At 38.6% G+C, this 143352-nt stretch overlaps 11 protein-coding genes and 2 long non-coding RNA genes across 14 annotated transcripts; 7 read left to right on the forward strand and 6 right to left on the reverse strand.

Annotated features, from left to right (window-relative positions):
* The first annotated feature begins 1064 nt into the window (after positions 1-1064).
* Positions 1065-1737, forward strand: LOC113465538 (tetratricopeptide repeat protein 8-like). The gene is made up of 2 exons (XM_026820129.1): positions 1065-1277; positions 1543-1737. The coding sequence occupies exons 1-2, from the start codon at positions 1143-1145 to the stop codon at positions 1735-1737; spliced, it is 330 nt and encodes a 109-aa protein (XP_026675930.1). The 5' UTR covers positions 1065-1142.
* A 1608-nt stretch (positions 1738-3345) lies between these two features.
* On the forward strand, positions 3346-17876 carry LOC103524875 (tetratricopeptide repeat protein 8-like). Its single transcript, XM_026820137.1, has 8 exons — positions 3346-3558; positions 3793-3968; positions 4484-4778; positions 5418-5692; positions 15694-15843; positions 16181-16352; positions 16701-16907; positions 17271-17876. The coding sequence occupies exons 1-8, from the start codon at positions 3424-3426 to the stop codon at positions 17385-17387; spliced, it is 1527 nt and encodes a 508-aa protein (XP_026675938.1). The 5' UTR covers positions 3346-3423; the 3' UTR covers positions 17388-17876.
* An 8276-nt stretch (positions 17877-26152) lies between these two features.
* Positions 26153-54099, forward strand: LOC103524834 (phospholipase A1-like). The gene is made up of 7 exons (XM_008489867.3): positions 26153-26589; positions 44640-44748; positions 45419-45564; positions 46556-46801; positions 49404-49601; positions 52677-52830; positions 53788-54099. Exons 1-7 carry the CDS (start codon positions 26496-26498, stop codon positions 53843-53845), a joined length of 1005 nt encoding a protein of 334 aa, XP_008488089.3. The 5' UTR covers positions 26153-26495; the 3' UTR covers positions 53846-54099.
* Positions 27682-28708, reverse strand: LOC103524832 (CCHC-type zinc finger protein CG3800-like). Its single transcript, XM_026820153.1, has 2 exons — positions 28127-28708; positions 27682-27948 (listed from the first exon to the last, which is right to left on the reverse strand). The coding sequence occupies exons 1-2, from the start codon at positions 28578-28580 to the stop codon at positions 27944-27946; spliced, it is 459 nt and encodes a 152-aa protein (XP_026675954.1). The 5' UTR covers positions 28581-28708; the 3' UTR covers positions 27682-27943.
* A 4577-nt stretch (positions 54100-58676) lies between the features above and the next one.
* LOC113465548 lies at positions 58677-61135 on the forward strand. The gene is made up of 4 exons (XM_026820161.1): positions 58677-58761; positions 59105-59199; positions 59806-59886; positions 60829-61135. Exons 1-4 carry the CDS (start codon positions 58730-58732, stop codon positions 60924-60926), a joined length of 306 nt encoding a protein of 101 aa, XP_026675962.1. The 5' UTR covers positions 58677-58729; the 3' UTR covers positions 60927-61135.
* Positions 61136-62146: 1011 nt separating this feature from the next.
* LOC103524877 lies at positions 62147-88740 on the forward strand. The gene is made up of 9 exons (XM_026820130.1): positions 62147-62596; positions 62752-62896; positions 63639-63904; positions 72976-73117; positions 73537-73709; positions 74098-74286; positions 74777-74872; positions 75524-75660; positions 88347-88740. The coding sequence occupies exons 1-9, from the start codon at positions 62345-62347 to the stop codon at positions 88738-88740; spliced, it is 1794 nt and encodes a 597-aa protein (XP_026675931.1). The 5' UTR covers positions 62147-62344.
* LOC113465550 lies at positions 81513-82155 on the reverse strand. Its single transcript, XR_003390217.1, has 2 exons — positions 82041-82155; positions 81513-81569 (listed from the first exon to the last, which is right to left on the reverse strand). It is a non-coding gene; the product is annotated as an uncharacterized LOC113465550 (long non-coding RNA).
* Positions 88741-91401: 2661 nt separating the features above from the next.
* LOC103524878 lies at positions 91402-100304 on the reverse strand. 2 transcript variants are annotated; one of them, XM_026820146.1, is made up of 5 exons: positions 99971-100304; positions 99642-99881; positions 99337-99397; positions 97809-97914; positions 91402-91536 (listed from the first exon to the last, which is right to left on the reverse strand). In XM_026820146.1, exons 1-5 carry the CDS (start codon positions 100100-100102, stop codon positions 91407-91409), a joined length of 669 nt encoding a protein of 222 aa, XP_026675947.1. In that variant the 5' UTR covers positions 100103-100304; the 3' UTR covers positions 91402-91406. The 2 variants fall into 2 exon arrangements, with proteins under 2 accessions (XP_026675947.1, XP_026675946.1); XM_026820145.1 differs by having other exon boundaries at positions 97809-97906; positions 99329-99397.
* On the reverse strand, positions 91612-94158 carry LOC103524831 (calcium-independent phospholipase A2-gamma-like). Its single transcript, XM_008489865.3, has 4 exons — positions 93929-94158; positions 93302-93493; positions 92578-92815; positions 91612-92190 (listed from the first exon to the last, which is right to left on the reverse strand). Exons 1-4 carry the CDS (start codon positions 94091-94093, stop codon positions 91931-91933), a joined length of 855 nt encoding a protein of 284 aa, XP_008488087.1. The 5' UTR covers positions 94094-94158; the 3' UTR covers positions 91612-91930.
* On the forward strand, positions 94823-95592 carry LOC113465553. The gene is made up of 2 exons (XR_003390222.1): positions 94823-95085; positions 95465-95592. It is a non-coding gene; the product is annotated as an uncharacterized LOC113465553 (long non-coding RNA).
* A 1001-nt stretch (positions 100305-101305) lies between the features above and the next one.
* Positions 101306-105004, forward strand: LOC103524880 (U6 snRNA phosphodiesterase-like; the record flags this gene model as incomplete). The annotated part of the gene is made up of 5 exons (XM_026820131.1): positions 101306-101346; positions 102771-102864; positions 103039-103352; positions 103674-103833; positions 104116-105004. Coding segments are annotated over 5 exons (795 nt in total), but the record flags the coding sequence as incomplete, so codon positions are not given.
* Positions 105005-107723: 2719 nt separating this feature from the next.
* LOC103524881 lies at positions 107724-110466 on the reverse strand. Its single transcript, XM_026820165.1, has 3 exons — positions 110240-110466; positions 109583-109752; positions 107724-108305 (listed from the first exon to the last, which is right to left on the reverse strand). Exons 1-3 carry the CDS (start codon positions 110451-110453, stop codon positions 108261-108263), a joined length of 429 nt encoding a protein of 142 aa, XP_026675966.1. The 5' UTR covers positions 110454-110466; the 3' UTR covers positions 107724-108260.
* A 1513-nt stretch (positions 110467-111979) lies between these two features.
* On the reverse strand, positions 111980-118011 carry LOC108254603 (transcription initiation factor TFIID subunit 7-like). The gene is made up of 5 exons (XM_017449770.1): positions 117979-118011; positions 113045-113125; positions 112603-112686; positions 112374-112458; positions 111980-112140 (listed from the first exon to the last, which is right to left on the reverse strand). Exons 1-5 carry the CDS (start codon positions 117991-117993, stop codon positions 111980-111982), a joined length of 426 nt encoding a protein of 141 aa, XP_017305259.1. The 5' UTR covers positions 117994-118011.
* Between the last annotated feature and the right edge of the window lie 25341 nt (positions 118012-143352).

The following is a 143352-nucleotide window of genomic DNA, read 5'->3' on the forward strand; positions in this document are numbered from 1 at the left end:
CAATATTAGGGGAAAACATTGAACTACATATTTCTGATTCTCCGTGAGCTTACGTGACGTGATAGTACTGTGTCTCAAGATGCAAGCTAATTTAAAGGTGATATAAATCAAACTTTTAGGATGCAATGAAATTAGGCTCGATTCCCACTATCCGTTCAGGTCACGCTCCAGTCACAGACCGTTCAACAAAGATGGGAGTGAGTATAATATACTGATCATTCTGATTTGAACGGCAGATGTGAATACTTCCTTTTAACCATTTAGAAGGTTTTAAAAAGATGAGTGTTTCACCGCCGTTTTTATTTCGTAGCAATGAAACAACTGCTACATTGGACGCATGTGGTCTGTGTCGTAGCATGCCCATCCCGTAGTATGCCTCTCATCAGATGGGCGAGAAGAGGCACAATACTCCCCATTTAGGTGCTGGGTCAACACGAGAACACCAGAAAGTAACCCGTTGAAATATTTGCAATCGAAAAACGAGTACAATTTTTTTGTCGATGATGGGATTCGAACCCGGGACCTTCTGCATGGCAAGCAAGCGCGTTACCACTGGACTAACCGCGTTACCACTGTACTAACCGTGTATGCATAGATACCTATTCTACATAGTTGGTATTCTCGGAACGGCTGGCTTTTTCCTATCCTGTCTTCCTTCTCTCTTCGATTTCGGGACGATAAGACCATAGCAGTTACAGTTCCCTCTGTCAAACCTCTTAAAAAAAAAATCTAACATAGTTTCCATGGAAACTCAAACAACTGCGATAGCAAACAATGAATGAAAAGCAGGGTTAGAAAAACAAAGAGAAGAAGGTGTTTTAGATTTTACTGTTTATTTTCCGCGAGTGTTATCGTTATCGTAGGTAACTACAAGACAATGAAAATCTCTTGAAAATAATGGAAAGTAAAATTTTGTAGACATACCTAAATACCTCTACCTATACCTACATAGGTAAATAGATAATAAACACACACCCAAGTAGCTAATGGTTTGTTAGATATCCATACATATACGAGTATTACCATGATCCGATTTCATAACTAAAAAAAATCATGTCATAAGTTAAGTTCATATAAATTTTCCCGAATTTCTGATAAACCTATGTAGGCAGTAGGATCAGCAGCCCATCTCCACATCAGTTATGTCAACTCCAGGTTCTGCACCCACTGCCACGGTGGATTCAATGTTTTACGCTGTCGATCATTTTCACAAGAGAAACTTTGAGAAGTGTGCAGCGATCTGTACGGAACTTCTAGCCAAAAACCCTTATGATAAGGTAAGTACAAAACTGGTTCATTTACTGTTCTTAGTGTTAAAGCGCCTTAAAGGAGGACTTTGAAGGATGAGGGAAAAATTAACACCAACAATGCGAACTTGTAGATTTGTATAAGCTTAACTCATCCTTTAGGGCTGTTTGCCCCTCTTTTAAAGCTTGAGTGGGCTTTTTTGTATGTAACTACTTGTGCTAAGGAGTTGTGTGGAATTCCTCCCTACCACTTGGAACCCATAGGTACGATAAATTCACCCTGAGTTGATTCCAGGCTGCTTGGACGTTGAAGATGAGATCTCTGACTAGTCAACTCTCAGTAGATGATCTAGAAGCCGAAGAAGAAGGTATTGCTGACAGTGTTCTGGATACAAACACCATAGCTACTGCAGCCAGGCCTGGGACCTCACTCAAGACAGCTGCCAATGTCGTTGAAAACCTCTGTCGCATCCTCACCATTTTGTTCTAACAGGATTTCTTCACCTCCAGGGTGCTGAAAAAATAATAAGCAAGATTATGTAAGTTCTCACTGTTCACCCTGGCACCAACTATTAGATCCTTTGTCAAATTAATGTTAAAATATTTCAAAATTGCTTGGCTAAACAGGTATTGAGCACATGCCTTTATGTGTAACTAGCAAGCATTCTAACCACAATACTCCAAAGCAGATACACATCAAGAGTGTGAGAGATCACTTACTACCTGGGTTTAACCCCGACCAATCTAGCCATTGGATCTATAAGTGAAAAAAGAAGTGTTGCAAAACCCTAAAATAATTCCTGAATTTTCAAATGCAACATTATCATGCCTTTCATGATTCAGGAGCATTTTGCGATTATGGTCGCGGATTTGGCAATTATGTTCGCGGATTCGCGTCCCGAATCGACATTTTGGATATTTGGCAAGCCTAACTAAACCTCTTCCTCCCTCTCATCCCGATGGATAATAATACCTATGTAGGTACCTACCTACCAAAATATTCAAAATATCTCCATTAGGTACCTACTCAATAAAGTACATTTACACTTTTATTTTTATTTTATTTTTTTTGGTTCCCTCAAAATAAGCTTGCTGTTCCCTTAAAATGGGCTCGCGGTTCTTAAGGGAACCGCGGTTCCCGGTTTGTTTACCCCTGAAATATACTATACCCCATTAGGCAGCTACAGAAATAAGTTTATTCACTCTACTTTTCTTTGACTTCAAGTTATTTGATCTAGGTATCCATTTTATTTGTTTCATGATTTAGTTAGTTACTTACTTAAAGTCTTCTAATTTGAATGATCCTCCTTCACTACTAGATTCATTGCTAGCATTTGTTTTGGTCTTATCAGTTCTTTCTCTCTGAAAAATAAAAGAGAAACAAGTTGGAAAATGTATGACACAGTTGACACAACACCAAGCTTACATCCCAGAGATTAGGTTTGATAATGGTGCCAAGATCTCTACATTTGTTTTTCAAATAAGTCATTTTAGAGTCAACATTGCCAAAAAAACGAGTACAATTTTTTTGTCGATGATGGGATTCGAACCCGGGACCTTCTGCATGGCAAGCAAGCGCGTTACCACTGGACTAACCGCGTTACCACTGTACTAACCGTGTATGCATAGATACCTATTCTACATAGTTGGTATTCTCGGAACGGCTGGCTTTTTCCTATCCTGTCTTCCTTCTCTCTTCGATTTCGGGACGATAAGACCATAGCAGTTACAGTTCCCTCTGTCAAACCTCTTAAAAAAAAAATCTAACATAGTTTCCATGGAAACTCAAACAACTGCGATAGCAAACAATGAATGAAAAGCAGGGTTAGAAAAACAAAGAGAAGAAGGTGTTTTAGATTTTACTGTTTATTTTCCGCGAGTGTTATCGTTATCGTAGGTAACTACAAGACAATGAAAATCTCTTGAAAATAATGGAAAGTAAAATTTTGTAGACATACCTAAATACCTCTACCTATACCTACATAGGTAAATAGATAATAAACACACACCCAAGTAGCTAATGGTTTGTTAGATATCCATACATATACGAGTATTACCATGATCCGATTTCATAACTAAAAAAAATCATGTCATAAGTTAAGTTCATATAAATTTTCCCGAATTTCTGATAAACCTATGTAGGCAGTAGGATCAGCAGCCCATCTCCACATCAGTTATGTCAACTCCAGGTTCTGCACCCACTGCCACGGTGGATTCAATGTTTTACGCTGTCGATCATTTTCACAAGAGAAACTTTGAGAAGTGTGCAGCGATCTGTACGGAACTTCTAGCCAAAAACCCTTATGATAAGGTAAGTACAAAACTGGTTCATTTACTGTTCGTAGTGTTAAAGCGCCTTAAAGGAGGACTTTGAAGGATGAGGGAAAAATTAACACCAACAATGCAAACTTGTATGTATAAGCTTAACTCATAACTCATCCTTTAAGGCTGTTTGCCCCACTACTTGTGCTAAGGAGTTGTGTGGAATTCCTCCCTACCACTTGGAACCCATAGGTACGATAAATTCACCCTGAGTTGATTCCAGGCTGCTTGGACGTTGAAGATGAGATCTCTGACTAGTCAACTCTCAGTAGATGATCTAGAAGCCGAAGAAGAAGGTATTGCTGACAGTGTTCTGGATACAAACACCATAGCTACTGCAGCCAGGCCTGGGACCTCACTCAAGACAGCTGCTGTTACCGCCCCTGCTCTCACCTCAAGGTAATACTTCATGGTTCATGGGACTTCTGGATGATCGTGGAGTTTGAAACAGAAGGGAAGAGATGTTTGAGAGGTATTATCGGAGGTACCTACTTGTAGCAAAATAAATTATAGGTATGTATATTATATTTGCATGTGCCCTCGGGCCTCGGGTCTATAAATTCTGAGCATGATCCGTCCGAGACAAAAAAATCATTGTTTGCGATTTAGTCAATTCTTCTTCTTCTCCGCCTTGTCCCGTGTTCAGACGGTTTCGGCGTTTTTCGTCAGCCTCTCAATCAGCCCTGGGGTGATTGCTTTGGGCTGACATTTGGTTTGGGCTACACAATATTTACGAGCGGATGCCCTTCGCACTCAACCTTTGCTTTTTTTAGGGAGGGAAATTTAAGGCTGGTATCCTACCTGTTAGTCCGGACCACGCACAGTCAAGTCTACAATCTTATATTCAAAGACCATTCGTATCCTGTCTCCCAGCCAGATTTTGTCAAATAATTATCTTTATTTTATCCCATCAGACCCCGTACAGAATCAGGCCGTCCTGTGAGTGGTGTAGTACGTCCGGGTACATTAGCTAGCCGGGGCGGCACGCTAGAGCAAAGTCTGAAAACCCCGCGCACAGCTAAATCTGCACGTCCTCTTACTTCCCAAGCTGCGCGCACTATACGACTAGGCACTGCATCCATGTTGAGTCAACCTGACGGACCTTTCATTCAAGTGTCGCGCCTTAATCTGGCCAAGTATGCGCGCGACAAAACCGTCGCCAAATATCTGTTCGAGTATCTCTACCATCATGAGAATGATGTTGCCAGTGTGAGTATGCATTTGTAAGGAACTTGCTGTTTTTTGGTGTCTGTAGTAGGTACCTATGTAGATATTTTACAAATTTGAATAGCTTCTGTCTTTTAATGATACATTACATCTAGGCCACATAACATTAGGTAGGTACTGATGAGTAGTTAGTTCACTCGATATGCGACAGTCTGATCTGCTGATCTTTAATATTATTTCAATATTAGTGGATGTGCCATTAGTTCCAAATCATAGAAGCATTACATCGAAATGTGTTGAAAGCTAGAAAGTTCTTTATACATGGACCCCTTGGATAATTCGTGTTACAGGCAATGGACCTCGCCGTCGAATCAACCAAAGCCTGCGAGTTTCGCGACTGGTGGTGGAAAGTGCAACTAGGGAAATGCTACTTTAGTTTGGGTTTAATCCGTGAGGCGCAGCAGCAGTTCAACTCGGCTCTCAACCAGTTTACAGACATAGAGGCATTCATCCGTATGATCCGAGTGTATATCAGACTAGATCAACCAATCCGGATCTTTAATATTATTTCAATATTAGTGGATGTGCCATTAGTTCCAAATCATAGAAGCATTACATCGAAATGTGTTGAAAGCTAGAAAGCTCTTTATACATGGGCCCCTTGGATAATTCGTGTTACAGGCAATGGACCTTGCCGTCGAATCAACCAAAGCCTGCGAGTTTCGCGACTGGTGGTGGAAAGTGCAACTAGGGAAATGCTACTTTAGTTTGGGTTTAATCCGCGAGGCGCAGCAGCAGTTTAACTCGGCTCTCAACCAGTTTACTGATATCGAGGCATTCATCCGTATGATCAGAGTGTATATCAGACTAGATCAACCAATCCGAGCGATAGATATAGGTCGGAATGCACTCGACTGCTACCCGAATGAGGTTACCATTATGACTGAGATGGCAAGGTACGTAGATATTCTCATAATTCATAAAATTACCTATGTAAGTATTTAGGTATCCGCTCTTCTAAACATTCGAATGGGCTCATTGGGCTCCTAAGTCAGAATTTCTGGCATGACTGAAGGAAAGAACCACAGAGCTATTTCCCAGGTAGGTTGCTGCCCTATGCTTTCAGAGCATCAATTTCCAAATCCTTTAATTCCACGTTGCAAAAAGTTTCAGTTCCTCTAATCACCGATCGCTTTCTTTCAGAATCTTCGAAGGTCTGAACAACATGCCCATGTCGGTGAAATACTACAAGCTAATACTCAAGCGTGATGCTACTTGCATGGAAGCTATTGCCTGTATTGGAGTCAACCACTTCTATAATGATCAACCAGAGGTGGCGCTACTCTTCTACAGGTTCGTTCTCGAAACGGCTGGCATTCTCTCCTATCCTATCTTCCTTCTCCAGATCGATCTAACAAGGAGGTAACAACGAGATCCTGTGTGGAACGTCCGCGAAGAGAATTTTATTTGCCGAGTGCCTTTATTTATTTAAATTTCAAAGAAAATTTACGTGATACCTGAGTGAAAGAAAGTGTTAATATTTTCATAATATCTTCCCAAATTACAACATATCTGCTAACTGAGCTTTTTTGTGAAACTAACAATAATTTTTTTAAATAATTATTTTATTTGTCTTTTGTGTATTTTGACGGGTAATTTGATTTTATTTGTCAGTGAAGAAGTAGGTACCTTTCCAATTTTCCAAAACTCAAAATTGGTTCCTATTCCATAAACCATGTTGTGTTCGTCGAGATAAATAGAATGCGATTGAAAATTTACACCCCATATCGTGTTTCTAAAATTGATTCAAAGTCGGACAAATGAGTTTCGCCTAGGCCAAGTAATGACGCCCTGTCAAAGTGAAATACCAAACACTTTACCATTCATCATTGTGCAAAAATTATTCACCAAAACCGCCCAAAGTTCTTCACTTTCGGGACGATAAGACCTCAGCAGTTACAGTTCCCTCTGTCAAAGCTCTCAGAAAGAAGAAAAAAAATCACCATCCAGATCATAACCTTATTATCACCTCTCAGCTTTTGGCTTACCACTGAAGACAGAATAGAAATTAGACATCTTCAACTTTAGAGAGGTCTTGACTCTTGATGTTGATGTAGAGGGTTTTTCAATGGCCATTCGTGGTCATTGAATTCATCTTGGTTCATTTTCCATTAGTTCTTGGTTGGTCGTATAACTTTCATGTATGTTTCAGACGTCTGCTACAGATGGGCCTCTACAATGCTGAACTGTTCAACAACCTAGCACTATGCTGTTTCTATTCTCAGCAATATGACATGGTGGTCACTTGTTTTGAGCGTGCGTTGAGTTTAGCTCTCAATGAGAATGCCGCAGATGTGTGGTACAATATTTCACATGTTGCTATTGTAAGTTAAATGCTCTATCTACCTCAGTCTATAATGATCAACCAGAGGTGGCGCTACTCTTCTACAGGTTCGTTCTCGGAACGGCTGGCTTTCTCTCCTATCCTATCTTCCTTCTTGCTTCACTTTCGGGACGATAAGACCTCAGCAGTTACAGTTCCCTCTATCAAACCTCCCAGAAAGAAGAAAAAAAAAATCACCATCCAGATCATAACCTTATTATCACCTCCCAGCTTTTGACTTACCACTGAAAACGGAATAGAAATTGGACATCTTCAACTTTAGAGAGGTCTTGACCCTTGATGTTGATGTAGAGGGTTTTTCAATGGCCATTCGTGGTCATTGAATTCATCTTGGTTCATTTTCCATTAGATCTTGGTTGGTCGTATAACTTTCATGTATGTTTCAGACGTCTGCTACAGATGGGTCTATACAATGCTGAACTGTTCAACAACCTAGCACTATGCTGTTTCTATTCTCAGCAATATGACATGGTGGTCACTTGTTTTGAGCGTGCGTTGAGTTTAGCTCTCAATGAGAATGCCGCAGATGTGTGGTACAATATCTCACATGTTGCTATTGTAAGTTAAATGCTCTATCTACCTCAGTAAATGCTCTGCCTACTCAGCAGGGTAGGCATATTTAGGGCCAAATTACCATATCACGGTTACTCCACAATTTTGTACTCGTAAAAATTCCTCAAAATGAGTATGTTGAATGCATTAGTTCCTGATGAATCACTGGAGTTAAACTTGATTATTGAATGGGTGACCTTTTGGGATAACCCGTAGATTTTGTACTCATAAAAATTCCTCAAAATGAGTATGTTGAATGCATTAGTTCCTGATGAATCACTGGAGTTAAGCTGAGCATGATGATGATTGAATGGGTGACCTTTTGGAATAACCCGTACTTCTAGCGAGGCAGACAAGCCTGGTCACTGGTCATACCATCACATTGAAAAAAATTATCAAAATGAAAACTGTTTATGTAGATTACACTCTATACCTCAGTAAATGCTCTGCCTACTCAGCAAGGTAGGCATATTTAGGGCCAAATTACCATATCACGGTTACTCCACAATTTTGTACTCATAAAAATTCCTCAAAATGAGTATGTTGAATGCATTAGTTCCTGATGAATCACTGGAGTTAAGCTGAGCATGATGATTGAATGGGTGACCTTTTGGGATAACCCGTACCTCTAGCGAGGCAGACAAGCCTGGTCACAGGTCATACCATCACATTGAAAAAAATTATCAAAATGGAAACTGTTTATGTAGATTACAGAGTGTAGTCCATTCAGTTTTTCAACTCACACTTCATATCTGTTCATACAGGGTATCTCAGACACAAGACTCGCCATCCAATGTTTACACCTAGCCCTGTCTATCGATAGTTCACACGGCCTCAGTCAGAACAACTTGGCCGTCCTGGAGGCTAGGGAAGGCCACATAGAGAGAGCTTCTACCTATCTGCAAGCTGCAGCGGCCTCCTCACCCTACCTCTATGAGACTCATTACAATCAGGCTGTGATAAGTAACCTGGTTAGTGTTATACCCTAGAATACTTTGTAGGCAAAATCATTCCGGCCCTAGGATAATTTGTAGTTGATTTTGCCATAGGTCCTGCAGTGCTGTCAGCCTAGTTAGCTTAGAAGGTGTAAGGCGTCTCCCTTGTAAACAGTAGGTCGTGGGATCGCCACATATCCGTGCGGCACGAACTTAATCCTGAGCTGATAAGGTTCGTTCTTATAACGACTGGCTTTCTTCTATCCTGTTCTGCTTTCCCCCTCGATTTCAGAAGGATAAGGTACAGTTCCCTCTATCAAACCTCTTGGGGAAGAAACGAGGAAAGAATGCTACTGACGTACATGAATTTGTATGATATTTCCTCCCATCTTCTTCCAGGCAGGAGATCTACAGGACTTGTTGGACCATTGAGTGAAAGTTTAGGAGTGTGTCAAATCACCCGAAAGTATCCTTTCTACCCTGAGGCATTTCCTCCACTCTTTATCAACTCTCAAATATTTAATATCTAGGACAAAATTCCACACCTCAGCTGGGATCGAACCCGCCCACTCCTAATTACAAGGCGAACGCCTTGACCACAAGAAGTAGTACTGCAGAATCCTTGTGGTTTATTTGATGTAATGATAGAATTTTATTAATAGATGAGCCGAAATCCGTCGCCTCGCTCCGGATTTCTGCTAGTGAATCCTTAAGTCATGGCCGTTCACGTCACTCATCCATTTAGTGGTCTTGCTCGGCGTAACTTAACTAAAACGAAAAATAGCCTATAACCTTCACGGGAGTGCAAGCAATAAAAGTTGACAAAGTTTCATATAGCAATCGGATGAGCGGTTTGGCCAGGCATAAAGTTCGAACACACAAACAAACATTCATTTTTATATATCAGATATAGGTAATATATAATTAGCCAGATACCTATGCAACTATGCACAATGCAGAGATAATTTGAATATTTCATTTCACTCAAGGCTAAGTACTTACTTACCTATCTACCAGATGGCAGATTGATTTGCTGTAGGTATAGATAACTAAAAAGACCTACAGGTGTTGGAGGTTAGAGTTAACGAGAACCTATCGAATTACCTATATAGGTAGGTACATAAATAGCGGACCTAAAGTAGCTCTACTATTGTTCTTACATAGGTACCTAACTATTATAATGTAAACCTGAATAAATAATTATTACTAGAGAGGTTCAATAAGCTGTAGAAATCACTGGGGAAAAAGGCCTTTACGCGGTCCCCAAAGTTAATATCGGGTGCAAAATCTAGTGAGAAAGCCTCGTTTTGTGTGTGACATTTAATACCCTGGCCTTGGTAATAATTAGGTAGGTAGGTAGGTATACATAGGTACCTACTGACCTACTTACTTTTTAGATAGGTCAATCGTTGTAGGTAGGTACCTATGTACCTACATAGGTGGGTACTTGTCAGCAGAACAAAGACATGGTTGGAAGTAGGTCAAGAAAAGAGAAGAATCCCCTTCTACCTAGGTCAGGGGTCGGACAACATGAAATTAACTCAATTAGCTCAGGCATGGATCATTGGATCTAGAGGGAGAGAAATAGGTATCGGAATCACTGAAAGGCCCAGATTTTATAAGATACGTCTACAAAGATATCTACTACCTATTAATTTTATTCTTATCTTATACGATATTACGATAACCGATCAGACTTTATAGCTTTATACCTATCTAACTGCCTACCTATTTAGACCGTGTTTTATCGTAGGTAGGTACCTAATACGAGAAATTCTGTCGCAGCCCGCCAAAATTTTCATGCATTAATTATTTTATTTAGTATATTTACTGTTATTTCTCATTTTCGTTCATTTTTTTAGGCGGGCCTTCGCGGGCCGCAAAAATGAGCTCGCGGGCCGCATGCGGCCCGCGGGCCGCGGGTTGGACAAGCCTGATCTAGAGGGAGAGAAATAGGTATCAGAATCACTGAAAGGCCCAGATTTTATAAGATACGTCTACAAAGATATCTACTATTAATTTTATTCTAATCTTATACGATAACCGATCAGACTTTATAGCTTTATAAGTTTATACCTATCTAACTGCCTAGCTGCCTACCTATTTAGACCGTGTTTTATCCTAGGTACCTAATACGAGAAATTCAAAACAATAAAATTTGATTTCATTCTGAGCTAGGCTTCGAGGAAACCACAAGTTTTTCTTCGTGTCTACATTTTGTTCTCAATAAAGTCCATTCCTTTCATTTCTTTGCATTACACAAGTTCAATCTCTTTTCATTCACTAAGTAAGATAAAAAACTGGCAAGCAAGTAAAAGGTGATACTGGACGTCCCATTCGAAGGGGATAAGCAACAGTTATCATTCAAATTCAAAACAATAAAATTTGATTCCATTCTGAGCTTTGTATTCGAACCCTCACCCTTCCGCTTACCAGTCACGTCCTATCATGAGTAGATGGGGAAGTGATAGTACCTATCAGCTATACCTAACTTGTATTTTTTTTTTTTTTTTAAGATGAGTGTTTCACCGCCGTTTTTATTTCGTAGCAATGAAACAACTGCTACATTGGACGCATGTGGTCTGTGTCGTAGCATGCCCATCCCGTAGTATGCCTCTCATCAGATGGGCGAGAAGAGGCACAATACTCCCCATTTAGGTGCTGGGTCAACACGAGAACACCAGAAAGTAACCCGTTGAAATATTTGCAATCGAAAAAAGAGTACAAATTTTCGTCGATGATGGGATTCGAACCCGGGACCTTCTGCATGGCAAGCAAGCACGTTACCACTGGACCAACCGTGCCCCCCGCAGTACACCACTTTGACACAGGACCTCAAGTTTATTCTGAAACTTTTTTCTCTCTCTTGTTTTACCTTTCAGTCCCTGACACAGATAGCAGCTGCTAAAGTCATTGATGATGAAGTGGTAGGAAGTCGTCATTTAGAACAACCAAAATATTTCTTCCGGAGGGATTTGCTGAAGAAATTCTGGAACCATTAAGTAGAAATTTACTTCTTGTGATTAGAACCGAGATTTGTCATGAGTATCTAGGAATAGTGAGGCCTTGCCTTGGAGCATGCAAAAATTGCAAGATATTTGTGTTAGAATTCCAAACAGGTTCAAAATTTTGATTTTTGGACCCTGGTTGCACATTATGTGTTAGTGACTTGTTTGGAAATTTTAGAATGTATTGAACCTTTTGAGAACAATGAAAAAGTTGGTTGAAATTCCAGGGAAAGAACAATGTCACTTCCCCAAATAACCCCTCAATCCCTTTGAGCCTTAAGTAGTGCATATGTCCTCACAAATAATCAGAAAGAAAAAGAAGCCCAATGTGGCTAAAACTTTTCAGTTGAACATGAACATTAGAATTCCTGAAGCTACCAATGAAGCTGTGCAGAGTTTCTCTCATTTTTGGCCATTAAGTTGGACGTGCATATTCGTTTTTGAAAATGTAACTTAGATTATTACAATGAGAAAACTTTTATATTATGATCATTTTTAATGGTGTTTTACTAGTTCTCGTTTTAATGTTGCATAGTGATTGTTTGTGTAAAGTTATCTTCTCGGATTTAAGCACTATACAATCTGGTAAGTTCTTTAGGGAAGTGGGTAAAAGTAGTATTGTAAACAAAACTAAGTATTCTACCTATTATAGTTTTTAATGTTTCAAGCGTTGTTTATTTCTGAAAACAAAACGCATAGTTTATTGCCAGCTGTGTGAAGTTGGAATCATTTATTCCCTGCCTATCTAATCATTTGAAAGAATTTCTTTATTCATTGTTTCCCTATACCTACCTTATTTAATTTTTCCTTGGTTATTTTAGCAAATTATTCGGTTAATGTAACTACTTGTGCTAAGGAGTTGTGTGGAATTCCTCCCTACCACTTGGAACCCATAGGTACGATAAATTCACCCTGAGTTGATTCCAGGCTGCTTGGACGTTGAAGATGAGATCTCTGACTAGTCAACTCTCAGTAGATGATCTAGAAGCCGAAGAAGAAGGTATTGCTGACAGTGTTCTGGATACAAACACCATAGCTACTGCAGCCAGGCCTGGGACCTCACTCAAGACAGCTGCTGTTACCGCCCCTGCTCTCACCTCAAGGTAATACTTCATGGTTCATGGGACTTCTGGATGATCGTGGAGTTTGAAACAGAAGGGAAGAGATGTTTGAGAGGTATTATCGGAGGTACCTACTTGTAGCAAAATAAATTATAGGTATGTATATTATATTTGCATGTGCCCTCGGGCCTCGGGTCTATAAATTCTGAGCATGATCCGTCCGAGACAAAAAAATCATTGTTTGCGATTTAGTCAATTCTTCTTCTTCTCCGCCTTGTCCCGTGTTCAGACGGTTTCGGCGTTTTTCGTCAGCCTCTCAATCAGCCCTGGGGTGATTGCTTTGGGCTGACATTTGGTTTGGGCTACACAATATTTACGAGCGGATGCCCTTCGCACTCAACCTTTGCTTTTTTTAGGGAGGGAAATTTAAGGCTGGTATCCTACCTGTTAGTCCGGACCACGCACAGTCAAGTCTACAATCTTATATTCAAAGACCATTCGTATCCTGTCTCCCAGCCAGAGTTTGTCAAATAATTATCTTTATTGTGGTATCCTACCTGTTAGTCCGGACCACGCACAGTCAAGTCTACAATCTTATATTCAAAGACCATTCGTATCCTGTCTCCCAGCCAGATTTTGTCAAATAATTATCTTTATTTTATCCCATCAGACCCCGTACAGAATCAGGCCGTCCTGTGAGTGGTGTAGTACGTCCGGGTACATTAGCTAGCCGGGGCGGCACGCTAGAGCAAAGTCTGAAAACCCCGCGCACAGCTAAATCTGCACGCCCTCTCACTTCCCAAGCAGCGCGCACTATACGACTAGGCACTGCATCCATGTTGAGTCAACCTGACGGACCTTTCATTCAAGTGTCGCGCCTTAATCTGGCCAAGTATGCGCGCGACAAAACCGTCGCCAAATATTAGCATCTTCCGAGATATTTATGGCCGAACAACTTTCGCTGAAAAAAAAAAAAAATAATAATAATAATAATAATTAAAATAAAAAATGAATCAAGTAGAGTAAAGCATACCGTTGTTTGTACCAGGGGAAGTTTATGTATATATGTAGAGGAAATTTCTAATTAACTAGCTATGTCCAGCCTAGTTAGCAGTAGGGCGTGGGTACGATGCCCGCTCGTGGTGGATTTTATCCTGAATAGATAATGAGGTTCGTTCTCGGAACGCCTGGCTTTCTCCTATCCTGTCTTCCAGTTCCTTCTCTCTTCGCTTTTGGGACGATAAGACCTTAGCAATTACAGAAAGGAAAACAAGTGCTCGGTCAATACAAGAACATAATTTTGTAAGAGTCGATTTTTTTTCTTTCGATTTGAACCCGGTGGGTTTTTCTAACTATTTTCTGTCTTTCTGTTGAGATAGTTAGGACGTTAGGATCGACCTCCTGAAACATGGCCTGTATGCTTTCTTCCGAGTAGAAATATTCATATTATTGCTGCAGACACGTCTTATAAGTTGATACATTAATTCCAGCAGAATGTCAATCGATTAAAAACGTTTGAAAACCGGTTTGAAGATTCAGCAAAGTAGTAATGAGTAGATAGCTGCCAAATGACATTTCACGTTCATTTTACTTTTCTAGTTCGGGATCTTAAAATTACAAAGGAGTGTACAGTGAAAGGACAATAGACCAAACTATGTTTACATTGTTTTACTCAATATTGGTGGATGTGTCATTTTTACTCCCGAACTAAAACTCTCTAGTTTTGGTAGAAAAAAGTAAAAACGAACTTTCTATTTCAAAATAAGAAATACACTTTTAGTTTCAACTCGGAGTCAGAAGTAAACAATTATTTTTTAATTTGATAAATGCCCATACCTGGGTAGGGTAGTTGGCCATCATGAGAATGATGTTGCCAGTGTGAGTATGCATTTGTAAGGAACTTGCTGTTTTTTGGTGTCTGTAGTAGGTACCTATGTAGATTTTTTACCAAAGAACAAATTTGAATAGCTTCTGTCTTTTAATGATATTATAAGTTGATACATTAATTCCAGCAGAATGTCAATCGATTAAAAACGTTTGAAAACCGGTTTGAAGATTCAGCAAAGTAGTTATGAGTAGATAGCTGCCAAATGACATTTCACGTTCATTTTACTTTTCTGGTTCGGGATCTTAAAATTACAAAGGAGTGTACAGTGAAAGGACAATAGACCAAACTACCTATGTTTACATTGTTTTACTCAATATTAGTGGATGTGTCATTTTTACTCCCGAACTAAAACTCTCTAGTGTTGGTAGAAAAAGTAAAAACGAACTTTCTATTTCAAAATAAGAATTATACACTTTTAGTTTCAACTCGGAGTCAGAAGTAAACAATAAAATTATTTTTTAATTTGATAAATGCCCATACCTGGTAGGGTAGTCGGTAGGAACCTATATGATATGACGACTAAATTTCGTTTTTCTTCCATTATCCTTTAATATTTAGGTCGATTAGTCTATGAAAAAATTCAATATGAAGTCTAAACCTGGCAGTCTCAACCGAGCGGAGAGAGATCATCATTCTCTTAACAATCTATGTAATGAAAATTATTAATTACCTACCTAGGTATTTCTGTAATCACATCATCAATACAACATAGAGAACTCTTGAATTGTGAGACCACAAACTTCGCCACAAAACCGGCTGCAAAATGACAAATACCAAAAGTTTTTATCTTATTAATATCTACCTACATACACAGCTACAATAAAAGAATAAGTACCAGTTTTTAATTAATCAAATTCCGATTCCGCTCTAACCACAGTACAGTCCACAGAGTTAAATATTCATGGAGGAAGAAAATTCCTTCCTTAGCTACCTGTTCATTTCATTTCTCTTCAAACAGGTAGAATTTCTGGCATGACTGAAGGAAAGAACCACAGAGCTATTTCCCAGGTAGGTTGCTGCCCTATGCTTTCAGAGCATCAATTTCCAAACCCTTAATTCCACGTTGCAAAAAGTTTCAGTTCCTCTAATCACCGATCGCTTTCTTTCAGAATATTCGAAGGTCTGAACAACATGCCCATGTCGGTGAAATACTACAAGCTAATACTCAAGCGTGATGCTACTTGCATGGAAGCTATTGCCTGTATTGGAGTCAACCACTTCTATAATGATCAACCAGAGGTGGCGCTACTCTTCTACAGGTTCGTTCTCGAAACGGCTGGCATTCTCTCCTATCCTATCTTCCTTCTCTCTTCACTTTCGGGACGATAAGACCTCAGCAGTTACAGTTCCCTCTGTCAAAGCTCTCAGAAAGAAGAAAAAAAATCACCATCCAGATCATAACCTTATTATCACCTCCCAGCTTTTGACTTACCACTGAAAACGGAATAGAAATTGGACATCTTCAACTTTAGAGAGGTCTTGACCCTTGATGTTGATGTAGAGGGTTTTTCAATGGCCATTCGTGGTCATTGAATTCATCTTGGTTCATTTTCCATTAGTTCTTGGTTGGTCGTATAACTTTCATGTATGTTTCAGACGTCTGCTACAGATGGGCCTCTACAATGCTGAACTGTTCAACAACCTAGCACTATGCTGTTTCTATTCTCAGCAATATGACATGGTGGTCACTTGTTTTGAGCGTGCGTTGAGTTTAGCTCTCAATGAGAATGCCGCAGATGTGTGGTACAATATCTCACATGTTGCTATTGTAAGTTAAATGCTCTATCTACCTCAGTAAATGCTCTGCCTACTCAGCAAGGTAGGCATATTTAGGGCCAAATTACCATATCACGGTTACTCCACAATTTTGTACTCATAAAAATTCCTCAAAATGAGTATGTTGAATGCATTAGTTCCTGATGAATCACTGGAGTTAAACTTGATTATTGAATGGGTGACCTTTTGGGATAACCCGTACCTCTAGCGAGGCAGACAAGCCTGGTCACAGGTCATACCATCACATTGAAAAAAATTATCAAAATGGAAACTGTTTATGTAGATTACAGAGTGTAGTCCATTCAGTTTTTCAACTCACACTTCATATCTGTTCATACAGGGTATCTCAGACACAAGACTCGCCATCCAATGTTTACACCTAGCCCTGTCTATCGATAGTTCACACGGCCTCAGTCAGAACAACTTGGCCGTCCTGGAGGCTAGGGAAGGCCACATAGAGAGAGCTTCTACCTATCTGCAAGCTGCAGCGGCCTCCTCACCCTACCTCTATGAGACTCATTACAATCAGGCTGTGATAAGTAACCTGGTTAGTGTTATACCCTAGAATACTTTGTAGGCAAAATCATTCCGGCCCTAGGATAATTTGTAGTTGATTTTGCCATAGGTCCTGCAGTGCTGTCAGCCTAGTTAGCTTAGAAGGTGTAAGGCGTCTCCCTTGTAAACAGTAGGTCGTGGGATCGCCACATATCCGTGCGGCACGAACTTAATCCTGAGCTGATAAGGTTCGTTCTTATAACGACTGGCTTTCTTCTATCCTGTTCTGCTTTCCCCCTCGATTTCAGAAGGATAAGGTACAGTTCCCTCTATCAAACCTCTTGGGGAAGAAACGAGGAAAGAATGCTACTGACGTACATGAATCTGTATGATATTTCTTCTCATTTTCTTCCAGGCAGGAGATCTACAGGAAAGTTACAATATAGTGAAGAAATCCTTGGACCTTCATCCTGGCCATTCTTATTCCTGGGATATCCTGAGGAAACTCGAGCAATACTTCAGCTACTTGTAGAAGTGTAAAAGGAAAAAGAAGTTACCAAAATGTGAGCTGTCAGCTTGGTGTGGAAATCCAGCCGGTTAGTAACTACCCTACGTATTGAATAAGCAGATGGCTAGGTCCGAAGGTTAATCCATAGAGATGACCAAGTTGAGCTGAGATCCTATCGAGAGACGACGATAGCTGAGCGACGGAGACAACCATCCCAGGGAGGTGGTAATATTCCTACAACTCCTCACTCCTCATTGATGAGACGGACGGATCTGGGGATGCATAGGTATTGAGGAGACCCCTGCTGCTACAACACAACAACCAGGTTGAGTTGGGCACAGAATTCCGTGGTTGTTGGAAAAAGATCCTGCATTATCACGCTAAGGTACTTTTTACCGGTAATCCAGTTGGTTCTGCGTTCTACCCAGGTTTGGTCTGTGGAAATTGAAACGAATATTAGATCAGAGGAAGAATATGAGCAAGATCAATGAACTAGGGATCTGAGTCATCTGAGAGGACAAAAGTACAAAGTGTTATTAAAATTCCTGTCTTCCTTCTCTCTTCGATTTCGGGACGATAAGACCATAGCAGTTATACAGTTCCCTCTGTCAAACCTCTTAAAAAAAAAAAATCTGTCAGCCTAGTTAGCTTAGAAGGTGTAAGGCGTCTCCCTTGTAAACACTAGGTCGTGGGATCGCCACATATCCGTCCGGCACGAACTTTATCCTGAGCTGATAAGGTTCGTTCTCATAACGACTGACTTTCTTCTATCCTGTTCTGCTTTCCTCCACGATTTCAGAAGGATAAGTTACAGTTCCCTCTATGAAACCTCTTGGGAAGAAACGAGGAAAGAATGCTACTGACGTACATGAATCTGTATGATATTTCTTCTCATTTTCTTCCAGGCAGGAGATCTACAGGAAGTCAGCCTAGTTAGCTTAGAAGGTGTAAGGCGTCTCCCTTGTAAACACTAGGTCGTGGGATCGCCACATATCCGTCCGGCACGAACTTAATCCTGAGCTGATAAGGTTCGTTCTTATAACGACTGACTTTCTTCTATCCTGTTCTGCTTTCCTCCTCGATTTCAGAAGGATAAGTTACAGTTCCCTCTATCAAACCTCTTGGGGAAGAAACGAGGAAAGAATGCTACTAACGTACATGAATTTGTATGATATTTCTTCCCATCTTCTTCCAGGCAGGAGATCTACAGGACAGTTACAATATAGTGAAGAAATCCCTGGACCTTCATCCTGGCCATTCTTATTCCTGGGATATCCTGAGGAAACTCGAGCAATACTTCAGCTACTTGTAGAAGTGTAAAAGGAAAAAGAAGTTACCAAAATGTGAGCTGTCAGCTTGGTGTGGAAATCCAGCCGGTTAGTAACTACCCTACGTATTGAATAAGCAGATGGCTAGGTCCGAAGGTTAATCCATAGAGATGACCAAGTTGAGCTGAGATCCACTTGTAGAAGTGTAAAAGGAAAAAGAAGTTACCAAAATGTGAGCTGTCAGCTTGGTGTGGAAATCCAGCCGGTTAGTAACTACCCTATGTATTGAATCAGCAGATGGCTAGGTCCGAAGGTTAATCCATAGAGATGACCAGGTTGAGCTGAGATCTTATCGAGAGACGACGATAGCTGAGCGACGGAGACAACCATCCCAGGGAGGTGGTAATATTCCTACAACTCCTCACTCCTCATTGATGAGACGGACGGAGCTGGGGATGCATATTGAGGAGACCCCTGCTGCTACAACACAACAACCAGGTTGAGTTTGGAAAAAGATCCTGCATTGTCACGCAAAGGTACTTTTTACCGGTAATCCAGATGGTTCTGCGTTCTACCCAGGTTTGGTCTGTGGAAATGGAAACGTATATTAGATCAGAGGAAGAATATGAGCAAGATCAATGAACTGGGGATCTGAGTCATCTGAGAGGACAAAAGTACAAAGTGTTATTTTATTGAAATTATACTTTATCAGAATTCCGTGGTTGTTGGAAAAAGATCCTGCATTATCACGCAAAGGTAGGTACTTTTTACCGGTAATCCAGTTGGTTCTGCGTTCTACCCAAGTTGGTCTGTGGAAATGGAAACGAATATTAGATCAGAGGAAGAATATGAGCAAGATCAATGAACTGGGGATCTGAGTCATCTGAGAGGACAAAAGTACAAAGTGTTATTAAAATTGTACTTTATCAATATAATCTATAATGCATAATGTCAACGCAATAATGATGATATTGTTTACCTTCATTTCTTTGTTTTTATGATCAACAAAATACCTAGTACGTAGTTGTTTCACAGCGAGTTTTCCAATCTTTGATGCATCTCCAGGACTTTAGGCTCATGTTGAAATGCATTTCGTTGGCGTTGTTCAGATGTTCAGGCTCTGGGCGGGTGCCCGGACAGTCTTCAAGCATACTCAGGAGTCAACAATCATGTCAACATGAACCTGTAGACACGGGGTTAAGTTTAACATTCTTATTAAAACAAATTTCATTAAAACAATAGGTTCTAGCGTTTCACGTCTAGCTAAATATTGTTTAAATTGAAAGGAAGTTTCCTAGTTCTTTTTCTTTCTTTCTTAAAACCAAATCTGTCTACTTACTTGAGTCAGATACCTACTGAGGTACCTACCTACTTATTAAACTTGCATGATAGAAGACACGAGCTTTGTTTCCTTCGTTTAATTTGTTGGGAATCGCGGAATCTTCGTTGATTCTTTTGAATATTGTTCATAATTTATTTTAACTTAACTACAAAACTATGCTATGGATACCTATGTTCAAAAATCTACTCACTCTACCTCGCCTCATTATCACGTTACCATTATTATGGACTTTACTTCTCTACCTGACCGGTAAGTCACCTATTTCGTTATCTTATTATTTCACTCAGCCCCAAAGGCCAAACACCAAAGTCCAGTTTTCAGGGATCCAATAGGTACTAAGTTTTTTTATGGTTTGATAGGGGGAACTGTAGGTAACTGCTAAGGTCCTATCGTCCCGAAACCCGAAATCGAAGAAAGAAGGAAGACAGGATCGGAGAAAGCCAGCCGTTCCGAGAACGAACCTTATCCGTTCAGGATAAAATCCGCTCCAGGCAGGAATCGACCCCGTGAACTAGCGCTTACAAAGTAGACGCACTAACTTCCAAGCTATAACTAGGTTGGACTCTCAGTGGCGCACTCTCGTGCAAAGTGTCCGTAGTTGTTGCACTTGTAACACACAATGCCCACCTTGTCCCCCCGGGCGTCTGCACTGGACTTCTGAGGACAACTGTACTGGTAGTGACCGAAATCGAAACAGTTGTAACATTGGATGGTGGATGTAGAACTCATCTCGACACGGAGTACAAACAGCAAACCTAATCTCCACAACACTTGATAGAAATGAGAAGAGAGAGATGGACTGGCAAGTAAAACGATTTGCTTGGGAAATTTTGAAGCTGGCTGAAATCCGGGACAAGGAAATTCAATGAAATATGCCTAGGCCGGCTTTACACAATCAAATTAACGTGCGTACCTCGCAAAGGCACTACTGGTGTTTAACGCTCCCAAGCACTAGAGCTATTCCACCAAAAATTCTCATTCCTCGTCCAGATAAAACGTCGTCCCTACTGTTACCTATCGTCTGTCAATTTGTACTGCTCACGGAGCTAGGTGTGAAACGGTTAACGAAACTAACCACACAAATCACATGCGACCGAGCTTAATAATGTTTTAACCACAGGAACGTTTGTCATTTTATTAAAATTGTACTTTATCAATATAATCTATAATGCATAATGTCAACGCAATAATGATGATATTGTTTACCTTCATTTCTTTGTTTTATGATCAATAAAATACCTAGTACGTAGTTGTTCCACAGCGAGTTTTCCAATCTTTGATGCATTTCCAGGACTTTAGGCTCATGTTGAAATGCATTTCGTTGGCGTTGTTCAGATGTTCACGCTCTGGGCGGGTGCCCGGACAGTCTTCAAGCATACTCAGGAGTCAACAATCATGTCAATATGAACCTGTAGACACGGGGTTAAGTTTAACATTGTTATTAAAACAATAGGTTCTAGCATTTCACGTCTAGCTAAATATTGTTTAAATTGAAAGGAAGTTTCCTAGTTCTTTTTCTTTCTTTCTTTCTTTCTTTCTTAAAACCAAATCTGTCTATTTACTTGTGTCGGATACCTACTGAGGTACCTACCTACTTATTAAACTTGCATGATAGAAGACACGAGCTTTGTTTAATTTCCTTCGTTTAATTTGTTGGGAATCGCGGAATCGCTGCAGTAGTGCGACCGACAAGGTTTCAAGAGCATTTCTAATATGGTGATCCCAGAATAGCTCGTGCATTAACACCAGCCGGCAGCCTAGTAAGTGCTAGGTCGCGGGTTCGATTCCCGCCCGGGGTGAACTTTATCCTAAACAGATAAGGTTCGTTCTCGGAACGGCTGGCTTTCTCCTATCTTGTCTTCTCCTTCTTTCTTCGCTTTCGGGACACTACACTGGACTTCTGAGGACAACTGTACTGGTAGTGACCGAAATCGAAACAGTTGTAACATTGGATGGTGGATGTAGAACTCATCTCGACGCGGGGTACAAACAGCAAACCTAATCTCCACAACACTTGATAGAAATGAGAACAGAGAGACGGACTGGCAAGTAAAACGATTTGCTTGGGAAATTTTGAAGCTGGCTGAAATCCGGGACAAGAAAATTCAATGAAATATGCCTAGGCCGGCTTTACACAATTCAAATTAACGTGCGTACCTCGTAAAGGCACTACTGGTGTTTAACGCTCCCAAGCACTAGACCTATTCCACCAAAAATTCTCATTCCTCGTCCAGATAAAACGTCGTCCCTACTGTTATCGTCTGTCAATTTGTACTGCTCACGGAGCTAGGTGTGAAACGGTTTAACGAAACTAACCACACAAATCACATGCGACCGAGCTTAATAATGTTTTAACCACAGGAACGTTTGTCATTCCCATTAAGATAAATATTGGCGGTTATAACTATTATTGTGGTAGATAAAATGGACAGGTAGTAAGTTAGCTTATGGTCCTATTGTTTTAATTTCTAGAGGAATAATCAACTGCCTACTTCAATAAATTATCTAAGATACACAATACCTCAGGCCTAATATCGGAAATTTCCTTGAGATACCTGACTTACCTTCGTGTCTAGAATGTTTTGCCATTCATCAAAATTGAACAAACCGTTCGATAAATAATAATCGACAGCTATCCCGGAACAAACAATTAGACAAATACAGACTTAATGTCTATAATATGCATTTAATATGCAACCATCGACGTCGTCATTAAATCTTGGACTTCGATTTGTTCGTTCAAATTGGTAATACACCAACAAAATAGTTGAAGATAGTCGTACCTACAAACATCTCATCTCTTGTGTCCTATTTCTTATAGCCCGTTTGCCTGTTGCCCCTATGAACTACCAAACTCACTCACATTGTACGTATCACACACATGACTGTATGTAACTACAACACTACAACTACATAAATATCTAGACACCTATTTGTGCTTACACCTACAACACGCGCACCTACATAACTTTATAGGTTACCTGCAGTCTGTATATAGTACTCAGTACCTGCATGAGAAGGTGTTGCCCTCTTACCTACTCAATGAACTGATACAATTTATAGTAAAAGAGACAGTAGATATTGCATACATTATTTACCTACCCATATCTCTATACTTACACTGTAACTTAGATTAAAATATTAGATTACAGGACATTATAGGTACATGAATAATTACATAGGTATATGTAGAAGTATTTAGATAATTACATATGTAGGATGGTACCCGGCAATGGCAACCTGACCACCCGAGCAAATCGTGAAAGTTTACAAGTCCAACTTGACATCAGCAGACCACGTGCCAAAGCTCCAGATGAAAGCGAAAGTTCCAATATAGCATTTCATGATTTATTTGGTGTAAACGTAGTCAACCGGTGTGTGAACGTATTCAACCGATGTCCTGTTCACATCATCCGGTTTTTTCCGGACTGTTCTTCCAGTTTTCTTCTGCTTTTATGGGAGTAATTAGTACGGTTAAAACTTAAAACCCCGAACTTGAATAAATCCGGTTAAAAACCTGAATGTTTGTACCCAAAATGAAAACCGGAACATGTTCGTTGTTCATATTACACCCCAAAAGAAACAGGATAATTCATTTTGTAAAGAGAAACAATCATTTGTTTAGTAAGGGCAATCATACCGCCCAACCATTTGGGTTACTCATTAGCTCATTACCATTACAGTCATTACAAAGATACCTACAAAGTGACCCACAGAATTTTTTGCAATCTATAAGTTGATACATTAATTCCAGCAGAATGTCAATCGATTAAAAACGTTTGAAAACCGGTTTGAAGATTCAGCAAAGTAGTTATGAGCTGCCAAATGACATTTCACGTTCATTTTACTTTTCTGGTTCGGGATCTTAAAATTACAAAGGAGTGTAAAGTGAAAGGACAATAGACCAAACTACCTATGTTTACATTGTTTTACTCAATATTGGTGGATGTGTCATTTTTACTCCCGAACTAAAACTCTCTAATTTTGGTAGAAAAAAGTAAAAACGAACTTTCTATTTCAAAATAAGAAATACACTAACTTTTAGTTTCAACTCGGAGTCAGAAGTAAACAATTATTTTTTAATTTGATAAATGCTCATACCTGGTAGGGTAGTTGGTAAGAACCTATAGTTGGTAAGACAACTAAATTTCGTTTTTCTTCCTTTATCCTTTAATATTTAGGTCGATTAGTCTATGAAAAAATTCAATATGAAGTCTAAACCGGGCAGTCTCAACCGAGCGGAGAGAGATCATCATTCTCTTAACAATCTATGCAATGAAAATTATTAATTACGTACCTGGATATTTCTGTAATCACATCATCAATACAACATAGACAACTCTTGAATTGTGAGACCACAAACTTCGCCACAAAACCGGCTGCAAAATGACAAACACCAAAAGTTTTTATCTTATTAATATCTACCTACATACACAGCTACAATAAAATAATAAATACCAGTTTTTAATGAATCAAATTCCGCTCTAACCACAGTACAGTCCACAGAGTTAAATATTCATGGAGGAAGAAAATTCCTTCCTTGACTACCTGTTCATTTCATTTCTCTTCAAACAGGTATATCCTTAGTTCCTTCGCCGTCCTAAGACAATAATAACAATAATTCCATCTTATCAGTCCTGGTTTTGGTTATCAGCAAACCAAACAGATCGGTTTCAGTTGAGTGGTCAGTTAGTATTTGGTGTTCTCTGTTCCAGTGTTTACAGATCGATCTTTTGCAATCGATATTCGTACCTACCTATAGTCAATTTTTTCTGAAGTACCTACCTATTGAGTCGACATGAGTAGCAGCTACTCAATATTGTCCTCACAAGACTGAGTGCACCCCGAAATACAAGTATTAGGCATTGTAGGAAACCAAAAGGACTTCGCGACTCCGCCGGGAATCGGCAACTTCTTGAATAAATCTTATTGTAGTTATTAGGCATCTCCTAAATGTAATGTCCATTTCACTAGTAATATCGGTAGTATGTATGGAATCAATCAACTAACATACTAACATGAGACTTCAGATTCTTCAGAAGCTATAGCAGGCACTATCTGAAGTATACATATATCATAAGATTCATATGGTACGTTTCTTCTTGTTCAGACAGAACGAAAATAAAGAAATTATCTCATTACTCATTCAATATTTTAGACGGCCTGCCATCTTTGGCAGGTTCTTGACATCTGATGATGGTATAGCCGTCTTCGTAGACGATTTATTAATTTACATTTTTCATGTTAGCATACATTATCGAACTATTCAGCTATTCTTATCACAATCGATCAGTTCAGAAGCCCTGGTTGTTGGACTTGTTGGTTGAAACCGTTTTATTTTCTACTGATGACTCCGGAAACTGAAATTCCAGAGTAAAATAATCTCTTACCTCCTACGCTGCGCTGTTATTAAGGAATTCCGGAGGCGCATATTAAGCATTTCCTGACAGTCTAAAAGGCTTGTTTCCCAATAGCAGGGTCGCTGAAGTCTTCACTTGTTTACCAGTCATACCAATTCTATTACATACGAGCAGACTTACAATTATTTTGAAACTTGAAAGTCAAATTTATGCAACTTCCTCGGAATTAATTGGCGGTGATCAACTATATTGAACATTTCACAAGTTCAAGAAACACATAAATCAAAATACATTAGCAATTGTAATGCTCTTTGATAAAACTGTGACATGCCAAAAGCATAACAAAGAATTAATACATAAATCAATCAATACAAGACATAACATAAAGAATACATAAATCAAATCAATACCCTCATCCCTCAGTGGCAGAAGACCTGAAGTTACATGAACATAAAATTCACATTAAGGATGCAAAATGCATAAACAGATCGATCTAACAAGGAGGTAACAACGAGATCCTGTGTGGAACGTCCGCGAAGAGAATTTTATTTGCCGAGTGCCTTTATTTATTTTTTTAAAGAAAATTTTCGTGATATCAAAGTGAAAGAAAGTGTTAGTATTTTTCATATCTTCCCAAATTATCCGCTAAAACTGAGCTTTTTTTCGTAAAAAATCTAATTTTATCTTATTCCTTTTTTTATCGATTTATTTAACGGATAAACTGATTTTAATTCCCATTTTCATAACTCATAACATTTTCCAGCAGGTGATAAATAAAATTAGAAGTATTAGCTAGGTACCTTACCAATTTTCCAAAACTCTAAATAGGTTCCTAACTTCCTATTCCATAAACCATGTTGTGTTCTTCGAGATAAATAGAATCATAGAATGCGATTTAAAATCCACAACTCTCATCTCCGTGTTTCTAAATTTAATTCAAAATCGGACAAATGAGTTTTCCCTAGGCCAAGTAATGACGCCCTGTCAAAGTGAATCACCAAACACGTTACCATTCAACACTGTGCACCAAAAATTATTCACCAAAATCGCCCAAAGTGTACCGAATTTACCTCCGCGCTTGTGATATTTCCATGATATTTCTCATATTTCGTTGATTCTTTTGAATATTGTTCATAATTTATTTTAACTTAACTACAAAACTATGCTATGGATACCTATGTTCAAAAATCTACTCAATCTACCTCGCCTCATTATCACGTTACCATTATTATGGACTTTACTTCTCTACCTGACCGGTAAGTCACCTATTTCATTATCTTTGATCTTATCTTTTTATTTCTGTCAGTTCAAATTTCAAACACGAAAGTCCAAATTTTAAGGGATCCAAGATCCAATGTAATACAAACGAACCGAGTTCCATGTTTTTTTTTTCAATGTTTGATAGGGGGAACTGTAGGTAACTGCTAAGGTCCTATCGTCCCGAAACCCGAAATCGAAGAAAGAACGAAGACAAGATAGGAGAAAGTCAGCCGTTCCGAGAACGAACCTTATCCGTTCAGGATAAAATCCGCTCCAGGCAGGAATCGAACCCGTGACCTAGCGCTTACAAAGTAGACGCACTAACTTCCAAGCTAACTAAGCTGGCGTACAAACTTAATAAAGGGGGAAAATATTCCTGAGTACAAAAAATGTAAAGAAACTTAAATCTATCTAAGAAATAAAAAGAGCAGAAATGAAGCTTAAGAATCACAGCAAGGTTTTATTGAAAGTCATAAACATACAGAGCAGAAAGTGAATGGGAATAAAACAAAGATATAATTTATCTAGTAGTAGACGTACTATCTACTTACGCCAGTGGTGGAGATCACATCCGAACAATAGTCAAAAACACCATTCATAAACATACAGAGCAGAAAGTGAATGGGAATAAAACAAAGATATAATTTATCTAGTAGTAGACGTACTATCTACTTACGCCAGTGATGGAGATCACATCCGAACAATAGTCAAAAACACCAAAGCATCGCAGACGATCATAATGATAATCATGTAGGTACCAACCAACCGGTTTAAAATTTGTAAAACCCCAACTTTTCTCAATCATCAATACTCATCAATTAACAAAGTTCTCACTAAGTTTTACAGAAAAGACATCCCATTTTCATAGGTTACTTCTTGGGCTGGTCTGAAAATTGGTGAACTCAAGGAATGTTCTGCAAATCTTCTTTGGTCCGTTCAGACCCTCCCAAACGGCAAATTAACACACAACATACAAGGAGGCTTTCTTCATAATACATTATTACATTTGACACAGAGTTGACAATGCACATCTATCCAGTACCCTCTGCTTTCTAGCATCTAGATGTGTCCGTCATGTAGTTGGCTGGTCTGAAAATTGGTGAACTCAAGGAATGTTCTGCAAATCTTCTTTGGTCCGTTCAGACCCTCCCAAACGGCAAATTAACACACGACATACAAGGAAGTGGAGGCTTTCTTCATAATACATTTGACACAGAGTTGACAATGCACTATCCAGTACCCTCTGCTTTCTAGCATCTAGATGTGTCCGTCATGTAGTAATGCTTGTGGGGATTGACTCGCTACTTGAACTTGCATTCCCCCAACATATAATAGAACAGAGAGGACATCCTAAGATTTCTGTACCAGCTACATTATTACATTTGACACAGAGTTGACAATGCACATCTATCCAGTACCCTCTGCTTTCTAGCATCTAGATGTGTCCGTCATGTAGTGATGCTTGTGGGGATTGACTCGCTACTTGAACTTGCATTCCCCCAACATATAATAGAACAGAGAGGACATCTTAAGATTTCTGCACCAGTTTACAGTCATAGCTCAGATGTCCCTGATGTCCACACACATAGCATGTCAAACTCATATCTACCACAGGCTCTGGTGATTTCCCCGCCGTCTGTCCTGGACATTCCTTTGCCATATGTCCTGCCTGATGACATGCGTAACATCTCTTGGATGAATCATTGGGGCAGTTGCGCGCAAAGTGGCCGGAACTGTTACAGTTGTAGCAGATGATGGAGGACTTGACTGTACAATCCTTAGCCACGTGACCTTGCCCCGAGCAGTTGTAACAGGTAACACTCTCAGTGGCGCACTCTCGTGCAAAGTGTCCGTAGTTGTTGCACTTGTAACACACAATGCCCACCTTGTCCCCCCGGGCGTCTGCACTGGACTTCTGAGGACAACTGTACTGGTAGTGACCGAAATCGAAACAGTTGTAACATTGGATGGTGGATGTAGAACTCATCTCGACGCGGGGTACAAACAGCAAACCTAATCTCCACAACACTTGATAGAAATGAGAACAGAGAGACGGACTGGCAAGTAAAACGATTTGCTTGGGAAATTTTGAAGCTGGCTGAAATCCGGGACAAGAAAATTCAATGAAATATGCCTAGGCCGGCTTTACACAATTCAAATTAACGTGCGTACCTCGTAAAGGCACTACTGGTGTTTAACGCTCCCAAGCACTAGACCTATTCCACCAAAAATTCTCATTCCTCGTCCAGATAAAACGTCGTCCCTACTGTTACCTATCGTCTGTCAATTTGTACTGCTCACGGAGCTAGGTGTGAAACGGTTTAACGAAACTAACCACACAAATCACATGCGACCGAGCTTAATAATGTTTTAACCACAGGAACGTTTGTCATTTCCATTAAGATAAATATTGGCGGTTATAACTATTATTGTGGTAGATAAAATGGACAGGTAGTAAGTTAGCTTATGGTCCTATTGTTTTAATTTCCAGAGGAATAAACAACTGCCTACTTCAATAAATTATCTAAGATACACAATACCTCAGGTCTAATATCGGAAATTTCCTTGAGATACCTGAATTACCTTCGTGTCTAGAATGTTTTGCCATTCATCAAAATCGAACAAACCGTTCGATAAATAATAATCGACAGCTATCCCGGAACAAACAATTAGACAGATAATACAGACATATTTATGAACAAGAATGATCGTTCTTAGATCAGTCTCAAGTCAAAATTGACCAATCAAATACCTTGAGACTATGCTTAGCACGAACTTAAGAGCAAACATTTTGTTCATAAATACAAGAATGATCGTTCTTAGATCAGTCTCAAGTCAAAATTGACCAATCAAATACCTTGAGACTATGCTTAGCACGAACTTAAGAGCAAACATTTGTTCATAAATACCTATGTCTTTAATATGCATTTAATATGCAACCGTCGACGTCGTCATTAAAACTTGGACTTTGATTTGTTCGTTCAAATTGGTAATACACCAACAAAATAGTTGAAGATAGTCGTACCTACCTACAAACATCTCATCTCTTGTGTCCTATTTCTTATAGCAGTTATAGCCCGTTTGTCTGTTGCCCCTATGAACTACCAACCTCACTCACATTGTACGTATCACACACATGACTGTATGTACCTACCTACACATAAATATCTAGACACCTATTTGTGCTTACACCTACAATACGAGTACATAAGTTCATAGGTTACCTACCTGCAGTCTGTAGTACTCAGTACCTGCATGAGAAGGTGTTGCCCTGTTACCTACTCAATGAACTGATACAATTTATAGTAAAAGAGACAGTAGGTATTGCATACATTATTTACCCACATCTCTACTTACACTGTAACTTACATTAAATATTAGATTACAGGACATTATAGGTAGGTACATGCATAATTACATAGGTATGTAGAAGTATTTAGATAATTACATATGTAGGATAGTACCCGGCAATGGATCACCCGAGCAAATCGTGAAAGTTTACAAGTCCAACTTGACATCAGCAGACCACGTGCCAAAGCTCCAGATGAAAGCGAAAGTTCCAATATAGCATTTCATGGTTTATTTGGTGTAAACGTAGTCAACCGGTGTGTGAACGTATTCAACCGGTGTGTGACCTTATCAACCGATGCAAAGTGTAAGAGCCTGATCGCATCATCTGGTTTTTATCCGGACTCTTCTTTCGGTTTTCTTCTGCTTTTATAGGAGTAATTAGTACGGTTGAAAGCCGGAACTTAAATCAATCCGATTAAAAACCGGAATATGTTTGTTGCTCGTATTCGTACGCAAAAGGAACAGGATAATTCAACTTGTAAAGAGAAACAATCATTTGTTTTGTGAGGACAATCATACTGCCCAACCATTTGGGTTAGTCATTAATTATTACAAACATATACAAAGTGATCCACAGAATCATTTCCAAAGGAAATACGTAAGCGTCAGATTTTCCTGAAATATCTATGTAGGTATATTGAGTGCACGCCGAAATTCAAGTACCTAGGCATTGTAGGAAACCAAAAGGACTTCGCGACTCCGCCGGGAATCGGCAACTCTTGAATAAATCTTATTGTAGTTATTAGGCATCTCCTAAATGTAATGTCCATTTCACTAGTAATATCGGTAGTATGTATGGAATCAATCAACTAACATACTAACATGAGATTTCAGATTCTTCGGAAGCTATAGCAGGTAGGTACTATCTGAAATTCTGAAGTATATCATATGGTACGTTTCTTCTTGTTCAGACAGAACGAAAATAAAGAAATTATCTCATTACTCATTCAATATTTTAGACGGCCTGCCATCTTTGGCAGGTTCTTGACATCTGATGATGGTATAGCCGTCTTTGTAGACTATTTAATAATTCACATTCTTCATGTTAGCATACGTTATCGAACTATTCAGCTATTCTTATCACAATCGATCAGTTCAGAAGCCCTGCTTGTTGGACTTGTTGGTTGAAAACGTTTTATTTTCTACTGATGACTCCGGATACTGAAATTCCAGAGTAAAATAACCTCCTGCGCTGTTATTAAGCATTCCCGACGCGAGTTTCCCCCAAAGCGGGGTCGCTGAAGTCTTCACTTGTTTACCAGTCATACCAATTCTATTACATACGGTCATACGAGCAGACTTACAAATATTTTGAAAGTCAAATTTATGCAACTTCCTCGGAATTAATTGGCGGTGATCAACTATATTGAACATTTCACAAGCTCAAGAAACACATAAATCAAAATACATTAGCAATTGTAATGCTCTTTGATAAAATTGTGACATGCCAAAAGCATAACACATCAAAGAATAAATACATAAATCAATCAATACAAGACATAACATAAAGAATACATAAATCAAATCAATACCCTATCATCCCTCAGTGGCAGAAGACCTGAAGTTACACGAACATAAAATTCACATTAAGGATGCAAAATGCATAAATAGAGCTACAAGTGTTGGCAGAACGCATCTAACGTGTGTTGGAACGGATTTGTGAAGGTTGAAAAGTTGGATCGAAATTCGACTAGTCTGTAGCAGACAATAGACAGTAAGTAGACATATTACCTGTATACGAGTATAGACGAAAAGATGAATTCCAGACCATAAGGTTCTAACGTTACGTCGCGTTGTCTGGACTTTCAAATTTTAAGCCTGCCGCACATTAGAAGAGTGGTCTCGCAATGCCGCCTAAAAATCCAAACCTATGAAAATGGTACAGGCCTCTTAAAGTGATAATGTATAAAGTCTATGATACTGTGATGATAATATTATTATTATTGTAATACAATAGACATTGGACATACAATCATAAAGTGAAAAGTTGGATCGAAATTCGACTAGTCTGTAGCAGACAATAGACAGTAAGTAGACATATTACCTGTATACGAGTATAGACGAAAAGTTCAATTCCAGACCATAAGGTTCTATTAACGTTATGTCGCGTCGCGTTGTCTGGACTTTCAAATTTTAAAGCCTGCCGCACTTTGGAAGAGTAGTCTCGCGATGCCGCCTAAAAACCCAAACCTATGAAAATGATACAGACCAGTGTTGCCAGATGTACGGTAATTACCGTATTTGTACGGTATTCGAGCTTTGGTACGATAATGTGTACGGTAATAAATTTTATACGATAATGTACGGTAATTTGCTGTAAATGTACGGTACTATGCAAAAATGTACGACTTTACAAAAGTGGCATACGGTAAAGTACGGTATTTTCAGCAAAATTATTAATTATTTCAGCAAAATCTCAGTTGATCAGTCTGGCAAAACTGCCAGAAGAAGTAAAAATGTACGATATTTCTAGCAGTTTTCAAATTTTCTAGCAGTGTACGGTAATTCGGGAGGATCAATCTGGCAGCACTGATACAGACCTCTTAAAGTGATAGTGTATAAAGTCTATGATACTATGATGATAACATTATTATTATTATAATTATTGTAATACAATAGACATTGGACATACAATTGTCTATTCATCATCACATCATCTGGCGCCTAGCAGTCTGGTGGCAAAGAATAGGTGTAGGCACACTCAAGTAGCTTGTATGTAAGATGACACTTAACGAACTAACTCATTACTCATTAGCAGCACTCTAACCTGTGAACAATTCAATGAATGAGATACCATCATCAATATCATTAATAACAATTAATCTATTCATCTATCAGGAATGAATGAGGAGATGAGAGATGCTTGATAAATGATCAGCTGATTTTTGACTGAAAAAGTGATGAATCATGATGGTTTGAATTGGCACGCTTCACCAATTTAGACAGATCTGTGTCCGTGGTGGTTTTTATATTTCTAGCATGTTGATCACCCAGTATAAGAATGTCCGGTTGTTTGTTTATAACTTTTTCTTCTTTATTTTCAGGCTTTTGATTCAGATTTTCAACTTTCTTAAGGGCGGAACTAATTTTATCCTCCAGTTGTGTGATTCGGCTGATTAATTGTTGTGTAATGCCATCCTTTTGAGGTTGGGGTACTTCCACTGTTTTTCTTTGAGGTGGTGCAGTTCCTGGGTTTTCTATCGAGTTTTCAGGATATCTCTGTAATTCATTTCCATTGTTAGGAGAGTGGAATAGTGTGTATTCCGCTGTTGAGTGGTTTTCAGCGCTTCGCATGATGGAGTGATTTCTTTCGATGGATATCATAAAATACGAATAGGTAAGTACGAATAGGTCCTATCAAAAATAAATAGGTAGGTAATATGAACCTCTACAGGTGGTCTTTCCTGTTTTTCAGTATATTTTCATGGTACCTACCTGTGTATGTAGCTATGTAGGTAGGTATATATGAACACTGCCCACAGTGTCAACTACCTCAGAGATAGCTAAGTAGATACTATAGGTATGTAGTGTAGTATGTTCCTATAATGATAAATTACATGAATGTCTTGCATAGCAAACATTTCAGTATTAATATTTCCACGGCGAAGGTAAATATTAGGAGATTCTGGTGGCTCTGGTCATTGTTATTAAACTCCTTGACTTCCCAATATCCCAATGTTTTCATTTCCTGTCACCTCTAATGGCCGATCTTACCACTATCTTCTTTTATGCATATATGGGTATTGATCCTTCTTTGATAACGGGTTTTACCTTTATACGCATTTTTCCAAGGTCACTATTACGGCCCTCAAATATTAACTAAAGTAAAGCAACCTCCGTGGGTATCCCATTAGGCCGGAAGTCCCGGGTTCGATTCCCGGAGGAGTCGGAATTTTTCGGCTCTGCCCTTGCAGTTCGGGATGCACTCGGCCTCGTGCTGACGACAATTGTGTAGCTAGCAGCTAGGTAGCTACTTTCATCGAGTGTTATCCACAAAAGTTTGTGAAAAGTCTCTGCTTTTTTTCTAAGAGGTTTGACAGAGGGAACTGTAACTGCTATGGTCTTATCGTCCCGAAATCGAAGAGAGAAGGAAGACAGGATAGGAAAAAGCCAGCCGTTCCGAGAACGAACATTATCCCATCAGGATAAAATCCGCCCCGGGCGGAAATCGAACCCGCGCATACAAGGCAGACGCACTACCAACTAAGCTAACCAGGCTGGCTAATCCCGGGTTTGAATCCCGCCTGGGGCGAACTCTATCCTAAACAGATCAGGCTAATGAAGCAGTTGCAAATGGGTAAAAATTATTAATAAAAGGTCGATTCCTACATAAAAAGTTGTGAAAAATCCAAATCTGAAGTCAAAACCCCGAAAAAGTAACCTTAAAAAGTCGAAAATTCAATTTTTAATTGCCGTTCTAATGAAAAAGTTCAAAGAGTTGTGACGTCAGATTTCACGTCAAAATGCGCAGAAACGCTTGCGCACAAACAAACGAAGCGGGAGTCATGAATTATGACGTCATCGCCTACGGGAGCGTATGCCGTGACGTCAAACTTCACGATTTACCGGTATGTTTTAAATCGATTTATCTCGGTATCTAGAAGTCGTAGAAGAAAAAGACTTTGTATTTAATTGGTATTTTCCGGGGTGACAACACCTATTTATTTATTTTCCTGTTTATTTAATACAACGCCTTATTTCGACGAAGGCTGAAAAGTCCCACCAACATGACTGAGTTAAGTTCTTAGGAATGGTACCAGAAAACCCCCATTACAAACAATACTGGTAAATTAATAGTCGTTTCTAATTAATGTCTTTTATTTTCTGAGAATTTATTATCGTCAAGATAATAATTAATAGGTTTCCTGGTGTCATCTTACTAAATACCTACCTACGTACCGAAATACATAATGCCTAGGCAATAACATACAATATACATGGGTAGGTAAATAGGAAGTATAATATATGGGATTTTTAGGCTTACCTACGTACGTATGATGTCAACAAAACTTGATGAATTTCTGATGAACATTGGCTCAGAATCAATTAATGTAGGTAGGTACCTATCTATAGCTTTGTTCCGAAAATTTCTAGGAAATTATTCTCTTCTTATTTCTTCTTCTTCTTCTTCTTCTTCTTCTTCTTCTTCTCCTCCTCCTCCTCTTCCTTTTTCTTCTCCTCTTTCTTCCCCTTCTTTTCATTCTTCTTCTCCCTCTGTTCTTTGATTTCTTCTGATGGGGGTTCAGTTTTATTTTTTATTAGGTATTACTTATTATTATTTTGAAGTGGGGTTTTTGCCTTCTTTGTTACTTTCGCAAGTAGGTTCTACTTTTCCAGCATGAGTTCTCGATTTTCTCATTATTGTTTCCCGTTTCCAGCGTTCCCTCAATACGGGGTTCCCAGTTTGGACCCTCATGCTCTGGGTGACATTCGAATCAACCAGGGCAATCAGCAGATCGGTCTGAACTTCTCAGCGTCCGATGTGCAGTTCTATGGACTGAGGAAGGCCGTGGTACAGAAAGTCGAGTGAGTAAAAAATTGCTGATTTAAAATAGAAAGAGGTTTGATAGAGGTAAATGTAACTGCTAATGTTTTATTGTCCCAAAATCGAAGAGAGAAGGAAGACAGGATAGGAGAAAGCCAGCCGTTCCTGGGAACATTATCCGTTCAGGATAAAATCCGCCCCGGGCGGGAATCGAACCCGCGGCCTAGCGCTTACAAGTTAGACGCGCTACCCTCCAAGCTTACTAACAGAAAACGAAGACACCACCTACTGTTCTATGAATCAGGGTGGTATTTTGTATGAACGCCTGGAATCTATTTGAGTATGCAATATGCAAAGCACAGAATATATGAAAGGGCAAATTGAATACACATTGGTCCATGATACATGACCTTTTTACTTGACCAGATCATGACTTTTTACTTTTTTAGCTAAATTTCCTTTAGGGATGAGCTATTCTTCTTTTCTTTTTTCTTTTTTTTACCAAGTAGAAATAAAAAAGAATGTAAAAATTTATAAATGAGAATGGAAATTTATAAATGCCAGGTATTTTTATAGGTATGCCATGCGCAAATAAGTTTTGTGGATAGTAGACATTTTAAACAACTTTGCAGTAATTGCTGTAAATTTGATACGAGCATAATAAAGCCATTCGTGATTTGTTCCTATACTTCTGTGAAAACCCTGTGTAGTGAGTAACCATCATTCTCGAGTCAACATTTCACAGCTATGTGGTGAGTCGTCAAACCAAGCTTCCACTGCAGTTTTCACCACAGGGGGGGTCGCGTCCCGAATCGACATTTCGGATATTTGGCAAGCCTAGTCAAATAGCTCATGGCTGAAGATGTCAGGTGTAAGACCAGATTCTGTGATCACAAGAATGTCATAATCTTCGCTCACAAGGTTCATATAGAATTCCCTTGCTTTTGCCCCACCTTTCAAACTATTGCAATTTTGATAGAAAATTCTAAGTGTTGGCAATATTTTAGTTTTATTTTTACTCACAGAATCTGTCAGATTAATAGGTGTGGGGACAAATGTTTGTCCACCTGTCATATTAGAATTAGAGGGATAGGTATTAGAAGAAATGTTTGATTCATCTTGAGTACAAGAATCGTTAGTATTTAGTAAAAATAATACCCATTGTCATAGTTGTAGTCAACCGTGCGTGTATGTGTGTCCGAGTTCAAGGTATCAGGGAAATTTTGATCATAATCATTCTCTGAGTTGACGTCCTTGAGATGATGATTGTAATGTGCTGACTGAGTACTATGGTATTGCTGATGTTGGTTCATTCCTTGGCGTGACGTCACATGATGATTAGATACAGGGTGAACTCTGTAGTATTCTTGGTTCCTGTGTTTCCTGAATCCATGATGCTGCTTGAAGTTGTTCCGATGAAAATATCGAGTGCCCTGTGGTGCTGGGTGTTCTGTGCGGTTTCCTTTGTTCTTTCGGGGTTTGAATTTGTTCTCATTCCTGTGTCTGTTCCAATGAGAATTTTGACTGTCATGATAAACACCTCCATTGAATTTATTTGATGGAGTTTTGTAAGAATTCTTGGGGAATTTTATATTCTTACTTACTTCTCTACATATTTTGATTTTACCATGTCTGTTGAGTTCATTATTACCAGTGTAGTCCCAGTTTTCAATTATATTTTGTGTCTCATATATTTTGACATTTCTAAATCTGCGCACATATTCACTTAGAATGTAATTCACGTTGTTGATGTGGTAGTTTAGAGCAACGTTATCATACCGGAATGGGATTTGTATGAAGTGAATAGTGCTCTCCTGATATTTGTTGAAAATGGCCTCTATTGCTGACTTGATGTCTTTCATGGGTGTTTTTTGTACGTCGTTACTACCAGCCATCAATACAAGATGTTGACACTTTTCCATATTATCTGTTGAGTGAATTTGGGAGAATGTTCCATCCACTATGAAGGTTTCGTGGATTCGGTATGTGTTTGGTAGACTTTTAGTAATGGTGGTTTTTATATTTCTAGCATGTTGATCACCCAGTATAAGAATGTCCGGTTGTTTGTTTATAACTTTTTCTTCTTTATTTTCAGGCTTTTGATTCAGATTTTCAACTTTCTTAAGGGCGGAACTAATTTTATCCTCCAGTTGTGTGATTCGGCTGATTAATTGTTGTGTAATGCCATCCTTTTGAGGTTGGGGTACTTCCACTGTTTTTCTTTGAGGTGGTGCAGTTCCTGGGTTTTCTATCGAGTTTTCAGGATATCTCTGTAATTCATTTCCATTGTTAGGAGAGTGGAATAGTGTGTATTCCGCTGTTGAGTGGTTTTCAGCGCTTCGCATGATGGAGTGATTTCTTTCGATGGATATCATAAAATACGAATAGGTAAGTACGAATAGGTCCTATCAAAAATAAATAGGTAGGTAATATGAACCTCTACAGGTGGTCTTTCCTGTTTTTCAGTATATTTTCATGGTACCTACCTGTGTGTGTAGGTAGGTATATATCAACACTGCCCACAGTGTCAACTACCTCAGAGATAGCTAAGTATAGATACTAGGTATGTAGTGTAGTATGTTCCTATAATGATAAATTACATGAATGTCTTGCATAGCAAACATTTCAGTATTAATATTTCCACGGCGAAGGTAAATATTAGGAGATTCTGGTGGCTCTAGTCATTGTTATTAAACACCTTGACTTCCCAATATCCCAATGTTTCCATTTCCTGATATCACCTCTAATGGCCGGTCTTACCACTGAGAGTTAACAGAGTGTCAAGGGTTTTCTTACATTTGATTTATACCTACCTACAGGTTAGTATTTCTTTAACTTTGGATTGACTGAAAACTCACTGTGGTAAGAATGGTAAGATCGGGCATAATTATAAAGTACCTTGAGGTGCCCACACATCTGCTTGCCGCAGGAGATTTTTTGGACTTTGTGTTGCGCGTTGTTCAGGTTGCGTGTGATCGAACAATCTCCGAGCATGCACTCAAAAATCTTACGGCCGAAGGTCCGTCTCACATTGAACGCGTAGACGCGCGACTTTGAGTCGGCTGCAAAACCAAACCTATGAAAACGATATAGTTTATAATTATATAGACCTATAGAGAGTCTCTATCATTTTCATAAGTTTTGCAGCCGATTTCGCGCTACTCAAAGTCACACGTCCACGCGTGTAGTGTGAGACCGGCCTAAAATCATTTTAACGGGTCTAAAACTTGTCGTGATCCCTTTGGGAGCTTACAGGAGCTTACATGAAGAAAACACATCCGCTCATGTTTTACTTGCTAGCACACTCTTGCGGACTATTTAGTCGTAAGCTCCTTTTTGCATTTTTTTATGACACAAATAAAGTGAATAGAAAAACGAAATAAAACAAATGAAATATTTTTTTTATTTGTATAAAAAATACAGCTCTTGTCGTGATCCCTTTGGGAGCTTACATGAAGAAAACACATCCGCTCATGTAACACACCTAAACAACAGGCGCCCCCCATGCTGAGAGTTATTAGCGGCACATTACAATGTCACTTTTGGTATTACCATGGCATACTCTGCCACACAACTTGTTAAGGTGATTGTTTTTCCTTACCAGACACATGGGCACTCACTATTCAGTAGACAATATAATACAGATACTTAATAATATTGATACTTAACATAGCTAGGTACGTGTGTAAACAAAGTGGTACTATGTATGTATTATTTAACACCTGAGTTTATAGTTTCCTGTTAACTTTATGTTTCTGAAGAAAAACATTGAGTTACGGTGTTTACTCGGTCTTACACAAAAAGACCACTCTGAGGGAAAGACCCCTAAAGGTCGGGTCAAGCTTATACGAATCTTCTGTGTTTAATTAACTTTCCGCAACAAACCTTACCTACAGGTCGAAAATTTCGTTCGTTAATGAGGTAAATTTGTATTCGCCAGCTCCCCGTCCATACTCCCACAACTCCAGGAAGTCGGAAACACATGGGAATCTAAACCTATATCCTATCCTGTGAGAAAACCAAACAATACAAATATAATAAAGATTATTTATGATCTTCATAATAACAGTGAATGCGATGAGAGATGAGACAATACAAGAAAGTGAAGCACCTAATCCGTACTAGATAAGAAATACTCAATGTAAACATATTATATGTATACGTAATGACTAACTTCGATAAACTAAATAGTAGTCAATGGACACAAAACATTACATTCAGACTACACCACTGAATTATCCCGATGTATCCCCCTGAACCCCATCCACTTACCTCAACTTACCATAATAACATTTGAGTAAAATCTAGTAGGTATTAACAAAAAATGAAAATATTATTTTTACTCTTTTTTTCCCAAATGCTACTAAAGTTAAACCAACAATCCTTTATCTATCATACTACAGTCGAACCTGGATAAACGAGACCTGGATAAACGAGAAACCTGGATAAACAAGAAATTTTCAAATCCCCTTCATTTTCGGGCCAAAAACCTGGTTTAACGAGAAAATAAAACCTCTATAAACGAGAAAATGGCCCCTTTTTTGCTAAGTCCCACGCTCATATAAACAAGGCAAAATGGACCTCTATAAACGAGAATTCAAATCTCCGAACCTCTGTAAACGAGAAAATGTCAACTTTTTCTATTTTTTCAAACTGTAGCGCTTCGCGAGCCTCTATAAAGGAGAATTTTGAATTTCCGGCCCTCTCTAAACGAGAAATTGTTCTAACTTGTTTAAATCTGTCGGTACATTTTATGAACGTGTCTACTTCACAATTCGTCTCTACTAATAACCTCTATAAACGAGAAAAAGTTATATGAAACCTCTTTAAACGAGAAACTCCTTAAACGAGAAACCTCTTTAAACGAGAAAAATGACCTAGTCCCTTGGGTTCTCGTTTATCCAGGTTCGACTGTATGTACCTTTCCTACAGTTCCTATGTACTTGAATAGGGAGAGAGAGAGATGGAGAGCGAAAGAGCGAGTGGAGAGATACGCAGAGAGGGATGGAGAGACAGGCAGAGAGAGAGAGAGGGAGAGAATATCAAGATTTTTCTTCTCTCTTCGCTTTCGGGATGATAAAACCTTAGCCCTTACAGTTCCCTCTATCAAACGTTTTGAAAAAGATAAGAAAACTTCTTTCGTCTAACCCTAACTGGTTCATTTTGATTCTGGACCATAGCGTATGCATAATAAAGACCTACGAATGAGTACACTTGTTCTAGGTGTATGCATCTGCATGAACAAATTTGACTTAGAGATAATATTATAATCAACACAGCTATCATCATAAAATTAAATAGATTATACCAGACACACTACTTAGTGTACCTGACTATGTATAGAATGTAGATGTACCTATCTATCTCTCCTGACCGTAGGTACCTACTAAGCCTATACAATCATACCTGAGCAATGAGTAATGTTTATATTAGACACGGGACATAGGTAATCCTTAATCATAGGTACCTATTACCTAGGAGTAGGTACCTGCATTAATAACACTACGTACCTAGGTACAAATAAGTTCTTGGTTCTCATGCATCAGGAATATCAGGATATAACAACAAATAGCCATTTGATTTGCCTGGCCGGTGTTCCATAAATAGGGTGCCGCGTTTGCTGTAAAAGGGTGCTTTGACTCACCTACGTTTTCCCCTCTGCCTACTGGGGTTTGAAAGATTACTATAAACATTTCACGTGTACACTAGGTCCTGGAGAAATTATTACATATGTAATTAGAGGAGAAAAGCTGTCTCAGAACAAGTTGCCGAAATTTTTTTTGTCATTCCACTCACGTTCTTATTTTCTTATGTTACCTACTTCCTAATTTACTACCCACTACCCACAATCTTAAAATCTTGAAAACAAGGAACTTGATCTGTGTTAGATCATTTTGGCTCTTCATTTAACTTACCTATGTAAAATTGTATATCTTGTAGGAATCTCTACTAATATTATTATGCATAATGAAGTAAAAATATGTGCTATCACTACCTACTAACGTTCTTATAAGGTCATGATTAGCACTAAAAACAAAAACAAAGAAGAGCTTTCACTGGATTCAAATTTGATCCTGAGAATATCCTCGTGAATTTTTACGGCTGGTCCTATGATCTGCTCTCTGGTCCTCTATTTCTCTCTGTTATTACCAGTGGCGTAAAACGAAATGAGTCAACGGAGAACGAAACTGAAAGGAAATGCCACAGCTGTCACGAGAATAAATTGTTTTGAAAGCATCTCCACTAATAGGAGACCCGTAGACACTAGACATACATACGAGTATTTATCATCTATCTGTTCAGGAGGCACATCCACTAACCAAATATCCTTAATCATCTCAGGCTCAGCGGCAATAAAATTTATTTAATACTCCAGTTTTCAATGGATTACTAATGTTAAGCAACATCGTGCATGGTTGATATCTGGAAATTGCACAGGTCAACCTTCTCGTGCAAGGACAACACGTGTTGCTTATTATTTTGTGGTGATGTGGATTTAAGGAGCTACCTATTTGAAATTCCAGAGAAAAGACGAACCTTACCTAAAAAAACCTGATATGAGTTGAAAGTTCAAAGGGTGTCTCTCAAAAGATAAAAGACAACAGTTCACGAGGCACATCCACTAACAAAAGAATCACTAGCAGACTCCCCAATACAAGCTAATGACGCTATGTGATTCATTCCTTATCTAAAGTCAGGAAGACACTTCCACTCATCACTGGGCATTAGATTTATAGAGTCAGGATTACTAGGTAGCTAGTAGCTAGATACCCATTACCTACCAGAGAGTCTATACTCGTATACCTATAGTCAGAGAGTCACTAGGAGTCAAGATTAGCAAGTGACCTTTAACAACATGACAAACTGAGGAGCTTTTTTTAAACCTCTTCAATGTTGGAACGTTAGATAGAACGAATCACTGAAGTTAAACAACGTTGTGCGTCTTTGGTAACTGGACGGCCGACCATCTGGGTCAATATTTTTTCGTGGTCCTCCCCGGAATGTTTTGCCTGGGGCTCCCCTGAATCAATGACTTGTCGAGAAGGGGAGGGGATTATCCAAATGATAGGCATTTGGGGGCCCTTGAATGTGTCCATGCGGGGTCCCTGAAGTCCGCGGGGGCTGCGGGGTGGGATTTCCTCCGTTGCAACACGTGCTCCTAGCTATTTTGGGGTGTAGCTTCAAGAGGACAGTTCTGTTGAGGAGCTCAGTAATGGCAATATAACATGAAAAAAGTGAAAATGAAACAGTACCCTAAAAAAATAATAATAATAAAAAAAAAACAGTTCAGCATACTCTATACAGACGCTACACTAAAGAGGTTGCTCTCTTGTTTTTAATGGAATGTTGCACGCTGATCTCATCTTCACTTTCTCAAAGTTTGGATCACATAACCCCACAACATTTCACTTGATATCACAACATGGACCTTCTAATTTCTATTACTTTACCCGAAAACTATTCTTGCGTGATCATCACCGAACGTGAGTCCGGTTCAAAAGTAGAGGAATGTCAGAAATGCGGGCGAAAGTTCCATCCGGGGGACTTTAAATGACTGTGAAGATGTAAAGAAACAAAATGAGCAATGAGAAATCAATGATGTGAAGCCGGATTTCCATTATCCGTTCAGGTCACGCTCCAGTCACAGTAAAAGAGCAAATGTTTTATATGATGTTTAGGTAGGATTTCACTATTTTTTCAGTCCCTAGAAGACCTGTTAAGCTAAACGCCTGTAAAGGCTGTTAAGCTAATATGGTAGGTGATAAACATTCTGACCCTTGTCTTTTGAATACCGGTATACCAACTGGTTCGATCTTAGGGCCTCTAATATTCTTGCTCTACATCAATGACTTACCGGTAAACTTACCTGACTACGCGAGAACGACTATCTTCGCAGATGACACCACCCTGTTTGTGGAAGGTAGTAATCAGGACGATCTGATTGGTAGAGGTGAAATAGTTTTGGCGCAAGCACAGGTGTGGTTTAACGCAAACAGATTGCATCTGAATCAGTCTAAGACTCAGCATATTGTGATTAGCCTGAGCACAGCCAACACTTTTGAGAATCCTGACTCTGTAGATCTTCTTGGCTTTCGCATAGATCCACAGCTTAAGTGGCATGCTCATATTGACAAAGTAGCCAAGAAGGTCAGCAGTCGTATCTTCCTCTTGCGCAGACTCCAGAGTCAGGTTTCTCGAGAAGCTCTAAAAAATGCCTATTATGGCCTTGTGCATTCAATCCTAACGTACGGCATTCTATTGTGGGGGCATTCTACCAGCGTCCCTCAACTTTTCATTCTCCAAAAGAAGGCCGTACGGATTGTGAGTGGAGCACAATATCTAGAACACGCCAAGCCACTTTTTATCCAGCTTGGTATCCTTACGCTTCCCTCCCTCTTTATCCTGCAATGTCTTCTGCACACCAAGAAGAACATTGCAGAGTTCCCTAACTTCGAAGCCGCGCATTCTTATGACACGAGGAACAAAAACAATCTGGTTCCATTCCATCATCGTGTATACGCGGCTAGGAACGGTACTAATTACCACGGGATATCATTTTACAATAAACTCCCTCTGTCGATTAGGGACTTACCATTGCCCTCATTCAAAAGATTCATTGAAAATTACTTAAAATCAAAGGCTTTCTACCTCGACAGAGGAGTTTCTGCTGACTGATTCGGATTCAATCTGTTTGCCTACAGATATCTGAGTATAGGTATCGATGTGTGGGTAGGTACATAATTATTACATTAGTTTTTGTTTTCTTTTTTACTTCTTTTTTACTTCTTTTGCTCTAGAGTCTAGATTATATTCACATTTTGTCTCATTCTTTGCTTTTTTTTCTACTGTATATACCTATTGATGTATGTTAACAACCCAATGTGTTGAAACATGAAATAAATAAACTTTGATACTTTGATACTACTGGAAAGAAGGTTGGTGAAACCCACCCTCAGGCTGATGGCTGGTGGTCAGGTGATTCGGGCTTTGAAATTCTATTCCTTAGCTTTGGTTTGGAATTTATTGTGACAAAAATTACGAGTTTAGTAATGGCGCACCTTTATAGCTTACGAGTATGTCATGTAATAGCTTTAACACAAGAGTATTACGGAAGATTCGTAGGTTGGGAATTCGACAGATCAAATTCCAATTCACTGATAGATTTTATAAATTTGAAATACTATTTGACTTTCTCTCTCTTGTTCTCAGATGTCGAAGGCTTCATGACGGACAGCGTGGATCTAAAATATTGGAAATGTATTTTGAAGAAAGGCAGCGTCTGTCCTGACAAAGATATCCGGGTGTATCTGTACTCGAGGTAAGTTATGGTAAGTGATACCACTGTCGAAAATACAACATTCCGTCGGTCAACCTTAAATAGGTTGACCGGGCTTGAAGGGTAGCTCGTAGTTCGCCTCTTATAAGTGCTAGGTCGTGGGTACTTTATCCTAAACAGATAAAGTTTCCTTCTCGGAACGGCTGGCTTTCTCCTATCCTGTACTCCTCTCTTCGATGTCGGGACGATAAGACCTTCGTAGTAGAGCGCTCTATGAGTAATTCTCGGTTGGGGGCGGACTTTATCCGTAAAGATAAGGTTAATTCTCGGAACAGCTGGCTTTCTCCTATCCTATCTTTCTCTCTTCGATTTCGGGGCGATAAGACCTTCGTAGAAGAGCGCTCTATGAGTAATTCTCGGTTTGGGGCGGACTTTATCCGTAAAGATAAGGTTAATTCTCGGAACGGCTGGCTTTCTCCTATCCTGTCCTCCTCTCTTCGATTTCGGGACGATAAGACCTTCGCTGTAGAACGCTCTATGATCTCTATGAGAGCGTATGTACCCTACTCTACGAACTTGGTAGACTCCGTAGCCGTAGAGAGTGGTCTCGCCATACCAAAAGTCTAGCGAAAAAAGTCTTCAGTGTCCTGGATCCTGGCACCTTTAGAACGAAAAGACGCCGTTTTAACGAAGTTCACGTTTCTTCTTTCAGCGAGCATGGAACCAAAACTCGGATCAACATTCTCAAATCAAATTCTCTCAAATACGCGGGATGGGATCCTCATAAGAGGAATGTGATTATTATTCACGGGTTCAACCAGTCTGAGAGTCAATCTCCAATGACTATAATCCGCGATGGTAAGTTGATGAGGAACTTAAATTGTATTAAGGATGATTTAATTAATTAATTAATTAATTAATGCTAGACACCAATGTTGTTCCCAATCGATAAAGTTTTTTAATGAACTTGGACCCGAACCACCAACCAACTCTGAACTGGATGATGGGTTAGCTCTGTATTATGGTGCCCACTCACGCTCAGACCTGGGTCTGTCAGACCTTCTGAGCGTGAATGGCCGGGATTAAGTTTGAGTTATTGGGTTAAGTTGTTTCAGATTACGCTCAAAAACAATTTATGTTCGCGCTTGTGCTCTTGAATGGTAGGCAATTAGACATTGAAAATTGTAATCATGAAATTCATGAAGTACCTACTGTTTATCAGGGTGTAACATTTAACATTGCGAATGAAATAATGAATCTAAAGTAATGACGGAATCAAGATGGGTGATTCAAAGTGCGTAAATTTCGTATCTCGCTGAACCTTCTAAATAGCGTAATTAATGTACTCTGCCAATGAACACCTATAAACATCAACAATTTAATGTAGGTACCTACTACTCCCTGCTCGTCCTAATAGGTTGCCATCTAATTACCTTTGCTTATCTCTGGATTCTGGAACCAATCTTCAATGCTTTATGAGGTGAAGACTGAAGAGATAAATCATAGAGACCGCCGCTCCGCGCGATCGTAGAGTGTAGGGAATGTTTAGGTCAAACCACATACGTCTTTTAGATTTATGATTAAATCGTGAAAAATCTTAACCAAGTTGGGTCACCACTGGTCACGAACCTGGAAGGTGAATTTTTGAATGTCTCTCAATCGGTCCAAATTCTCTAGCTTGGTGCATACGCTAGGTAGATATATTTAATATCCCAGTTTCGAGGAAACCTATACGTACGGGAATATATCGATGTAACTCTATTTTTGGGTGATTTTTATCGGACCGGATCCGGAGTAACCGGATGAAAAAAACCGGACAAAACCTCACTAACACCCTCTCCCTCCCCAGCCTACATCCGGCGGCGTGACTACAACGTGTTCATGTTGGACTTCGCGGATCTAGCGCCCTTCCCGTGTTACCTCTCCTCCCTGAGTAACACCCGCCTCGTGGCCCAGTGTGCGGCCCAGTTCTATTCTCACCTCACACATCATGGGGCCTCGGCCTATGACATACACTGTGTGGGGCATTCACTAGGGGCCCATATCTGTGGGATGATGAGCAACCATCTGACACATCGCATGCACAAGATCATAGGTGAGTTTTTAGTTCCGTTCTGGCGGATTCTATTCTCGAGGTAGTCTTGGTAAGTGATACTACTGTCGAAAATTGAACATTCCGTCGGCTAGCCTCGTTCCAACGAGCTCTAGCTTGAAGGGAACCACAATGGCCTGGTAAGTGCTGGGTCGCGAGTTCGATTCCCGCCCTAAACTTTATCCTAAACAGACAAGGTTCATTTTCGGAATGGCTGATTTTCTCCTATCCTGTCTACCTCTCTTTGCTTTCGGAACGATAAGTCTTTAGCAGTTACAGTTCCCTCTATCAAACATTTTCAAAAAAAGTTCCGTTCTCATGTGTCCAGAAACAGCACGTACGTATGCAAATTGTAAATTATTCCAATTAGAGCGTTTTCACTTTTTAGCCACTACACTAGCATTATGACAAAAAACAAATTACTTAATCGTAGGTAAGTGCGTGAAAAGGTGTGTACCTTCATGTAGGTACACACCTTTTCACGCACCTAATCCATCATTTACGTAAATTATAAATCAGAACTGAATCTAAGACATAATAATCACACAAGTCAGATTAGGTGGAGTACCCAATCTCCTGAACATTAATAAAATGTTTCAATTTCCTAAACATTCATATGAAATGTTTCACGCATTAAGCCAGGTGTCAAAAAATAAATACTGGGTCGGTCAGAAACTCAGAACGAATTAGGAAAGGATAAATCTCAGTGTAACCTGCAGTTAGGTGCCTCAAAGATAGGTGCCTCGTCTCGTAACCTTGTCTTGAAAGTTCGGGTTGTGAATTTGGATCCCCAATAGGAGAGAAATCCCTTTTAGGATATCTTTCCCTAAATCCTCCATAGGAGAAAGGTGGTGAGGAACTCACAAAAAGGGTTAAGAGTTTGTAAGCAATGATTCTTTGACCAAACCGTTACCCAAGTTAACTTTTGGTCTAGAGTCTAGAGGTTGTAAGTTTAAATCCGGGCCAGAACGGACTGCTCACAGACTGTAGACCCCGCCATTAGTTTTCTAATAGATATATTCAATATTTTGACACTAAAGAGACATTAGGATTACAAATTAATCTCTAAAAATATACTCGTTCCCCATATGAATGTAATCCTGGTAGGTAGTTATGTAGGTAGTTCTATACTAAATCACTTATCGATTTGCTTCATGTCCGGTTTCATATTCTAGAATGTAGACTCTAGAGCTAGAGTGTAGACTGAGACTACCTACCTAATAAGTAGGTATCTATCTAATAATAATAATAATAATTCGGAAGAGTTTAGAATCGATCTATCAAGATCAAGTTTAACCATTTAACTTTCTGTTTGAGATTGACATTTAGCAGTGGCGAGACTTGGTCCAGGATACGGTATCAGCCCATCACCGCGAGGTAAGAAGAGAAATCTTTCACCTCCTTGACTTATGCCATTATACACAATAAAGGGGGCTACAATCAACCCTACATCTCGCATGGCGTCGAAACTTCGAAAGTATGTACCTGGAAATACCAATAGAATAAAATTGTTCTCTTTGCTCCACTTTGTATATCCGCCACTGTTCTGAAAGAAAGATTAAGTTGTTCAAATGGAATCACTTGAGCTTCTGGAGTATCTATTCTGATTTCAATATTACTACTTATAGATTTTAAATCATCGATCACGATCAGACGATCTTAGACAAGGCATAGCTGTTCTCAAAACCGGTAGCTATTAGGGGGCCAAATTTTTGGTGGTAGAATGTCAAAACAAATCCTTAGGTTGAGGCAAACATGCCATTCGGCTGATGATTTGGAATCTTCATGAATCCATTACTTCACGTAGGTAGACAGAGCCCAGAATAGCCAGGACTCTTAAGACTACGTCTGGTGTTGGGCTGTGGTTCTTCTTCCGTATCCAAATTTCTTGTTTGTGTTGATGAATTTGGAATCGGGGTTAAAGCTATGCTAATAATGGTGGTAGATACCTACTCACTACTCATACGGCGAGGCACAGAAAGTGCCATAAAGGACTCAAGAGATCGGTATACTGAAGAGATCGATCTCCTAAATGGAACTTTGAAAGTTGTGGAGTTGTATTTATTATGAACATAATATAGAAATATATGAAATAAAAAAAATATATAAAACTATAAATCTACATGATACACACCGGTAGATCCTCGGGCCAAAACTGATGGTTGAGTATTTCTGAAATTTCTTTTCTGAATATTGAAATCAATTTGTGAAAGTCCAGACAGACTTTAATATCCTCACGCTCAAACATATTAGGCGGTCTAGTAAGAGATGACCATCTTGTACCTTGGTCCACCTGATGTGAGTTTGGACCGCGTGATCTGAAAACCGGATATATTAAGTGCCAAAAATTTCTAGTTCTGCTGATAATTCTACCACTAGGTAACCAATATGTAGGTCAGGTGAGAAGGTATCTGATATGTTATTAAAATCATGTGACTTTGCTACTAAGGTAATATCAAGTGTGCCGAGAAGAACCGAACGTCAGGAACAAAGGAACTCTCACTGATTTCGTTTTACTTATTATTAGAAGCCTTTTACCGATTTTTACATCACATTCTTCTTCATCGGGTTGAACATCGCTTTACCTGTCTCCGGTGTATTACAGGCATAGATCCAGCACGCCCCCTGGTGGATAGATACGGAGACAAGGCGTTTCGACTGACCCGAGATGATGCTAACTTCGTGCAGGTGATTCATACGAATGCTTGGTTCCTAGGAGAGGCGCCGCAAGTAGGACATGTCGACTTCTGCGTTAACGGAGGACGTATGCAACCTAGCTGTACCAAAGAGGGACGCATGATACGTAAGTAGTCCTTCTCATTGAGGCTGATTCTGATTCACAATCAGTCTAGTTACCTTGGAGGTCCTACCTTCTAAACGTAAGGTCGCCGGTCCGATTCCCACCAGGACTAATTTTATCGTAAAGAGGAATGGTTCGTTCTTGGAACGCCTGCCTTTCTTCTGTCCGGTTCTCTTTCTTTCTTCGATTTTGAGACGATAAAACCTTAGCACATAAGACGATAAGACCTTACAGTTCCCTCTATCAAACCTCTTAAAAAATTAAAAATAATCAGAATTAACAATATTTTTCTGAAACTGTCCAATATGGTCATCCATACATCCATGTAAATTTATTGAAGGTAGAGAGAGAATTTATCAGGTTTTATTTTATTTTAGGACAGGTGTACTAGTTATGGGCCGTTTCCATGTAGGAAACGGGCTGATTATTGGCTCCTCAATCAGTCCAGAGAGTCCACACCCGTAAAGGGGACTACACATTAGACTGACCGGACCAAAATTTGGTCTCGCGCGCCGGATTTGTGTGTAAACTAAAGTTTGCCCCTCCACGGGACTACCTTTTGACTAAAAACGGATTTGATTAAAAACGGATTTGACTTTTGGTTCTGCGCGGCGGACCATTTTACGGGACCTATGTTTGTAGTGTTGGTCGGACCATCGGACTGAAAACGTTAGCATTTTTCGAGTTGATTTTTTTCATTTAAAAACGCAAGAAAGAAAAAAACTGCTTCCCCCTTTGACCAATCGCAACAAACTGAAAATGGTCCGCATAATATGTAGTCACTTCAGATTTCTTTTTGGTTTGCCGGACCATGGCGGAAGGTCCGTCTAATGTGTAGTCCGCATTATGGGGGTGGACTCGGGCTCACTGAGTGGCCAACAACTAGCGAGTTTTTTACATGGGCCACTAACTGGTACCCTTACACTATTTTTTGAACCGGTTTCATACATTAAACATGTTTTGGGTTGCCACGGCAACTGAGATTGGCGTCTTTGAAAAAAGTAATAATTGAGACATGCTATATCCCAGGCCACAGGAGTGAAAGTTACCCCTTTCGTGACGAGTGGACACGATTGGGACGTGCAAGTTAGATATCTACGTGAAAGTCCATTTGCCCTCACAGATGATTTTTTTTTTTTCTTTTTTTTTAGAGAAAGGGAACTGTAACTGCTAAGATCTTATCGTCCCGAAATCGAAGAGAGAAGGAAGGCAGTATAGAGAAAGCCAGCCCCTAACGAGAACGAACATTATCCGTTCAGCATAAAATCCACCCCGGGCGAGAATCGAACCCGCGGCCTAGCCCTTACAAGACAGACGCGCTACCAACTAACCTAACTAGGCTGGCACCCTCACAGTTTAACTAAAATCACATCATGAATTCTTTGTGTTAAAGCAGAGAGCTTTTTCACAACTTTTGTGGGTATCACAGCATAGCCCTTACAAGACAGACGCGCTACCAACTAACCTAACTAGGCTGGCACCCTCACAGTTTAACTAAAATCACATCATGAATTCTTTGTATTGAAGCAGAGATAGCTTTTTCAGAATTTTTGTGGGTATCACAGCATTACCAAGTGTCTCCTTTACTATTAATTCTCATCTACACGTACTATTTCTCAGTACAGAGCCGAAAAATTTCGACCCCGTCGGGAATCGAACGCAGGACCTCCGACGTGCAAGCCTAGTGTGATACAAACTCGGCCTCTGAATCAAACCCGCTTTACCAATTTCAATTGAAGCCGCGTATTTGATTATGGAACTTTTTTTTATTGTCAAACATGGCTGAACCTATGAGATTGTGAGATTCCGCTTTGTGGAGCAAGTGTGGACGTCCAAAGCGGAATCTCATTGGTTCAGAAAAATTAAAAATAATCAGAATTAACAATATTTTTCTGAAACTGTCCAATATGGTCATCCATACATCCATGTAAATTTAGCTTGAAATTTATTTAGCGTATAGCATTCGTATATTTTGCAACTATCAAAAGACAAAGTACAAGGGTAGAGTAACATAGTTTGGTTAGATAACATTGTTTTAACATCGTTGAAGATACAAAAAAAAAGAGAGATTGTGAGATTCCGCTTTGTGGAGCAAGTGTGGACGTCCAAAGCGGAATCTCATTGGTTCAACCATGTTGACTGTAGAAAAAGTCACCTATTAAAATACAGCTTTTCTGTCTCCGCTTTCATACCCCTTTCGCTTGCTGGGAATGGAGTGAAAGGTGATCCAAAGCTTGATTCCGAACTGCTTGCAAGTTCCAATTCAGCAAAGAAGTCACCTATTAAAATACAGCTTTTCTGTCTCCGCTTTCATACCCCTTTCGCTTGCTGGGAATGGAGTGAAAGGTGATCCAAAGCTTTATTCCGAACTGCTTGCAAGTTCCAATTCAGCAAAGAAGGAGTATATCAACTACCCTCGGTCCCAATTAGTTGAAATAATCGAGGTTCTACTGTATATAGGGACATCATGGAAACGGTCTTTACCTATTAGGGTCCTACCTAGAATCGTAAAGGATTCTACGCAGGATTCTTGTATTGATAAGAATCCCCTCGTACACGCAATCCGCATTACAATCCTCCCCTTCCCCCCTTAATTCCCTTTTATTCGCATTTTTCCCCTCTCACCCATTATTTTCCCCTTCCACTTCTCTTGTTGTTTCTCATAACCACCTCCCACCCTCATCACCACCCTTCCCCTCCACAGACTTACACACCCATGCGTACGAGCAGCTATGCCTCGGCAAAGGTTCATCTCCTTCACACCCACCCTCCAACTTTTCCATTTCCCCTCACTTCTTGAAAGAGTATAGTCTGATTTTTGAAAGAAGTGGATTTGAGTTCATACGTAACTACTGGTCATAGGTAAATCTTTATAGAGTGCAGGACAGTTTCTTTCCCAGGTATCTTTCCAGGCTTCTGTCAGGTTGAAGGTTCCAGACTGCATAGAAATAGCCGCTTGAAATGGGCCAGCCCTTCAGGATCTTCCGTGCTACGGATTAAATCTAACCATTTTTTCTTCATTCTATTTTATTTCTTCAGTTAATTTACTATTCCTTCTGTTTCTTCTATTCCCACCAGGTCGGGCCCGTTGTTCTCACTTCATGGGCGCCTGTTTCTTCGCCGCCACAGTTTCAGAGAGGGGGCGCCGTCATCAGGGGCACCCGTGCTCGTTATCCTGCACTGGGAGACTGGGCCCTGGTACTGTTAGTATGGGAGAACATACGCCCATAGGGTAAGTTTACAATTTACTCTCTTATTAGTTTATTAGTGTGAATTTATGAATGAATATCCTATCCTACCAGTCACCCGTCATTGCCTTTATCAAGAAGTTTAAGAGGAGGTACATATGTACCTACCCATGTCCTATCTGTAAAAATAAAATAAAAGCAGTACATTCGCATAATTAGGTATGTACCTACCTACCTACCTACCTATGTAGATGGGTGGTAGATATGTTTGTTTCTTATTATTTTTCGTTAACCACAATTCCAACAACTTTTATGTGCGGTTTCTCTGATGTTATGTTATACAAGTCAATAGCTTTAGACGCATAATAATTATCTTTCATGTTATAATACAGCTATATCTAGGTACTAGGTAGCTGTTATGTTTTAATATTATAACACCTATAAGTACGAGTATCTATAGGTACTACTTATCTACTAATCAACTAATGACAGTCGGCTCAATGATCATTCATATTGCTCTAATCATAATCTTGGCCAGGTATAAGGTAGGTACGTCTGATATTATAACTTTGACTTCTCTTATCTACTAAGGAGTTGGTTATGATTTGTGATAATTGCCCATGAGAAAGTACATGTAGGTACCTAGTTATTATCCTGTGGTAACAGTTTAACCAATTGAGTAGTCTATGAGTCAGTATATTCTTTCACTAGAAAATATAGATATGTATAACGTACATCGTACATCATTGTTTTCCTTGGTAGCAGTTTAACAAACTACATACCTAGGTACTCGTATATCTTTAGGGCTTCAATCATCGAAGTACATATCTTGGCATTCAGAACAACATTTCATCGGGTTAGCAAAAGCAGCAATCCATCTGAAGTCACTTATGAATAGTTATGATATGAATGAAGGTAGCATTGTGACCCAGAAGGTCGCAGGTTCGAATCCTATACAATACATTCTAATAGAATGCTATATTATCGCTCTTTTGTTTCAGAACCCAAGGGACGTTCTGTTTACGAATGAGAGACAATTTGGGCTGCCCCTTTGACTGAACATTAGCCACCCTGATACTGCTGCATGGTTACCTGATGATACTTTGCCACAGTTAAGGTAGAAACACACTACTATCACGTCACTTGAGTTCACGTGACGTGACAGTAGTGTGATTGTACCTTTAAGTTCCGATTCCATTAGATTGGCATCCAATAGTCTCTATTCATGCTAAATTGCTTCCGAATCGCATCACGTTGTAAAACTAGAACTAGAAGGCTTATCCACAGTGAAACCGCGGCCTCAGAATAGATCAGTTGCGCTTACTTGGGTGATGTTTCAAAGTCATAGAGCAGGAAAAATGAGGACCAACGGAATTTTTCTTTTTCTTCTACGACTTCTAGATACCGAGATAAATCGATTTAAAAAATACCGGTAAATCGTGAAGTTTGACGTCACGGCATACGTTCCCGTAGGCGATGACGTCATAATGCATGACTCCCGCTTCGTTTGTTTGTGCGCAAGCGTTTCTGCGCATTTGACGTCACAACTCTTTGAACTTTTTCATTAGAACGGCAATTAAAAATTGAATTTTCGACCTTTTAAAGTTACTTTTCGGAGTTTTGACCTCAGATTTGGATTTTTCACAACTTTTTACGTAGGAATCGACCTTTTATTAATAATATTTTCCCAATTGCAACTCCTCCATTATATCGCCTCAGTGTGCGAGCGGCTAAGAGTACTGTCTCAAGACACGGAGGTACCGGGTTCGAATCCAGCCAGGGTGGAAATTTTGAAGCATTTCCGATCTCGGATTGTCTATTTTATGTTTGGTCTTTGTACGTATTTTCCATGAAAACGATACCCAACTCTTCTGACAATAATTTGTAGGTACATATTATTGACAGAAATTTGTGCTTGTTAAATTTGTGCTATCTTTGTATGTTACCATTAATAATAGATATTACCACATAGGTATGTATTTATGATTTTTCCGTGGACTTGTCTTAATTTTATCCAACTTATTTTCTTTTTATTACTGAGACAGGAAGATGGATATCTATGGAGTTATAATTATGGAGGTGTAATTTTATCTGAGCTCTTTGAAAGTTTACGAACAAAATAATTTGATGTAAGTGAGGACATTATTTTTTGATGTTGAGATTGAGAAATAAAGTATACCCGATGAAATGTTAAGAAAGAATGTTACAAAATGATGATCGCGTTTTCCCTTGCATTTTATTCGTTTATCCGATTTTGTATCTATCTTAGATATATTATTTTACTTTTAATCATTCCTTTAGAAAAGCTAGTTCTACTTACGTGTAGATATACTTATCAAGATATTAGGTACTTTCTACACATGTGTCCCACACTCGTATAACGGTAAGAGTGTTCTCAATGCTCGGCTCTATTAGGTAATTCTCATTTCATCTGGACCAAGTAGATCGAGCTTTGTCCTAAATTAAGACATCAAGATCTAAAACACTGAAGTGATATGTAGCTGCCAGATTTAATTCAGTAATCTAGCAAGCGTGAGTAAAAACTAGAATAGAGATGAAAGTTTTTTTTAATCAGAAAGTTTTTTAGGAAGGAGATTAAATAATTGGTCCTAATTTGGCTATGTGAAGTGTTTGGTTGTTTCAATGTATGAAATGGAGATATCGAGATGTTTGCAGTGTAGTTATAGTTAGTAGTTAGGAATCAAGCGAATATCTACTGAACGTACCTATATCTACTTTCGTATAGCTAAGAGCACTGACTTATTTGAACTTTCAGCCCGGAAGTACTGGACGCGAATTCCGGCTGGGGTGGAAATTTTCTGATCAAACTTTTGAGTTCCCATCAAATGTAAGCATTATTTAAAGAATGTGCCGAAGAAATGCGATAGCAATTCCCGAGGTATAAAAATGAGAATACGAGTACCTATAGTAAATATAATAAAAAAATTAAAAAACCTACCTACTTTTTACATTAAAGGCGTGGTTTAGGGGTTGTAGGCGGAAAACTGAAAAAAGTGCCAAAAGTATGCACTTTATTCGAGGTTTTTTGCCCCCCCAAAAGTTATCCCCTGGGATTTTAAGGTCGAAAATTTGGTCCCACACTCACCTCAGTATACCTAACAATCCTGGCTAGGAAAATCGTTTAACTTTGAAAAAAAAATTCCGACCATTTTTCGGCCACCTATTTGACATACAGGCTGCTGTAACAGCACTATAAATAAACATAAAGTTTTGACCACACCATCATGTAGGAAATTTTGTGTACTTTAATTTTGACTCCCATCAAAAATTGCGTAGGACGCACGGTTTAGGAGTTATAAGCGAAAAACTGAATAAAGTACGAAATTTCGGCCGTTTTCAGGCGGTTTTTCCGCCGCCCAAAGTTCTCCCCTCAACTCTCGAGGTCTTGATTTTAGTATGACACTTCCCCCACCATACCTGACGATCCTGTGAAAAAAAATCGCTTATTCTAATTATTGCAAGGTGGACCTCCTCTATCTGTTAGACAAAGAGAATAGAATCGCGTGCTTGAATTGGGGAATTTAAATCAGTAGATTCACTCAAACAAGTAGAGATTGACTAGATTTCTCCAAAATAATAACAGCTATCCATAGTAATAATAGATAATGAAATAGGCAAATGGGATTCTGAATACATAGGTACTCGAGAGCACCTAGAACTAGATTTATGTTATAAGTAGGTACCTTAACTGCCTAATCTAGATATTTTACAGACATCAAGTAAGCGGATTTTGCGATTATGTTCGCGGATTTGGCAATTATGTTCGCGGATTCGCGTCCCGAATCGACATTTTGGATATTTGGCAAGTCTAACCATGCCCAATGTTGCTCACCCTCAGTGATCTGTTGAAATTCAACTGGTGCAGTCAACGTGATATTGCTTCGCAAGGGCAAGGTAAACCAATTGACACGTTATGTTTGATTTATGCTGGGGTTTACCAACTCGGGATTGAGATGAAACGAGTATTTCCCTATACTTACATGATACCCATGTCAACTGTCAACCTCGGATTGAACTCAATCCTGGGACAATCCACGGTGATTAAACTCGCCCTTTATAAATGTTGTATTGGATTCGCGTCCCGAATCGACATTTTGGATATTTGGCAAGCCTAACCATGCCCAATGTTGCTCACCCTCAGTGATCTGTTGAAATTCAACTGGTGCAGTCAACGTGCTATTGCTTCGCAAGGGCAAGGTAAACCAATTGATCCGTTATGTTTGATTTATGCTGGGGTTTACCAACTCGGGATTGAGATGAAACGAGGATTTCCCTATATGTACTTACATGATACCCATGTCAACTGTCAACCTCGGATTGAAAATGAACTCAATCCTGGGACAATCCACGGTGATTACACTCGCCCTTTATAAATGCTGTATTCTTTCTCATTCTCATGCTCTTTCATTTCAGGAGGAGCAGGAGAGGGGAAGCAGCTCCTCAAACCAGAGGGTTCCATCAAGAACCAAAACCAAGTGAAGACAGATGCCACTTTGCCTGCATATTGTAACCCGCCCAACCCATGTCCTGTAGGATACAGTGAGTAACTCAAAAATACAATAGAGACTTTGGTCGTACATATGCACCATACTCGTATGAGTGATAGATATCAGCATCGATAGGTAATATGTACCTAAATCAGCACGACATCACAAAATATCGTTACGTCGCGTCGTTGAAATAAGAAATAGGTAGGTAGGTAATTTTAAAGTTATCGTAAGAGGTATTCAGCAGTCACTAACCTGTAAAAGTTTCAGGTACTCTCATTAAAAAAAAACTTAGGTAGGTACCCATGATCTTCTGCTTTTACTTTTGGATTTAAGACCGTGTCCCTTTAAAAAAAAAGAAAAAAAAAAAACTGTGCACTCAGCACTCTTCACTTTTCACTTCACGCGTAGAAAAACGTCCCTCTTTTTTTTTTTTTTTTTTTCTTTTTTTTACCTACCTATTTATTCATCAGCATACCCCTATGCCATAAGAAGCTTCTCATTGGATCAGCCAGCCGCCAGCCTAGTTAGCTTGGTTTGTAAGCGCTGGGCCTCAGATTCGATTTCCGCCCGGGGCGGATTTTATCCTAAACGGATACACCTATTTGTTCTCGGAACGGCTGTCTTTCTCCTATTCTGTCTTTTCCTGTTCGAATTGATTTCGGGACGAGAAGACCTTGGCTTCTTAGCTGTTACAGTTCCATCTGTCAAACCTCTTGAAAAAAATGTATTTCTGAGGGCCCTCATATTTGTATCCACGGCCCTGACCCCCCTAACTCATGGCCCATCCTTCTTTTTTTTTTTTTTTTTTTACCTAGGTACCTATTTATTCATCAGCATACCCCTATGCCATAAGAAGCTTCTCATTGGATCAGCCAGCCTAGTTAGCTTGGTTTGTAAGCGCTGGGCCGCAGATTCGATTTCCGCCCGGGCGGATTTTATCCTAAACGGACATACCCTATTTGTTCTCGGAACGGCTGTCTTTCTCCTATTCTGTCTTTTCCTGTTCGATTTGATTTCGGGACGAGAAGACCTTAGCTTCTTAGCAGTTACAGTTCCATCTGTCAAACCTCTTGAAAAAATAAAAAAAAAAAATTGTATTTCTGAGGGCCCTCATATTTGTATCCACGGCCCTGACCCATGGCCCATGGTACCCCTATCAATCAATACCAGGGGGGGTCTACCATCCTCCTATCCTATGAAACAACACAACACATGCGTGCAAGAACTTCTTCTTGAGGAAAACTCGGGGAAAGCATTTTCTGTCTGTCTCTTCTTCTCACTTTCAGTGTTTCATATCAAATTAGAAACACACAACCAGGACAAATATGGTGAGTTTAAAACTGAACTCTCTATTTTCTTGTTTCTTTTTTTCACTTTCTATTCACTGAACATATGTTTGCATGCCCGCAGGAGCCGCCACAACATAACCCCAATGAGATCGAGTACAGTCCCTTCCTTAACCCTGTAAGTACTTGGGATAGTCCGTTTTTTGTAACTTTTAGAATGGCGCACTATGGTCCGTGTTTGTTTAATTATAAAAGTTCGTTCTCGGAATGGCTGACTTTCTCCTATCTTGTCTTCCTTCTCTCTTCGATTTCGGGACCTCAACAATTACAGTCTTAACAGTTCCCTCTTTCCAACTTAAAAAAGAAAAAAAATAATAGGTACCTACATACTTACGAAGGCGCTTGAAACTCTTGGAAAGTCAAAGGGGCTCTATCAACCAAAAAAGGCTCCTTTTTTCCAGCAAACAAAATTTGATTACAAAAAACACCTCTGATGTGAACAATATTTCTGTTCGTTGCAGGATAAGAACCCCTACCTCCAAGGTGATATGCTGCCCATCGCTGCTAAGAAGGGAAACAACGTGCCCAAAATCATGGCCCTGGAGTAAAGCCTTACCCATAATTCCAAAGGTATCAGTTTAGGATAAAGGTCTTCAGGGGTGGGAATCGAACCCACGATCTAGCCTTTGCAAGGCAGGTGTGCTACCTTTCAAGCTAACTAGGCTGGCAGATATTTATAAATTTATCACCCATAGTAAAATAGACACGAAATTCCGTCACAATCATGGCTTCTGCTACATCACATGTTTAGCATGGCCTTTTCTCTTTCAACTAGCAGAATTCCGCTAGTTCATCCCGAGGCATGGCCGAACTTGTAGAAAATAATAAAAAATACGGTTGCGCTGCGCGCTCCCTATTAGCTGCATAGTTATCATTTTATCAAACTAAAAACATAAACGAAACTCAAAATGTTGGTCGAGAGCGGAACATTTCTCTCCCGCAGTATCTGCTTCCTGCATTACCTTCCTTATTAAAGGATAAAGGGAGTAGAAGTTCATTTCGTCAGAATGATACTGAAAAGTCCGTTTATTCTACAACCCCTATAATGAGTATCTACTCTTCAAGTTTTCACCCCTCTCTTCATATGCTTTTCATACCTTTATTATTCATCTCGTCATTATTAAACAAAGAGATGATGTGTACATAACGCCATAGCACTTACCCATAACTATAATACCTCCCCTCCGTATTAGAGGAACACCCTGTATATCAATAAATTATACCGTATGTCCCAGAACTCCTAGTAGGTATCCTTTAACTTTTTGAACGGCCATTAGGAATCTTTCAATTTCGATTGATCCGAGGAAATGGTCCATGGTCAATTGACTGGTGACCTATGTTCGACCCTCTGAATCGACACTTTTATTGAAAAAACGTGTTTTGGCACTAGAAACTGACCATCAAAAATTTGACCCGATTACATTACCTATTTTCCTTCCTATAGGAATATACGTAGGATAATATAAAAATGTGGCATTTCTGGGGAGCGACTTTGGAACTTCACCAGTTAATTTTCCATGGGAAATTTCCCATTGTTGAAAAATTCCCGGCAGTTCGAAAGTGACCTATTGGTATACCTACCTACCTATTGGTAGGTATTCTTATAGGTAGGTGTTACTTACTGATGGAACATCTGGGACATACTATGTTGTACATAATGAAATGATTATAGTCTAATATCAAACATCAAGTTAACTAACGGTGTGACAGCACCTTGGGTGTGTCCACATACATGGTCGACGGTCGTCGATTGATGAATCGATGTGGTACCGGCCATCGACTATGTGTGGACACACCTTTAGCACCAGTACCAGTACCCCATGGATCGATTGCTGGAGATAAGCAACGTTGAGCGTGGTTGGCACCCGGATGGGTGACCATCTGGACAATTGCGTGCTGCTGGCTTTTCCCGGCCACACTCAGACTGGGTGAGGTTCATGTGAGGAGGCTGGTAGCTTGTCGTCAAATGGGGGGGTAAGTAGGTGTCCACAAGGGTTCCCCAACCCTCGACCCTAGCCTAACCCAGACCCACTTAGAGTGAACGCGCACTTAGAGATCAACTTTTTTTTTACTATTATCATTTTTCTTTTTTCAAGATGACTCATGTGGTCTGTGTCGTAGTATGCCCCGTAGTATGTCTTTCATCAGATGAGCGAGCAGAGACACTTATACTTCCCATTTTTAGGTGCTGGGTCAACATCAACACGAGAACACCAGAAAGAAACACGAGAACACCAGAAAGAAACACGAGAACACCAGAAATATTTGCAATCGAAAAACTAGTACCTACAAATTTTTGTCGATGGTTGACATCGAAGCCGAACACTTCTGCATGGCAAGCAAGCAAGTTACCGCTGGGCTAACTATAGGCCAGCCACTCACTATGAGGTACACCTGATCAGGTGCGCCTGTCAGGTCTACCTGATACCTGGAGAGGACACAGACTATCAGGTAGACCTGACCAGCGGACCTGATCAGGTGTACCTGTCAGGTCTACCTGATACCTGATGAGGACACAGACTATCAGGTAGACCTGAGAAGCGGACCTGATCAGGTGCGCCTGTCAGGTCTACCTGATACCTGATGAGGACACAGACTATCAGGTAGACCTGACAAGGGGACCTGATCAGGTGTACCTGTCAGGTCTACCTGATAGTGAATGGCTGACCTTGAACTCTAAGTGTAGTTCCGTACATAATTCCCAGGTCAACAGATTCATGTTGAAATGTCAGACTGATCTGAGCAGGCTCGGAGAACGTCCGGGTACTCGTACTGAGAGCGCTGAGACATTCAACATGAATCTGGTAAACCCGGGGTAAGTTACCAACAAGAAATAGATCAACCTCTCTATTTTTCATTTTAAATTAATAGAAAATAAATTCATATAGTTCAGATATTATAATTTATTTTAATCCTATAATATCTCCCTTGTCTTGTCTTGTCTACTTTTTCACACACTGTGTCAGATAGAGGACACGAATTTTGAGGCCGAGGCCACAAAGTAAGTTTAAACTCGATTTAAATAATTCGGATCTAACAAAAAAAATTAATTTTTGCTACAGTAGCAGGTAGGTAATAGAAAGTTAAAAAAATGGTAGGTATACCGTATACCTGCCTGGGTAAAATAATAATAATAATCAAAACGCACGTGTCTGATAATGACAACACAGGGAATGCAAAATGCAATGACTGGATTTCTAAACGTGTAAAGGGACACTTCTCTTATCACGAAGATTGTACAGTGTTGCCAACTGTCAAACATTCATCTAATCCTGAACAGTAGAACAGTGAAGTGAACAGCTGAAAGAGAAAGAAAAGAAGAGAGAAAAGAGCAAATGTATTGAACATGAAGTGCTGATAAAAAATATTGAAAAGGTAAGTGATAACAAGTTTATTTAACATTCTTAACAAGGAATGGGTGTTTAGTATGAGTCATACGTCTGTTATCTGTTTACTGACATGCAGAACTAATACTAGACTAGCTTGCTAGAGATAAATACTAGTCTTGCTACTGAGATCATCACAATCCCAACTCCTAACTCCTACTTGTCAGTTCCAAGAAATCTCTTTGTTCTCAGGTAACTGAGGTGATGATTGATGAATATATCTATCACAGTGTAACCAGTGTTTCCTTTAGTTGAACAGATCAGTGAATTATTTATTTTGACATTTTCCAGGTACCTATACCGTATCTATTGAAAATGGAGTTGAAGCTTGGTTTACTGTTGCTTCTTTGTCTACATACTGCACTGCCCTTTGGTTTTGATGATATAGAAACCATATTTGACATCACTGAGAAAACTGTCTCAACTCTATCCAAAGCTCCAGAGATTGCAGAACTTGTTAATCATGCTAACAAAGATAGTGAAATTAAACTGCCATTCTCCAAAACTCGTCGACAACTGATCCCAATGTTCAAGAAGTTTGCAGAAGTGACTCGAATAGTGAAGAAAATTGACAGGGATTTGATAGCAAGTAACATGCAAACTATATCCCAGCTGCAGAAGGATTTGCCAATAGCATTCCGATTTGAGTTGAAACTGGATGCTATCGAGGATACAATCACCTGTTCAAGAAGTTTGCAGAAGTGACTCGAATAGTGAAGAAAATTGACAGGGATTTGATAGCAAGTAACATGCAAACTATATCCCAGCTCCAGAAGGATTTGCCAATAGCATTCCGATTTGAGTTGAAACTGGATGCTATCGAGGATACAATCACATTGATTGAGCTCTACTATCAGAATTTCCTCTGTAAGTTAATTGTTTTGTAAATTCATGTGGTGGTACTTTACCTACTTTCTCCAGTAGGTACTAGTTCATTCAGAAGCCATGAAGGAGCTGTCACAAATAAGCAGTGACCAGTGTTATTAAAGGGTTAGGTTTAACACATCATTCAGAAGCCATGAAGGAGCTGTCACAAATAAGCAGTGACCAGTGTTATTAAAGGGTTAGGTTTAACACAAAAAGAGGCTTTCTTGGTCATACCTTCTAGATTAATACCTTCTTAGATATAGGGTTTAACACAAAAAGAGGCTTTCTTTGTCATTGCTGTGGCTTCTGAATAATTACCCTTTCTCTAGATTAATACCTTCTTAGATATATATAAATGTGAGAAGAAATCTCAAAATGATGAGTAATTGAGTACCTACTGAAATGTAGATAATATGATAATAAAATTAAAACATTATTTTGTATGTACCTACTTCTTAACAATTTTGTTATTGTTCATGTTTTCAGCATACACAGATCAGGCTCAGGAACATTATAAAGAATCCAACCAGATTGACTCGTTTAACACAAAAAGAGGCTTTCTTTGTCATTGCTGTGGCTTCTGAATAATTACCCTTTCTCTAGATTAATACCTTCTTAGATATATAAATGTGAGAAGAAATCTCAAAATGATGAGTACTGAAATGTAGATAATATGATAATAAAATTAAAATATTATTTTGTATGTACTTCTTAACAATTTTGTTATTGTTCATGTTTTCAGCATACACAGATCAGGCTCAGGAACATTATAAAGAATCCAACCAGATTGACTCCAACACACAAACCTCTACTTCACAACCCGCTCCGAATATCAAGTTTGATAAGTACACTCTGGAGAACTTTGCCACCTCACTGACTTCCCATGTACCTACATCTGTGCGAGGCCTTATGGAGCGAATAAATGAAATGATTGTACCAAGCTCACGGGATACCGTGCGAATCTTCATGAGGGAAGGAATCTTTCAGACTGTGGTGAAAACTTTCAATGTAAGTACATACCTACCTAGTTAACTTATCTTTCTTTTAGGTCAAGTTTTACCACCTTGGACTGTCTCACAATTAAGTTTAATCCAAGGTTTACCTGACCATTAAGTGTAGGGAGATCCTTGTTTCATTTCAATACCAAGTTGGTTCAGTTGGTAAACCATATCATTAGTCAAGATGGAAAAATATCCATATCCTTTTGTCTTGTGCTCTTCTCATCCATGCTGCTCCTGCCACTAGTGCCACTTCTCTGATTGAATCAACCCATCTGGTTGGTGGAAGTCCTCTAGTCCTCTTTCTTTCTCTTGGGTACCATTCTCTTGTTCTTTTTGTCTATCTATTGTCCTTTCTTTTACTGTCCTTGTAATGTGTCCAGCCCATCATCTTCATTGCAGTCATTTATTTCTTGAAATTTGTTTATTAGAAAGAAACAGCCTATTTTTCATTCAAATGTAGGTACACTGACATTTTGTCAAGGTAGATAGATTGATAGATACTTATTTTTTTTATGACTCAGTTCCTAAATGACAATTGAACATGCAATATTTGAGTTCTATGTAACTACCTATGTATTGATGTTTGAGTTTTATTGATTGCTTCTCTCTGTAAGTATGTATATTGTAATTAGAAAGAAACAGCCTATTTTTCATTCAAATGTAGGTACACTGACATTTTGTCAAGGTAGATAGATTGATAGATACTTATTTTTTTATGACTCAGTTCCTAAATGACAATTGAACATGCAATATTAGAGTTCTATGTATTGATGTTTGAGTTTTATTGATTGTTTTTCTCTGTAAGTATGTATAGGTAATAATAGTAAAAAAAGTAATAGAATACCTATGGAGGAATTTTATTTTTATTTGTTTGTTTACATGATGAGCAACAAGGTCATCTGTGCTAAAGAGGAATAAAGGATTGTGATTATAGCAAATTAGTCATCCATCTAATCTCAAATTTCCATTTCTAATCATATTGTGTGCACAGTTTAACATGCAATATTATTTATTTACATTTATGGTATGAGTGGTGACACATTTTGTTTACATGAAGAATAAAAAATAACAAATAGACTACATACCTACCTAAGTCAAAACATGAAATTATACTGGAAGCAAACACTGCATAATTGAGCATTCATTCAATTTATTTACCTACCTACTCTAACAAAATCCAGCTTAATTTTCAACAATCAAATCAAAATTCCAAAGGTATCAGTTTAGGATAAAGGTCTTCAGGGGTGGGAATCGAACCCACGATCTAGCCTTTGCAAGGCAGGTGTGCTACCTTCCAAGCTAACTAGGCTGGCAGATATTTATAAATTTATCACCCATAGTAAAATTTATCACCCATAGTAAATGGTAGTCATGAAATTCCGTCACAATCATGGCTTCTGCTACATCACATCACCATAATACATGTTTAGCATGGCCTTTTATCTTTCAACCAAAATCATACCTAAGAAACCCAGCTAAGCATAATATTTAATAGGATAAGGAAAGTCGTGTGATGTTCACACCAGATTTTTTTTTCTGCAGGAGAAGCGCAGAATATAACGTCTAAAACTATTTCGTCTATTTTGGAGACGGTCTCCGAAAGTTATTTCTTTGGAGACTCTCGTCTATTGGAGCGCATCGCTGGCTGTTGAGTGTACTGTCGCTTAGACGCTTAGTCATAGTCATAGTGACATAGGAAGGTATTATAATTAGGAAGGTATTTGTTTCACCGGGTCTGACTGACTATGTTTAAGCGTCCAAGCGACAGTACACTCAACAGCCAGCGATGCGCTCCAATAGACGAGAGTCCCCAAAGAAATAACTTTCGGAGACCGTCTCCAAAATAGACGAAATCGTTTTAGACAGATCACTAAGGTTAAGCAACGGTGTGTTTGGTATCTATCTAGATGGGTGATCATCTGAGCAATCACGTGGTTCTAATTTCGCCGCTTGAAATCCCGCTGAGAAATAGCGAAAAAAAATCTGTTCATCCCGCTTGTCACCAGGGGGGTGTTTTAACCCCAGTTTTTTTTTTTTTTTTTTTTTTTACTCTTTGGTGGGGTTTACTTGGATTTGTCCTTTTAGCAAATTTAGACGTTATTAAACCATATTTCGCGAATTTCAAGGACCTATACCTTTGTTTCTTTCAGTATAGGATTATACTCGTATTAGCGGTGCGACTTGAATATCGCCACTAGTCAAAACACAGAACATGTCAGAATATTCAGTACAGTAATCAGTAATTCAGTATGTGAGTTCAGTGTTTATCGTGTAGACGTGAGTTTCTTTATAGTCGTCGTGTTTTCCCCTTTAACAAAAATTAATATTAAATTTAATTTTTATTCCCATTTTTATCGGATATTTTTTCGAATATCGGATATTTCAATCTTTAAATGAAACAGACAGTAGGTATAAACAGGGCAAAACCTATAAAATAATAAAAAATAAATAATTATTTACCAGTGTGGTTTAACTGTTTACATAGCTTGTTATTACTTCTCAACATATTTTGTACAACTATTCACTCATACACACATTTACAATATACAATTGTCCATACGTATAGATCATTGGCTAAAAACAACAAATTTTATACTCAAAGGACCTCAAAAAGGATACTTCCAGATTTCCACCCATTTCCCGACTTGGAGAATTTGGACTGATTGAACTGATTCCAAAATTTCAGACTGAACTGATTTCTTTCTTCCGTTGGACTGTAATAAAAAATAAATAATTATTTACCAGTGTGGTTTAACTGTTTACATAGCTTGTTATTACTTCTCAACATATTTTGTACAACTATTCATTCATACACACATTTACAATATACAATTGTTCATATGTATAGACCATTGGCTAAAAACAACAAATTAATTTTATACTCAAAGGACCTCAAAAGGGATACTTCCAGATTTCCACCCATTTCCCGATTTGGAGAATTTGGACTGATTGAACTAATTCCAATATTTCAGACTGTTTTCTTTCTTCCGTTGGACTGTAGACTGTAGTGTATGTAATTAAAATTACCAATGTTATGCTTAGCTCAGCTGGTACCTGGTAGTGATTTTGCAAGAAAATCTATCAGTCACTCTCTTTGTCCATCTGTTGAAGAGTTTGTCTTGTCAAGTAGGAATATTTTGCTATGAACTAAATCTGTTCTGAGTATCCACGCACGATATTTGTCAATGTCAATTGAATTCAATTGAGTACTGACTAAGTACTAAGTTGCTCTTGGTTCTGCAATGCTTCTGGACTGTTGTTAATGTTTGCTTTACTTCCCATGTTAGAGACAACTTCAGATCATTGCTATCCATCATATCTTTGTGTTGATAATCGTGGCGTAGGTACCTATTGATTTTTTGTCAGTTTCCTTGGTAGGTACGAATCGTACAACAATTGGTTCTGGGTTGTATGTTTGTACAGTTGTTTGTTTCAAGTATGCTTGTTTCTTTGTGTATTGTTCTAGTTTATCCCCGGCCATTTCCTTTTGCTGAATTTTCTTCTTGAATAGAACAGTTGCGCTTACTTGGGTCACGTTTCAAAGTCACAGAGCAGGAAAAATGAGGGCCAACGGAATTTTTCTTTTTCTTCTACGACTTCTAGAAACCGAGATAAATCGATTTAAAAAATAACGGTAAATCGTGAACTTTGACGTCACGGCATACGCTCCCGTAGGCGATGACGTCACAACAAGTTATTTTTCGGAGTTTTGATCTCAGATTTGGATTTTTTCCAACTTTTTACATAGGAATCGACCATTTATTTATAATTTTTACCCATTTGCAACTGCTCCATTGTTTCTTTCAAGTATGCTTGTTTCTTTGTGTAGGTATTGTTCTAGTTTATCCCCGGCCAATTCCTTTTGCTGAATCTTCTTCTTGAATTCCTTGTTTTCCTCTTCGAGTTATGTACTTGTGATTTTCATTTATAACACTGATATTGTTCCAAATCTGAATCATTTCCTGTCAATCATAAGTCATTCTAAATCTAAATGACTCTTCTACAAACAAGTCATCCGAAATGAGGCTTTTGACAAAAAATCGGATGATTCTCACGATAAGTAGGAACAGACTGAACATCAACATACTACTGGCTAGTCTGGCTACTGCAACTGCACTATGTAATCTAATCTCCTTTCTCTTCACGTACTTTCGCTACTCTCTGCCAGGAAGAGGATGTTCTTTTCATTTTACCGTACTCCACACCGACCGCGTCTGAACACGGGAAAAGTTGAATCTCAAATGAAATAAAAGCGTGTAAAAAATTTAATATCCTCTTCTACAGCTACTACTAAAATCTGCATATTTATCTCACATGTGGGTAGGTGCGTGCCCAGATGGATAATCTTGGTATTGGATCTGCTTCTAATTAGTCATCACAAGTTGTTATCAGTAATATGACCTTGGTCCTTACCTGTATTGCTAAACCCCCCTCCCTTGATCCAAATATACAGGCTTGTCCTGGTAACTGGTCTTGAAATACATTTGGTTGTAATAGACAGCGTTCTAATCGCAGATTTGAACGAACCGTAACAGTATAGGTATGGGATTCACGAGTACAGTTGGTCCAAAGTTTGGCTTGCCAAAACGATGCGACACGCGACACAGCATACTCAATCCTAGATTGATCTCAATTCTGAGTTGGTAAACTTGATCCAAATATACAGGCTTGTCCTGGTAACTGGTCTTGAAATACATTTGGTTGTAATAGACAGCGTTCTAATCGCAGATTTGAACGTACCGTGACAGTATACATAGGTATGGGATTCACGGGTACAGTTGGTCCAAAGCTTGGGTTGCCAAAACGACGCGACACAGCATACTCAATCCTAGATTGATCTCAATTCTGAGTTGGTAAATCCCGCTCTAAGAATCTTGAAACGTACGTAATTTTGAAATTGAAATGATCAGACTTTGTGAAATACCCTGTTCTTTGTACCTACCTGCCTACAGTAACTAGTTATCTAAATATTCTGAATGTATAGGCCTGGTTGTTATTCTGGGTATAGTATAGACCTAGTGGTTTGCTTCTGGGTTCTGGGTATTCCAGAGTAACCTGAGTAATTATTGCTGATGATTCTTTAACTGGACCTGGTTCTTTGTCTTTCTGGACTGAGTGCTTCTCAAACTGGGCAAATGGAAACAATGTTGATTTATTGAATTTGCCATAGGAAAATGTTGAAGTTTTGAATTAACATAGGAAAATGTTGATATTTTTTGAGAAAAGAGACAATGATTTTTCGAGGGAAGATGGGAAAATGTTCTATTTTTAAAGGAACTTGTTGAGCACATAAAGGAAGATAGAACAAGCAGGGTCCGTCCCTCCGGGAATTTTTTAGCCCGTAGTTTATTCGATCTGTCGATCATGGTTCTCTCTTCGATTTCGGGACGATAAGACCATAGCAGTTACAGTTCCCTCTGTCAAACCTCTTAAAAAAAAAATCTCTTTTCTCCCTCAGGATGGATGCAGACGCGACGAGTGAACGCATTATTGACGACGAAATCTCCATCACGGAATCTGACGAAGAAGATCCCGATGACCTTGAAGACCATTCCATGCGGATGCAAGCGGACCAGCCTCCCCTGCCGGGAGACCCGGGTTCGGACCCGCTCGTGGTCAAAACTACCAAGGGGCGGATACGCGGCATAACGCTGACCGCGCCGACCGGGAAACAGGTCGATGCGTGGCTTGGGATACCGTACGCACAGAAGCCAATAGGTGAGTTACAGTTGTGTAAACTACACGCAAGGTCCTAAAATTTTGTTATACCATGTTATTTTTAACCCATAAAATAAACGAGACCTTGTTTAGACTGCTGGGGTAAAGGGACTTTTCAGTCCTATTTGGGCAGGGCTAAGAGGATATAAACAATGTCTATTCTGTTAATAAATTTATTTAATTTAGACATCCTTTGTAAATACTAAAAGTATTCTACTGTGTTCTATTCCAGGCAACCTCCGGTTTCGTCATCCGCAGTCAAAACGTGTTTTGGCACTAAAAACTGACCATCGAAAATTTGAGCCGATTACATTACTTTCCTTCCTATAGGATAAGGAAAGTAAAAATGGGACAAAAATATGTTTGTTTTTTTTTTTACCTACTCCGAGATTAAATAAATTTAATTTCCAAACGGTGGTTTCGAGTTGGACTGTCCGAAGGTTTAGGAGATTTATTTATCATTATTCTCCATTTAGGGGTTTTTATTAAGTTACCTAGGTACCTAGTTTTTCCCCCCTGTGGTAAAGCAGAGCCTTTTCATCAAAACTACTTTTTTTTTTTTTTTTGAGGAGGAAAATCTTTTTGACTTCTCTAGTATAGCTAGAGGGTATGCTGGAGTCACAGCTCAGGGTATGGTGTTTCGCCCTTCTGTGGCACCATTCTTGGCCGCTCAACCCGCTAAAAACCTCCCCGCTCTTCTTTGTTATTCCCGGAACAACGGTGGTAGTTCGTCAGGATACTCTTTAGGTTGTTCACTACTACTGTGAATATCACAGTATCACAGCCTCCTTTGCAGTTAATTTCCATTTTTCACTAACCTTTTCAACACTGGTACCTAATGCCGCCACTGGTCGCCACTCTATTAAAATAGCTACTCGATTGTCCTTACGATGCTGAGTGCACTCCGTATTTCAAGCACAGAGCCGAAAAAACTTCGACCCCGCCGGGAATCGAAGCCGGGATTTCCAACGTGCAAGCCTAGTGCCATAATGATAACAAAGCGACCATTGAGGGCTGCTCCAATGCTCCATTAAAAACTTCTTCACTGCTCAGAGTGATCAGGAATGTTCCCACGCAATAATATAATTTTCACAACAATGTCTCGAAAATCGACATCGGAATTTGATCATAGGGAACCGTAAAATCGATTCGGTCATCTGTGTATAAAATTAGAAATCGCCAAACCTTTTGGGACGCGTTGACCCCAAAAAAATGATTCCCCTACAACGTAAAACTAAATGAAATCGGTATCACAGTATTTAACGAAACTCTATGCTGTGTCACACGGTTGTAAAAAAAAGTCTCTTGTAGGTACCTAGGTGTTCTTTAGCAAAAAAAAAATAAAATAATAATAATAATAATAATAAATAAAGTGTCCGACCCTCCAAATTATGGTTCTCTAGATTAGGTATGTCGTATGTAGGTACCTACCTCATAAATCAATAAATCTTTGAAATGATGCTTTTGTGAACGCTATAGCCGATCCCGAGTTGCAACTAGCAGTTCGTCTGGCCGGAAAGAAGACTACAACTGAGGCTCTAGCAAAAAAAAAAACTGTTAATCCTTAGGAGAACTCACTTCTTTTGCTGACAAATACAATTAGGTAATACCTAAAAATAGGAAATATGTTAATCCTTAGGAGAACTCACTTCTTTTGCTGACAAATACAATTAGGTAATACCTAAAAATAGGAAATACATATTACCATATTGTTTCTTGTTCAATTTTTTGCCTTTGCCCTCTATACCCTCTCTCGGTATCAGACACTCTGCCTACTACCTACCTGTTTGTTGTGTAATCCAGTTCAGAATATTATCATTAAGGAGCAATATCCAATTTCGCCGATGGGCCTTTTTAGGACGTGAAATAGATATGAATTAAATTGATGCCAGGGGCAAGGTAAAACTCAGATCTTTGACAATATAGTGTGCCTGAAGGCATGTGATTTGTTCCAATCCACTCGACCCCAAATGTTAAATTAAAAAAAAAATCAACAGGTGTAAGTTTACCGTGGTAAACGCCGCTCAGCCAAACTAGTAAATATGGGTAATAAAGTTATTTTGTTCCAATCCACTCGACCCCAAATGTTAAATTAAAAAAAAAATCAACAGGTGTAAGTTTACCGTGGTAAACGCCGCTCAGCCAAATAGTTTACATGTAGTTTACATGTAAACTATACCCATCCTCTTCTTAGAATACTACTTGTTTTACCTATTTGCTCCTTTTTTACTTTCCTTATCCTATAGGAAGGAAAGTAATGTAATCGGGTCAAATTTTCGATGGTCAGTTTTTAATGCCAAAACACGTTTTGAGGACCCTAGAGCCTAAATCCAAAGTTTCAGCCATTGATCCGTGTGTGTGTCTGTCTAATAATTAACACGTGTGGACCTCGTTGTTTTCTTCGTTATCCTTATCAGAAATTATTTCGTCACTTCACTAACATTAGTAACATTACCTACCGCGTACCCCGCGCGGTAATAATGAAACCAATTGTCATCACTAGAACTTGGTATCAAAAGTAACCCTTGTCAAGTTGAACCAATCACTAGTGCGCCATGGTATCCCTCCCCTGGGTTGGTGTCCTGCTAGGGGCCACTCTTGTGTCCTGCACATTTCATCCTGCGCCTAAACATACGAGTATCACAGCGCTGGATCTAACCGACTTTGTACTGAAAGAAATGAAGCTTATCTCTCGGAATATAACAGATCCGATGTGGCTATTTGTAAAGAATGATTCTCACCCTCAACACAGACAAGATATCAACCTGGTCAACTTCTACAGGGAGATGGGACAGCAGTTCTCTCGTCTGGGCGATGTCCAAGTACTATCCCCGTCCGTTGCAAACTATTCCTACTCGTGGCGTATCATGACCATGTTAGGACAACTGGTGGAGATGTACTATAGCAAATTCAAAGCACAGCTGGGACGCACAGACTACAATCTGTGGCGCAAGTCATGGCTTGAGTTCTGTCATATGATTCTGTATGATAAGAACAGTGGTGAGCTCACCTCAGTACCACATATGATGGACAGGATCAGCAGTGTACTGGTTGATAGGGATAACTTCTATCTGGATGTGTATAAGGTAAAACATTGTTCTTCACATAAAAGCGAAGCTCTACTTGTAACGAACCAATGCATTCTACCTAGTTATAACCCTTGTCTTTAGCTCTATTCAGGTGAATTGTGGGTACACTACCACTAGTGTGGCTACACACAATAATGGAGCTCCAAGGGTTAGGTGGTAGAGAACGCCTCCGGCTTTAACCTCGCCTAGTGGATACCTTCCACTCAAGAGTCTAAATATTAATTCATACAGGTTGTTTAACCACACGTGTCCTCTATACCGGATGTTTCAGGAGTTGGAGGGCTCGATCTGCAGTACCGAGATGTCTCCCCAGCAACTCATTTACAACCTGTATTCCACACTACAGGTGACACAAGTGAAGGCATACGTTATGATGCAATTCTCTTGGACTCTGCTACATTTGTATGGAAAAGGTAAGAACCTGTGTCTTCATCATACTCCCCCTAGGTCTCTACGTATCACTCAAGTTCAGATACGTTGTGCGTGGTTGATATCTGGACGGGTGATCGTCTGCTGGAGTAAAGGGACTTTTCAGTCCTATGCGAGCAGTCTTCTTCTTTTTCTTCACCCCCTCCCGTGTACAAACGGGGTCGGCGTTTTTCGTCAGCCTCTCAATCAGCCCTAACTAGAGTGATTGCTTTGGGCTGACATTGGGTGTTGGATGCCCTTCGCACTCAACCTTTGCTATATCTTTAGCAATAGCAAGAAGGGAAATTTAGGCTGGTATACTCCCTGTTTAAAGTCCCCCAGCCAGACTAAGCTGGTCTACTCCCTGTTTAACGTCCCCTTGCCAGACAAAGTCCTATACGAGAAGTATAATTGTGGATTGCAGGTAATTTCACGACAGAGACCGAGCTGCTACAAGCACAGTTCAAGGAGCGACTAGTACAACAGATGGGAACAGTGCAAGCTGCCATGTCCTCCACTAGTAATATGGTGTACAAGTGTGACCCCAAAGCACATATCCAGGGTCAAACCTACACCCAGCTCACTATGCTACTACAGGTTCGAACCCCGTCCTAGTACATTTTAGAATAGCTGGTCCGTTCCTAGAACGAACCTTATCTTGAAGAGGTTTGATAGAGGGAACTGGTAAAACAGAGGGCCTTGTCGAAAAGAGGAAGCCAACCAACCGTTCCGAGAGCAAACTTTATCTGTTGAGAATAAAGTTCGTCCCGGGTGGGAATCGAACCCAGAACCTCCGGTGTGCAAGCTCAGTGCGATACCCACTTGGCCACGGAAGTTGCTTGCATACCCTAAATCAACCTCGGATAAAGAACGGTGTGGGGTTTATTTTCGACTCAATAGCAATTTGAAATTTTTAATAAAAATTTCTCATGTTATCTCGTATTTTCTGACCCCGGGTCTCGAACCCCCACCCTTCTGATTGCAGGGCTATTTGGTGAACGTGGTAGATCTGAATGGTGAGGCTTCCTGTAGAAGTAAGTGCGCTGCGTATTCATTGGTGCCCAGACAGTATGATTGTTACAAGAACGAGTTCTGTGCTAGACAGAAGCGGTGTGAAGGCACAATATTGAATTGTCAGTTTTATGATTCAGACATGACCCTATGTGCCAGTCCTGTAAGTTTATTCTTAGCTTGAGCTCCTAATTCAATTTTTTTAATCTCTTTACATTGACGGGATTGAAAACCAAATTGAATTATTAACAGGTGCATAAATAACATTTAACAATAGTTCATGCAAAATACACAAGTTAAATAAACTTCGACCCCGCTGGGAATCAATCCCGAGATCTTTGAAAACCAAATTGAATTATTAACAGGTGCATAAATAACATTTAACAATAGTTCATGCAAAATACACAAGTTAAATAAACTTCGACCCCTCTGGGAATCAATCCCGAGATCTTGGGAACTTTGAATTTAATTTCTTTAAAATCTATCTTGATTTTCGTTGATAATCGCCAAGGGCGTTAGTACGTTATAATTTTATCTCCCATTTCCCAATGGATCACTCAACGCAACGTTGTGCTTGGTTAGTAGTTGGATGGGTGACCATCTGGGCGATCTCGTAAGTTTTATTCATTGCTTTGTTTTTGTTTTAATTTCAGAAAAGTGCAAACTCAACACGCAGATATGAATGGATTCAATATGAGAATGGAGTAACATTAGGCAAGAAATCTCACTGCCTCACATTTGAAGATACGGTAAGATTTATTATTTTTTTGCCTTATGGGTCGGTCAGCTTTTGTATTGCGAATTTACGCAAAAACACATTATAGATAACACACATGATCACGAGTAAATACATAAATACTCGTATCTCTCTTCGATTTCGGGACGATAAGACCATAGCAGTTACAGTTCCCTCTGTCAAACCTCTTTAAAAAAAAAATCATTTGATCCAAATAAATACATAAATACTCGTACGACGGACGCAATACAAAAACTGACGATGCCGTAAAGCGATATCGGTTATCAAAAAAACCAAGTATGCGAAGTAGAGATAAAGTTTCCATCTCTCCCTTAATGTTGATATGAAGCTTCATTAAGTTACTGAGTCTTCAATATATTACCTATCTGTTGTTTTATCACACGAGGCTTGCACGCCGGAGGTCCCGGGTTCGATTCCCGGTAGAGTCAAAGTTTCTGTGCTTGGAGTTCCGATTGCACTCAGCCTCGTATGGACAATTGAGTAGCTACTTTAATCGAGCGCCCAGTAGCGGCATTACCATTGTAAAAACATTTTGGAAATTGGTTGCAAAGGAGGCACTTAGTATATCCCCAGAATGTGTGAAAAAACTCTGCTTTATAGTAAAAGAATTTGAGATTTGATTGAATATGATGTTTGATTACAGGTTGACTCATGGTGGAGAATTTATATTCCCCCACACCATTGTACCTATTGTATGTGTCTATGTGATGCTAAGGATAACCCAAGATCAGATCGCTACTGGAGTCTAAGACCTGTAGAGAGTGATATCTCTAATAATAAGTAAGTAGTGTTTACCTACACATTGAACTCGTTATCGTTTTATTATTGAGATTTATTTATGGACAGAAACTATATCAATTAGAGTTCAGGGTTCCCCCCCCCCTTTTAGGCGCTTTAACACTACAGACAGTAGGTCGTTCGCGTCCCTATAAGGTTTCATTTTTCATTTGTTATTTCAATATGAGTGCACCTCAAACTCCAAGCACAGAACCGAAGAAACTTCGACCCACCGGAAATCAAATCCGGGACCTCACGCCGCGGCGTGCAAACCTAGTATGATACCCATTCGGCCACAGAGTTTGCTTTTCATCCCATAGTGTAGTGGTCACTGCGCTCGCCTTGTACGCGGGAGACCCGGTCGGACCAGCTATTCTAAAATGTACTAGGACGGGGTTCGAACCTGTAGTAGCATAGTGAGCTGGGTGTAGGTTTGACCCTGGATATGTGTCTTGGGATCACACTTGTACACCATATTACTAGTGGAGGACATAGCAGCTTGCACTGTTCCCATCTGTTGTACTAGTCGCTCCTTGAACTGTGCTTGTAGCAGCTCGGTCTCTGTCGTGAAATTACCTGCAAACCAAAATTATACTTCTCGTATAGGACTGAAAAGTAAAGGGACTTTTCAGTCCTATTCTGGCAGGATAAACAAGGTATATTCTGTTCGGAGAATGAATCTCACCTGCTTAGGATGATTCGCTCAAACCCGCAACCTACCTTCCAATTCCAAGTTAACTCTACTGGATAAAATATATTTAAAAAAAAAAAAAGACAATTTAGATTTGACTTTCAACTAAGAAAATTTGATGAGCTATTTATAGTCAGATTCCTATCATCAGACCAAAAACGCAAGAGATCTTAATTGTCTTTTTAATTTTATTTCGTGAAGATTCTTGTTTTTTTTTAAAAAAATATTTTTTGAATTAATATTTAAATTACAATAGTTTACCTGGGACTATTTATAGTCAGATTCCTATCATCAGACCAAAAACGCAAGAGATCTTAATTGTCTTTTTAATTTTATTTCGTGAAGATTCTTGTTTAAAAAAATATTTTTTGAATTAATATTTAAATTACAATAGTTTACCTGGGGTTTTCCATATTGGCATCCGTGTTGGAATTTCCAAACCAGAAGCTCTTGTGTACAAATAGTTGCCCAGTCTCATAATCAAATTGAGTAGCTCTCACTTCCAGATTCAAATGACTTCCCAATAGTCGGAACCGAATACCTGACAACAAGCAAATACATTGTAATAATTATCTCAAATTCTTTATGGTAAAGCAGAGCTTTGGATATGACAGTTGTTGCAGCTTCAGCTATAGCCAAATGGTGATGGCAGAATAAAGGAAGGATATCTTTTTTTTTCCTGTCATACACCGGGGTGATGGTCTCTAGCCATGTTTAATTGGCTTGTTCTGAACCGCAGTCAAACATTGGGAGAACTTGTGACTGTTCTTTAAAAGCATTATAAGGTGCCTCAGCCCGTCGCTTTGGAAAGTGTGGGGTGGAAAAAGCTTCAGACCTAAGTCTCTCAGATGGTCTGAGCGTGAGTGCTCGGCACAAAGCGTGAGTGCTCGGCACAAAGCGTGAGTGCTCGGGACAAAGCGTGAGTGCTCGGCACAAGCGTGAAGTGCTCGGCACAATACTTTTTAGGATTGATTTTTTACTTTCCTTATCCTATAGGAAGGAAAGTAATGTAATCCGGTCAAATTTTCGATGGTCAGTTTTTAGTGCCAAAACGTTTTGAGGTCCCTAGAGCCTAAATACAAAGTTTCAGCCATTGGTCCGTGTGTCTCCTGTCTGTAAACAAAATATCTCGAGAACGGTAAGAGCTAGAGACTTGAAATTTGGTATGTATCTTTCAAATGTGACAAGAATGCGACACACAAAATATCTCGAGAACGGTAAGAGCTAGAGACTTGAAATTTGGTATGTAGCTGTCAAATGTGACAAGGATGCGACACAAAACTTTTTGTTTTGGTTAAGACCGGTGCAACGGTTGGCGGCATTTTACCGCTTTTTGGCGGTTTTCGGTGTAATTTAACAATATCTCGGGAACGGTATAAGCTAGAGACTTGAAATTTGGTATGTAGTTCACAAATGTCACAAGGATGCAACACAAAACGTTTGGTTCAGATGGTTGTTGCGGTTGGCGGTATTTTGACCGCTTTTGAATAATTTCTGATAAGGATAACGAAGAAAACAACGAGGTCCACACGTGTTAATTATTAATTATTATTGGAAATATTATTTTTTTTCTTTCACAGCTCACGATTTCAGCACTATATATTTAAATGGGTAATAACTGCTTAATCTCAATTAATGTCTTGTAATTATTTAAGAATACATTGAATTAATAGTTCCACATTTTCATTACATTTTATTTATATCTTTATTATTTTTATTTATATTTACTCGTACTTTATTCAGATTTTCTCATCAAACTAGACTTAAAAACATAGACAGGGAAAAATAATGAATTAATTGGAGACTTGAAAATGGCAATAAAAATAGACAATAGGTAAAAATTAGAACAATTTATTAGAATTGATAAAATCGGAAAACAAAATAAAGAAGCAAACAATATTTATGTACTTAGATTATGAAATTAATTCTAGATTATTCGAATTTTCGTTAAAACTCTCAATAGTAACACGATTGTGCCTAGTTATAAACATGGAACTATTGATTATGTTATTATTAGTCTCGTAGTGTGGCTATGGCGTATTTAAAGTTGAACAGGTGGATACCTATGTTGTTAAACTTGGGTGGTTATTTGTTATGAAACTTGAACGCTGATGAAACTAAAAAACTTCACGATGATAAGAAACGAAACACAAACAAAGAAATAAGAAATATGGATGATAGTATATCAACACAAGAACACAACACACTAATGGTTTCTATTTGCTTGATCATAGCGTTCTGTTCTGTGGCCCGGGTATAGTCTGTACTTCTACTTCTATTACTATTAGTCTTGTACATACCTTCACTTTGTCAAGATAATAAAAACATTAAACTACCTACAATTCAGTGGTCGTCAAAGATTCTATTTTTCTGAGACCTCTTTCTATTTTTTTCACTCGAGACCTCAACCATTTTTCCTTCACTCGAGACCTCAAAGATTGACTCCAACACACAAACCTCTACTTCACAACCCGCTCCGAATATCAAGTTTGATAAGTACACTCTGGAGAACTTTGCCACCTCAGATGTTCTATTGCATACCTAGATTTTCACTTGACTGTCGTTAACACTTCAATAGTATGTAGTAACTCGATACATATACAATGTACATAATATACATGGTATACATGTACATTGTACATATGTAGGTACTATGTACGTTTGACTTTAGTAGGTACTCGGACCTTGCTACCGCCTCAGTGTAGTGGTCAAGACTCTTGCCTGACTATAAGGAGGGTGTCGGTTCAATCCCAACCGAGGCATGGAATTTTAACCTCAACGTCTAAGCTAAGGAGTAAATTTCGCGCGTTGTAATATTTTTGCTGCTAAATTTCATACAAATCAGACAAACCGTTCAAGAGTTGTTGTGAGAAACGAACAACAACAGATATAAAGAGATAAACTGACAAAAGGCACACAAGATCTCATCAGGTCGCAGTGACATAGAGCTTGAATAGCCGATGACCCTTCTTATACCAATACCAACACACCAACAGACAAAGGACAAACTGATTTTCGATCATTGGTTAGGCTAAAAATCAACAAACTGTTTATTTACATTTTACATATTAGCTTGCTGTTGATTAGATTAGACGACCAAGGCGCTAGGATCAGACGGACCAAACACTTGATTATCATATTATTCTATTACAGTCGAACCTGGATAAACGAGAAACCTGGATAAACAAGAAATTTTCAAATCCCCTTCATTTTCGGGTGAATGGATTCAATATGAGAATGGAGTAACATTAGGCAAGAAATCTCACTGCCTCACATTTGAAGATACGGTAAGATTTATTACGTTTTTGGTCTGATGATAGGAATCTGACTATAAATAGCTCATCAAATTTTCTTAGTTGAAAGTCAAATCTAAATTGTCTTTTTTTTTAAATATATTTTATCCAGTAGAGTTAACTTGGAATTGAAAGGTAGATTGCGGGTTTGAGCGATTCATCCTAAGCAGGTGAGATTCATTCTCCGAACAGAATATACCTTGTTTATCCTGCCAGAATAGGACTGAAAAGTCCCTTTACTTTTCGCAGTTTAAACACGGCCTTGTATATTTCAGTGGTAATAAATCACACATAACTTTACCCAACTATGTCTCTTATTACAGAACGCTGCTCAATGTGGATAATCTGGATGTACCTACAGTCTCCTCAGCGCCATCTCGCATAGACTCAGTACCAGACTCTTATCTTCTCTTCACTAACTCAGATCTGGATCGTGACGTAGGTCAGACCACACTCCCCTACATAGACATACAGCCAGTTACTACAGAACCATTGAGTCCCCTATCCGGTGCGGGTGTGTATCATAAGAGTATGCCGGGGTATGGAGGGTATGTAGCGCCGCGACTGTTTACATACGATGCATCTGAGTTTCTATCGCCTGATATATTCAGGTCTAAGAAATAGAGAGATACGCGTCTGAGAATCTCTAACCTCCCTCGGAACGACCTATGTCTTTTCTATTGAAATTGGGAAACCTTGAGGTTAGAGCGAAATCTGAGTTTCTATCGCCTGATATATTCAGGTCTAAGAAATAGAGAGATACGCGTCTGAGAATCTCTAACCTCCCTCGGAACGACCTACCTATGTCTTTGCTATTGAAATTGGGAAACCTTGAGGTTAGAGCGAGTCTCTAGTATCTTGACCATCTTATGCCACAATGATGATCCTGCTGTCTGAGCACTATCACTAGCACTCTGAGTATCATGACTGTAAGGCGTGGCGTTTAGTTTAGGCAGAGTACGCCCGGTACCACATGATACGATGCATTGTAACGGAGCCCCTGGCCATAGGAGTGTAGCTTCATGAATAGCTACAGCAGCTGGATTGTTCACTGTCATACCACCGTCCTAATGGGAGAAACGTAGGAACATTAAACAAACGCAGAGCATTTTACAAGCTTCAGTAAGTACATTCTAAGAACGATTAGAAAATGCAAAAAGACAGTTAGGTAGGTATAATAAATTGTTCCGAACAAACGCCAAAAAGGAACTGTAACTGCTAAGGTCTTATCGTCCCGAAATCGAAGACAGAAGGAGGACAGGATAGGAGAAAGCCAGCCGTTCTGAGAACAAAACTAACCTGTTTAGGATAAAATCCCCCCCCGGACGGGAATGCCCCGCGACCTGGCACTTACAAGGCAGACGCTCTACCCTACAAGGTTATTAGACTGTTTGGTAAAATCCTCACTTAGCTAAATAAAATAGGTATCAAAAGCCTTGGAAGCCAGCACACAATTTAATTTTAAATTTATTGAACTTTTATTAAAATTTAATTAATTTATTTTCTATCAATTTGTTGTTGCAGCCGTTTCCGTTTTTGCAAATTTGCAAAAAAATCTGATAAGAATGTTTGTAAACAAAAATCAGCTGTTTGAAAAATCTGTATCGTATGAACGAAACCTCTTTGTAATTTTCAGTGGCGGACCCACGAATCGAAAATCAAAAAATTTGGGAGAATTGTAGGTACCGCGAATACCTAGTATCGATCTACTTTCAAGTTTTTCGTTTTCACATTGAAATTTGTATAAGTTTAGTCATGTTTTACCACACTTTTCCACTATACTTTTAATTATTGTAATTTCTATTAGACGTCAGTCAGCACACACGATTGGATGTAAGGCTCGAATCAAGCTTACAAATTCATCAATAGTTACGAAACACGTACGGCCATACCTTGTCATGATTTACTACCGTGGAGACAACTGAGAGCTGTGGAGAATCAAATCACAGGTTATTATTTTCTTAATATTTTGACTCCGGAAGCTTTACTTGCACTGTCGTGGAAGCCAGCAATCATATTGTAAGTAAATACTCGGATGCCTGTAGGAAAATAATCTAATGATCAATTCCATTGCATTAGAAAACAACAAATTTCTTAATATACTTTCCAAATGCGAAAATCTAGTGGGTCTCTTACTTTTGAAGGTTCTTCTAATGCTGTCGATTGTCCTCACGAGGCTGAGTGCACCCCGAACTCCAAGTAAGTACAGAGCCAAAAAACTTCAACACCGCCGGAAATCAAACCCTGGACCTCCAGCATTCAAGCCTTTCCCGGTACGATCCAAGTTTTTTCAATACCGTGATGACGTTTCCCGGTTCTTTCCGCCCTGTGCTGAGAGTTCGGAGTTCACTCAGCCTCGTGAGGATAACTGAGTAGCTATTTATTTTATTTCTACTCACCTTAGGACATTTCCTCTGTCTGTTGGTCTGAATCATGGGTGTCTCTCCGATATATTCTCGTAGGAACGTCTCAAACTTATCCGTATCGTAGTAAGCATGGCGTAGTAACATACTATCCTAATACTACGCATTGGTATACGCCAGAAACCCAGTAAAGAATGGAACCCAGACCCTTTCAACCTCTCAGTCTCTTGGACTTTTTTACGAGATACCTAAATTGACGAAAATATTATTGTAGAGTTGACAATCATATATTTCTACATCTAGCGCAAGATAAGGGAGTCTGAGACCTGTAGAGAGTGATATCTCTAATAATAAGTAAGTATATACATCTATCAAGTACAACCCAACATCACATCGCTTAGAGGGAAGTGACCAACTCAAACCGCATAGGAGCTCAGCAAAAAGCTCTATGCTCTTTGTTCTCCGCTCCACTCTGGTTTTAGCCTTAGTTAAATTGCATTGTATAGAAGGGAGTACCTTTGATTTTTATGCCTAGTCAAGAGTTAAATCATCTATTGTGTAGTAACCTTTGCATTTCTAAAACGCCTCCCTTCCTCTTCTTTGTATTATTCTGAAAACCCCGACTGATTTCACTGTCATTAATATCTTAAGCAATAGATAAGATTTGTGCATTGTCATTATAATAGTGTATTTATGCTAGAAACATGGTGTATACTAAACTAGAAACTAAGTATCATTCCTTCAAGATGTTTAAAATGAAATTTTAAGCATTTCTATTGCAATCAGCGTGTTTCGAACTTCCTTTATCAGCGAAGAAAAAAAAAAGTGGTTGAGCCCCATTCACTTTTATTGTACAATTACCTACTTGCTTTCTTTTCGTTAGTCAGACTTTTTTACCCGATGCTCAACTGCTTTGTGAAAAATAAAAGTAAAAAGCCAGAATCTCTCAATACTATCGTAGTATACAGTCGATGTTATTGACTTTTGTATGTCACGGTTTTAGTAGTAACCTCCGGGTAAAGCCAGAATCTCTCAATACTATCGTAGTATACAGTCGATGTTATTGACTTTTGTATGTCACGGTTTTAGTAGTAACCTCCGGGTATATACGCTAGATGTTAGTCTCAATATTTTTTTTAATTTTTATAGTTTTTTCTGAGATAATAAAAAAAAATCATGAGAATCACCAATTGTAACAATGGAGGTCTTAATCGTCCCAAAATAGAAGAGATAAGGCAGGCAGAATAGGAGAAGCCGTTCCGAGAACGAACCTTATCTGTTTGTATTCTCGGAGACGGTTCCGGCGTGTTCTCCAAGTATTCTCAGAGATTTACAAACACTTCAATATGAGGTTGTAAACCTGAGCCTAAGATAAGTCATTAAAAATCAGTATAAGTTCGCCATTATACCCTTATATTTGTCTAATTTCTCATTTGAAAATAAAATCTTTCCAAACAGTATTCTCGGAGACGGTTCCGGCGTGTTCTCCAAGTATTCTCAGAGATTTACAAACACTTCAATATGAGGTTGTAAACCTGAGCCTAAAATAAGTCATTAAAAATCAGTATAAGTTCGCCATTATATCCTTGTATTTGTCTAATTTCTCATTTGAAAATAAAATCTTTCCAAACTTGTATCTTCTTTGAAGAAACAAACATGATTTGCTTGTAATTTATTGCTTCCTTTTTAATTTTCACAGCATTTCGCGTTTTGACATCGCGTCGTAGCAATTGTTATATTTATAATGGTTATACCTACAAGGTTTCTTTCTTTCATAAATGACGACATAACTTTTCTGCAAACGCGGGGGTAAGAACATTGAAAAATCAGTATTACTTTCAGGAAGTGTTTACTTTTCATTAGGTAATTCAATAATATATTTTATCAATAATAATTCAGTGTATAAATAAAATAAAAATAACTTACAATGAAGTCAATTATCACAATGAAATAACCAGGCTAGGGGTGTTACAAATATTTCCAACCTTCTACCAGTTCACTGAAGTTGAGCAAAGTTGTGCATGGTTGGTATCTGAATGGGGATGACCTTCTGACTGCTGACGAATTTTTAGGTGCACTCAGCCTCGCGAGGAAATCGCAGTCAAAGGCTAAATTTGAAGACAGCTTCTCAAAAAAGAAAAAAAATCACAGGTGTAAGAACATCGGAAATTTTTGTTACCTCTGGCCTTCACAGGGTTATAATCAAATAAAATAAAACATTAAAACAAAATAATACCAATAAAAAATCATCAACATAATAATTTCATAGAAAAACTACTGGGCCACCATCCCTCTATAATCCAAGGCCGAGTGAACTTAACACCGAGTGTGCAATATGAATTAGATACTTATTAGTTAAACATGGAAAGAACTAGGTCGTTCTACATCTAATATTTCACCTAAGAAACGCATGCAGCAAAACTAGCAGGAAAAAAAACGCACTTTGGTTTAGTACCTAAAAAGAAAAAAAAGAAGAACAAAATAAATTAAATTATCAATTGATCTTCAGTTGGGCGGAAGAGCCACGGAAGAATGTAAAGCCTTACAAAAGTAAAAAACACTTTCATTCATCACTAGTATAGCTCGCTATACTGTAGTAATAGAAAGTAAAAATAACATACAGCAAACATATTACAAGTGATAAAATCATAGAGTACATAGACTCTGAGTTTCGCAGTTCATAAGGTACCAGTACCTACACTGTAGACTTTTTTCGCTAGACTTGGTCTCTTTTCGCTAGACTTGGTCTCACGAGACCATTCTACATAATCTACCAAGTTCGTAAAGTAGTGTACACACTACACAGGTCATAGAGCGCTCTATACTCTACCGAAAAAGTAAATAAAATGGTATCACTATTGTAAAACAAAACCAGGTAAAGCTAGAAAATAAGTGTACCACTGCTATAATGAAAAATTAATAGAACACCGAACTAAATAAAGCTTAGTTTAAGGCGCGAACAACATTTATTAACATGTTAAAGCGCCTTATTCGAAAAAAAGTAGTTTATTTCAGGAACATGAACATAATACTAACTTTATCCTAAACAGATAAGGTTCGTTCTAAGAACGGCTGGTTTTCTCCTATCCTGTCCTTCATTCTCTCTTCCGATTTGGGATGATAAGACCTTAGCCCAAACATGATTTGCTTGTAATTTATTGCTTCCTTTTTAATTTTCACAGCATTTCGCGTTTTGACATCGCGTCGTAGCAATTGTTATATAATGGTTAGACCTACAAGGTTTTTTTCTTTTATAAATGACGACATAACTTTTCTGCAAACGCGGGGGTAAGAACATTAAAAATCAGTATTACTTTCAGGAAGTATTTACTTTTCATTAGGTAATTCAATATATTTCATCAATAATAATTCAGTGTATAAATAAAATAAAAATAACTTACAATGAAGTCAATTATCACAATGAAATAACCAGACTAGGGGTGTTACAAATATTTCCAACCTTCTACCAGTTCACTGAAGTTGAGCAAAGTTGTGCATGGTTGGTATCTGAATGGGGATGACCTTCTGACTGCTGACGAATTTTTAGGTGCACTCAGCCTCGTGAGGAAATCGCAGTCAAAGGCTAAATTTGAAGACAGCTTCTCAAAAAAAAAAGAAAAAAAAATCACAGGTGTAAGAACATCGGAAATTTTTGTTACCTCTGGCCTCCACAGGGTTATAATAAAATAAAATAAAACAAAACAAAATAATAGAAATTTTTGTCGATGGTGGGATTCGAACCCGGGACCTTCTGCATGGCAAGCAAGCACGTTACCACTGGACCAACCGTGCCCCCAAGACTCTATGAATCAATAGGAGCCAGATTGTGTTATTATCATTTGAATCATCCCTTGGCGATAGTTATGTCACTTCTAAAACTAAATTCCCTACACAAATTTTTGTCGATGGTGGGATTCGAACCCGGGACCTTCTGCATGGCAAGCAAGCACGTTACCACTGGACCAACCGTGCCCCCAAGACCCTATGAATCAATAGGAGCCAGATTGTGTTATTCTTATTATCATCCCTTGGCGTTAGTTATGTCACTTCTAAAACTCAATTCCCTACAGAGGAATATTTACCTTCAGGAATTCCCACAGTAGAGAGTAGAATAGATCCAGTACTAACACCACAGATGTAATCAAACATGTCAGATATGCGACGTCCAGAGATTTGCTCCAACTTGCGAAGTAGTTCTATCACAGCAATGCCTCTGTAAATAGAAAATAAAGAAGATTTAAAATTAGTGAGAGGGAGGGAGGAAACAGAATAGAATAGGGGAAAAGAGAAGAGAGATAAGAGTCAATTCTATGCTCTTTTTTTTCCGCTTGGAACTTGGCCTCGTTCTTCCTGATGTAGATATCCGTGTCTAGACGAAGCTGAGCTAACTTCTCCGGGCGAGTCTCATCTAGATCTGGAACCTCGGACAGGTAAGGGTTAAACCGGTAGTAGACACCCTGGGGTAGTAGATCCGATAGACATGTGTGAACACCTGGGGGGGGAGATGAGATGAGAATGGGTTAAACTAGTGGTGCAGTGAAAATTATGAACACTAAATTCAGCAGAGTAAAATTCGGGAAACTGAAGAGATCACTCAGAAAAAGAGTTCCCATGAAACTACCAAAGGCCCGATTAGAACGCACGTCTTTCATTTTATTTGGTGAATAATTTTGGGCCTTATGCACCAAGAGCCAATCATTATTTTACCTGAAAACCTCGAAATCTTCCATCTTTCTCGAAAATGTTTTTTTTTTTTTTTTTTTTTTTGACAGAATCCATTTTTTTAATGGATGGAGGGGTCTCGTTTTTCTTGCTCGAAAATGATACCTAATTACTTACTAAAGAATCCCTTTACCTCATCAGCCTAAACATGGAGCAGAACATGGTTTTGAGTTAGATTAAAAATTCCTGTGTCCCTTACCTAATACCTCCACCATCTATGGATAGAATTCTAATACCCCTCCCAGGCAAAGGTTCACTATAGCCGAGTATGGCCAATGCTTCTCGTATAACTTGATGTAGTGCCTCGTCTGTATGACTCTCCCTTGTCCGGAGACAGCTGTACCCACCAGTAGGGAGGGAGGGGGGTTTAGCAATACAGGTAAGGACCAAGGTCATATTACTGATAACAACTTGTGATGACTTATTAGAAGCAGATCCAATACCAAGATTATCCATCTGAGCTCGCACCTACCCACATGTGAGATGAATATGCAGAATATGCAGATCTTAGTAGTAGCTGTAGAAGAGGATATTAAATTTTTTACGCGCTTTTATTTCATTTGAGATTCAACTTTTCCCGTGTTCAGACGCGGTCGGTGTTTCGGTCAAGAAGGTGGAGTACGGTAAAATGAAAAGAACATCCTCTTCCTGGCAGAGAGTAGCGAAAGTACGTGAACTTCGTGAAGAGAAAGGAGATTAGATTACATAGTGCAGTTGCAGTAGCCAGTAGTATGTTGATGTTCAGCCTGTTCCTACTTATTGTGAGAATCATCCGATTTTTTGTCAAAAGACTCATTGCGGATGACTTGTTTGTAGAAGAGTCATTTAGATTTAGAATGACTTATGATTGACAGGAAATGATTCAGATTTGGAACAATATGAGTGTTATAAATGAAAATCACAAGTACATAACTCGAAGAGTAAAACAAGGAATTCAAGAAGAAGATTCAGCAAAAGGAATTGGCCGGGGATAAACTAGAACAATACACAAAGAAACAAGCATACTTGAAACAAACAACTGTACAAACACACAACCCAGAACCAATTGTCGTACAATTCGTACCAAGGAAACTGACAAAAAATCAATAGGTACCTACGCTACGTTAATATTATCACACAAAGATAGGATGGATAGCAATGATCTGAAGTTGTCTCTAACATGGGAAGTAAAGCAAACATTAACAACAGTCCAGAAGCATTGCAGAACCAAGAGCGATCTAACAAGGTTTTGCAAAACAACTACAGAAGATACTAATATCAAGGACATGTAATTTTCTTGCAAAATCACTACCAGGTACCAGCTGAGCTAAGCATAACATTGGTAATTTTAGTATCGTGCAAATGATTGATTCCGTGACTGGCTGATGCGGGGCCCACTCAGCCTCGTGAGGAAAATGAATAGCTATGGAATAAAAAAGTGCATAGCAACCGGTGCCAGCATAGTAGGTAAACATTGAGTGCTGGATTATTGAGTAATTTGGAAAATCCTATAAAGCTGCAGTGAGCACCAAAGTTGTGATATAAAAACACAAAGAAACGGCATTTATTTGTGTTGTTTGTCATTTATTTCTCCCTATGACTGGATGTTATTTATATTCAATTATCCCCTCTCTCCCACAGGATCATGGTGGGCATTCGTTTCATCAAACTCAACAAGGTAGTTCACCTACAAATCCGTCAGGCTACGCTTCTACCCAAACTCCTCACTAATACCAGTACAGCAGAGTGGATACCTGTGAATCCTATGGACGTTTCAGATCGTAGAACAGTCGAAGGATTGGACTTTCATAAGATGACCTTTGAGAAGAGAGCACTCGATCTAGACGACTTGAAAAAACTCCTCACTAATACCAGTACAGCAGAGTGGATACCTGTAAATCCTATGGACGTTTCAGATCGTAGAACAGTCGAAGGATTGGACTATCATAAGATGACCTTTGAGAAGAGAGCACTCGATCTAGACGACTTGAAGAAAATCATAGAGTACATAGACTCTGAGTTTCGCAGTTCATAAGGTACCAGTACCTACACTGTAGACTTTTTTCGCTAGACTTGGTCTCACGAGACCATTCTACATAATCTACCAAGTTCGTAAAGTAGTGTACACACTACACAGGTCATAGAGCGCTCTATACCATTTGAGTGTTCTTTTACCCTAACTTTTACAATATCTCTAACCATTTTGTCGCTATAGCTGAAAACCGCCAAAAAACGGTCAAAATCTGTCAAAAAGCGGTCAAAATACCGCCACCGTCTAGAGGGAAGTGACCAACTCAAACCGCATAGGAGCTCAGCAAAAAGCTCTATGCTCTTTGTTCTCCGCTCCACTCTGGTTTTAGCCTTGGTTAAATTGCATTGTATAGAAGGGAGTACCTTTGATTTTTATGCCTAGTCAAGAGTTAAATCATCTAATGTGTAACCTTTGCATTTCTAAAACGCCTCCCTTCCTCTTTCTTTGTATTATTCCGAAAACCCCGACTGATTTCACTGTCATTAATATGTTAAGCAATAGATAAGATTTGTGCATTGTCATTATAATAGTGTATGTATGCTAGAAACATGGTGTATACTAAACTAGAAACTAAGTATCATTCCTTCAAGGTGTTTAAAAAATGAAAAAATCACCACTGCTCCATTATTTCCAAGGAAGGGGCAAATAATGAAAAGAAAACCCTTTCCTTCGGAATAAGATGACCTTTTTCTAAGACACCTTGTATTATACGTATACGTCATATCAGTCATATGGGATTTTAGTATACGTCATTGTTAGTACACCGTGTATATTGTATAAAACATTTATTTCAGAAATAATGGAAATTTTATTCACCATCAATAGGGGGAATGAAAAACAGATCGCTTTTTTGGCGGCATTTTACCGCTTTTTGGCGGTTTTCTGTGTAATTTAACAATATCTCGGGAATGGTATGAGCTAGAGACTTGAAATTTGGTATACAGTTCACAAATGTGACAAGGATGCAACACAAAACGATTGGTTGAGATGGTTGCTGCGCTTGGCGGTATTTTGACCGCTTTTGGACAGATTTTTTTGTTTACAATATTAGTAAAACAAAAAAAAGCGATCTGCTGAAGATGTCGTAACTGGCGAAACCCGGTATGGTAGCGAATAAAATAATATTGTAAAACAAAAAAAGCGATCTGTTTTTCATTCCCCCTATTGATTTTAATTTGTTTTACCAAGTGTTGTGTATACCCTTGAAAGTTCTAACTTTTTAATATTAGAAATTTTATATTTTATTTTATTTTAAGAAAAAAATTTCAAGTGAAAATCCATCTGCTGAGTGTTATTTAGTCGTGATTATTCAATCTAGGTAGTTCAGATCTGTTTTTCATTCCCCCTATTGATTTTAATTTGTTTTACCAAGTGTTGTGTATACCCTTGAAAGTTCTAACTTTTTAATAGGGTATAATGTATTTTATTGGTTCACTAAACAAGTTCAAGTTGGAAGACAAGTGTTTTATTTTTATTTATTTTTTTTAAAGAAAAATGCCAGCTTGAATGTTAACTAGAAAAACCTGAAAAACAAAGACGGTATCTTCAAGACAACATGAACTTTTAGTAGGTACCCACTCATAAAAATATATATCTCAAATTCCATGCTTCGTTTGGGGTTGAACCATGACCTCCTGTTTACCAGGACTGTAATAATTCTTTGAAGTTCTGCAAAATATATCTGCCTTTTTGGTTCTCCTTATCAAGCTTGAACTAGAAAAACCTGAAAAACAAAGACGGTATATTCAAGACAACATGAACTTTTAGTAGGTACCCATTCATAAAAATATAAATCTCAAATTCCATGCTTCGTTTGGGGTTGAACCATGACCTCCTGTTTACCAGGCAAGAGCCTCGATTTATGAATTGGAAGACATTAAAAAAAAAAAAAAAAATGTCAGCTTGAATGTTAACTAGAAAAACCTGAAAAGCAAAGACGGTATATTCAAGACAACATGAACTTTTAGTAGGTATAGGTACCCACTCAAAAAAATATATATCTCAAATTCCATGCTTCGTTTGGGGTTGAACCATGACCTCCTGTTTACTCGTACCAGACAAGAGCCTTGATTTATGAAAACGCTATACTTACCCACGGGAGTGAATTCGTTACCTCCCCTTACTAATTTGTGAAGAAGTCCTTTATTAAAGTGTTATTATAATGGGACATCTTGTTCTGAGCTGACAGTCAAAAGTCTATACAAAAGGGTTGAACCATGACCTTCTGTTTACCAGGCAAGAGCCTTGATTTATGAAAACGCTATGCTTACTCACGGGAGTGAATTCGTTACCTCCCCTTACTAATTTGTGAAGAAGTCCTTTATTAAAGTGTTATTATAATAGGACATCTTGGTCTGAGCTGACAGTCAAAAGTCTATACAAAAGCACTAATTATACTTGGAAAACGCTATACTTACTCACGGGAGTGAATTCGTTACCTCCCCTTACTAATTTGTGAAGAAGTCCTTTATTAAAGTGTTATTATAATTGGACATCTTTAGGTCCAACTTTGCTCAACATCTTGTCAATGAAAACCATTCATTTAATCAATCAGGCACTGAGTACCTACATTTTTGCGAGGGTGGTAAAAAACTTAACATTTTAGAAAGTATCGAGATTAGAAGAGCCTCTAAAAATGCTACCTTGGCAAATTCCCAGATAGATGTCCCTTACCTAATACCTCCACCATCTATGGATAGAATTCTAATACCCCTCCCAGGCAAAGGTTCACTATAGCCGAGTATGGCCAATGCTTCTCGTATAACTTGATGTAGTGCCTCGTCTGTATGACTCTCCCTTGTCCGGAGTAAAGTAAATAAAATGGTATCACTATTGTAAAACAAAACCAGGTAAAGCTAGAAAATAAGTGTACCACTGCTATAATGAAAAATTAATAGAACACCGAACTAAATAAAGCTTAGTTTGCAGCGCGAACAACATTTATTAACATGTTAAAGCGCCTTATTCGAAAAAAATAGTTTATTTCAGGAACATGGAAATAATACTAACTTTATCCTAAACAGATAAGGTTCGTTCTAAGAACGGCTGGTTTTCTCCTATCCTGTCTTCCTTCTCTCTTCCGATTTGGGATGATAAGACCTTAGCAGTTACAGTTCCCTCGATGAAACCTCTTCAAAAGAGTTTTAGGTCAGAAGACTTAACCCTTACAGTACAGTGTCAAGAGGGTTCTAGGTTACAGATGAGCATTCCATACATACGCTCTCCGCGTCACATAGTCACTCATCTTGGCCACCAGACTTTTCTCTCGTAACAAACACTGTGTGGCCGCTTGGAACTTGGCCTCGTTCTTCCTGATGTAGATATCCGTGTCTAGACGAAGCTGAGCTAACTTCTCCGGGCGAGTCTCATCTAGATCTGGAACCTCGGACAGGTAAGGGTTAAACCGGTAGTAGACACCCTGGGGTAGTAGATCCGATAGACATGTGTGAACACCTGGGGGGGGAGATGAGATGAGAATGGGTTAAACTAGTGGTGCAGTGAAAATTATGAACACTAAATTCAGCAGAGTAAAATTCGGGAAACTGAAGAGATCACTCAGAAAAAGAGTTCCCATGAAACTACCAAAGGCCCGATTAGAACGCACGTCTTTCATTTTATTTGGTGAATAATTTTGGGCCTTATGCACCAAGAGCCAATCATTATTTTACCTGAAAACCTCGAAATCTTCCATCTATCTCCTTAACCAAAAACGAGACCTCCCTAGTGAAATATCTTAAAGGTTCACAGTGAAAGAAAAATCAGTGGTTGGGTAGAAGAGCTCCTCCAGGAAAACCCTACCTGCCACTTGAAAGAAAACGAAAAAAAAAATCTTATACTCACCCTCAGTGTCTGTAGCACTCTCTAGTATCTTGACCATCTTATGCCACAATGATGATCCTGCTGTCTGAGCACTATCACTAGCACTCTGAGTATCATGACTGTAAGGTGTGGCGTTTAGTTTAGGCAGAGTACGCCCGGTACCACATGATACGATGCATTGTAAGGGAGCCCCTGGCCATAGGAGTGTAGCTTCATGAATAGCTACAGCAGCTGGATTGTTCACTGTCATACCTCCGTCCTAATGGGAGAAACGTAGGAACATTAAACAAACGCAGAGCATTTTACAAGCTTCAGTAAGTACATTCTAAGAACGATTAGAAAATGCAAAAAGACAGTTAAGTAGGTAGGCATAATAAATTGTTCCGAACAAACGCCAAAAAGGAACTGTAACTGCTAAGGTCTTATCGTCCCGTAATCGAAGACAGAAGGAGGACAGGATAGGAGAAAGCCAGCCGTTCTGAGAACGAAACTTACCTGTTTAGGATAAAATCCCCCCCGGACGGGAATGCCCCGCGACCTGGCACTTACAAGGCAGATGCTCTACCCTACAAGTTAATTAGACTGTTTTGTAAAATCCTCACTTAGCTAAATAAAATAGGTATCACAAGCCTTGGAAGCCAGCAGTAGGTACCATGTGCCAGGGTAGAAAAATATTGGGACGCGCTTAGGAAAATGGTCAATGTTCCGACATTTGTAAATAACAACAACAACTTGGTTCACTTACCTGATGAACAAGTCCATCTAGATGAAACTCGTCAAATATGGAAGGTGCAGCCGATGATGCCCTCACTGCTTGCCACATAGCGTACTTATGATCTCCCATGTATTGGGATTTGCGTTCGTACGGAATGCAATAGTTACGAAACACGTACGGCCATACCTTGTCATGATTTACTACCGTGGAGACAACTGAGAGCTGTGGAGAATCAAATCACAGGTGATTATTTTCTTAATATTTTGACTCCGGAAGCTTTACTTGCATTGTCGTGGAAGCCAGCAATCATATTGTAGGTAAATAATCTAATGATCAATTCCATTGCATTAGAAAACAATAAATTTCTTAATATACTTTCCAAATGCGAAAATCTAGTAGGTCTCTTACTTTTGAAGGTTCTTCTAATGCTGTCGATTGTCCTCACGAGGCTGAGTGCACCCCGAACTCCAAGTAAGTACAGAGCCAAAAAACTTCAACACCGCCGGAAATCAAACCCTGAACCTCTAGCATTCAAACCTTTCCCGGTACGATCCAAGTTTTTTCAATCCCGTGATGACCTTTCCCTGTGCTGAGAGTTCGGAGTTCACTCAGCCTCATGAGGATAACTGAGTAGCTATTTATTTTATTTCTACTCACTTTAGGACATTTCCTCTGTCTGTTGGTCTGAATCATGGGTGTCTCTCCGATGTATTCTCGTAGGAACGTCTCAAACTTATCCGTATCGTAGTAAGCATGGCGTAGTAACATACTGGTATAACCTGATAGTTTGTTCTGGGTGAATAGATCTGTACTTAGCGTCATGTATAACTGTAGGGCCTCATCCAGAGTTCGACCTGACGACAAACAGACAATTATTTTCGTTATTTATAACTAGTTGACTAGTGTTGGTGTGGCTATAACAACCTAGCTACCAATGATGAATAGTGTAAGTACACAAAGCAGCATAACACATGCTAGCTTGTATATCTCCCTCTACCTCCAATAATACTTTGAGTAGGTAATGAATATTTGGCATTGAATTGAGATAACAATGTATGATCTCAACATTAAAACAAGAAGGTGAATTTCACAATGTTGTGCACAATATTACGGAGAATATTGTGAAAAGATTCTCATGTATCAACTCTACAATCTTTCTTTTAGTTCATCTCTTTGTTCTTCTATAACTAGATAACGGTAAACCAGTTTAAATTTGGCAATTATGTTAAAAAAAGGGTAATGTGCCCCACAAGGTCCCCAAGAGGGCCCCTAAACAGTGAGTGCTGCTTTGATAGTTCATTGAACTAGGTACCTATCAGCATTACAGTTGGGTAACTATCCAAGTTCTTACTTACAATGTCCTTTCACCTTATGAGGCGATGTTGTTGTACTAATGTTGCAAACGTGACTATGAAAAATCCACTATCACTAAACGGGGTCAAAGAGGTTCACAATTTAATTTTAAATTTATTGAACTTTTATTAAAATTTAATTAATATTTTCTATCAATTTGTTTTGTTGTTGCAGCCGTTTCCGTTTTTGCAAATTTGCAAAAAAATCTGATAAGAATGTTTGTAAACAAAAATCAGCTGTTTGAAAAATCTGTATCGTATGAACGAAACCTCTTTGTAATTTTCAGTGGCGGATCCACGAATCGAAAATCAAAAAATTTGGGAGAATTGTAGGTACCGCGAATAGTATCGATCTACTTTCAAGTTTTTCGTTTTCACATTGAAATTTGTATAAGTTTAGTCATGTTTTACCCAACTTTTCCACTATACTTTTAATTATTGTAATTTCTATTAGACTGATAGGTAGTCTTACCTGCTTGGTTGACTCATACATCCGCATTGAACACATTTTGAAATAGTTTTGCTGCATGCCATTCCTTATTGCACTAGACTAGATTGTACTTATAAACCCTCTTCCTCTTTCTTTTCTCACTTAATTAAAAATTCTTAATTAGGCAGATACCTAATAAATTAAATAGTTACTTGATACTTTGGTAGGTACCTACTTAAAGTGATTTTTTTATATATGCAGGAACCGTTAAACTTTTGAAAAGCGCGCGAAAAAAATTGAAATTAAACTATAGTCCGGTCAAAAACGGAATAAGTCCACTGTTCAATTGCTGATTTCAATAGGTAATGTTCTTATAGAGTTTTCACAGCTCTATTTCTATTAGACTGATAGGTAGTCTTACCTGCTTGGTTGACTCATACATCCGCATTGAACACATTTTGAAATAGTTTTGCTGCATGCCATTCCTTATTGCACTAGACTAGATTGTACTTATAAACCCTCTTCCTCTTTCTTTTCTCACTTAATTAAAAATTCTTAATTAGGCAGGTACCTAATAAATTAAATAGTTACTTGATACTTTGGTAGGTACCTACTTAAAGTGATTTTTTTATATATGCAGGAACCGTTAAACTTTTGAAAAGCGCGCGAAAAAAATTGAAATTAAACTATAGTCCGGTCAAAAACGGAATAAGTCCACTGTTCAATTGCTGATTTCAATAGGTAATGTTCTTATAGAGTTTTCACAGCTCTTGCGACGAATGCGACGATCACGTACATCAAATAAAGGATGATGTATCCAACAAAACAAAGAACAATATCAAAAGTTAGTTTATAAATTGCACAAGCACACCTTGTAGGCATTTTTCAATAGGAAAAGAACATTTGAACTTTTTAGAATCAAAAACAGTAAAAGGTATTGATGATTAGGTATTATTTTGAGTTACGCACAAACTATCACAGTATAGGCAAAATAGTTACCTATAAGATTTTTGATCTGGAAATTTAGTTAATTCACTTTTTTAATTTTGCTTCTGTCTCAAAATATCTAGTTTGAACTTTGAAAAAATTGAGATCAAATGTGTATACGCTTATGTAAAAACTCACAGCCAGGCAAAAGCCTAAAAATGTTTTAAATTGTAAAGCTGATAAAATATATTATCACTCTTTTTATTGTTAATTTTTATCATCAATTTATTAATGTCACTTTCACTTTTATTTCAAAGTGTAATTTAATTATTAAATTGTTTTAGGCGAACTTTTTATTTAAGTTGTAATTTTGATGCGGTCAAAATTCTCTCTGAAAGTTGGACCGTTAATTTGAATTGCTTTTATACTCGGGCTTTGCGCAGCTACAACACACCTCCACAACGTCACGAGAGAAAATCAGAAAATTCGCGACGTAAACAATAACACATTTGTTTACTACGAATGGGGATTCTCTATTCCAATCTCAGGGCCGTTGGTTGTGACCTCGCAATACCTACTCATTCATTTATTGAATATTGCGTTCATATAATTATTTTAGTTGGAGTTCATGATGGTAAATAATATTTTTACTTTTTTATTTTCTAATACACAGTTGCGGTTGTGTGTGGATCCTATCCTAATCCTATAGGTATAGGTACCTATCTTACCAGGACTCACGACTCAGGTAGGTATGTAGGTACCAAGTTGCTGACCAGAATTCCTAATCCTATCAGCTAGGTATCAGACGACAAAACGGCTTTGATTAGAGGACATACTTACTTTTTTCGGGAGTTCGTGAAAAACGGGTTTGCACATACCAATGGATAGGTACTTTTTTCCTAATACTACGCATTGGTATACGCCAGAAACCCAGTAAAGAATGGAACCCAGACCCTTTCAACCTCTCAGTCTCTTGGACAGTGATAGTGATGCTAAAGAGTTGAATCAATGCCAATGAACTTGTACAATATCTTGAGTTGTGGAGGAACGTAGTAGTACCTACATAATGTAGATGGTAGGAATTCGAGAAACAGGAAACATTATAAAAACCGTGTCGGTATAATATGAGAATCAAAACTTCTGCGTAGATTCTGTATTGTGTGTTTGATACTGGTAACTCGTGATGGTGTCGTTAAATAAGTTGCGAGATACCTAGGTAGGTACTACACAGAATTTTGGTTATTTTCGTCGCGGCAGACATGCCACAAACAAAGTTTTCCAAACAATTATCAATGTCCTTTGAACAATATTGTTAGTCCAATCGGCCCTGTTCTAAAAAATGTACTTCAATAAAGCACCAAATTTAGTCATCAATGAATTACAAAAAACATCCTCAATCCGCAATAATGCGTAGGTACACAGAGAAAAAAGTATTATAGGTAGGTTAGTAAACACTTAGGTAAGTATAGGTAGTATGTATTATATTATAAAATATGTAAGTCTGTCTAGGAGTAAACAACCTCTCCCAAATGTGTCCCACTATAATAATTATTATTATCAATCACAGCACAATAAATATCAGTAAATGCACGAATAATTGTTTGACAAGTGATTCTCAACCTCTTGAAACAAACCCATGATGGTAGTTTTGATACATCCACTACAGGTACCACGTATATACTATAGTGAGTAATGAGTATAGTGGCTATAGGAATAGTTTATTCGTTTATTATGATTATGAGAAATTTGAAACATCGATTATTCATAATAGAAAATAGTTCACAATGACATGGAAGATTTAAAGTTTTTAAACCCCTAGAATCCCTATGTCCGGAGAAGAATCTTCACTCCTCCCTCCTTCACGGCATAGATCCTAGCACTCGGATACCGAGTAATGTGATCTACAAGCTCCTCAGTACGCTTCAACTTAGCTGGTACAGTCTGAGCATTGGCTATGGAAGACAGAATGTGGCATGTTGCTGATAGGATGCTCATCTGAAAATGAAAGACATAAAGTTTGGGTTTCATTATTTTCCAGACATGGGCCATAATTGTTGAAGTTTCCAAAAGATCACTACAATTTAAGCAACCTTGTAGGTTGTAGGTACCTATGTGGTTGTGGGAAATGGGAAATTTGACACATCCACTAGAAATTACATTTACCTACTCTTGTGTAGCTAATATGACATGGGCAATTTGGCTCATCCACTGTAGTATATACGTATTATATGATTGTTTCTAATGGAATCGACCAAAAAAGATAATGTATACCTATATACCTAACATACCTATACCATGACATTAGCCATATCTTCCTGCTAGAAACAGATATGTACCTACCTATAGTGATCATTTACAAGACACGATTTAACGATTATTATCCCAGACCCACAAGTTTGGAAGTGCTGCTGTTTTCTGTAAACTCCATGACTCTATTCTCATTGACAATCAAAACAAATTTCGCGTATAGTTTTTGTCAAAACACAAAACAGCGGATCACGCCACTTTTCTTATCTCACAACATGTTTATCTGATGAATATAGTGTTTGAGTCTAGGCTAGGGTGTTTACCCATATCTGATTAACTGTGTAGCGTCATGTACTCTCTTCCACCTAACCTGACACGCGCCATCCGCGGTTTACGATGAAAATGAATCATCAGACATCAAGAGTGTTGCTGTAAACTTGTTTTCATAGATACAAAAACAGAATATTTATTCATATTGACTGATGTACTAATTTGCATTACCTATGGACATATTTATCTAATGGGTCACATGGTAACAGTTGCATTGAAAACTATTGTAGGTCCATATCTGATTAAGTGTGTAGCGTCATGTACTCTCTTCCACCTAACCTGACACGCGCCATCCGCGGTTTACGATGAAAATGAATCATTCAAGACTGTTGCTGTAAACTTGTTTTGTAACTCATACATAGATACAAAAACAGAATATTTATTCATATTGACTGATGTAGGTATATACTAATTTGCATTAGGTACCTGTGTACAACTGTACATATTTATCTAATGGGTCACATGGTAACATATTAGTTGCATTGAAAACTATTGTATATTTGTTGACTGCATTATTCATACAAACATCATCCGATTAAATTAATACCACGCGTGGATAGTTTGCATGAAATGTATCATCAAAACAAGATTGCTGAAAACATCACACCATACACGCTATTTCCATACATACCACCGTAATATCAACAGGTCTACTTGATGCCTCAATTTAGCTTTGGACGCTTAGACGCTTTGGTATTCCGGGAATTGCCAGTATGAATAAAACTAGTCATTTTATTGCTGATTGCTAGCAATATGATCAGTACGCTTCAACTTAGCTGGTACAGTCTGAGCATTGGCTATGGAAGACAGAATGTGGCATGTTGCTGATAGGATGCTCATCTGAAGATGAAAGACATAAAGTTTGGGTTTCATTATTTTCCAGACACGGGCTATAATTGTTGAAGTTTCCAAAAGATTACTAAAGTTAAGCAACCTTGCAGGTTGTAGGTACCTATGTGGTTGTGATCTAAAAGAATAAAAATTAAATGAAATAGGAAACCAACTAGGACTGTCTGATGAATAAGGTGTGTTTCACATACATTTTTTTTCTCTCTCTCAAAAAGTCTGCACACTAGAAACTAACCTTTGATACTCCTGTCTGAGATGATTGCCACTGCTGAATTTTATCAGGGTGTACTTCTTCCACTGTGTGTGGTAATGGAGTAGTCTTGATTACTTTCTTGACATTATTTGGAGTAAGTCGTGCAGTTTTTGGACCTTGCACTGTTTTCTTTGTACTGTCTTGACTATCCAATGTCAAGTTTTGGAAATGTATTCCAAACATGGATGCAGGCGTGTATTTCTGCAGCAGACTAATCCATTCCTTGCTGAGTTCAAATATAGCATGCTTCTCACTTGATGCTTTGTTAAGACTTATGCAGGCGTGTATTTCTGCAGCAGACTAATCCATTCCTTGCTGAGTTCAAATATAGCATGCTTCTCACTCGATGCTTTGTTAAGACTCGAGCTCTGGACTGGAGAAGTTTTTGCTAGATATTCTTTGAGTTGGTTAAGGAGTTTCCATTGGTTGTTGACTGAATTCATTGCCTGATGAGTAGAACCACCATTCAATGGAACAGCCAACTTTCTGGCTTTGAAACTGAAATGTCTTGTACAAAACAAAAGGTGAACCAAGTATTAACTTTGACTTTAAGAACCTACGAATAATTTTCAAACCTCTCCACACCAACTACACAAACACAATTAACTCTGTAAATCAACTTGAATAAGGAAAAATGAAAAATATGTCAATCTGACTATAAAATCGGGGAAAACAATGATGTTTGTTTGTAAGTACATATTGTTGTTTTCATAAACTACAAATAGTACCTAAAAAAGATTAAAGTAGGTAAAAAGAGTCGGAAATGCGTATTCTGCCGTAGATACATAGGTATTGTAGGTTCACTAACTAATTGAAAAATTTCCAATATAGTACCTAGGTATAGGTGCCTATTCTAGAGGTAGACAAATCTTTACCTATCTCTAATAGAATACCTATAGGTAGGTAATAACCAAACTCAGTGGTGTGTAGTGGTTAGCGCGGTGGACTTCGGATCTGGAGGTTGGTGGTTCGAGTCCAAGTCAAGCCATAAAATTTGGCGTAGTGCATTAAGCAGGGAACGACATTTGTGACAAGCATTTATGCTTAACACAATTGAAATTTCTATAGGTAGGTAATATAGATTTATTTATTTATAAAGCAGGAACAGGAATACGAGTTACCGTCAAAAGCATTCATAAAAATATTGTTCATATAGTTTCATACGCATACCTACCTCGTTACTATGACTTATCTGGTTCATAACAACCTCTTTGTTGGAATCGAACCCTGACGTAGACCGACGTCATACGTCAAGTGTGGTACCTACACTAAGAAATCTAAGAATCGTCATCAGTCTGAGATAAGTGAATGACGACTAGACTAGGTAACAACGCACTTACCTATGTAGGTACATGATATAAATAGGTACATTTTTCTACTTTTGCCTAGGTATACGAAATTTTATTAATGCATCTCGTAGGTTTTTCCAGGTGTTACGTACTCGTACTTGATCTACGAGAGCTCTGTAGTGTTTCTATAGGTAGTTTCTATAGGTAGGGCAGCCGCGGTTTAAGGGAAAGGGGCAATAATTCCTCAATCTTTTTCTTTCTGACCTTGGTTTTTGAATTACCAATTTGCATCCGAAATAAATTGCGCAGCAGGCAGCAGGCGAATGGATACAACGTTTCAGATAAGCAGTCTGATCGAACTTCAAATTTCCAGCGCCGCAGGCGAAATTTTTCAAAAAGTAAGTAGATACATATGTGCCTCATGCTTGTCATGAGTTAATTTTTGACGCACCTAAGACTTAGATCTTTTTCTATACATTTCTTATCCTAATTATACCTAGTTGAACGCCGCAGGCAAATTTTTTAAAAATTTCGGTCTACAATCTTGAGGAATCCAGTCTCACCAGAAATAAAATTTTTAGCGCCGCAGGCGAAATTTTTGAAAATTTTGGTCTGTACAATCTTGAGAAATCCAGTCTCAAAAAAATTAAAAATTTCAGCGCCGCAGGCGAAATTTTTGAAAATTTTGTGTTGCCCCTTCAAGGTTGCATACTTTTTGAAATTTTCTAGGGGGGGGGGGGGGGGGGGTGCGCCTGCAACCTAGCGCTTACTAGTCAGACGGCCTACTTTCCAAGCTAACTAGGCTGGCTAAATTAGTTTTTTTTTTGGCATTGGTTTGGCACTAAGCCTCGACCATACAGCCAGAGTGAATGTGTTAGCGAAAAAATGGAATAGATGACCATAGGTTTTATCTGTTAGTAAAATGATTTTAAAATACTTAGCAATAACGCTCGACAAAAAAAGATACCTATTACCTACCCCACCGGATCTAGGTATCTAATGATTTGTTTTATATGTTTTTTATGTTTTATTTATTTGTAACAATAATTGATATAGATATATGTATATGTATGACAAGAAGGTAATAAACATCTTATAAAATAATAAAATATTACAAATATATAGGTATAGGTATAGGTAGTAAATATTACGCATTCTTTGGCGTTACTCTTCCACACTAAAGGAATGTGTACTTCATTTGCTTTTGTGGATAGCAGTCTGTATGACATTGACTGGTTGACATTGGCAAGCTTCAGGCTGTGTTTATGTACAGGGCTGAGATAGGCCATCGTCGGCCTTTTTGTGTGTAAAGTTGGCGGGAAATTCGAATTTTTGTTTTTTTTTCCGCAACTTGTACAATCTGAATTCATTTTTTACTTTTTATCTTTAGTTTGCACGTTTATATTATACTTTTCATTTATATTAGCTATTAAAAACAAGCAAATTACAAAGCAAACAAAAATAAATATAAAATGAATTTTAAAAATTGCCGCCGGGACAGCTATCTCACGTCGTCCGAGCTCATCTCAGCCCTGTTCATAAACACACCCTGATTGATTAAAAAATGTAAACAAACTACGAAACCTCTTTGTGATAATGCGCGGGAAATTCAAATTTCATGCAAGTTGAATGTTGTTGGTTGTTCGTTGTTGGTTGTTGATAAAGGAAAACTGGAAAAGGCCGAAAAGGGTAAAAGGGTTTCTCTACTTTCTTTTTGAAAGTAGTAAAGTTCTGTACCTCTTTATTTTGTTATTATAGATTGCTTTAAAATGACGGGTTCTTCTGTGAATAGCTTAAATTTACTCTTAGATTACTCCTCTAGTTCTGATAGTGATAATGACTGTGATACATCCAACCATCAAACCTCTGCACAACTTTCAACTGGTAGTCAACACCAAAAAACACCCAAACAAAAGTTACCCCTAAACAAAGTTTTCCAAACAATTATCAATGTCCTTTGAACAATATTGTTAGTCCAATCGGCCCTGTTCTAAAAAATGTACTTCAATAAACCACCAAATTTAGTCATCAATGAATTACAAAAAACATCCTCAATCCGCAATAATGCGTAGGTACACAGAGAAAAGTAGTTACCCCTGCCAAATGAACTTCTGGAGAGATTCCAAGCCCCTAATCAAGTGATGGATAATCCAAATGAACATGGTGGTAGAATACGAAGCTTTCCCCATCAGAGAAATAGCTGGGCTACCTTGGTGTATATTCCGTTGCAGACGAACCTGGCAAGGTTGTATGCTATGTTGAAGGAGGAATTGAATAGTGTTGGTATCTCAGTGGAAGTCATCCCAGAACCACATCTGAGTTTGAGTAAGACATTGGTTATACCGTATCATTGGATAGATACCCTGGTTGAGACACTTGGCAACAATTTGAGACATTTGAACAGGTAGGTAACAGTTGGTCATCTTTTCTTTTTTATTACATACTATTGAAAAAAATCTACCTAGGTAATTAAAAAAAAAAACTTAAAATCACAATTTCTTTTAAATTTTGTCTATTGATTTCCAGGCTGACAATCAAGTTCAATTCAATAGAAATATTCTGCAATGAGGAGAAGACTCAACAATTTGAGACATTTGAACAGGTAGGTAACAGTTGGTCATCTTTTCTTTTTTATTACATACTATTGAAAAAAATCTACCTAGGTACTTAAAAAAAAAAAACTTAAAACCACAAATTCTTTTTAATTTTGTCTATTGATTTCCAGGCTGACAATCAAGTTCAATTCAATAGAAATATTCTGCAATGAGGAGAAGACCAGAAGTTTCATAGCCCTCGGTGCAAACTCATGTAAAACATCATTGACAAGCATTGTGCAAGCTGTGGACAAATCTGCTCAGGAATTCAAGCTCCCTACTTATTATGAGGTGAGGAAGTAATGCTTAGGAAAATCTATGTGGTTTGATGAACTGTAGACCTCATTCAAAAGGATCCCATAGTCCTTTAGGTGTTGAAGAAATTTCCATTTGGGAGCTAAGAATAAATATTTTTTTTTTTTTAAGAGGGTCCTGTAGGACCTAAAAAGTCCAATTGAGCCCAAAATAAATTGAGTGAATTTCCTTTAAATTAAAATGTTGAACATTTTTGTTATACACTTGGACATTTCATTTTAACTTTATGACCAAATGAACTGTTTTCTATCATTCCAGGAACCCAACTTCCATGCCAGCATAGCCTGGTGTCTACAAGACAAGACTGCCACACTCAAACCCCTACTCACAAAACTCGATAATATATTTACTCAGTTCAAACTAACATCTGATGAAAGCTTTCATGTTGTGACCCACATTCATATGAAAACTGGGAATAAATTCTACTCATTTCCTCTCACTTGAAACTTGAAACATTGGGATGGCTTGGAAAATTGGGATGCTGGTGTGATCCAGAATCTCAGTCTCAGTTGTCTGTATACAAATGAATCTAGGTCATCAGGGCATGAGATGATCAGTTAAATATATAAAAAGATTGTTATTGCTTGATTCCAAGTAATACATTGATCTGTTGCTATATATATTTATAAAAAACCATACTGATTGCAGGGTAAAAATAATTATTCTTTTGTCATTTTATTACAAATCTTATTTACATGCACAGAAATATAGTGTGGGTGAAATGAAATGTATTTTTACAAGTAACACCTTGGACCTTGGCTCTAATTTATTTACCTTTTTCCAATGTATTTACTCAATGTACACTGGAAAATACACTCAACTCTAGATCAAGAAATAAAGAGACCATTTTGGGCAAGTTCCCTACTTTCCTCATAAGATGTATTGTCTAAAATGAAGATTTATCATAATATGCTATTTTTTCTTGGTACCTAATTTTGGTTTGTGGACCTCTAATGCATTTCTGAAGCAAGGATCCTTCTTTGTACAGAATCCTAACAATTGTCTAAAATTCACCTGAAGTGAAGGTTTATTGAGTCTCATGTAAACTCCGTATTCCATATTTTAGATACGAATCTCCAGCTTCTAATACGTAGCAATACGTGATGCAGATACTTTTCACATACGAAAGTTATTCGCCCCCCACCCATACATATGTCCCGGCGACAGCTATCGATTTTCCCCGTCGTCTATCTTTTCCCCACCTGTGTACATCAAAATTCCATGCTGAAGTGAAGGTTTATTGAGTCTCATGTAAACTCCGTATTCCATATTTTAGATACGAATCTCCAGCTTCTAATACGTAGCAATACGTAATGCAGATACTTTTCACATACGGAAGTTATTCGCCCCCCACCCATACATATGTCCCGGCGACAGCTATCGATTTTCCCCGTCGTCTATCTTTTACCCACCTGTGTACATCAAAATTCCATAACTACTAACCACACTTCAACTCAGTTACCTGTGAACACCAAAGTGCCATGAACTACTAACCACACTTCAACTCAGTTACCTGTGAACACCAAAGTGCCATGGACTACTAACCAAACTTTCACTTGGTTGTTGTCAGGGTCCAAGATGGAGAAACCAGGTGAAGCTGGCCCATCAGGAATCGGAACTGGTAGGCCATCTCAAGAGAATACCTCTAGGCCCGGCCGAGTTGGATAATATTCGAGACCGAGCTACCCAACTCAAATAACTTAAATGTTTGCTTATCTCTTCTATATCTCATCCTTTTTCTTTTATCCAATCAGGTGAAGCTATTGTCATGGGAAATATGAAATTGCCTCGTACTGACATGTACTGGAACCCTAGTTCTGAAGTTCCAATTGTTAGTGAAAATATGAATCAAAGAAGATTTTATAAACTCAGACAAACTCTGCATTTAGTTGATGTTACTGGAAGAGAAGACGGTAACACTGACAGATTGTGAAAAGTCAGACATTTGTATGATGCAATAAGAAAAAGATGTCTTGAACTGGAATTAGAGACTAGCTTTTGCGTTGATGAACAAATGGTGCCCTTCAAAGGTTCCCTAAATATAAAACTGATAAAATAATATGTAAAAAATAAACCTAAGAAGTGGAGAGTAAAAATCTTTGTTCTAGCTGGCCAAAGTGGGCTTATCTATGATTTTATCATCTATCAAGGAGCAACAACTGAGATTGAACCAGAATATTTATACTGTGGAGTATCATGAGGTGTAGTGATGCACCTTTTAGATAGACTTTGTGTAAATGTTGGATTATACTTTGATAATTACTTTAGTTCTTATCAACTTTTCCAGTTCCTTACAAAACGATCAATATATGTAGTAGGAACTGTACGTGTAGATCGATTGGCCCATAAAAAACTGCTGTCAGACAAAGAAATGAAGAAAAAAGGACGAGGGAAAGGAAATGGTTTGAATGCTTCTTAAAGCGCCATCCTGAACTGAGCCTCAGAATCCCCCAAAATCTAACATTGTCAAGAGCGTCTCTGACTGAGGACAATATTAAGTCCTGGTTTGTAGAAATTGAGGATTATCTGAAAAATTAACAACCCCCTTGATGTTCAAAACGACCTCAGTAGAATATTTAATGCCGACGAAGCTGCCTTTTTATTAATCCAAAGGGGAACAAAGTCCTCTTTGAAAGAGGAGCAAAGAATGTATATATATAGACTATATAGCATTATAGACTATAAAATCTAATTTCATAAGAATCGGACGGATATTAGGAAGTCCACAGCATTTTGAATAGCAAAAGTCTCTTAAGGTGCTGGGTACTGGTGCGTTTACTATTAAAAATCTCTCCCTTCCGCATAAAAAAAAACCCCAGTAAAAATCACGCTCATGAAGCGAGTCCCGAGTTGCCGAGTGAACACGGGATTCGGAATGATTTGTACAAGAACTTTGTACTAGTTTGGACTTTGGAGTAAATAACTGGAAATTAGACTAATCCTGGGGCTCGTCCCGAGATTAGTATGATTTCCATCGGGAACTTTATTGGTCCAAGTAGCCCCATAAGACACGAATTAATTTCAAATGAACTGTTTTCTATCATTCCAGGAACCCAACTTCCATGCCAGCATAGCCTGGTGTCTACAAGACAAGACTGCCACACTCAAACGCCTACTCACAAAGCTCGATAATATATTTACTCAGTTCAAACTAACATCTAATGAAAGCTTTCATGTTGATGTGACTCTAAATCTAAAAACATGATGTAAACAAGATGGCGCCAACATGGGTTGCGTTATGGGGATCAGGATTCGATGCGAAATCTCCCTATTTAGTAGCAAAACCAAACCTATGAACGACTACAAGCTACTCACAGTTGCGTGTCTATGTGTGCAGTGTGATACCAGCCCAAGATGTCTGTATCATTTTTATATCTTTGGGTTTTCAGGCAGCACCAGCATTGCAAGACCCCATGCTTCTAAAGTAGTGCAACTAGGATTGCAATGTGCAAGAGGTCTAATTTATTGCTTAACTAGTTACTACGAGTAACTTGACACTTACCTAGGTCTGGTTTGATATGTGTATTGTTTTCAACTCTATGGACCAGTGGCTCCTCCTTGACATTATGTGAAGAAGCTTTGGACTTGTCATCCTCCTCCATGACTAGTTCCCACTTCACATGTACTGCTTCACTGTCACCTACACAAAGTCACAATTATTGTCCCAACTCCATTCCATACAACAAACTTTGCATTTTACTATCTAAACTTTGCAAAAGTTATCTAAGTACTCAACTCTCAACATTACAAAATAATAATAAAAACTTTTTATACTGTTGTTACACTTGTACATTTCAATAAACTAATACCCAAGGCTTTTGCCATTTGCTTGTAATGCAGAACGATCTCTTCTTTAGGTAATTTTCTTCTTTTTTTACTCATTGTAAACTCTTTTCGACCCAACCCTCCCTTCCAATCTACTATTGCATCCCTCTTAGAGCTCGTTCACACTGCGTACTATCAGATTTTTTTCTGGGCCGTTTTTTTTTTTCTGGCCCGGTTTTTTTTTCTGACACGCAATACATTTTAAATGAGAGCGTTCACACTACAGTCGTTTTCCGGAAACGGTAAAAAAAAAAAACGTCCCGGTAGATTTCAAGATCAGATTTTGTCTCTGGAAACTGAGTCTTAATCTGCTTTAAAGTAAATAAATGGTCTCTTAATTTCTTGATTCAGCAGTAGGTAGGTACTTATAACTCCCTGTTCACACTGCACGAATTTCTCTTCGCCCAAAGTTACAACTTTCTTCGTTGACAATGTGAACACACTAACTCATTTATATACGCCTCGAGACCACATGAAAAAAAAAAAAAAATCGTTTTGTCCTGTGTAAATGGGCTGTAAGTCCTTACCGAATGATACTTTTTATTCCCAACCTGGAAACCGAATCAACAACCTTGGAACTAACAGTCTGGTGGTGTATCCAACATGGTTGCCAACTTTTGATACTGAAAAGGAGAAAAAGTACGAGCATGGTTAAAGATAATTTTTCTAAGCTAAATAAATAAGGGTTATTTACCTGAGGACAGTAAAAAATAAATGACAGCATGTTGGTATAAGAAAGGCCAGCCCTATTTAGGACCTTTTTGGGGTAAAATGTCTTTTTTAATACAGAATATTCAGAATTAGTTCAAAAATAATTATGTTGATATCTATAATCTCCAGTATTGATTCGAGTTTTTGTTAAGTCCTCTCAAGAGAAACGGAAAATTTTAAATGTGTTTTTTTGTTTAGATACCTACGTGTGACCTTAGACCGAACACTCACTGCCAGCAAACTAAACTCAAAGTAACTTCCAGAAACAACCTAGTGAAGAAACTAACGAACACCTCCTGGGGAGCAAAACCATATGTGGTTAGAACTTCCGCACTTGAACTCAGGTTTTCAGCCGCTGAGCATGCAGCACCCGCATGGAAAAACTCGTCCCATGCTAAAGAGGTCATGAAGAAACTAACGAACACCTCCTGGGGAGCAAAACCACATGTGCTTAGAACTTCCGCACTTGCACTCAGCTTTTCAGCCGCTGAGTATGCAGCACCCGCATGGAAAAACTCGTCCCATGCTAAAGAGGTCGACATTGCCTTAAACGAAGCTGGACGCATAGTTAGTGGATGCATGCAACCCACACCACTGGTCAAAATCTACCCCATCTTAGGTATTGCACCGCCACGCATAAGAAGAACTGTTGCAGCCGAAACAGAAAGAATCAAACAGTTGAATGATCGCCGCCATCTGATGTTCAACCAAACTCCTGGAAACAAAAGGCTTCGATCAAGAAAAAGTTTCCTGCATACCACCAACCCACTCCTATGCTCACCTCAGGAAAGAAAAGAACAACTGTGGAAGGAATCACTTCAACCAGACCCTCCACTTGACCTGAAAGAGAACCCAGCCACTGGTTTTGATCTCCCCTTTACAACATGGAGATCACTCAACAGACTCAGAACCGGAGTATCTAGATGCAGGGAGAATCTCGTCAGATGGGGATACGCTCAAGAAGAAGACAATAAATGCGACTGCGGGGAAATACAAAACCATAACCACCTCTTAAACTGCAGCCAACTGGAAGTGGATGAACCTTGCACACAAGAAGACCTCATGCAAGCAAACCAAAAAGCCATCCACCATCCACGTTGCCAATTTCTGGAAATTCAAGATCTGATGTTCAAGTTTGTTTCCGGACACGGAAAGTAAGTAAGTAAGTTTTGTTTAGTTTGCCACTTACCTCTTGATCTTTCTCCATAAGTTCCATGTTTAGATTATCAAGTACACTTTGGAATCTCTGTCTCAATGTTTGATTCTCAATGTTCATCAGTTCTAATTCTTGCTGACGACGTTTATTCTCCAGATCACTGATCTCTTGATCCAGAGCATCCATACGAGCTTGAATGGTTTCTGTAATCACAATGAGACAAGTGTTATGCCGGTCACTCACGCTCAGACAGTCGAAACGTGTGAGGCGGATAAAATTCGACCCGGCGAGGCGGGAATCGAACCCGCCCTGCGACCTAGCGTTTACAGGGGTTCGATTTCCGGCGGGGACGAAGTTTTTTCGGCTTTGTGCTTGGAGTTCCGGGTGCACTCAGCCTCGTGAGGACAATTGAGTAGCTACCTAGCTACATACCTTTATCGAGTCGAGTAAAAGGTGTGTATGTAAAAGTGTAACACTCAGCCTCGTGAGGACAATTGAGTAGCTACCTAGCTACCTTTATCGAGTCGTGTAAAAGGTGTGTATGTAAAAGTGTAAAAAGATTGATGGTGAATGAGAATGAATAATGAAGGAGTAATGCTGTGATATCCACAAAAGTTGTAAAGAAGCTCTCCACTTTACCACAAAGATTTTATTTATGATTTGGTTCAAGTTTTATTTATTTTCTTTTACCTGTAGACAGTTGCTCCACGTTATCTTCAAAGTACTCGTTGGTATTATCATACAGACCACTGGTTCCCGCTTCCTCTACTGCCCCTGTGTATAATTCAGACTTGATACTGGATGGTTCAAATGATGAGGTGGATGGGGCTTGATCCCCGATGAACATTTCCCGATTGAACTGAGTGATGAATGAGGAGGATTGACCCCGTCCTCCGTCTGCCATACTGGTACCATCTGTAGCCCAAATGATGAGGTGGATGGGGCTTGATCCCCGATGAACATTTCCCGATTGAACTGAGTGATGAATGAGGAGGATTGACCCCGGCCTCCATCTGCCATACTGGTACCATCTGTAGCCGATTGGGAGTCTTGTTGCTAAAACAAAATACAGAGAGACATTTGTAAGCCCTGGGTCGCTGGTTCGATGGAGGGTAGAACCTTGTCACTGAAAACCAAATTACGAGCGACGTAAAAAACTCTATCAAACAGAGCAACAGTGAAAACTCTCGCTAGAATAGTTAACTTGGAGAGTAAAGTGTCTGCCTTGTAAGCGCTAAATCGCGGGTTCAATTCCCGCCCGGGGTGAATTTTAGCTTTAACATATAAGGTTTGTTCTCGGAACAACTAGGTTTCTCATGTCCTGTCTTCGTTTTCGGGACGATATTTTATTCAAGTAGCCCAATCAAGCACACATATTTTAATTGAATGTAATACATATACTTTTGTAATATTATGTTAGGAACATTTCATAATACATACAAAATGGGGGTTTCCCGTAAAGAATAATAAAAATAGTAGTGTTACCTGGAATGTGGCAGAGTCCGACAGGTGACTATCCAGTTCTCCTGAGAATCTGCTCAGTCTGCTATTGAAAACTTGTATCCTTTTGACGCCATCTTTTTTTTCCAACAAATCCACTTTTTTTTCATTATTAGCATTTGAACTAGCAAATGGAAGAAATCTGCTATTATCCTCATCCAGATCCATAATGTTGACCATATTACTAGCATCCTCTTCTTCCTCACTATCACTCACTGCTCCACCAAATATATCATGTTCCGCTATGAATACAAACAGGTAAGAATATATTCAAAGCAAACCAATCAAAGATATTGTGCTAGTTTGCTAGTACAAGAGACTAGTCTCACATTGGAAGCGTAGACGCGCGACATTTATTAGCAAAACCAAACCTATGAACAACTACAAGCTACTCACAGTTGCGCGTCTATGTGTGCAGTGTGATACCAGCCCAAGATGTCTGTATCATTTTTATATCTTTGGGTTTTCAGGCAGCACCAGCATTGCAAGACCCCATGCTTATAAAGTAGTGCAACTGGGATTGCAATGTGCAAGAGGCCTAATTTATTGCTTAACTAGTTACTACGAGTAACTTGACACTTACCTAGGTCTGGTTTGATATGTGTATTGTTTTCAACTCTATGGACCAGTGGCTCCTCCTTGACATTATGTGAAGAAGCTTTGGACTTGTCATCCTCCTCCATGACTAGTTCCCACTTCACATGTACTGCTTCACTGTCACCTACACAAAGTCACAATTATTGTCACAACTCCATTCCATACAACAAACTTTGCATTTTACTATCTAAACTTTGCAAAAGTTATCCAAGTACTCAACATTACAAAATAATAGTTACCCCTGCCAAATGAACTTCTGGAGAGATTCCAAGCCCCTAATCAAGTGATGGATAATCCAAATGAACATGGCGGTAGAATACGGACCTTTCCCCATCAGAGAAATAGCTGGGCTACCTTGGTGTATATTCCATTGCAGACAAACCTGATGCTCAGTCTGCTATTATCCTCATCCAGATCCATAATGTTGACCATATTACTAGCATCCTCTTCTTCCTCACTATCACTCACTGCTCCGCCGAATATATCATGTTCCGCTATGAATACAAACAGATAAGAATATATTCAAAGCAAACCAATCAAAGATATTGTGCTAGTTAGCTAGTACCATAGACTAGTCTCACATTTGAAGCGTAGACGCGCGACATTAGACAGATTTCGCAACGCATTTTTTTTGGGGATCGTGACGATGCTCGACGAGTTTTGGTTTCTGCGCATGACACACATTTTGGGGTTTTGAACACGGGGATCGGAGTTACGATGTTTTGGCTTGAACATGTTTTGCGAAATCTTCTCTTCCTCACATTCTTCATTGGGGGAGTAATGCCATGGGGCCACAGGAATTTCTTGTCAACCTAGGAATTGAGCAATGAGAACATTTTTTAATGGAGGTTCATAGCTACTTCCTAACTTACTTTCTTTTAATATGTCATCAAAAAGTTCCAATTGGGCAATTTTTCAGTATACTATAGGTATGACTGAAGGCTAACATTACCTACCTTATTGTCTTTCTTATTCTTGAATAATCTCTCCTCTTCTTCATCTGAAGTTCCTCTGTCATCTTCTTCCTTACAAATCATCATCTGGAAAAGAATAACAAAAATACATTGATAATAAAAAGTTTCTTATTCTTGAATAATCTCTCCTCTTCTTCATCTGAGGTTCCTCTGTCATCTTCTTCCTTGCAAATCATCATCTGGAAAAGAATAATAAAAAATACATTGATGATAAAAAGTAGGGGAAAAATAAATTAGTGGTTCAATAGGTAAACTGTAGAACTCAGAAAAATGGTCACTATGCCACATGAAAATTAATAAATAAATAAACACATAATAAATAATATAATAGATGAGAAAAATCAATCAATCAATGAAATAAATAAAAACCTTTGGACTGACTTTAATATTGTTTTACTTGTACATATGAAAAGTTTCAACTCACCTGGCAAATATCTGCAGTTTTATAGAAGTTTTTTCTGTCTATTGTCTTCAATGATTCAATGATTGTAGGCAAATCCACAACCTGGAAAAAAGACAGACATTTAAAGATATTATTAGCTACTTACAATTTGTGAAATGGATTGCAACTGCATTACTTTTAGATCTGGGCTCTCTCGGGGGCATGGTTGGTCCAGTGGTAACGCGCTTGCTTGCCATGCAGAAGGTCCCGGGTTTGAATCCCACCATCAACAAAAATTTGTACTTGTTTTATTTTTTTTTTTTTTTTTATACAATTTTTAAGGAAGTATAACCTCAAGCGTTCATTGAAGAAAGAAAGAGAAAAATCCTACTATCCTAACTTTTAGAACAATAATTCAAACATATAGGACAGCAATAATATGAGTGTTTCAGGATATGATCGTCTAATTTGCATAGTTAAAAATAGAAAGTAAAAATGAAAAGAAAATGTTGGGTTTGGGTCCACACTTCCACAGGTTGATAGTGAAATATTTATTAACATCCAGCATGCCTGACAACAGTAGTCAAACAGTGTTAAAGCATTCTCAGACAGCAACAAGCATTTCAACATAAACCTGTACTTAGTCCCATACCTAAATACCTACTTACTCATAATTATGTAGATTCATAAAACTATCAATATTTTTAGAATTTCATATTTCGATACTGCAATATCCATCATATCCGAGGCTTGTAATGTGTGTTCTGTATTGGTTGGTTTTTCATGTCAGGGGATTTAACCCTTTGCACAACTCTCCTGCTATTTCATAAAGATTTATTTAAGATTTTTGTGACCTTATCCAGATTACTTACCTATCTGAGAAATTAAATATTACCCTTCCTTCTTGGCATCTGGATCAATTGCCTAAGTATTTCTGTAACTTTTTAATTTATTTCTTTCTAGTTTTTTTTTCTCTTTTTTCTTGAGTTGTCATACCTTCTTCTAAACCCAATCCCAGCTAAAGTATGGCACTAATCCATACAGTAAAGCTCACTCCAAGGCTCATGTTTAGGGACAAACAGTCCTAAAGGATGGGTTAAGCTTCTATGAATGACTAGGATTGAACCCACGCCCTGCTGATTACCAGACAAGTGACTTGAATATTACACCAACAAGGCATGAAAAAATCAGGGTAGAAATGTGTTCAAGAGAAAGAGGATGAGGAGGAGGAGGAGGAAGAGGAGGAGGAGGAGGAATAGGAGATGGAGGAAGAAGCATAAACGTCATTCTCTAACTTAATAGACATTCTGTCTTTTAGATGTGGATCTCCCGAGTCTATTGCTTCACGTAAAACTTTGGCAGCATCCTGAAAATTAAAATTTAAAATAGTTGTACATATTGCAAATATTTCAATGGGTTGCTTTCTGGTGTTCTTGTGTTGACCCAGCACCTAAAAAAGAAGAGGTTTGATAAATTTTATGCCTTGACTTTAACGTAAACCACCAACCTCCAGATCACAAGTCTCCATGTAGGATGTCTTTTCTTTAGAGTTTGCTGGGACTAGGGTACTAACCGGAGGTAGTCGCAAGATGAATTGAGATTCTAAATCCACAACTTCTTCCCTTTTGGCCACATCTGAATCTTGGTCAAACTTTTTGTTGAAATCCATGTTGGATTGTGTCAATGATTGAATGTACTGACCAATACTTTGAATCGATAGCTGCTTATACTCTAAAAAGAAATTGAGATTGAAATCTTGACTGTACACAGATAATGTCAACTGATAAGAGATAATTTCCAATGGAAGATCCCGGTTTTCCGAAATTTCAGATTTCAGAAAGAGCAAAAAAGTTGAACTTTTGAAATGTTTACAAAATTCTACAGAGGTGAAATGAGAGCGGACTAGCTGGACCCATAGTCGCGAAAGTGAAGCATAAAATCACAGATGGGGGCCATAACTTGCGTTTGAGGCTGTGTTTATGTACTGGGCTGAGATAGGCCATTCTCGACCTTTCTTGGCGTGTGGAAAATGATGTGGTAACTTAACACAGGCTGTGTTTATGTACAGGGCTGAGATGAGCTCGGACGAGGTGAGATAGGATATTTGTTTCTACAGTTTTGCATTGGAGTGGTAACTTAAGCACAATAACAGGAGAATAGTGAAAAGTAAATTAATGTTTTAATAATGAATTATGTTTGAGTTTTTACCGACTTCTTGTTTTTTCCTCCCCTCTGCGAAATATACTAGCTTGGCAGGAGGTGTGGTTAAAACAGTGGTCTTGTAATTTATAGCAATCGAAACGTCGGAGTCGCGTCGAGACCAAAAACTTGGTTTTGTTTTAGTGCAGTTCTGTCTGGGTTTCCTCCTTGTGTATAAAAACAATTGGAAGGTACCTACTAGTCATAGTATTGCTACTTATGCAGTATAGTACCTATATGTACACTGGTACAAATAGAGCAGTTGCAATTGGGAAAAGCACTGTGGTGGGGATAAAAAAAAGTGACCACAGTGGAATATTTTGGATTAGGAAAAATTTCCATTTCACATAAATAAAATACCCCTATTGTTACCAACTGAACAAAACAATAAAAATTAGTTCATATCGAGTATGCTACGCTCTAGAGGGGAAAAAATGCAACAACTCAAAATGTCCAAAATATTGGACATGGGCCTTTAAGCATACAAACCAGTCAGCAGCTCTGGGCTTTTAGGCCTACAAAGTAAATGTCCAAAATATTGGACCCTGGGTCTTTAGGCATACAAAACGCAAAAAGTGCTTGGGCCTTTAGAGGATAAAATCACAGATGGGGGCCATAACTTGCGTTTCCGCACGGGCGGGGAGTTTATGAACAGGGTGGAAGGCTGGAAGCTGGAAGGTTAGGCTAGGCTGGTCTTGGGATTAGGAGCGCTAGAGCCTTTATTGTTTGGAGATTCTCATATAACAATGCTAGTCTGAGAACTATCAATGGAGTTCCCTATGCCAGACTCATTGATTCTAGTCCCACTGGTGAGTTTAAAGATTTACTATCGAAAAATACGGGACTCGAACCCGGGACCTTGTGCATGGCAAGCAAGCGCGTTACCACTGGGCTGACCGTGTTCTCCAAGTGTTGAGACCTCGTAAAAAGTTGTAAAATTCGTTCCTTTTGGATAAACATTTAGAACGAAATTTTTACTGTAGAAACATTTTATAATCCAGCCTTCTTCCTAGCCTTTTCCTAATGGAGGAGTTGCAATTCGGAAAATATTATTAATAAAAGGTCGATTCCTATGTAAAAAGTTGTGGAAAATCCAAATCTGAGGTCAAAACTCCGAAAAAGTAACTTTGTGACTTCCCCGTACCTGACGTCATTCTCTAACTTAATAGACATTCTGTCTTTTAGATGTGGATCTCCCGAGTCTATTGCTTCACGTAACACTTTGGCAGCATCCTGAAAATCAAAGTTTAAAATTTAAAATAGTTATACATATCCACTAGGTTCTGCCTCTTCATCGTGCCTCTCTCTTTCTCCCTCTCTCTCTCTCTCCCTCCCTCTCTCTCTCTCTCTCTCAAACTTCACCTCAAACACCTCTAGTGGGGCAACCTCTTTGTCAGCCACCAACATCCATAACTTTCTTTATATATATATTTAACTTTTCCATCTTTTGTAATGTCAAAAACTTTGTTGTATTATTATTGATGTTAATAAATGAGGCCTTTTTAAACTATTGGCATAATGGGACTTTTTAGTCTTAGCCGACAGTATAAATAGGGTATATTAAATAAATAAAACGTCATTCTCTAACTTAATAGACATTCTGTCTTTTAGATGTGGATCTCCCGAGTCTATTGCTTCACGTAAAACTTTGGCAGCATCCTAAAAATTAAAGTTTAAATTTTAAAATAGTTGTACATATTGCAAATATTTCAATGGGTTGCTTTCTGGTGTTCTTGTGTTGACCCAGCACCTAAAAAAGAAGAGGTTTGATAAATTTTATGCCTTGACCACCAACCTCCAGATCACAAGTCTCCATGTAGGATGTGTTTTCTTTAGAGTTTGCTGAGACTAGGGTACTAACCGGAGGTAGTCGCAAGATGAATTGAGATTCTAAATCCACAACTTCTTCCCTTTTGGCCACATCTGAATCTTGGTCAAACTTTTTGTTGAAATCCATGTTGGATTGTGTCAATTATTGAATGTACTGACCAATACGTTGAATCGATAGCTGCTTATACTCTAAAAAGACATTGAAATCTTGAATTTACACAGATAATGTCAACTGATAAGAGATAATTTCTAATAGAGATCCCGATTTTCCGAAATTTCAGATTTCATCCACAACTTCTTCCCTTTTGGCCACATCTGAATCTTGGTCAAACTTTTTGTTGAAATCCATGTTGGATTGTGTCAATGATTGAATGTTGTACTGACCAATACTTTGAATCGATAGCTGCTTATACTCTAAAAAGACATTGAAATCTTGACTTTACACAGATAATGTCAACTGATAAGAGAAGAGATAATTTCCTAAAGAGATCCCGATTTTCCGAAATTTCAGATTTCAATCTGAAACAGCAAAAAGTTGAACTTTTGAAATGTTTACAAAATTCCACAGAGGTGAAATGAGAGCGGACTAGCTGGACCCATAGTCGCGAAAGTGAAATAGAAGTTTTTTCTGTCTATTGTCTTCAATGATTCAATGATTGTAGGCAAATCCACAACCTGGAAAAAAGACAGACATTTAAAGATAATATTAGCTACTTACAATCTGTGAAATGGATTGCAACTGCATTACTTTTAGATCTAGGCTCTCAAACCTGCTCTCATCGCCCATCTGATGAGAGGCATACTACGGGATGGGCATGCTACGACACAGACCACAAGCGTCCAATGTAGCAGTTGTTTCATGGCTACAAAATAAAAACGGCGGTGAAACACTCATCTTTTAAACAAATAAAACCCTGCTCTTGAGTGATTATTTTATGACCACTTACCTTTGCAAAGAACATCCAATGATCCAATCTGACTTCCCCCCTATTCAAAGTTCAAGGGGGCAGACATAGATTAACAATACACCCAGAGATCTAATGTTTACAAAAACTTGACTCGTGTTAACTTATATCAGAGCTACATTTTGAGTGAGACTTATAATAAAACAAAACCAAGAGGGTTAAGTCATCCAATTGGTTGATTTTAAACTTTGGATCAAGATTAACCAAGTAGATTTCTGAGAACAATTTTTTTTTTTTTAAACAATTTTTAAGGAAGTATAACCTCAAGCATTCATTGTAGAAAGAAAGAGAAAAATCCTACTATCCTAACTTTTAGAGCAATGTATCTGGGTATTTATTTTCAAACATATAGGACAGCAATAATATGAGTGTTTCAGGATATGATGGTCTAATTTGCATAGTTAAAAATAGAAAGTAAAAATGAAAGAAAATGTTGGGTTTGGGTCCACACTTCCACAGGTTAATAGTGAAATATTTATTAACATCCAGCATGCCTGACAACAGTAGTCAAACAGTTTCAAAGCATTCTCAGACAGCAACAAGCATTTCAACATAAACCTGTACTTAGTCCCATACCTAAATACCTACTCATAATTATGTAGATACATAAAACTATCAATATTTTTCTTGGCTATTGACAAACATTGAATTTCATATTTCGCATTTCAACATAAACCTGTACTTAGTCCCATACCTAAATACCTACTTACTCATAATTATGTAGATTCATAAAACTATCAATATTTTTCTTGGCTATTGACAAACATTGAATTTCATATTTTGATACTGCAATATCCATCATATCCGAGGCTTGTGTTGTGTGTTCTGTATTGGTTGGTTTTTCATGTCAGGGGATTTAACCCTTTACACAACCCTCCTGCTATTCAACACAAGAACACCAGAAAGTAACCCGTTGAAATATTTGCAATCGAAAAACAAGTACAAATTTTTGTTGATGGTGGGATTCAAACCCGGGACCTTCTGCATGGCAAGCAAGCGCATTACCACTGGACCAACCGTGCCCCCAAGAGAGCCCAGATCTAAAAGTAATGCAGTTGCAATCCATTTCACAAATTGTAAGTAGATTACTTACCTATCTGAGAAATTAAATATTACCCTTCCTTCTTGGCATCTGGATCAATTGCCTAAGTATTTCTGTAACTTTTTAATTTCTTTCTTTGTAGTTTTTTTCTCTTTTTTCTTGAGTTGTCATACCTTATTCTAAACCCAATCCCAGCTAAAGTATGGCACTAATCCATACAGAAAAGCTCACTCCAAGGCTTATGTTTAGGGACAAACAGTCCTAAAGGATGGGTTAAGCTTCTATGAATGACTAGGATTGAACCCATGCCCTGCTGATTACCAAACAAGTGACTTGAATATTTCCTGCTATTTCATAAAGATTTATTTAAGAATTTTGTGACCTTATCCAGATTACTTACCTATCTGAGAAATTAAATATTACCCTTCCTCCTTGGGATCTGGATCGATTGTCTAAGTATTTCTGTAACTTTTTAATTTCTTTCTTTCTAGTTTTTTCCTCTCTTTTCTTGAGTTGTCATACCTTATTCTAAACCCAATCCCAGCTAAAGTATGGCACTAGTCCATACAGAAAAGCTCACTCCAAGGCTTGTGTTTAGGGACAAACAGTCCTAAAGGATGGGTTAAGCTTCTATGAATGACTAGAATTGAACCCATGCCCTGCTGATTACCAGACAAGTGACTTGAATATTACACCAACAAGGCATGAAAAAATTAGGGTAGAAATGTGTTCAAGAGAAAGAGGAGGAGGAAGAAGAGGAGGAGGAAGAAGAGGAGGAGGAGGAGGAATAGGAGAAGGAGGAAGAGGAGGAGGAGGAATAGGAGAAGGAGGAAGAAGCATAAAGTAGAAGAAAAACTTGACAATAGCTGTCAAAATTATCCTGCTGCTGTTTATTTGCCATGTTCACACCCCCACACCTCCCCCTTTGCTTTTACCTTTTCTTTCCTCTCCTTCTTCCCCTCTTTCTCCTCTCTCCTTTCTCTCCGAGGAGGAGGAGGAGGAGGAGGAAGAGGAGGAGGAGGAGGAGGAGGAGGAGGAAGAAGCATAAAGTAGAAGAAAAACTTGACAATAGCTGTCAAAATTATCCTGCTACTGTTTATTTGCTATGTTCACACCCCCACACCTCCCCCTTTGCTTTTACCTTTTTTTCCTCTCCTTCTTCCCCTCTTTCTCTCCTCTTCCTCCTTCTCTATTCCACATTAGTTTAGTTTGGACAGAAAATCCATACCAGTAGCTTTTTCACTTTTCTTTTCTCCATAGGCATGCAGATATAGATACATAGGTACCTACTATCTACATTCTACATACATATGGACATAATTATACATACCTACAGAAATAGGTAGGTACTTACCTACCTACTTAATATACAATCTTACCAAGGGAGGTGGCAGGCAGGGTAGATCAGCTAACTCCCTTATATTTTTATAAAACTCGTTGAAAACTTGAAAATAAACAAAAAAGTGCGTCACCACAAAAAAAGTGCGTCACCAATCAAATCAACCAGCTCGAGGAGGTGGTGGATCTCAAGAGCTAAACGTTTAGTTTGGTGGAAAGTCACAATCAAGCGTTTAGTAAAAAAAACTTTTATTTTGTCATTTGGTGGATTGGTTGATCAACCGGTGCAGCGGTTGTGAGTCTTATTAAAAAAAAAAACTTTTGGCTTTTCTTTCCTCTCCTTCTTCCCCTCTTTCTCCTCCCTCCTTTCTCTCCTCTTCCTCCTTCTCTATTCCACCACATTAGTTTAGTTTGGACAGAAAATCCATATCAGTAGCTTTTTCACTTTTCTTTTCTCCATAGGCATGCAGATATAGATACATAGGTACCTACTATCTACATTCTACATACATATGGACATAATTATACACACCTACAGAAATAAGTAGGTACCTACCTACTAAATATACAATCTTACCGAGGGAGGTGGCAGGTAGGGTAGATCAGCTAACTCCCTCTTTACTTATGCATAAGACCTCTCTCTCTCTCTCCCTCTCTCTCTCCCTCTCTCTCTCTCCCTCTCTCTTTCCCTCTCTCTCCCTCTCTCTCTCCCTTTCTCTCTCTCCCTTTCTCTCTCACCCTCTCTCTCCCTCTCTCTCTCCCTTTCTCTCTCTCCCTCTCTGTTCTGGCACGGATCGGTATGCGCCAAGGGTTGTTCCACTTGTAATGAGGAACATTGGACACACGTGTTTGGGCACAGACGGGTGTACCAAGAGTAGGAAACTTTGACCGGCAAAGCTTTTTTAAACATTAATACAAAAATACTTACCAGTAATGGTCACTTCCTAAACTTTGAGCTACCTCCTCACTATTTTGTAAATTCTTATTCTTGAATAATCTCTCCTCTTCTTCATCTGAGGTTCCTCTGTCATCTTCTTCCTTGCAAATCATCATCTGGAAAAGAATAACAAAAAATACATTGATGATAAAAAGAAAAAAAAAAAAAAAAAAAAAAAAAAAAAAAAAAAAAAAAATCGACCTGTAAGCTGTATAGCTGTAAGTTAGTAGCTTTTTTTTCTGAGGGGAAGGGAGTTTGAGGTTGCAAAGTATATAAAAATCCGAATATGATCAGTTGATCTCATTGTTCTTCTCTTCTTCATCTTGGAGCATGCTCAGAAACGGTGTACAAGCAGTCTCCTAGCATTCTCTAAGGTCAACACGATCCTATAGTCTGCAGCCTAAGTTATTTCTTCCGTTCCATGTAGGTAATGCCCGTAAGTCACTGTCAGACGGCCTAGCAGACCGCGCTCTATCAGACAGTTGGAAAGTGTGTGACGGAAAAAGCTCGGGACCTAGCTCTGTTAGACTTTTTGTGAGACCTGGGTCTGAAGTTTTTTCCCCCATACACATTCCTACGGGTGTATGGCCGCCATACACGCCCTACATGGACGCTACGCCACTGCCCGTAAGTCACTGTCAGACGGCCTAGCAGACCGCGGTCTATCAGACTGTCGGAAAGTGTGTGACGGAAAAAGCTTGGGAACTAGGTGTGTCAGACCGTCTGAGATATCTGGATCCTGGATCTAAAGCTTTTCCCCCCCACACACATTCCTACGGTCTGAGCGTGAGCGGCTGACCTAAGTATGTCACTTAAAGGTACTTCACATAGTACCTTTAGGGAAAGCTTTTACAAATTTGTACCTCGAACTCGAATCCCCTGGATTGAGAGTCAAACGTTTTACTTCTGGCAACTTGAATCTTGATTGATGTCTCAGTAACTTTGTGAAGCTTCAGCAAGATCTCCTAGTTTATTTGCAAATACGACTCACCAAGCGATCTCTTGTGCAGTTGTTTTATAGTTTCATAGAATGGCCGCTAGGATTCTAGGAGCTGCACAAAGTAAGTGTAGTGGATCAACGCTGCAGATATTTTGAACCAAAGCTGCAACTCCTAATAGAATGCCTTGGTTATTTATTTAAATTTGAAAGGATTACGGTCATAACTCTGGTTTCTTTTGAATTTCGTCATAGAAAATAATAAACTCCTGGGTAAATAGGTATAACTTCCAGAAATAAATGGTAGGTTAGCTTATTATTGAGTTCCTGCTGTACCCTACTTCCTACTTGGATCAATACTCTATAGTTATTGTTACTAGTCACAGTTTTTGTCATATGATTTCGTTAATTTCTTGTTGTTTGATGTTCCCACTCCAACTAGAGTTTCTAGCTTCTTATTCGCCAACACCGAAAGCTTCTCCAGCTATCATTTTTTTTCCAAGATATCACGAGTGTTTACTTACATCAATATGTTGTATAATTAGTTATGCTTCAACTAGGAGTCATCTACCCTATCATAACTATCAGTCATATTTAATTATTGTTTACTCAAACACACCACACATAGTTATTGTTACTAGTCACAGTTTTTGTCATATGATTTCGTTAATTTCTTGTTGTTTGATGTTCCCACTCCAACTAGAGTTTCTAGTTTCTTATTCGGCGACACCGAAAGCTTCTCCAGCTATCTTTTTTTTTTTCCAAGATACCACGAGTGTTTACATCAATATGTTGTACAATTAGTTATGCTTCAACTAGGAGTCATCCACCCTATCATAACTATCAGTCAGATTTAATTATTGTTTACTCAAACACAACACATACCTAATATCTGCGTGAATGTTTTGCAATGTACATAGCAAATGGGATGACCCATTCCAAGGTACAGGTATTTCCACTAGAAGTGAAAAAATTGTCCTCAAACTTTGTGAAGGTCCATATTGATAGAGTTTCAAACTTCACAGGTACTTCTGAGCTACTTTGACTGGTACTATTTACATACGTACAGACCAACTTATATTGTATCTGCAATTTACAGACTGCAGACTTGAGAGTACAGACCCCCTTATTATTCCGCCTATAAGTACCTACGTATCAGCTACGTATAACACACGAGACAGGCAAATATTTTTACTTGTGGAAGGTCAGGAAGACAAAAATATCTCTCTCTCTCTCTCTCTCTCTCTCTCTTTCTCGTCTCTTCTTTTCTCTATCCTCTTTTACATACGTGTCCATATTGATAGAGTTTCAAACTTCACAGGTACTTCTGAGCTACTTTGACTGGTACTATTTACATACGTACAGACCTATCAAGAGTTTCAAACTTCACAGGTACTTCTGAGCTACTTTGACTGGTACTATTTACATACGTACAGACCTACTTATAGGTACATACTTATATTGTATCTGCAATTTACAGACTGCAGACTTGAGAGTACAGACCCCCTTATTATTCCGCCTATAAGTACGTATAACACACGAGACAGGCAAATATTTTTACTTGTGGAAGGTCAGGAAGACAAAAATATCTTTCTCTCTCTCTCTTTCTCGTCTCTTCTTTTCTCTATCCTCCTCTCTCTCTCTTCCCTTTCTTTCTGTTGTTCTCTCTCACTCGCGTCTATTTTCTGTCTCTGTCCCCCATTCTTGTTGTATCGCGCATTTTCATGCATGCACAATCGTTTTTGTGAATTACGCAAGTCGAGATGGTCTCTCTCTCTCACATTCCCTCGCTTTTTCTGTCTCACTTTGAAAATATACAACGCACAAAATGCAAAGTTCAATGAACTTCCCCCCTCCTCTTCTGTCTGATCCCCCCTCTTCCCCTCTTGTCCATCTTCCAATGTTGGGATAGGAAAGGGTTTTTTGTATTTCGCAAGTTTTTTTTTTTTGTTTTGCTTGAATGAATCCACCAAGCGGGTAGAGGACAGAGGATATCGAGTGTCGGTACTTCTTGTTTCTTGTGAGAGCAACAAGGACGCAGACACTGTCTGTATTGTGGTTTATTTCTATATTTCAGCAACATCCAGAATGTGTGTGTAACCCTCCTCAAATGAGATATATTTTTTGCAAGCCTAACACAATATTCTGTCTACTGTGCTTCGCCTTGCCTGTGGCATGAATGGAAGTGCGTCGTTTTGTGCGATGCGATGTGTAAATTATTCATTTGTAAAAAAAAAAAAATAAAAAAAAAAAAAAAAAAATCAAAAGAGTTGAAATGAGTCACATTTTGCTTCGGATTTTTTTTTTTTTTTTTTTTCTTTCTCTCGAAAATCAGGAAGTCTCTGGAATGTCTGGAATAAAATATTAAAGAGGGCCTTGATTAAGGCAAGAATTGGCTATGGGGAATAGGTACTATGGAGACATTGGGCCTCTTTTGGAGGTCCAGCATTGCTGAATGAGCTCCTCGTGTTTACTACCTTTTTGGCCTACAGAGATTGCAATCCCGTGGCTAAGGTCTCATAGTCTTACGGGATCTATGAGCCATTTTAGAGGGAACGGGAGAATATTCTCATATGTACTATTTTTTCTCGTGTTTTCCCTAAACAATTTGGACGGAAAACCATGCATCATGCATATTTATCTCTCGTATACATATTTATGAATATGTATTTAATGATGATGATTTTCACTTTGTAATCCTTTACAATGTAATGTGGGCTATTTCAGTTAGAATTCTCTCCCCCTTGCTATATGAGTATGTCTATGGCGTATTGTTTTCATTATTGTGTTCTTGGCTGAGTGCCCTTCTACTCTGGATAGACGATGGGACGTTCCTAAACTACGCTTCATGTCGCGCGGCGGACTTCGGATCTAGAGGGTTGGTGGTTCAAGTCCATGTGAGGTCATAATTTTTGTATGGTGTATTGATTGGGGAACAGCAGTTGTGACAAGTGTCTATGGTTATCAACTTATCACAATCGAGATTTCCTTCAAGATTTCTTTGCTTCTCTGCCTGTTTCGAGAATTACTCAGAACAATAGACTGGGGCAGCACTCGGCAGCTGGTGCGGATTGCTTCGGATTTTTTTTTTTTTTTTTTTTCTTTCTCTCGAAAATCAGGAAGTCTCTGGAATGTCTGGAATAAAATATTAAAGAGGGCCTTGATTAAGGCAAGAATTGGCTATGGGGAATAGGTACTATGGAGACATTGGGCCTCTTTTGGAGGTCCAGCATTGCTGAATGAGCTCCTCGTGTTTACTACCTTTTTGGCCTACAGAGATTGCAATCCCGTGGCTAAGGTCTCATAGTCTTACGGGATCTATGAGCCATTTTAGAGGGAACGGGAGAATATTCTCATATGTACTATTTCTTCTCGTGTTTTCCCTAAACAATTTGGACGGAAAACCATGCATCATGCATATTTATCTCTCGTTTTTTATGAATATGTATTTAATGATGATGATTTTCACTTTGTAATCCTGTACAATGTAATGTGGGCTATTTCAGTTAGAATTCTCTCCCCCTTGCTATAAGTACGAGTATGTCTATGGCGTATTGTTTTCATTATTGTGTTCTTGGCTGAGTGCCCTTCTACTCTGGATTCCTAAACTACGTTCCTAAACTACGCTTCATGTAGCGCGGCGGACTTCGGATCTAGAGGTTGGTGGTTCAAGTCCATGTGAGGTCATAATTTTTGTATAGTGTATTGATTGGGGAATAGAAGTTGTGACAAGTGTCTATGGTTATCAACTTATCACAATCGAAATTTCCTGCAAGATTTCTTTGCTCCTCTGCCCGTTTCGAGAATTACTCAGAACAATAGACTGGGGCAGCACTCGGCAGCTGGTGCAGCCTTGATTTGTAAGTCCTCATCAGCTAGCCTTAAAAAAGAATTACTGGAGTATACGAGTATTGTGGAGCTATTTTGTTACATTTGTATTTTTAACTCCTTGTTTGCTCCGGGCTTCGCTAAGGAGAAGATGACGTGTTCGGGAGTCGAACCAAGAATAGTCTGTGGCTTGGGACCTGATAGTTTTCCTGGACTCCATCTCCATGGACCACGATGGGAACTCGTTATTTGCGGGGCATAACATTATACCCATTCACCATCACAATTTTATTTTCATTTATGAGTACCTATTCATTCTGTTGTAAATACGCCTAGTTTTGTACCTGACTTGCTCGCTGTAATGCATACTCAGATTTTGTTTCTGGGCGCTCAGTTAAAATATTCAACCACACAACTTGTCAAGTTACAAAGCTATGAACAGTTAAAGTGCTTCGCGTAAGATGATTCGGTTATTTTGTTGCATTGTTGCAAATGTCGGATGTGTTTGGACTACTAGGTTATATTTTCCTAATCGGGTTATAAATTGAAAAAAAAAAAGGTTTAATAATAAACACAAAATCCCATAACACAAACAAAATCCCAGTTTTCAGGTACACCAAGTTAGAAAGACATGAAAACGTACGTACTTACATTAAAATTGAATTCACAGTTTCTTTTGTCCTTATAAGGTAAAGGTTGTTTGCCATTTGATCCAAGTTGGTGCATCATCGCGTCTCGTCGGCGTGTTCTTCCGCTTGGTAAAACCTGAATATGTGACGGCAATACCGGTAACCGGTCGTCCTGAAGACGTCCATTGGTACAAGACGACTATTGGTACAATATGTCCATGGCATTCTCCTTGTTCTGGCACGGATCGGTATGCGCCAAGGGTTGTTCCACTTGTAATGAGGAACATTGGACACACGTGTTTGGGCACAGACGGGTGTACAAGAGTAGGAAACTTTGACCGAAAAAATAAACAATATAAAGAAGTTAAGAAACGTTAAGTATAGTTTGGAAATGTACGTAGGTAAGAGAGAAATACCCAAGGGAGAAAAAACAAAAATATTTCCATTTATTTATCTGGTAGGTATTGGCTTATCTTCATGTACTCCTTAGTTGTTTTTGTATTTCAGGCAATCAGTTCAGTTAGTATTTTTCAACAGAACCGAGCAAGATATTATATGGCGCGACCAACTTGACACTTTTGCTAGCAAAAATTCCAAGTAAGTCCAGTTTTTTTTCTGAGAGAACAAGGAGGGCAAAAGAGAGTGAGGATGAGTAGGAGAAAGAAAGAGAAATTAGAGACAGAGTGACAGTGTCCCCTATTTTCCATTCGCAGAATCCCCTCTTCTCAATTTTCTCTCCTAATTAATTACTAATTTTGAATCAAAATTTCATATGCATATATGTAAATCACCTTGTTTTTTGGTCTGGCTAGGGGACGTTAAATGGTCTTACCTAGACATTTTTCAAGTTTTTTTAATCTTTTTTTTTCAGTACCTACCTAAATACTTTCATTTTTATTTTTGAACCAACAAAACATACGTAGAAAAATAACACAAAAAGTAAGAACGCTTTTGATTCAAGCTCATGAGTATTATTACTATTTAACAAAATGAAAGTTATTGTAACCCTTTCAGCTAATCCTTCTTCTCATTGTTCTTCTCTTCTTCATCTTAGAGCATGCTCAGAAACGGTGTACAAGCAGTCTCCTAGCATTCTCTAAGGTCAACAAGATCCTATTGTCTGCAGCCTAAGTTATTTCTTCCGTTCTATGTAATGCCCAAAAAAAAACGGTTTAATAATAAACACAAAATCCCAGTTTTCAGGTACACCAAGTTAGAAAGACATGAAAACGTACGTACTTACATTAAAATTGAACTCACAGTTGCTTTTGTCTTTATAAGGTAAAGGTTGTTTGCCATTTGATCCAAGTTGGTGAATCATCGCGTCTCGTCGGCATGTTCTTCCGCTTGGTAAAACCTGAATATGTGACGGCAATACCGGTAACCGGTCGTCCTGAAGACGTCCATTGGTACAAGACGACTATTGGTACAATATGTCCATGGCATTCTCCTTGTTCTGGCACGGATCGGTATGCGCCAAGGGTTGTTCCACTTGTAATGAGGAACATTGGACACACGTGTTTGGGCACAGACGGGTGTACCAAGAGTAGGAAACTTTGACCGAAAAAAAAACTGGTTTGCCAGTTTTTTCTTCTCGAGTTTTTCATTTCCTGCTCCTATAAGTCCAACTTGAATAGTAATGTGCCGCGCGGCGCAATGGATTCGAAATCCAAACTGTATAATATAAAATAAATAATCGAGAAAGTGAAGGTCAGAGTCAGGACTAGAGGAGAGATAGAAGACTTGGAAGTGGTGGCCTTGAAATTCCAGACGATAGAGCGTGGTCTAACTCCAAGTGTAGGGCGGACACTAATTTCTATCACAATATCTATCTAATAAGAATACAATAATTATTTAAAGTAAATATTAAAGGGTATTTGAGTGGAATTTTTGAGTGTATGGCTCAGACGATAGAACGTGTTTCGAGTTGTTTTTGCCATGCGGTTCTAGAAGAAGAGGATGCAGTGGTGGAGTCTCGAAGTATCAGACTATTAGAGGGAGCGAGATCATGTTTATGCCTGGAGTAGTTCAGGCCACTGATGTCTTGTAAAAGTCAGTCCAACTGGACAAAATTCATTTTTGTACAGCTAGAAATGTAGAAATAGGTACAATTAAAACTGGCCAACCGAAGAACAAACGTCTCTTTTCTAGAAGTTTTTCAAGAGACATGAAAACTGAATCTTTTATAAGTTGACTGAGTATTTTTTTCTCTTTTTATCACTCTTGGTAGCAATTTTCTGAGACGTCAAGTCTAGAGGAGAACAAGATGGTTCCAACAATACGTAAATCTAATAAAAATATCGAACAATTAAATTCCGTAAAAGCAGCTTCTGCTTGCGGACCAACGATTCAACGATATATCGCCTATACCTATAGGTTATGGGAGGCCCACATCCCCCGTCACTCATTTGACGCATCGCCACTGCCTAGTCGTGCCACTTGGGTGTAGATTTATCTTGTTGCAACTTCTTCAGCAAGATCTCCTAGTTTATTTGCAAATACGACTCACCAAGCGATCTCTTGTGCAGTTGTTTTATAGTTTCATAGAATGGCCGCCAGGATTCTAGGAGCTGCACAAAGTAAGTAAGTGTAGTGGATCAACGCTGCAGATATTTTGAACCAAAGCTGCAACTCCTAATAGAATGCCTTGGTTATTTATTTAAATTTGAAAGGATTACGGTCATAACTCTGGTTTCTTTTGAATTTCGTCATAGAAAATAATAAACTCCTGGGTAAATAGGTATAACTTCCAGAAATAAATGGTAGGTTAGCTTATTATTGAGTTCCTGCTGTACCCTACTTCCTACTTGGATCAATACTCTATAGTTATTGTTACTAGTCACAGTTTTTGTCATATGATTTCGTTAATTTCTTGTTGTTTGATGTTCCCACTCCAACTAGAGTTTCTAGTTTCTTATTCGGCGACACCGAAAGCTTCTCCAGCTATCTTTTTTTTTTTCCAAGATACCACGAGTGTTTACATCAATATGTTGTACAATTAGTTATGCTTCAACTAGGAGTCATCCACCCTATCATAACTATCAGTCAGATTTAATTATTGTTTACTCAAACACAACACATACCTAATATCTGCGTGAATGTTTTGCAATGTACATAGCAAATGGGATGACCCATTCCAAGGTACAGGTATTTCCACTAGAAGTGAAAAAATTGTCCTCATAATCCTGGTCAGGGTGTTTTGGGCTAAAGATTGTAGCACATTCCCCAAATACTGCATCTGATCCTGCGCCTTCTGCTTTCATTTTCGCACATCCTTCTCCTGGTTCTAGTGAAACAGTAGTAACAACAACAACAACAACAACAACAACAACAACAACAACAACAACAACAACAACACCACCACCAACAACAACAACAACCACAACAACATCAACAACAACACCAACAACAACATCAACAACAACAACACCAACAACAACAACAACAACTCACGGTACAGTGAAACTTTTCTCTGTTACCCCTCTGTTTTTATAACCCGCGGTATAATATAGCATTCCAAGAACCTTAATCAGGGGAAGTAACCCAATAATAGAGTTCTTCCACCCTAACTTGTTGCACCCTATCACTAATTTCTCAGCGTAAGTAGTGGAGAATTTGAGAAAAACTTTGAAGAGAGAAACGGAAACCACACTTCCCTAGATTCAATTAAGGATACGACACTGCAATAATACTGTAATAAGGATATGCGCCACGTTCATAACAATTACTATAAGCAGTAATGCAAAAACTTTAAGGAACATACATACCCCACAAAAACACAAATGTGAAAAAAAGGCCAAGTTCCTATCCAAAAATGTCGGCCTATAAAAGTGGTGAGATCAGAAAATAAAGGCCAAGTCTGCATTCCCAGTTTTTCGTGCCTTATGAATCTTAATTCCTTCAACCTTCTCTCAGTTTCAACTTGGCTATGTTTTCTCTTCGGATTTCACGTTTAATTATTTATTTATTTGAGTAGGGAAAACATAGCCAAGTTGAAACTGAGAGAAGGTTGAAGGAATTAAGATTCATAAGGCACGAAAAACTGGGAATGCAGACTTGGCCTTTATTTTCTGATCTCACCACTTTTATAGGCCGACATTTTTGGATAGGAACTTGGCCTTTTTTTTCACATTTGTGTTTTTGTGGGGTATTTAATACAGAGAACCATTTGCTTGGACCAGAGTTGAAAAACCAAGCATATAGTACGGTGCTAAGCAAGGAAATTAAGGGAAATCAAAAGCATGTGCTAAGCTAGGAACCGATGCGATGTCCACCTCTGTGACGGAGTGATCAAGAGGTGCCAAAAATTTCGTCAGGTTAGGACTTGGCGTGGTGCACTACTCGGTGTGTGCAGTGTTCACTACATCGAATCTGATGAGAACGGAGCCAAATGGAGTGGAAATCGAGGATAACGAAAAGGAAAATTCAAAATTCGAGAACTCAATTCTGTAAGTTGCTACTTATTCTAAAGCAGTTCGAACATGGATTGTCGTTGGACGATGTTGCACATGGATCGAGATAGTTCAAAAAGATGAGTGTTCTACTGATGAACTTTTGCTATTTTAAGCCGTGTCCAAACGTAGTCCACCACCGTCGATCGATGTCGATTGAAACCGCCCACGCTGCTTTGACAACATAGATTCTCGCGATGTCGATCAACGGCCGTCGACTATGTGTGAACACAGCTTACGAATAGGGCGCTATATATGAAAATAAGCAACAATGGTTCTATTGTTGCTTTTCAAATGCTCACCTCGCCTGTGGTGCCCTATTCTAACATATTGTAGTCAGAATTCAGATTATTCATTCGAGGAAAACCCATTTCTTGCAATTCGATTCTACGACCCGTGACCGACCTGCCTTAATATTTTACTCGGAAAATCTTCTCACGAAATTTTTCGTCGGGAAAAAAGAACACCCGAGACTTTTGAAGAAAAGGAAGAGAATGAGAAAATTGAGAAAGAGAGAGGGAAGAGGAATAACGGATGTCAGAGGGAGAGAAAGAGAGAGAGAGAGCGGGTTGTTGAAGGAGAAAGGAAGACAGTAGATAAGGGAAAGAGAGAGGGAAAATGGCGAGACGAAAACCGTACATTATACATATTATGTACTTATTGTAGTACAGTCAAAACTGGATAAATTCGAACTTAAGGTACCATTTTTCTCAATTTTATTATAAAGGATTTTGCCTTTTACTCAATAAACTTTCCTAAGACTTAGACTTTTTGGCTTATGGTTTTCTGGACAAAATTTGCACCACCATTTTCGTGTTCCTGGTAAAAAGACCTTTAATTTGATATATAGGTCGAGTAGGTTTGGATAAGTCCTTCTATGGGGACAGACCGACCGACAGACCGACCGACAGACCCCTTCAAGATTTGTCTCTCGATCATAGAGGTAGTAAAGTAATTGATTATTGGTTGAGATTTTTACGCCACTTTATAACTACTCAGACTCTTTAGTGAGGGATTATCCCGTTTCGACTGAAGTGCAAGTTTTATCCCGGTTCGACTCTTGTGTTAGTTTTATCCCTGTTTGACTGTAGTGTAAGTTAGCGAAGAAAATTGTGCACACATTTCGCAAAGAAATGACAAATACGAGGAGGAGGAGGAGGAGGAGGAGGAGGGGGAAGGGAAGCATTTGTTGTGAAGCTGGAATATAAATAGACCAGACAGATTAGGAAGACAAGGACAGAGAGATGGAATGAAATGGAGAGAGAGAGATTAGAAGGACAAGGACAGAGAAGTGAGAGAAGGAGATGGAGATAGAGACAGAGGGAGAGAAAAAATAGAGAGAAGAGAAGATCCGAGGAGAGAGAGAGTTAGGGCAAGAGAGGAAGGTTATTTTTTTTTTTCTTCTTCTTCTTCTTCTTCTTCTTCTTCTTCTTCTTCTTCTTCTTTCCAGTAACAGAAAACGTTAGTACAATACCCTAAGGACCTACAGCCTGGGACTTTAAAGTTCAAAGTTTCAGGGTTTTAGCCCACTTTGGGATGTTTAAGTTTTATCTTGTTTAGGTAAAAATCCCTAGCCATCACTTTCAACATTTATATTATCTAAACTTTGGTTGTTTCATCTATCTTGTTCGACGAACAAGTGAGAGGTTTCCTTAAAATCAACCACTTCCGCGGAGAACTAACAAACCAGCTTCTCCAGTTGTCCTCACATATGAGGGTAAGTGCATCTCGAAATAGCCAACAAGTGTTGCTTTCGTGATCCATGAGAAACTGGTGCATTCAACGTGTTCTTGTCGCTGCTGGCTCCTAATCAACACCTGAGTAAAAGTAACTGTACTACACAAGTGCTAATCCAATAACCACACATTGAACTGACAGTAATGATGACCAATGAAAATTTGAACAATATATTAATAGGTACTAGCTATGGTCAATTAAAATTTCAAGTGTGAATCCGGAATCCAAATAGTTACTGTGAGGTAGGGTTTTTAGTGTGGATTCTTTGTTTTGAAGCAAGAGTCAAGAGTATCTTCACAATTTTGTGTAACTGTACTACACAAGTGCTAATCCAATAACCACACATTGAACTGACAGTAATGATGACCAATGAAAATTTGAACAATATATTAATACTAGTGGTCAATGGAAAATTCAAGTGTGAATCCGGAATCCAAATAGTTACTGTGAGGTAGGGTTTTTAGTGTGGATTCTTTGTTTTGAAGCAAGAGTATCTTCACAATTTTGTTGATATCACTGCATTAAAAGTTATCAGTGGTTGGGTGGAAGAGCTCACGTAAGTGAGAACCCTGCCACTTAAAATAAAGCCCTAAAAAAGAAAATGTTATTCTACCGGTGAAAGCCTTTACCGACCCCAAAGCAAAAGAAAATGATTCTTGAACTAGAGGAAGACCCTATGTTCCTCAATTGTTTTAATAAAGATTTGACAGTTCAAAGGTCATGGACCTCGAAGTGATAACACAATTGTTATCACTGATTTGAATCTCAACGGCTTTCCTGACCGGTGACTGGTTTGAATATCCTAATAGCATACGTTACCATTATCTACAATATGTATGGAGGAATAATATTGAATTATTAAGTGTTCTGAATGTCACATTGAGTAATAAGGTCATACTGGATAATCCTATCTCTTGATCTCCCGACTATATTCACATAGTATGAAGTCTTTCAGAAATCCAAGCACAGGGCCGAAAAAAATGGCCTCTAACTGGAATTGAACTGGGAACCTCCCCGTGATAACAAACCGGACCGAGTCTGATGAAAGTTATAATTGCACATCGTTAATTAATGTGATAATGGGTTTTTAATTACCATCCAGTCCTCAATATTTAATCTCAGAGGACATCTTTTGATGGCGGCGGCATACTTAATAATGAGTTTGTTGTGTAATGTAATGGGTCTAGCCTTATGTTGATGATCTCAGAGGACATCTTTTGATGGCGGCGGCATACTTAATAATGAGTTTGTTGTGTAATGTAATGGGTCTAGCCTTATGTTGATGGTACTGGCTTTTGTGTTTTGTATTGGCAGTAATAAAATGCCATTTATGTCGGTTCCTCTACAATGGAAGTATGTAAATAATAATCATTATTAATTGTTTCTGATTTCAGGTAAGAGATGTTACTGATTGTAAATGAAACAGATTAAGTATTTATATTTAGTAAGTAGAAGAAAATTCAAACTGTTATTTAGCCTGAACAATAGATATTTAGCATATTACGAGTATGTGGGTATATTTCTGACGCTTTGGAAAATGTGTTGCTAGCAAAATACCTCAGCTTCAAGTTCTATCTACCATTTGGTCCCTCGATACCTTACCAAGACAATCACTATTATGGATCCCATGTTGGAGCCAAAGCTTTAATAGTTATAGTCATAGGCACCCGAGCATATACTTGATATTTACGTTATAATGTCACAGTACACCGCACAGTTTAACATTTAGCCCTGAGTCTCCGACTTGTTTTTCCGAGTTTCTAGTTTCTAATTGGACAAGGAGGGGATTCTAGTTTCTAATTGGACAAGGAGGGGAGCAATTAGAAAATCTTGTTTCCCATCATGGATACTGAAAAGCCTCTCATATGACCTTGACCGTGGGCAGTGAGGTAGTGCCTCTTGGCAGAACTAGTGAGCCGTGACCTTGTACCGAGGGATCCCAGTGGTGTTGGTGAGAAATCCGGGCATATTCTAGTTTCTAATTGGACAAGGAGGGGAGCAATTAGAAAATCTTGTTTCCCATCATGGATACTGAAAAGCCTCTCATATGACCTTGACTGTGGGCAGTGAGGTAGTGCCTCTTGGCAGAACTAGTGAGCCGTGACCTTGGACCGAGGGATCCCAGTGGTGTTGGTGAGAAATCCGGGCATACTGAAGCCGGAGAATATTCTGAAACTGGGAAATTCTCTATTTTTTAAGAGGTTTGATAGAGGGAACTGTAACGGCTAAGGTTTTATCGTCCCGGAACTGAAGAGAGAAGGAAGACAGGATAGAAGAAAGCCAGCCGTTCCGAGAACGAACTTTAAGTTGAATGAAAAAATCGAACATCCGTTCAGGACAAAATCCGCCCTGGGCGGAAATCGAACCCGCGGCTTAGGAAAATTATCTTTGTACATGCTCGTATGTAAAGCTATGTTGATCGATCGACGCGACGCTGTGAATCTATGTTGCGAGGCAGTGTATGGGTTTAGTCGCTATGTGTGTGGACAGGTGGATACAGCTTAAGACCTGAGAGGCAGCCCTTGAAGCCCGTGTGTACGGTACCCTACATCCCTGACGCACATTGAGGTGGCTAAACTTTCATAAAAATAAATCAGTAGGATACTTTTTAGTAATTCGAAAATAAAAAATTATATTAAAATAATTTTAGTAAAAAAATATGCATCATAAAAAGGAAAGTGTTCCGGCGCGAACGACATTAATTAACATGTTAAAGCGCCTCATTCGGAAAAAAAAAGGAAAGTGCAAAAAATAAATTAAGAAAAGAAAAAAGTGCACGGAAACTTGGTGTTTTTTTTATTTATTTTTATTTTCCTCGGAAAAAATAAATAATTCAAAAATCCTTCATACGCCGGGTACCGGAAAACAACTAGCACTCATTAGTTTGTTTATTACTCAACAAACCGAGGAAGAAGAAAAAAATCGTCGAGAAAATGTGAGTGATAATGAACCGATTAATTTTTCAACGCGTTTTTTTTTTTATCGCCACTAAAATGAGTAAAAATCCACGAACGCAATTCCTGCCGCAGCACAATGCAAAGTGCGACCTACTGCTGATAGGTTCTCAGCTCATGAGCTCACAATGAATTGAACACGAGATGTGCGAGTCGCCTGGTAGCAGCTACTCATACGCCAAGAGCAGAGGGTGGTTGACCAAAATAAAATTTCCCTAAAATTTTCCCAAATATTTTTTTCTTTTTTCGGGGTATTCATAATTTGTCTGGACTCTCATGCCAATAGATTTTTTAGGTACTTCATTTTTGGAGAATGAGTATGAAATTATGAATGCGAGTTTGCGAGTATGAGCTTTCTCACAAGTGTGGGTGACCTAGTTATGTGTAAATTAATGTGATAACACGGAGAGGCTAACATGTGTGTTATTGTTATCAAATGAACAGGGTGGCTCAAAAACACCGGTGATGTTTAAAACTCATTTAAAATTGAAACACTGATCGTACCTTCTGGAAAATTCTGTTTGACAAGGGCAATGAGAATTTGCCAGAAAGCATGTACCTACTCTGCCCTCGGAATGTAAACTTTTGAAATTATTAAACGAAATGATACCTAGGTATACACGATGTAGTTTGACGAACTTTGTTTTATTTCGTCTGTATTTCTGTTTGTTGTTTGTTTGAATAGAACTCCTGAACCCTGAACGGTTAATCCAGTTTTAATGAAATTTGGCCAAAGTGTTAAACACAAAACCAATAAAAAATCCAAAAATTAAATTATGGGCTCGATCGGATGATCAAAGTCCCCCGTAGGATCCGTTTTTCTATGGAGTTAGACAGTTGACTGAAGTACTAAACTACTACATTTTTTCTTCAAGAAAAAGATCACAGAAATGTTTTTACAGAACATACCTATGTATTAATCAAAAAACGAAAAAAAGATGCAAAAACGAGGGGGTTGTGGTAAAAAATCACTTCAATTCGGAGGGAAGTCACATCAGTTCAGTAACCCGAGAGCATACCAACTAGTAATGAACCTGTCAATACGTGACCAAGGGCGTTTATTAAAGCCGATGGCACTACTTATACCAACCAATACGTGACCAAGGGCGTTTATTAAAGCCGATGGCACTACTTATACCAACCAATACGTGACCAAGGGCGTTTATTAAAGCCGATGGCACTACTTATACCAACCAATACGTGACCAAGGGCGTTTATTAAAGCCGATGGCACTACTTATACCAACCAATACGTGACCAAGGGCGTTTATTAAAGCCGATGGCACTACTTATACCAACCAATACGTGACCAAGGGCGTTTATTAAAGCCGATGGCACTACTTATACCAACCAATACGTGACCAAGGGCGTTTATTAAAGCCGATGGCCCTATTTATTCCGATACGTGACCAAGGGCGTTTATTAAAGCCGATGGCCCTATTTATTCCAATACGTGACCAAGGGCGTTTATTAAAGCCGATGGCACTACCTATACCAATACGTGACCAAGGGCGTTTATATTACTGTCAGTTCAATGTGTGGTTATTGGATTAGCACTTGTGTAGTACAGTTATATCCTCACGCGTCAAATAATTCAAATATACCAGAGGAACTTGAGTTCTAGTGCCTATGTCTATTGTCTACCGGACTGCCGATGATAGTACAAGCGGCATGAACACTTCTGGCCGTTCTTAAGTGTTATTTCCGCGCAAACGACCTACTGTCCGTAGTTGTTAAAGCGCCTTAAAAGGAAAAAAAAAGGGTCATTGATTGACACTCCATTTTTTGTTCAAATATCAGAATCAGACCACACTTTTTGTATAGTGAAGAAATAGATAAGCTATTAGCTTTTTTCTATCCCTTCTGGTAGATCTTAGCTAGAACTGCATAATTATCTCTCTGGAATTCTGGATACCTAGACCTAACTGTTGTTGAGAAAATATCTTTTCCGTCTCCCGAGATATCAAACAATTTCCTATGCCTATGGCCCAACCAAACCTGCATAATTAATAATGATGCGTGTACGGAAATAAACGTACGTCACTTAAGGGGGCTTTCAGGGGGGAGCCTCTATTCCTTTCTTCATATAGCAAACAGTTCCCCCCGATTTGATTTCTATATATATCCATGATGAAAACAAAAAAAAAACAGGAGGCAGAGGGAGGAGGAGAAGGAGAGGAAGAAGAGAATGAGGAGAAGGAGGAGGGAGAAGAAGAGGAGAAAGGATTAGAAGGCGAAGGCGGAGGGTGAAGAGGAGGAGAAGGAGGCGGAGGGTAAAAGGGGAAGCTGAGGGGAGGGGGGACGGGTCGATATAAATAGCCTTAAACATGAGAAGGGGAAGGAAGAGAAAGGAACAGAATGCAATGTACAGGAGGCATTCATATGCAGCTGAGTATCAGACGACTGCACTTACACTCTGCCTATCCCGCCTGTAGTAGAGTTCAACGTGTAAAGTTATTATTATTAATATGTATAACTATTAACTATAATATAAATAAATTCACACTTGAAATCAGAATTGACAATAAGATTTTAATATCCCCGCGAAAAAGCAGAATTATTTTGAATAGTAAACAAGAAAAAATGATACAAAGTAACAATGTTTTAAATTAAAGAAAATATGTAATAAATACTGATTCTAGACAAATGTTGTCAATTATAATAATATTACTTCTTAATAGTAGATAATTGAAAACAAATATCCCACAATTATCAACATACTCGTACAGTGCATAATATAAATATGTATGTAATGTACAATGTACCTTGGTATATCAAATCTACCAGCATATGAGACCAAAAAATTATGTAAGCAGGCTTTGAATAAATTAAATAAATAAAGGAAAAACGACAGGGAAAACAAGTGGCTCCAAAATGTCTGTTTAATTAAATAATAAAAATAAAGGAACACTTTCCTTTTTAGTAATTCGAAAATAAAAAATTATATTAAAATAATTTTAGTAAAAAAATATGCATCATAAAAAGGAAAGTGTTCCGGCGCGAACGACATTAATTAACATGTTAAAGCGCCTCATTCGGAAAAAAAAAGGAAAGTGCAAAAAATAAATTAAGAAAAGAAAAAAGTGCACGGAAACTTGGTGTTTTTTTTATTTATTTTTATTTTCCTCGGAAAAAATAAATAATTCAAAAATCCTTCATACGCCGGGTACCGGAAAACAACTAGCACTCATTAGTTTGTTTATTACTCAACAAACCGAGGAAGAAGAAAAAAATCGTCGAGAAAATGTGAGTGATAATGAACCGATTAATTTTTCAACGCGTTTTTTTTTTTATCGCCACTAAAATGAGTAAAAATCCACGAACGCAATTCCTGCCGCAGCACAATGCAAAGTGCGACCTACTGCTGTTAGGTTCTCAGCTCACAATGAATTGAACACGAGATGTGCGAGTCGCCTGGTAGCAGCTACTCATACGCCAAGAGCAGAGGGTGGTTGACCAAAATAAAATTTCCCTAAAATTTTCCCAAATATTTTTTTCTTTTTTCGGGGTATTCATAATTTGTCTGGACTCTCATGCCAATAGATTTTTTAGGTACTTCATTTTTGGAGAATGAGTATGAAATAACGCGTTTTTTTATCGCCACTAAAATGAGTAAAAATCCACGAACGCAATTCCTGCCGCAGCACAATGCAAAGTGCGACCTACTGCTGATAGGTTCTCAGCTCATGAGCTCACAATGAATTGAACACGAGATGTGCGAGTCGCCTGGTAGCAGCTACTCATACGCCAAGAGCAGAGGGTGGATGACCCAAATAAAATTTCCCTAAAATTTTCCCAAATATTTTTTTCTTTTTTCGGGGTATTCATAATTTGTCTGGACTCTCGTGCCAATAGATTTTTTAGGTACTTCATTTTTGGAGAATGAGTATGAATGCGAGTTTGCGAGTATGAGCTTTCTCACAAGTGTGGGTGACCTAGTTATGTGTAAATTAATGTGATAACACGGCGAGGCTAACATGTGTGTTATTGTTATCAAATGAACAGGGTGGCTCAAAAACACCGGTGATATTTAAAACTCATTTAAAATTCGGGAGCGAAACTTGAGTTATTGAGTGAGGTTAGGATTTCTTGCTTCATTGAATAAGGGTTGGGTTAGGTTAGGATATTTCTTGGTTCAGTGAATAAGGGTTGGGTTAGGTTAGAATTTCTTGGTTCATTGAATAAAGGTTAGGTTAGGATTCCTTACTTATGCAATCTTTTGGGTATGGTAAGGTTAGGTTATAGTTACAAATTGATAAATCAAAAACACATATCGCACCCCAGGAGACGCTATCTTGACTCTTGCTTCAAAACAAAGAATCCACACTAAAAACCCTACCTCACAGTAACTATTTGGATTCCGGATTCACACTTGAATTTTTCATTGACCATAGCTAGTATTATGCACCAAAAAATTCCAATTAATTGGTTAGGTTTTCCTGCTTTATCAGAGGACAGATTAGGTTAAGGTTCATGGACATTTTGGGTAAGAACCAAAAAATTCCAATTAATTGGTTAGGTTTTCCTGCTTTATCAGAGGACAGATTAGGTTAAGGTTCATGGACATTTTGGGTAAGAACGGTTAGCGGTTAGGTTAATTTTTTAACTGCATGAAATTTTGAGTAGGGGTATTTTCCTAGATTCAGATTTCTTCTCAACTTCCGAAGATATTGAGTTGGTTTTGATAAATTAAGTGGACTTTAGGAAGAGTTGTAAATTAGGTCATTTCACAAGTGGTTTTTATTAAAATTTGATTGAAAACATACCAACCCTGTTGTGAATGATGTACGCCAAAAATTAAAAAAGTAGGCAGGTACACAAATGAAAAGGTACATAGACAAATGAAAATAAAAGAGGAGGAGGCAAAATTTTCATCATAGCATCATTGAAATTGAAAAAAAGGAAGATTTTTTTTTTTTTTTTAATTCACAATATAATTATGTAGCCTGACCTACCTCACAACTCACTACCACAATTTAACCCTTTTTTTTTTTTTTTTTTTTTTTTTTTTTTTTTTTTTTTAATTCAATTCAATTTTTATTGTATTGTTAATACACATTATATACAATTTACAAACAATGACACAATTTACAATAAACGATGACGAAGAACAGGTATAACTATTTCTCTACATTCTATATTAGGTAAGGAGGGTAACGCTGACCCCAAATAAGACTGGGAGAAGGTGCGGTAGAAGAAGAAGATTAAGAAAGTGCCCATTTCTATTCTATTCTTCATTCGTCCATTTAAGAAAACCGAATATATTTTAATCTTTCAGGAAATTAGTAAAAAGACCAAGAAGTTACTAACTTACAGCGCTTTCCAGCTATCTTGTGCTATAATTCCATCCAATTGGAAATTGGAATGCCAATGACGGCGATTTTAATTTTAATTAAATTTAAGCACCTAGGTATATATATATATACTTACTCTTTATTACTTTTTATCTACTTTCCTTTTATTTTTCATTTTATTATTTTTTTTTCTACTGTATTTGATTGTTGTTTGTGTTTGTTTAGTTTTAGTGTAAGTATTTTTTTCTATTGTCATTTTTGTAAAAAGGGTTAGTCCCGTAAATAAATAAATAAATTTTCTGATTGATCTGACTCGCTATGTTTGAGCAAGAAGTTAATATGTTCGGTTTATCACTCACCAATTCACCTTGGTAATCAGCACAAATCAATACAGCGTTTTTGGTCTTACCTAAAATCAAACAGAAAAGTTCCAAGTTAATTTAGCACATCCACTAATGAACCAGCACTTCCGTTCTAAAAATGTTGTTAGAGTAGGTAAATAGGTAGTTAAGTACATAGCTCGACATCTAATTTAAGTGTCTAACCCACTCAAATCAATAAGTACCTAAACCGGAGGGGGTGAGGGTTGGAGGGCATTAAAAGGAGGGGGGGTTATGGCGATTTAATGGGTAACAGGGTTTTATGTATCTAGAGGGTGGGAGATGGGAGGCGGGTGGTGCAAGAGGAGGGGGGGGCACTCAAAGAACAAAGGAAAAAACAATGAGTGTGTGTATGAGAGAGAGAGAGAAGAGAGAGAGAGAGAAGAGAGAGAGAGAAGAGAGAGAGAGAAGAGAGGAGAGAGAGAATAATAATAGAACTGAGGGAGAGAAAAAGAGAGCATGGGGAAAAAGTTAGGAGAGAGAATAGGCGACAAGGGAGGGATAGGGATATGTATTAGACAGAGAGAAACCTTGAGAGGGACTATGAATGGAGAAACAATGAGAGAGAGAGAGAGAGAGGGAGAGAGAGAGAAAGAGGGTATGTGGGAAAAACTGAAAGAGGAAGAGAATGAAGGAATAAAGAGAGAGGGGAAAAATAGAGAGAGAGAGAGAGAGAGAGAGAGAGAGAGAGAGAGAGAGAGAGGGTAAATTGAAGAGGTACAGAGGGAGAGAGAGAAAGAGAGAGAGAGAGGACAGTTCTCAGTGTGACAGCATTTCTAATTTATTTGTGTTTGGATATAATTGATTTGTTGTATGGGGTTGGTAGTATGGGGTCCCCCCCCACTCTCTCTCTCCCATGCGGATGACCTTTCCTGTATGTTTATATTCTCACGATATATTATTATAGTTGCATACAGGGTGTTCAACCCAAAAGTGCCCCATAGGAAATTCATCCGTAAAATCAGTTCTTTACCCCATAAAAGTCCCCACTACACTTTTTCGGGCTGCCACCAAATTAAATTATGTCACATGTGAGTATCTTTCAACGATAAATCGATTGGTGTAACTTTTAGAACTGTCCGAATTACAGTTAAGGAGCTACGGGTTCGAGACTCGGCAAGTCAAGAAATATTACCATTTCTGGAAAGGCCTTGAAGTTTGAAATGTTTCTATCAAGCTTTGAGGTTGAACAGAACACCCTATATATTTTTATTCCCTCTCTAATTTACTGTGAAGGTTCTATTTATTATTGTAAAAGTTCTCTATAATTACTGGGAATTGGAAAAAGCTGGCTGTTTTTGGTAAAAACAACGGGACCCTTTGGTTTAGTAAAATTAAATGGGAATATCAGATTGCATTGAAGGGGATGGATGTTGAGTTGTTGAGGTTTTATATGAGGTTACTAATGAAATGTGGACTACGCTGCATAGGTTTTTGAATAAACTTGGTCTTTTTTCTAATGAGAGAGAGAGAGAGAGAGAGAGAGATGCGGCCTTCTCAAGAAATTTGTGGATTATGATGCCAAGTAATTATGTAGATTACGCTTCCAGAATTCGCGGTCTTGCCAGTTCTTGCCAACTACTCCTTTCAAATCTTTGTCCCATCGGTTGGCCGGTTGGCTGGTCTGCCTCTGGGTCTAACTAATTTTCTATTAGGACCTGACTTTAGACAGCGAAAAATAGCACTACTACCTTCTACGAGGGCAGGTATAGCTATTGTATTGTATATGCACCTATAAGTCTACTTCTATTGTCTAACCAGACAAAACTTCCAATGCAGCACAAACGCCAGTCTACACACAAAATCTGAAAACCCCCAAAAACCCTCCCT

This window comes from Diaphorina citri, unplaced genomic scaffold (genome assembly GCF_000475195.1).
Source record: "Diaphorina citri unplaced genomic scaffold, Diaci psyllid genome assembly version 1.1 scaffold123, whole genome shotgun sequence".
Lineage (NCBI taxonomy): Eukaryota > Metazoa > Arthropoda > Insecta > Hemiptera > Psyllidae > Diaphorina > Diaphorina citri.

Coding starts and splice junctions, on each gene's coding strand:
- LOC103524875 (XM_026820137.1), top strand. CDS start 3,424: ATGTCAACTCCAGGTTCTGCACCCACTGCCACGGTGGATTCAATGTTT. Junction 4,779..5,417: donor ATGAGAATGATGTTGCCAGT/GTGAGTATGCAT, acceptor TTCGTGTTACAG/GCAATGGACCTTGCCGTCGA. Junction 16,353..16,700: donor ATATCTCACATGTTGCTATT/GTAAGTTAAATG, acceptor CTGTTCATACAG/GGTATCTCAGACACAAGACT.
- LOC113465538 (XM_026820129.1), top strand. CDS start 1,143: ATGTCAACTCCAGGTTCTGCACCCACTGCCACGGTGGATTCAATGTTT. Junction 1,278..1,542: donor CCAAAAACCCTTATGATAAG/GTAAGTACAAAA, acceptor AGTTGATTCCAG/GCTGCTTGGACGTTGAAGAT.
- LOC108254603 (XM_017449770.1), bottom strand. Junction 112,459..112,602: donor AGAATAAGAAAGACAATAAG/GTAGGTAATGTT, acceptor CTCAATTCCTAG/GTTGACAAGAAATTCCTGTG. Junction 112,141..112,373: donor ATTTCGCAAAACATGTTCAA/GCCAAAACATCG, acceptor TTGTATTCATAG/CGGAACATGATATATTCGGC.
- LOC103524881 (XM_026820165.1), bottom strand. CDS start 110,453: ATGGCAGACGGAGGACGGGGTCAATCCTCCTCATTCATCACTCAGTTC. Junction 109,753..110,239: donor CGTGGAGCAACTGTCTACAG/GTAAAAGAAAAT, acceptor TTGTGATTACAG/AAACCATTCAAGCTCGTATG. Junction 108,306..109,582: donor TTATGGAGAAAGATCAAGAG/GTAAGTGGCAAA, acceptor TCTCCTTTTCAG/TATCAAAAGTTGGCAACCAT.
- LOC113465548 (XM_026820161.1), top strand. CDS start 58,730: ATGAGATCGAGTACAGTCCCTTCCTTAACCCT. Junction 59,200..59,805: donor GCCCTGGAGTAAAGCCTTAC/CCATAATTCCAA, acceptor CATAGCACTTAC/CCATAACTATAATACCTCCC. Junction 59,887..60,828: donor CGTATGTCCCAGAACTCCTA/GTAGGTATCCTT, acceptor TCCCATTTTTAG/GTGCTGGGTCAACATCAACA.
- LOC103524832 (XM_026820153.1), bottom strand. CDS start 28,580: ATGAGTTCTACATCCACCATCCAATGTTACAACTGTTTCGATTTCGGT.
- LOC103524834 (XM_008489867.3), top strand. CDS start 26,496: ATGCTATGGATACCTATGTTCAAAAATCTACTCAATCTACCTCGCCTC. Junction 44,749..45,418: donor CGGGTGTATCTGTACTCGAG/GTAAGTTATGGT, acceptor TTCTTCTTTCAG/CGAGCATGGAACCAAAACTC. Junction 52,831..53,787: donor GGAGAACATACGCCCATAGG/GTAAGTTTACAA, acceptor CTTTTGTTTCAG/AACCCAAGGGACGTTCTGTT.
- LOC103524831 (XM_008489865.3), bottom strand. CDS start 94,093: ATGACGCTAAGTACAGATCTATTCACCCAGAACAAACTATCAGGTTAT. Junction 93,494..93,928: donor GACAGAGGAAATGTCCTAAA/GTGAGTAGAAAT, acceptor GATTCTCCACAG/CTCTCAGTTGTCTCCACGGT. Junction 92,191..92,577: donor GAGTGCTACAGACACTGAGG/GTGAGTATAAGA, acceptor CTCCCCCCCCAG/GTGTTCACACATGTCTATCG.
- LOC103524878 (XM_026820146.1), bottom strand. CDS start 100,102: ATGAATTCAGTCAACAACCAATGGAAACTCCTTAACCAACTCAAAGAA. Junction 99,882..99,970: donor CTATATTTGAACTCAGCAAG/GAATGGATTAGT, acceptor GAACTCAGCAAG/GAATGGATTAGTCTGCTGCA. Junction 91,537..97,808: donor GTGAAGATTCTTCTCCGGAC/ATAGGGATTCTA, acceptor TTTACTCCGGAC/AAGGGAGAGTCATACAGACG.
- LOC103524877 (XM_026820130.1), top strand. CDS start 62,345: ATGGAGTTGAAGCTTGGTTTACTGTTGCTTCTTTGTCTACATACTGCA. Junction 73,118..73,536: donor GCTACATTTGTATGGAAAAG/GTAAGAACCTGT, acceptor TGTGGATTGCAG/GTAATTTCACGACAGAGACC. Junction 73,710..74,097: donor AGCTCACTATGCTACTACAG/GTTCGAACCCCG, acceptor TTCTGATTGCAG/GGCTATTTGGTGAACGTGGT.